This window comes from Fringilla coelebs (assembly GCF_963513975.1).
Source record: "Fringilla coelebs genome assembly, chromosome: 3".
Lineage (NCBI taxonomy): Eukaryota > Metazoa > Chordata > Aves > Passeriformes > Fringillidae > Fringilla > Fringilla coelebs.
The window spans coordinates 60,022,130-60,159,010 of record NC_140030.1 but is presented as its reverse complement, the minus strand read 5'-3'; the positions used below and the strand labels follow the sequence as shown (position 1 = coordinate 60,159,010).

The 136,881-nt window shown below is 41.0% G+C and overlaps 2 protein-coding genes across 3 annotated transcripts; one reads left to right on the top strand and one right to left on the bottom strand.

Moving 5' to 3' along the window:
- Positions 1 to 44,345: 44,345 nt before the first annotated feature.
- Positions 44,346 to 77,989, top strand: IPCEF1 (interaction protein for cytohesin exchange factors 1; the record flags this gene model as incomplete). The annotated part of the gene is made up of 8 exons (XM_084202632.1): positions 44,346 to 44,504; positions 52,753 to 52,826; positions 53,968 to 54,039; positions 56,969 to 57,030; positions 60,627 to 60,715; positions 66,010 to 66,376; positions 74,043 to 74,239; positions 77,789 to 77,989. The coding sequence occupies 8 exons, from the start codon at positions 44,346 to 44,348 to the stop codon at positions 77,987 to 77,989; spliced, it is 1,221 nt and encodes a 406-aa protein (XP_084058758.1).
- A 16,636-nt stretch (positions 77,990 to 94,625) lies between these two features.
- On the bottom strand, positions 94,626 to 115,019 carry OPRM1 (opioid receptor mu 1; the record flags this gene model as incomplete). Of its 2 annotated transcripts, none has more annotated exons than XM_084201638.1 (4): positions 94,626 to 94,664; positions 99,736 to 100,256; positions 101,189 to 101,541; positions 114,700 to 115,019. In XM_084201638.1, 4 exons carry the CDS (start codon positions 115,017 to 115,019, stop codon positions 94,626 to 94,628), a joined length of 1,233 nt encoding a protein of 410 aa, XP_084057764.1. The 2 variants fall into 2 exon arrangements, with proteins under 2 accessions (XP_084057764.1, XP_084057763.1); XM_084201637.1 differs by lacking the exon at positions 94,626 to 94,664 and adding an exon at positions 96,909 to 96,959.
- Between the last annotated feature and the right edge of the window lie 21,862 nt (positions 115,020 to 136,881).

The window sequence follows — 136,881 nt, the reverse complement described above, 5'->3', positions numbered from 1 at the left end:
CAATGCACATCACATCAGGTGGCTTTCAAAATTATAAGCTCATCACTAGATCCTCTTTTCACTGTCCTACTCAGTTCAACTTTTGAGAACAATAGGAAATGTATTTTTAAAGGCTGAAGATGCTGCAATACCATAAGCACAGGTAGATGTAATTATTGATTGGTTTGAGAACTGGAGCCATTGTAAGGTAACAGATATGCTGCTGTATTTAAGATGAAAAGTTTTTCTTCAAGTAGAAATTGTGTTATGTTCTTGGACTATTAAATACACTCTTGATTCAGAAATGCACAAAGCACCATTTGTGCCACTTAAAGTTCACATGGAAAAGCTGAATCATCCAAGCCATCTGAATGATGCACACTATTTAGTAGTTGTTTTCTTCATCAGGCAGCTGGTGATCTCTCTTCCTGTATTCAGGGGTTGGGTGGGGGAGGAAAAAAGGAAGACAGAAAGGAGTCTCCAGGGTGGGGGGAGAAGCTATTGCTTCATGTGTGCAAACTTTATGGTTTTCCCGAGATCTCTCTAAATTTGTGGTAAGTTAAAACTGTATTAAGAGGATTGAAGAGGCAATATATGTTGCAATTAGGTTATAAAGTGTTTTTATTTTAAAGTAATAATGCTTTATGAACATTTTAGGCATGATTTGTTTATTTTAAGTTATATTTCAAGAAGTTCTTCATGGGAGAAGACATGGGATATGTGCTAGGCCTGGGGGTCTTTCAGACTTGGTAGCTTCTATGTCTCCTGCTCCCTCTTGAAATAAGGAGGTGAATTGTGAGATTTTTTGCTTCATACACCAGCCAAAAAATGATAACTCAATTTCTCTTGTGCTGCTCATGTTGTAAACTTGACACCCAATTTACATGTTTGCCTACTGAAGCTCAGTGGTAATGAAGGGCTGTTTAGTGCTGAAAAAACTCCCAGGTGGGACAGACATGTGACAGAGTTGAAGGGAACAGTAGTTTTTCAGAAAACCCCACACCTACTCCCTGCAGCTACATCCTTAGTTTTCTAATTTAGGATGTATCTATTTTTCAGTGGATATTTTATTTATATTGACATTGGTGAAGAGGCTTTTTCTTCTTTTTTAATGATCTTCCTCTTTATTACAGTCTGTCTTTCCTAGTTAGATGGTAAGATTTTTTTTTTATCAGGTCTTGTCTTCTAGTTTTAACTTCCTGAGTGTAATGGGTTGGGGATTTAATTGTTCTGCATTGTATTTATTAGTACAGTTGAAAGGGTCTAAAGAGCAGCAGAAAAGAAAAAGCAGTGCAGAAAGGCTTTGCTCAGATCTTATTTGTCTGACTTTTCTTTGAGTTTTTCTTTTTTCCAAAAGCTGAAAAGCGACACAACCAGCAGGCATTCAAATCTTTTGAGTCTGAACCAAACTGTGTGACTGTCAGTGTGAGTAATGAACTGCCTGGGAATTGATGGCAAATTACCTGTATTTCTAACCAACACAGAGCAGGAAAAAAGGGCTGGGGCTCTGATTCTCAGCAGATTCTTCAAGAGAGCCTCTCATTAACTGTGCAAGGGGGGCACTTCCATTCCTTTTGGTGACTGTCATTTTAGGGTTGGCAGTGCCTGCAATAACCTGAAGTACTTACCACAGCAAGTAGTTTCAGCAAGGAGGAACAGCCCCTCTTGCTTAGAAAACACTGGCCTTTGAGAAAATATCAAATCAAACTATGTTGCATAGTCCTAAGAAAAGATGACTGCGTTGGTGTCATAAGAACAAACATTAAAGATTTATGTAAGAAATTTATAGGACAAGAGACAATAAGGTTAAATTACAGCAGAGAGCATGAATTTGATTGAAAAACCTGATGTCAAGGAGAGTTAAGCACTGATTTAAGATGCTGAAAGAAGCTGTGGAACCTCCATTATTTGAAGTCTTAAGGAACGGGTTAGGTGGCCTCTGTGAGAAATAGCCCGAGTGTAATTGATCCTGCTGGGAGGGACAGACTTAATGATCTCTTGATATCTCTACAACCTTGTGACTTTGCAGAGATGTGAGTAGGCTGTGTGATTGCATCCTGCTAGAGTTCATCAAGTGCTTTCAGGCCCTTCTGGAAAAAAGCCACCATGCACACTTCATCATAACCCTGGTGAAATTTGGATGTTTAAAGGACCCTGAAGCAATCAAATGAATGCATGAGAAGATGCAGTTCAGGGCCACCACACAGGAAAGAGGGACAGGGAGCAGTAGCATTCAGATTCAGTAATTTTGCACTTTTGTACTTATCTAGAGTAAAAGCATCATTGGAAATTATCACTGTTGTTCCTTCAGTTGAGGCTCTTGCAGAGCATTACAAAACCACCACTTTTTGTTTTGAAGAACTATGGGGGTTTTCCTCTTAATAGAAGGAGGGTATTAGTAATGGTGCTACACTTCTGACAAGGGAAAGCATATTGATAGCTCTAAAATATAGTTTGGCCTTTTAAAATCAAGACAATAGACCTACAAAACCTGCACTTTTCTACTGCTTCCTGATAGACTTGAGAGACACATCCCCACATCCCTGCCATTTTGAATGTAATTTTTAGTTTTTAAAAAAGGAAACAACTTGCAGACAGGTAGGGCAGCTCTGTGCTTGTTTCTGTATATAAGTTCCTTGTTAGAACAAGCTGTGAAGCAAAAAAAGTACCCACCTTCATTATCTTTCAACCAGTGGGTGGCCCAGGGGTATGAACTTTATGGGGAGACACACGTGCAGCACGGTACCAAGAAACTAATTTCTCATGCAGTGCAAATCATCCGTGGCCAGAGTCTCCAGAAAGCAGTACCAGATGTCCTGAATATTTTGACATTCAAGTCTGCAGAAAGCTCCAAAGAGGAGGAAGTGAAAGAATGGTGGCAAGTCTCTTGCAAGCAATTTTGGGGATGTGGGGACTTCATTTGCACATGAGTGTGACAGCTCTTTTAAGCAAAAAGCATGGTGGGAAGCGGGATAGACTTTTTCTTTACTACCACTCAAAGGACTGAGCCATCTGCTTTTCCATGTCATCAAGGAACACTGTCTGGTCTGCTGCCTTTATCTCTTCTGTGGAATATTTACTCTTTCCATAAGTAACACATGTGCTTCTGCAGACCTGCCAGTATTGCCCTCACTGTGATTCAGAGTGCACGTAAAGCAAGAAGTTATTTTAAGAAGCAATAGCTGAGTCTCTGCATCAGAGATTTCAAGATACATTTTTGGGCAAGTTTTCAGATAATCCATTTATATGCAGTTGAAGTGCTTTGAAGATACGAAGTGCCATGTTACAGATAAGTACTGATTAGTCACGCAAATAAATTGAGATATTTTAATTAGGGCAATTTCAACATGACTTGTACTGTGGAAAAGAGCCTATGTAAACATATTAAATAGGTAAATTATTAGTGGGAACAACCTGTGATTAAGGGTGTTGTGTTTTAATTTTTGGGGGAATATTATGCTTTGCAAAGTAACAATGCAAGAGAGTAATAGCCAGATAAGCTAAAAAACAATAACAAATAGCCTCTGTTTTTCAAAGTATTCATAAAATTGTAAGTGAGATATTTGTCTCTTCATGTCTGCTTGAGCCACAGTACCACTCCAAGTAAGCTGGGCATGCTCAAGTAGGTACTGCCTGAAATGTGTCAGTCTTGCCAGCTGGTCAGTCTGAGACTACTTATGTATCCTGTGGTGATATACCAGCTTTGTTCTGGGATTTGCCATCATTTTTCTGCCAGGACCCTTTCTTGCAGTAACTTTTTTTTGTGTTTGTGTGATCTGTCAGCATCCTGACTGGGAGAGACAGCAAGTGAGTGGGGTGTTTGCCACGAGGCCTTCTGGTGTTACGTAGGAGGTGTGGTGAAGTGTTGCTGGGTCATTCTATATCTACTTCAGAGTCATTTTTGTATGTGTGTGCAATTATTTGTAAGATGAATAGAAATGGAGGCAGCATCAAGGTATGTTTTGCTATACTTGCTCAGGAAGGCTTCTGAGAGTTAGAGCCAGACCTTTCATGTTCTTGGATATGGTTGCACGCTGCGCTGTTGCTTTCCTTGGAATCAGGATTGGGTACCTCTGTGATGAGGAATGGAGCAGAATATCAGACTATTGTTATTGATATGTGTGTGTTTATCACGTTTGACAATATATCTGGGCAATGTAAGTGATGAATATTTGATGAACTTCAGGAATACATCCATGAAATAATCCCTTGCCCCTTTGTTTTTAGTGCCAGGATTTGTTTATAGTGGAGTGTGCCAAAGTTAACCTCCAATTAAAAATCAGGAGAGGCAACAGTTTACCCCATGGTAAACACCACGTAGTAGCTCAATTTACTCTCTGTCGGTTAGTCACAACACCCACAGTCTTTTTAATTTATGACTAAAATGCAAAGGTGTAATGTAAGTGGATTTTCCAGTCTGGTTTCCTAGTTTCAGTGGAATTTGCCTGAGCTTTATATAAGTATAAAAGTATTTACATGTGTGTATGCCTGTGGGTGAATGTATAAAGCCATGCACTGAATTCTGTTTAAACTACTCAACCATAATATTTGGGATGGAATGACATGACTTGTCAGCTCTGTCTTTCAGATTCAGTCTTTTACCTTTGCTCAAAACCTTCCAAAGAGCTTAGACTTACAAACCATAGTCAAGGAAAATGGGTCTGCTGTTGCCATATTTCCCTGGTCACACAGCCCCCCTTACCTAGATGATAAAACCAGTCTCAAGTAAAAGTTTACTGAAACAGCTCTTGTGTAACTTCTCACTTTATGCCTACATGAGGTTTATTTGTCTTTTTTTTTCTTTTATTTAAACTGAGAATATATAAGAATAAATTTTCACAATTGTTGAGGTTGCAATTCCTACTCAGTAGGTATTTGAAGTACTTACAAAGGTTCAGTGCAAAACCTATTTTTAATCGTTGCTATTCTCCTTCTAGTGTCAAGGTTACACTTCAAGTGCAGCTGTGTGTATCTCTGCCTTTATAAAAAGAAGTCAAATTTCATTTAGAGTTGTGCTTTGAAAAAAACCCAAACAACTGCTGTGACTTCGTGACCTTTCTAAAATGTGTTCTCTGCCTTTTAAATAGGGACTTTCACTTGAAGGAATTTACAACAGATTTTCCTCCAAGTCTTTCACACTTAGATCTTGGCTTCATTCCAGAGTGTAGAAACTAGGTTTGTAATTGCCTTATTTACAAGGTAGGGTTTGCCCTTTTCCTTGTTTGCTTAACTTGTTGGATTGTAGACTATTAGGTGCCATTTAACCTTCAAAAATTTTTTTAATTTCTATTTCTTTTCTGATAAATAACTATTTATTCTCCTGAAAAATCATCATCAGAATGAACAGAAAAAGAAGACTATTCTGAATTTGATTTGCAATGTAAGACACTGGGTTTAGCACAATGGAAGAAACTAGATAAAGTGGTCCTCAATTTGATTAGAAGATAATTTGACTTAAAATTGCTGTTGTACTTTTTTCCCCCCAAAATTATTGATTTAGATAAAATTGGGGTAAAACAGTGGTCTGAAGTTCCATTCCAGGCTTTAAACAAAGCTCAAGTGCAGTAAATGTTTTGAGGAACAAAACTGTTATTCCCAATGGCTTTTGGCTTGAAATTGTTCATTGATTATTTATTTTACCATCAGTCTCCGCCTCTTGCATACCTGACTGGCTCTAGAACCAGCTTCTGACACACAGAACCAGCACAGGGACACTTGTTGGGAACACTTGTGCTTTCAGGACCTGCTTGAGCCTTTCTCTCTCAAGCATGCCATTGTATGCCCTTCAGCTTCCTCGCCATCCATAACAGCTCCTTGTCAGTACTTTTCTCTTCCCAATGATCCTATCGGCAGGTCCAGCATTCTCTTTGGGAAGAGAAAGTTAATGGGTGAGACTTAATGTAGTCCAGAGAGTGTTTGGGGACCAACTGGCTCTAAGAGAGATCCAGAGTGAGGTGTTTATCTTCCCATTGTCTGTCTTCCCCACTGGACTCCTCCCACTGCAGGAAAGGGTGGCAGCAGCTCCAGGTCCTGCTAACAGGGGTGGTGGAGGAGGAAGAATGATGCCTTTTCCTTTCCAGAGTAAGGCTGTGCCATGGATCCATGCAGCAGGCTAGCCCTCATCTGGAATTTCTGGACTATGTTTTGCTGCTGTATTATTTAGCCTTTTTTTTCAGATATTATTGTGTGAGCAGCTGGCACTTGCTGTCTGACTGGTGGTGCCATTAGGCTTTTATCTGTGTGACTGCGCTGTAGGAGAGCACCGCAGGAATTACTCAGCTGGTTTGTCAGTGGTGACTAACCCTGGTTGGATTTTCTAGTCCTCTCAGCCCTTTCTTTCTTCTTATCTCAAAGAGATTGTGAAAATATTCTGAATTGTAAAAATGTACTTGTCTGTAACAGTGCAGCAAGCAGATTATGTATCACGGCCTGCTGTACAAGTCCTCTGGAAATTGTTTGCTTACATGGTGTCCTACGTGGATTTTTTTTTTTTTTTGTGGCATTTGACTGCTTGGCTGAGCCGTGTGGGTCTCTGCTCCCAGACAAACTTCTGCAGTGGGAGAAAGACGTTGTATTGTTCTCTGTGGATGAATGCTGGTATTCAGAAAAACACAGCCTGTCTAGCCATGCACATAAATAAAAATCCATTCAGGATAATGATGACAAAAAGGGAACATACATATGTCAGATAGATCATACTCTGTAAATACAGACAGTAATGAGGTTTGTAGAATCTACTTAACTTAGGCCTTGTTCCTACAGGCAGTTATCAGCATGTGAATACATTTATGTAGCACTGTTGACTTTTAGGACTGCTCGAGTTTATGAGATTAGTCCAAAGGTTGTGGAGCACACACAGTCATTTTGTTAAACTTTTCTAGTTTAAAGTGTTACTGTCTTCAGGCTGTGGTCATTCCTGTTTTGCATTTCCTCACTGGGGGAAGGCCACCCCAGAGGTGGCTGTAGCTGTTAACTGGGAGTGACCAGTTGTGAGTGCCGGTCCCAGGGCTGCTGCAGCCTGCCTGCCTTCCCTCCCTGCATCTCAGCCTTAGGAAAAAGAAGGTCATGGTGGAGAAAGTAGTGTTTAACTCTCATACTATAAAGTCCTAGAAGAGTGAATATTTTCACAAGTGTGGGCCCATCAAGAACTAGCCATGGCTCTTTATGTTTCCTATTTGGGGCTAATAGTATGACTGACTTTTTATGCTGCATGTAGCTTATTGCAAGATTCAGGTGTGAAAATTCTTATTAATGCCTTCAAGTTTGATATCTGTAAGGAAACAGAATGGCTTGTTAGGCCTCATCTGCAAGCTAAAACAACCAAATTAAAAAAAGGACTTTGGAGCTAAATCACTGTTTAAAACCATAAAAACAAGACAGAATTTATTAGATTTACTTTCTTTTTTTTTTTTGAAAAGAGATTTAAAGCACATATATGTTCAATATGGTGACGATGAGCACTGATATTTGTAACTATACTTTTTCATACCTTGAAGGCTTATGAGGTGTGGTCTCTCAACAGACATTGAGCTGATGCTCATTCCCTCACCATCACTGTTGCTGAATCGACTGAAATGTGAATGTCCAGATATCTCCTTAGGGCATAGTCTCGTGCTTTATCATGTGCATGTGTGTTATCAGAATTCAGGTTTGATTGATTACATGCCAGTGAAAAGTAGTGCATAGCTGAGTGGTAATGGAAACCTGGATACAATGAATAGCAAGAGAAGAACTTAAAGGGAAAGAATGAGAACAGGAAGCCTAATCTTCAGCTTTTCTATGTATAGAAAACACCTCAAGGGTAAGCACATACTGTGTTGTATAAATCCATTTAAAATGTGTTTTGTAGGCACATATTTTCGATGTGTTGTCATGATCAGAAACACATGTAGATTCTGAAAAGTTATGTGAAGCATGCAGAACCCTTGCTCATGCACATAAGTAGAAGCTATGCACAGTGTATATGTGTGTAAACATTCAGCTGGAGGAACAGCCACATAAGAACTACTTCAGAACCATCCCTAAGCCAGGAAGCCACAAATTATAGGTCTGAAATTTACCACACTGGCATGTCTACATAAATAAAACCAACTGGAAAGATAGGAGAGAGGAAAAACACATTTACAAATAGTATTAGGTTAGAGAAGAGGAAAAATGCTAAACCCTTTTCTTGGCTCCAGTCAGAAAGCTGGAAGATTATTACAGGCAGGAGCTTGCAGACTTTAGCTAAACAACTTCCTGGTGCTGAGTATGAGTCTTGATTTTTATTTATGTATATGCATATAGTCAGGGCTTTACACATAATCATTACTTTGATAGAGGCCAAGAGGGGGCATGGTTGGATTTGTTTTTTCACTTTCCACTTTTTCACTTTGTCATCATCTTACTCCCTCTTTATCTCTGCCAAGTCTTTGGGATGGGATGATGTCATTTTCTTTATCTACCTAGTATCTACCATGATGAGCTCTTGATCCTGACCAAGGGTGTTGGCTGTTTCATGAATGCTGAATTGAGAAGCAGCCATAGGAAAGCTGAATTTCTATTGCAGACAGCAACACCTCAGCTAGAGTAAATACAACTGATGCTTGTCAAACCACTGAGACAACTGCTAGTTGTCACAAAGCCTTATATAGGTCTCGTTACGTCAGTGCTCTTCCAGTCCTCCCAGCCGGTGCCAGAACAAACTCCCAGAGCTTCTCTCCCCACTCGGTTGTCACACTTGCAACTTTGATTCTGCTGCAGCTGGGCTGATGGAAAAGTAGCTTGGGAAAAGCAGCTGCTCTGAATGATCAGTCGCTTCTCAGCCCTAGATGTTCCTGGAACTGAAGTAAGCTCGGCAGGTAAAACACAATTCTTGGAACTGAAGAGTAAGAAAAGGGGGTGTCAGTAGATCTGAGGAAAGAAAGCAAAGTCAGCTTTTGTGTTTGTTTGGAGTTGTCTTTTCTTTCTGTCTCTCTGAAGAGACTCACTGAGCAGAAGTGTAATTGAAACTGGTGTGGAGCATCCCCACATGGTAGAGAAAGTCTGGTGCTCACTTCATCTCCTGCTCATATCTGGGAGGTCTGTAGCACAACTGGTGAGAAGGTAGCAAGAATCACTGCTCTTCCTACTGCACTCTTCTTGGAGCTCTGCCCAGGTCCTCTGCTTCACCAGCTGGAGGATGTAAGGGAAGAAGAAGAGAAGGGAAAGCATTATGTAAGTTGAGGAAACTTCCTCACTGTCTAGCAATGTCTAAATGGTGGGGTAAAAGGAAGAGTTTTCTTGAGACTGAATGTTATGAAACTAGAATTGAGCACACAGGTATCTGGCTTCTCTACAAAAAAAAAAAAAAAAAAAAAAAAAAAAAAAAAAAAAAAAGGGGGAGGTTCCTCTGCAAGTGCCTGGAAGCGGGGGGCTTCTATAGGAAAAGGATGGGTAGGTTAAAAAAGTTTAGTTTTTTCCTTAGGCTCTGCTGTCAGACATCATAAGCAGATGTTGCACATAACCCTAAGGAAAATGGCTGTCAAGAATGCATCAGCACTAATGCTGTTACGTGGTGCCTGGAGCGCTGGTAGCCCCTGGACCCGAGTTGTTTCTGTGGGAAAGAACCTCCTGTTCTTGTTCTGAAAGCTGACTTCTGTGTCATTGTAACTATGGCATTGATATCAGCTTCCTTAACTTAAAATCATGAGGGTTTGGTCAGGAATTTTGAGTCTTTACATATTTTTATTTCCTGTGTTGAAAGGCTCATTGCTGCAGTTAATGAGGTGGATAAATCTCAGCCGGCATTTAACAACAAGTACTTGTTCTGGCTGCTGACTGGGGACTGCAATCCCCACATCTGGGGAGAGGAGCTCCCTCGTGTTTTGTGGAGTTACATCTGCCCTTCACAACACTTCCATCTGCAGGAGAGAACGGCCACTGCATTCCTTGGATCGTTAGAGGAACTGAGACAGAGGTAAATCAAGCTTGCTCAGCACTGCAAAGCAAATGAGGGAATGGGAATGGAAAGGCCTTGAACTGCAAAGCAGTGCTCTTCTGCAGCTGGACTATCTTCCCTGCTGTCAATCTCCTAACTATTCTGTTGCTGAGGATAATTCAGTGGTGCATGGCAGTGGTTGCCAGACATTACTCAGTCTTTGAAATGACCTGTGCCTGATGGGGTTTCTGTGCCTGCAGAGGATTCAGCTGAACTGTATTTAGTGAAGAACTTATAAAAATTAAGTCTGCAAATTATCCCTGAAAAAAAAATACAGTTGGATATTTCTTTCTTGTGGATTAGAATGCACAGTTTTCCTTACTGGAGGAGGGGGAAGGAAATGGTTTGAGCTGTGGTATGGAAAAGTTGTTCAAAGAGAGGCTTAGGGTTTGTGTTTTGTGGTGTTTCCACTGCCTGCTCTATTGTGTATGTACAGAGCACTGTGTTTTTGGAGACAAGGTGCCCATTCTGCTGTCACCTTCTGCAGCAGAAGGCTGAACAGACAGCTGTGGGTGGGGGAGCCCCTGATGGGTATAATCATTGAAATGAACCTGTTATCTCTTACAGATTTTGGTGCAGTCAGATTTATATGTGGCATTTCTTCTTTGGAAATATCTTCATGCCTAGTTCCTAAAAGCTTTTTAGCTATTTGTAATATTCCCTTTGAGTTTCTCTAATAAAAGAGAAATATGTGATAAGGCAGGATTGGAAAAGGAAACTTAAGTATTTAATCTGACTACCATTTTTGGGATTAAAAATCGGTGATAACTAGTGATTTGTTTAATACCTTGTCTATCCGTAGTCTCATATTTTGCACAAATGAATGCAGTTCCACATTACCAGCTTCTACCATGCTTTGGTTAGGTGGAGTTCCTGCAGCCATGCACAGGAACTAGATATCTTTTTAGACTCTCCTTATCTCCTCTCAGAGGATAAGAAGTCCCAAGGAGCATCCCACTGAATCCTGAGTCCTGCAGGCAAGCCTAGATCCCTGTTTAGCTCTGCTGGAGCAGGGCACTGCAGCAGCTGTCGCATTCTGCTCTTTAAACCAGCGCTTCACCCAACCTTAGTGCAGTGGCTGGGCCAGGAAAAGTGCTGCTGATAGAAATCTGCTGTGGTCCAACGAGTAGTTAATGGTTAAATGCTCCATGGCCTCAGAAGGCTGGGTCATACTGCTTCAGATTTTTAATGTGGGGTTGGTCTGCAGAGAAACCTGTAGCTGAATGTTTCTGGCAGACGGCCTAAGGGGTGGGAAAGGAAGACTTTTGTAAATTTCTGGTGTACAAATGTATGCTTAATGTATGCATGCAACCCAGTATTTATTAAACAAGTAGGTTTTCCTAGCAGGAGAGATGAGCAGATGTTCTGCATATGGCTGAGGCATGGTGCTGCTTCCCAGCAGAGCCTGACCCCTGTCCTCTCCTGCCAGGTGTCACCAGCCCCAGAGTGTGGGGCAGCAATGCTCTGCAGCCTCCCTGACCCCTGCCTTGGCTTTGGGGTGAAACTGTTATTGTTGCTTTGATTATTACTGTTAATCTTCCACCTCAGGATTTCTGACAAAGCTAACATCAGTACTTAATAAGTAGGGATCTTTCTTTTGATGCTGAACAAAAACTTTTCTATTATCGAGGTTGTTTAGCAGGAAGTGCTTATAAAAAAAACCAAGAAAACATCCTGGATAAAATTTATATTCCACATGGCAGAGGTTAAGGGGAATGACAAAGAAAGCATTATATATCTCATCTTTATTAAGTTCAACAAATGTAGAAACCACACTGACTTCAAATTCAGCATCAATCTGGTAGTTAAGAAATCAAGTAACTGTAAAAAGTGGACCTAAATGATGTGACAGTGTGTGTTGAGAGAAAAATAAGAGAAACAGCTAAAAGGACAAGCTATTTGAAATGGCATCAAGGCTCTTTAATTGGGCTATTAGCAGACACTAAGAGTAAATCTGTATCCATGTCAAGGAAGATTTTAAAAAATACCAATAAGTGACAAAGATAGTATGTGCAAACAAAAAAGTACAGCAGCCTGTTAGAAATAAGAAGGTGGGTTTTTTTCAAAAACTGGGAGTCATATCCAATACAATAAAAATAGAAAAGACCATAAGTTCTGGTAAATATTTTGCCTTTTTGGTTTGATTGCTAAAGTCATAAAAAATGGACTGAGGAGGAAATCACAGCAAAATCCTTTCAGATCATTAGAAACAGAAACCAGAGAAAGATTTTGATACTGTTTGAATTGTAAAAGAAGTAGGAAAAGACAAAAAGACTACAAAATAGTATTATGTGAGCTTGTACTAGATGTTTCTAGAGAAAAGCTTTGTTTTTTTGTGTTGGTGGAAATCTAAAGAGCTGTTCCAAAGTGAACTACTACAAGAATGAATTTTAAAACAAATTAGTAAAAGAAGCTTGTAGATTATGAATGCCCATCAGTATTCATGGAGAATTCTAGAGCCACTGGGAAAAGGAAATGCTAAAATAGACACTGTGGCATGTAATTTATTAGCTGAATTAGTACTAGAGGAATAAGAAGAGGCAAATTACAACAGGTGGATTCATATGTATCAAGGGAGGCATACTTATTTTGGGGTTTTTTGGGGTAAAGATGATGTTCTTCATAAATCCAGCACTGTTTGCTTCATGAGCCAGCCTGAATTGAAGGTGTATCCAGGACAGGGGATGCTTTGACACAGGTGTGTTAATTCAGAAAAGGAATGCACTTCTGAAGCCAGTCTCCAGATTATCCCCACTTACCCTGCTGTAGTTCACATGGCAGACAGATCTTGCATTATACAAAATGAGCATCCTCAGAATAAGATTACCAAATGTGCTCCAGGAGTGCACTGCTGATCAGTCCACGAGACTGTACTCCTGGTATTCATTAATTTGTGTGCATGGCAGATCCTTGGCACGGCACGCTTTGCTCTATAGATTCATTGCTGGTAGCCTGCTGCACTGCTTGCCTATGTGTGTCACTGCAGCAGACTTGGATTTCCAGACACCTTTTGGCAGGGCTATAGCCAAAGGCTCATGACAGCCAAGGCAGCTACAGCTCTTTTGTGGGTTATCAGCTGATTAAACAATGGGAAGCAAAGGCTGGAAACAAAGTATGGAAAAGGGCAACTAGGGTTTCAGTGCATTAGGACTCCTCAGCTTGAATAAAAGGATTGAGAAGTAATGTAAGAGGTCTGCCAGTTATGACCACCACTGCAGAAAGATTCTTAGCAGAACAAGGACATGCTGCTCTCCTACAAGAATTGGACAGCCCTGGCCTGCAGATTACAGAGTTACTTTGAAGACTGCCCTCGGAACAAGATAGACCATGTACTGTCCTCAAACAGATACAAAAAAAAAGGATGAGCATTGTGCCAAGATGAGACCAAATGCCAAGCGTGTTGTGGGAACTGCTGATTTGGCACACCTTAGCTAAAAATGTTTATAGTGTGACAACCAGTCAGTAATTAACATGTATGTGCGAATATAGCTACTTCACCAATGAGCATTAAGCATTAGTGGTGTGAGACAGTGTATAGAGAAGGATAAATGTGCCAAAGTGGCCAAATAAAGTGGAAGGACATGTAGCCACATTGGTGTGATTGTCATGACTCGGCCGACTCTGTGGGACCCTCTTCACACCACAGAGGTGGTTACAAAGTGGCAGTGAATGCCCATTTTCCACAGGAAAACTAGAATGCACCATTTGTTAAAACAATACAAACAAAAAGGCACAACCAGTACCTCAAAAAAACTCAAACAAAAAACCCCCAACAAAACTGGCAGTAAATTTAAAGAAAAAATAAATACTTTTTCACACAGTGCAACATTAAATTGTGGGAGTTAGTGTGGATTTAATTTTGCCGAATGTATAAATGGGTTCAAAAAGCAAAGAGAAAAGTTTTCTTTTTGGAAAAGAAGCACAAACTCTTGAGAAATGAAGCTCTTCATACAATGAAGCACTGCAAATCTTCCTTCAGGATGTCCCCAGACTGTGGAATGGCAGAATTCCTCATGGAGACCTCACTTGACATCTCTGTTCTGACTCTTTTCCTGTGCTCTGTTAATTTCCACTTTACCTTTATTCTGACACAGTTTGAGCACTAAATAAAAATGCTACTTTTATTTCCTCTCAAAGTCTGGCATATAATTAAGTAAATAAGAAAAAGTAATAATCCATGAGATCAAATTTCTTCAGCTTGTTCTTGAAGACACAAATACTTCCTCTCTGCATCCCCTTGGGCCACCCAGATTATCCATACTTCTTTCTGTGCAACAGTCTTGGGTCAAGCTCTCTGGAAAGAGCTGAGGATGAAATAGGCACATGTACCTTATTCTCTAAAAAAAATTGCATTGTCTTGCAATGCCAAAGGGAGCTAGCTTTAATTCTGGAGGTGCTGCTAGTGCTGTGAAGGCTTGCACAGGGCCTCTCAGCCTTGTGCACCACCGTGAGCTCACTTGCAGAGTCCTTTCCAGCTTTGGGAAGTGGCTTGCGCATCCTGTTTCTGTGCCAGCCTCGGGAGCAATGTTGATGTTGGTGTTTGGGACAAAGCTCAGTGGTAGCAGGGAGGTGGCACAGGGCAGATGGAGGGGTGCTGTGCCAAGGACTATGACAAGAACACCCAAAGGGCATTCAGTAGTTTCTGACTCTGAGAAGCACCAGGGAAGTTACAGATGTGGTTACAGGTGTTGTGCAGGCTGAAGTACAGCAAGGGAACTTCTTTTAAGTGGTGACACTGGAGAAAATGTGTACAGCTTCTAAGAGAGCTGAAATTGTAGGACCAGGCAGATGGGTGTCCTGGTAAACAGAGACTGCCCGGGAATGGATGGAGAGCTCCTCAAGAGATATGGTGCTCTTCTAAGTTTCAAAGGTCCTTTGAACCTTGCAGCCCAGAACTGGCAGGCACTTGGAAGAAACATGTAGCAAAGGGGGAATTTGTACCACTGGCTTGTTTAATCACATCTCTCTTGCCTTCTCACTTGTTATTTTTCACTCTATGTCTAACCCTTCACCTTTGTTCCTCTCCAACTTTTTTTTTTGAGCAGACAGGGAATTCGTCTATAACGGGAGCTGTTGGAACTTTTAATATATGTGAAGAGGTAGTTGCAATGCCGTTAAGCCTCGCCTAACAAGTTCTTTGGGTTTCAGAAGTTGTTTATAGTGGTGGAACAAACGAGTAGGAGTAGCAGTGGGGTCGGGGAGTTCCGAGCCCTTCTTGAAGTGTCAAAGGACTTGTGAGGTGATGTCATTGGGTCATGTTGGCTGCAGGGGTGGAGGACAGTGGAAAGGCTCTTTATTTGCTTCATTGACAAGGGCTTGAACCTTGGTGCTTTCACCAAATAAAATCATTAAGGTTGGAAAAGATCTCCAAGATAGTTGAATCTAACCTTTGACCAAACAACAGCTTGTCAACTTGACCACAGCACTGAGTGCCATGTCCAGCCATTTCTTGAATATCTCCAGGGGTAGCAACTCCACCACCTCCCTGGGCAGCCCAGTGACTAACCACCCGTTCAGGGAAGGAATTCTTTCTAATGTCCAACTCGAACATCCCCAGGGCAGCTTGAGGGTTTTCCTCTTGTTCTGTGCTTGGTTCCCTGGGAGAAGAGACCAATCCTCATCTGGCTACACCCTTCCTTCAGGGAGTTGTAGAGCCTCCCTTTCTCCAGGCTATATACCTCCAGCTCTTCAGCTGCTCTTCACAAGATTTGTGCTCCAAACCCTTTACCAGCTTCATTGCCCTCCTCTGGACATGCTCCAGCCCCTCAATGTGCTTTTGAAATGAGGGGCCCAGAGCTGGACACAGCCCTCGAGGTGCAGCCTCCCCATGCTGAGGACAGGAGGCCATCCCTGCCCTGCTCCTGCTGGCCGCACCATTGCTGATCCAGGCCAGGGAGCCATCGGCCTTCTCGGCCACCTGGGCACAGCTGGCTCATGTTCAGCTCCTGACCAGCACCCCCAGGTCCTTTTCTCCTGAGCCACTTTCCAGCCAGTCTTTCCCATGCCTACAGCACTGCCTGGGGTTGTCAGGACCCAAGGGCAGAACTCAGAACTTGGCCTTGTTGAACCTCGGACCGCTGGCCTCAGCCCGTTGATCCAGCCTGTCCAGATCCCTCTGGAGAGCCTTCCTCCTCTCCAGCAGATGAACACTCCTGCCTGAGTGTCACCCATGAACGGGCTGAGGGTGCACTTGATCCCCTCATCCAGATTGTCAGTACAGATATTTAACAGGACTGGCCCCAGCACTGATCCCGGAGTAACTGGGCCTTATGGCTGGCCTACAGCTGGATGAACTCCATTCACCACCCCTGTCTGGGCCCAGCCATCCCCCCAGTTTTTAACCCAGTGAAGAGGGCACTTGTCCAAGCCATGGGCTGGCAGTTCCTCCAGGAAAATTCTGTGGGAGGCTGTACCAAAGGCTTTTGTCCAGGTGGGCTGGATACAGAGTCTTTCCCTCCTCCAGCAGTTGGGACACTTGGTCATAAAAGGAGATCAGGTTGTTCAAGCAGGACATGCCTTTCCTAAACCCCTTCTGGCTGGGCCTGAACCCCTGCTTTTCTTGTACTTGCTGTGTTTTTTTCACTCAGATTTATCTGCCCCATAACCTGCCTCTGCGCCAAGGTCAGGCTGACGAGCCTGTAGTTCCGTGGATCCTCCTTCAAACCCTTCTTGTAGATGAGCATCCCATTTGCTGATATCCAGTCATCTGGGACCTCCCTGGTTAACCAGGACTGAGGATGAATGTTGGAGAGTGGCTGGGCAAGTCCTTCCACCTGCTAGCATCCTTGGGTGAATCCTCTCCAGCCCTGCAGACTTGTGTCTAAGTGGCTCAACTGATAATTACCTACTTCCTCCTGATTGCAGACTTTTTTCTCTGCTCTCTGTCTGTCTACCAGCTCAGGGCCTGGTTGCCCTGAGGATAACTGGTCTTTCTGTAAAGGCTGAGGCAAAGAGGCATTAGGTACCTCAGGCTTTTCATTATCCCTGGTGACAATGTTCCCCCTGTGTAAAATAAAGGAGGGATATTTTTCTTGACCCTCCTTTTGTCGTTCATGTTTTTCTAAAACCCCTTTTTATTATCTTTCACAGCAGTGGCCAGACTGAATTCTAGCTGAGCTTCCTCCTTTCTCTCTGCATGACCTAACAACATCCTTGTACTCTTCCGGAGTTGCCTACCCCTTCTTCCAAAGGTCAATAACTCTCTTTTCTTTCACTGAGTTCCTCCAAGAGCTCCCTATTAAGCCAAGGTGCTTTCAGGGGTGCCTAGCACTGGTCAGCTGCGGTATAAAATGAAAATAAATGGTTGCTTGTGGTGATGAGTTTGTGGTTTAGAGTTGAAAAAACCATAGATACCATAGATAATACTGTCTTCTTAAAATTGTCTTCTTAATATTGTCTTCTTAATCAAGGATTGCCTTTCTGAGAGCTGGTTAAGCAATCACTCTTACTACCAGGGATATCCTCAGCTGTGCCTGCATGGGAGGCTTCTGCACCTTTGCACAGAATTGCTGTCATTAGCAATGCAGAAGTGTTGGTAGACATGTCACAAGTCCTCAGGCTTTTATGGTTTTGTTTAGTCAGGGTGCAATCCAGTCCTAACATTGTCACATTCCTCATGTACACTATGGGCTTAACACTGAGCTGTTTTCCTTATGCTATTTGGAGCTTTCCAAGCCTGAGATTTTACTAAGGTGAAATCCCTGTTAAGGAACATGTGAACTTAGGGGGAAGAAAAACAAAGTCTTGGTGAAAAAAGAACAATGAGTCCCAAATGTATTTCTTTAAGCCTTGTGCTTAGGTGTTAACATAGGAGTCTATTCAAAATAGATGGAGATTTTAACCCCTAGACACAGTGACTCAAACTAAGATGTATTGCAAAATGCTTTTATTCCCTTCTCTTGCCTTATTATTATGACTACTGAGCATGAAAAATGCAAGTAACCTGGGGGAGTGGAGTAAGTGCAAAAATGATAGCTGGGCAGAAAGGATGACTGGAGAGCAGCCTTCAGTGTGCTCACCTATGAAGTTTGCTGCTGGGCCTGGGCTGAATGCTGTGGGGGAGGAAGAGAGAGGAAGAGGAAGCAGCAATTGCGAATACTTTGCAACCTCAGCAGAAAATACTGATGAGAAATGGCAAAGATGCAGCTGAGGTTGATGCTCTTCCTGGAGAATGAGTTGGCGTTGCTGTGTGACCTCCCTTGTCCCTCAGAGGTGTGAGCTCAGCAGTCAGCTCAGCCCAGAGGGAATGCCTGTAGGAAAAATGAGGGAGAGAATTTGTTTGGGCAAATTCAGTTAACCCAAATGAATGTAGATGATGTACATATACCTAATGGTAGTACAATTTGAAAAGGCACTATTTGATAAATAAATATGCAAACAGCAAAAAACCCTGAACAACCAAAACATAGTATGACAGGCTTTTCTTACCAATGTTTCAAAAATTGACTTTCTGCATGTTGTGAATTTTTGAAGACTGAATTTCAGATGGCTATACCATGGCAGTATTTGAATTTAGGTGGCATTCATGTCACCCTATAGTATAATTGAATTCAATGCATTCCCGATGATTTATACATAAATTAAAAAAAAGTTTATTGATGAATTACTGCTAGATTGTTGGCATTAATAACATAAGTCAATGGCTCCATTGGCTTTTTATCTATTTGTCTTGCAACTGGAAGGGGACATCCTTCTTTTAGGTTCTCTACAAGAAAGTAGATGTGCTAGCCTTAGAAATCTTAGAGCACAACCCTAGAACTATTTGAAAAAATAGATTTAAGATATGTGAAAATAATGCGGGGTGTTTTTAGAAGACTTTCAAGCACTTTAAGATATTTTCATTTTCAATAAATAAAATATCTTTTTTCCTTTTTAATTTTTGCTTTTGCTAAATGACCTTGCAATTGGAATAGAAGCAGTTGAGCGAGAATGCAAAAAATGTGCATGTTGTTCATAAGTTTTCCTTTTAAATTTTTTTCTTCTCAAGTAAAATGTTACATCCAACAACTCTCCTCTTTTCCTGTGTGAAAAAATATACTTTAAAAAATTTGGATGACTTGGCAGAACAGCTGAAGTATATGCGTGAAGGAGAAGGATGTTTTTCATGGTGAGAGAAGATAACTTCTAACAGAGCATATTTTTTGAAATTATTATTTCAAAAATTACTTATTTTTTGAAATTTTGAATATTCTTAGTTCATTATCATATCCATAACAGTGATATTTTATGGCTGGATTTTAACAGAGAATTTTACACATGCATACAAGTCACAGGTTGCACTAAACCTGTGTTTGTTCATACATATCCTGCTTTTTGAAAATATATGTGTCTGTCTTCTTCTGGGAAGACATTTTAATATTTTTCTCAGCAGATTTTTGGGTGATTTTCAGGTCAGAAGGAGGTTTGGATCTAACAAAGAATGGCAGGCTCATTGCGCTAGCCAGGCAGGTGGGCTCAGTCCAACCTCCAGCTCCCAGCAGGCTCAGCTAGGAGCTCAAACCAACTCCCTCAGGGCTTGGTCCCATCAGGGCTTGAAAACCTCCTGGGACAAAGCCTGCACAACTTCTCTGGGTGACTGGTCCCACTGCCTTCATAAGGAAGGAAAGGTTTTTTTAATTCTCTCTGTACATCTCCTGTTTCAACTTCTGCTTGTGTCTCAGCCTTTTGCTGTAAATCAGAAGAGCCCATCTCCATCGTCTTGCTGATCACCTCAGAAGTGTAGAGGGCTGCTGTTAGAGGGCCCCTGGAGCTGTCCCTGCTCCAAGCTGGAAGTGTCATAGTCCCTCAGCTTTGCACAGAACGAATCATGCAGCTCCCACCATCTCAGTGTGTCCTGCTGAGCTTGTTTCAGTTTGTCACTGTCTCTCCTATAGTGGGGTGTGTGCCCCACACTGAATGTAGTGCTTAGATGTGGTTCAAACCAAGCAGAGGGGTATAATCATGTCCTTCAATCTCCTGGCTGTGCTTCCATCCCTACAGCCTGCTGGCCATCTTGCAAGCCCACCACATTCCCCGAGCATCTGGAATACCCAGTTCCTGCCACTGGGTTAGTGATAAAAGTGTCCATGTCAACGTTTGCAATGGGAAGGTGTTGCAGGCTCTCTGGCAGGCATTTTAAACACATACAGCCACAACAAGCAGCAGTAGTGCCAACGTGACTAGAGCTGCTGTGGGCTTTTTATCAAAGATGAAAGGAAAGCAGTGGCATAAGGTTGCACAAGAAACAATTTTGAAGCAAAGAGTAGGATTTAGGGTTCTCTACAGATGCTAAAGTGCTTGTTTAGTATAGTGCCACAATAAAACCAGAGTCTAATGCTTAACTTTGGCAACTGTTTTCAAAATGTTTAAGCAGTTTTCTGGCCACTTAAAGGTGTTTCTCTTTTCTAATAATGCTGTCCTTACAAAGGCAGCTCAAATGCTTCCAACCTGTGAAGCAGTTTATCTGGGGAGCTCCAAACCCTTTAGAGGAATTAATTACTAAATTTACATAAAATTCCTCCAGTGCAGGTAATTACTGTGTACCTCCTTTAAAAGTGGGCAGGTAAAGCTGTGGAAGAAGGGGGTTCAAAGTCAGGTGGTAAGTCAGTGCCAGAATCAGGCGTGGAGCCTCTGAAGACTGATTCCCTGCTCAAAGGCTTTCAGATTCATGTTGTCCTTCAGCACTTTATTTTCAAAATCTCACACTGGGATTTAGCCAAGTGGTAAAGGCAAATAGACAGTTGATTTCCTTCCCTTTGATTTTGCCAATAATGGGTGACTTGATCTGGGGTAGAGAGGAGGTGATGTGTACGAACCCTCACCATTCTCTCAACACTGGAGCATTCAAAGACTGGTTAATGCTCTCTGTTTCAAATTCACTTCATTAACCGTAACAAGGTAAAATAGAAAAAAAAGCTCACAGAGGAAACTGGAACATCTTTACTGCTTGGAAGGAAAACTTTATGGTTGTGCAAGTCGGTAGCTTGCAATCATAAATGTTAAGTGCTGATAACACCTGGTTTGCCTGTAAGTGGTGCATTTGGCAAATATGAATCATATCGGTTGACAGAGTCTCATCTCTTCCCACTTGTGGTCTCTACAGCCTGTGACAGGGGTCATACAACCAATAGGTTTGTGGGTGTGTGATAAGTTTCAGCAGATTTCCCATACCGTCTGGTATATTCATCAGTTACTTGGTCGTCTGAGTAGGCAAAGGAAAGTTCAGGTGATACCTTGCTTTCCTGTCGGGTAAGAAACAAACACTCACGGAGCATTTTGAATAAAAAATGCAGTGTCTAATGGGATTTTATTGCAAATAAACTGCAAATATGGGAACTTCCCCCCCCCACCCCTTTTTCTGTGACAACAGTTGTTCAGCTCAAGGAAAAAATACAGATGCTGTGTCTTGAGTTTTTAACCACACAAATATGTTTATATTGTGCAATTCCCAAATCTACCAGGAGCACAATGGAAAAGTAGTTTGACCTGCCTGCTTTTACCTAGTGTCACGCATCTCTGTGAGCTGTCCTCATGTTCACATGTGCCCCGGTACATATGATTCTGATTTTTACAATATAACAATCCTTTATTTCCTCACAGGCAGATTGCCAGAGAAACAGGAATTGGAAATTCCTAAATATTTTTTGTTCCTCTCTGCAAGTTTTCCTGTGCCCTTGTAGCTATGTTTGCAGGAAGTCCCTTCAGAAATCCTTTGTCTGCTCCAGCCTTCCATAACTACCTGTGTGGAAACCTCGTGATTTCTACAGCCTGTATTTGCACAACTATATAGATAATTTCTTTTAACTCTGCATCACTTATCCTACTGCAAATTTTATTCCTGTGTTGTAACCTCAAAAGTTAGTGACAATTTCTGGCTCTTTGCCACTGCTGTGGCCATAAGAAGCTAGTAAAACAGAATAATGTTTTTATGCTGTGAAATTTGCCGTGAATATTTTGACCTGATATTTCTGAAAACTACTTAGTTTACTGCTCTCTACACAAATTAAATCACTATTTGCCCCGTTTCACAGAGTAATATTTTCAATTCTGTACCAAAGGTCCAAACACTCTGCTTGTATCCTCTTCTCTTCATTTTATCACCTTTTATTGTTTGTCCCTTCCCTTTTTGTTCTACATGACTGAGAAAGAGATGTGTTTTCCCTATATAAATCATAATCAAAACTATTTATGCTGAACTCCTTATCAGTCAATCCACACTACAATGCATTCATTGTTTGTATTAAAATACATGTTTGTATTAAAATCCATCTTCTTACTAGAGCTTTTTTCCCCTTGGTAGTTCTTGACCATTCTTTTCACTCTTTTCTCTTTAGTCTTACAGATTCTTTCTAGTGTGTGTTGGTGATGGTTATGTTATGTAATATTCCACACAAAACTGCCATTGATCCAAACAAAAGCATTCCTAAATCTATTATTCACCATTCCCTTCCTCATGTGTCAAACTATTTTGTTCTGCTTCTAACGACAGCTGAGCATTTAGCATAAACTGCCCTTGAACATGTTGTACACTGCCACTTTTTAAGTTCATTTGCAGCAACAGAGCTATTAAGTAAATCAGTTGAGTACTTTCCACTTCAAATGTTATTAATGGAAATGTAGCTACAAAGGTGCATCTGCTTGCTCTTATTATCATTTCAGGACAGAAGGTCTTACCTTCTGTCCTGAAATGATACATTGGAGAGAAGACTTTACAGGCATTGCCTTAGCTATGGGTTAGAAAAGTGGAAAAATACTTTCTTGGTAAAGAAAGAAAAAAGAAAAGGGAAAGCAATATAAAATAGGTTCATTAGTATATTTTGAAGGATATATGAGTGGTTTTCAATGCTGGTGCAAAGTAACATACAAATGCAATGAAAATACCAGTCAATGCAATGTGATGCACTGGGTTAACATGGTCCACAGTTAAAAACTAAATTGAGAATGGAAAAGGTAAAAACAAACAAACAAAAAGTATGCAGCCACAATGGAAACTTTCTTTAGATTCAAGGCTGATGTCTCTCTCAGCTGGAAGTGGTTGAGGATGTGGCAGATCTCTCCTGCCTACGCTGGCACAAGCTCTGAAATGGACGGACTATGAATGCATTGTGCTGGCACGTCCTCCTTCCACAAAAAATTCATCTTTATAGCAAAATATCTTCTTCTGGATGTGCTGATGCATGTTGCTCTATGTGAACAAAGCTTTCAAGTAACTCCCTGTAGACTGATGTGAGTCATCTGTTTTTTATTTTCCTACACTTCTGCCAAGACTACTAGAAAGCCCTATAATTATAACTGGCGTTCGTGGCACCAGGAAGACCCAAATTAATTTTTTTTTTGGATGTCCTACAGGTGGCACTGTAATTTCAGTGTCATGAATAGTAAAGCATGGAGATCTCTGTGTATCTCCTTTACCTGACTCTGGACCCTGGAATTTTGCTGTGACAGGGAAAGAGAGCTGAGAAAATGCAGGAGAATCCCTAAGCAGCAGTATCCTTCCATCCTACTTTGAGGAAACTGGTCTGTAATATTCCAGGGAGTTAAGAAGGAAAAAGTAATTTCAAAGTATGTGATGGCCTGCCTTATTTTTAGCAATGCCTATCTCTTTGAAGAAGGATGAAATTTAACAGAGTGAATACTCTGTCTTTATAGACTAGTGAGATATGTGAAATAAAAGCTGTGTAGATAGAGCAATGAAAAGTTACTTGCATATTTCTGCTAGATCTTTATTCATTCTTGAAGTCCACATACCTTTGGGTAAAACTGTTGAATACATAAGCCAGAAAAGTACTCAAAAATACAAGGTCCTGAATTTTCATTTCCTTTTTTCCACAAGCCTAGTGAACATGTAACTTACAGAGGCATCTTCCTCATATTTTTAACAAGGTTGTTAATTTTAGCTTACCACTCTGTTGGTTAGTTGAAAAGGAAATGTGGTAACTAAAGGTGGTTGATCTGAGACTACTAGATCCATGTGCTTGTCTGCAGATCTTGCTGTCATCCCTGCTTGGATGGGGTTTCCTGGGACACACCTTGCAGATGACCCAGAAAAACCAAACCGACAGCACTTCATGTCCCGTCTTCCCTTTTGTCCCAAGGTCTCCCTGGCCTTGGTGTGGCTGGGTTCAGGCTCTACCACACCTTGGGGTTCAGGAGGGAACGCTGGGGCCCCCAGGAGACTGGGACTGGAGAGATGCTCTGAGGAATGTGTTAGCAAGACAGGCTGTGCTGAGGCTTTGAGAGTGCCATTTGTCATGGGCACTGTTGCATGATTTCTTCTGTCTCCCTCAAGACTCTGCTCAGGAATGTGTGAGAGTACGTTTTTCAAACCAATATCTATTTGGGAAACAAACAAAAAATATTTAAAAATTAGCTATCTGGGAATATTTCTGATATTTTATTTGCATCTCCTATCCCATTTCCACGTCTGGGTTCTAGCATTAACACTTCTGGCAGGCAAGGCTTTTAGCACTTGCTTTGATGTCTGACTTGTGGTTTGTGTAGTCATGGCTTGTAAAAGAGACATAAGTTTCCTCTTGGGCAATTTCAGCATTGCAACTGATTTCTGTAAGAGTTTCCTCTCTGCTTTGCAAGGTGTATGGAGCTGACAGGACAAGCGTGGCTATTCGTCAGAATTCCTTGCTGGTAAGGTTGTGGCTAATTTTTTTTTTTTTTGCTTAAGTGACAAATAGTTATTTCTGTCTAGTCACATCTATTTTCTTTTTCTTTTTTAAAGACGGTATAGTTTTAGCTGATAAGAAACAATGTTCACTTGGTACAATAAGGAAGTTCAAAGGAGCAAGTAGCTTTCTGTTTTTAAAGGCCTGTGTAAAAGATCTCATGTTCTACCATCCTCCTCTCTGCTTTGGTTAAAAATGCAAATGGATCACTAAAAAATAATGAAATAATTAGAAAAAATGTTTTTTGAGTGAGGGCAAGGGACAACATGCATATGAATTGCTCTCTTCTGGACAAGTTTAATTCAGTTAAGTTTTAAGATCCATCAAGGGACATGGTGACAATCTATTCATGCCTGTTCATGTAAATCTGATATTTGTGAAGACAAATGTGTAATATGGAAATTGAAGCAATTGCCTTATTGATTTTGGGTTCCTAGAGAAAAATGTGCAAATACAGTGTTGTGTGAAGAGAATTTAGGGTGCAATATGGGAGTAGATTTTATTGTGCTGTGGTGACAGCACTGAGCAGAATTATTTCTGTTTTCAATGTGAAAAGAATTTTAGAGTCCATTAGTTTTAATGTTTCTCTCATGCACATTAAATTGAATGAGTAAAGACATGGCTAAAGTGCTGTGTGAATGGGCTTGCCCATACAAAAGGACAGCTGGAATTAGAATCTCCCGTCCTTTGTGCTGAAACAGAAAACCCAAACCCATGACTTTATCTCTGGATTCGAGTTTTCCTCAACAAAATGTGCCTCTGGAGAAAGAGGAGATGAGCTTCCAGTTTAATTATTCACTTACCTACTTTCTTTCAATGAGTTCTTCTGAAGTGTAGGGCTCAGTAGTATTAATTGGGTTTATTGGATGGTTTATTATCCCCATGCAGGAACTGCAGTTCAGTTTGGCAGGATTTTCCCATCTGCCAGTTATGCCAATATTCAATGGTTTGTGACAGTTCAAAAAGAAGAGAGAAATTGTTTTGTGACTTCTTATGGAATGGCCTTTTTGTACCCTCCCCTGTGGTGAAACTTTCTAGATGCAGGAACCACCTCTGTGGAAAAGAGATTCCCACAGTGCCCCCCTCTTGGTGCTGACTCTGGTGGCAGAGCTGCACACAATGTCACCAGGTGTAAGTCCTGTGCCATGTGGAGGCTGTGTGCCTCGGGTCAGCCATGCTGAAGCTGTCTGCTTTCAAATGCTGCATCCCCTTCACTTTGCCCAACATGCTGCCTCCCTGCTGTCCCTTTTCCATCACAGGATGGTGGAAGGCTCTATTTCACCTTAAAAATGGCAAGAGCTATTAATGCCAGGCTGCTAATGTTCATGTGAACTTTGGGTTCTAGCTGTTTGCTCCTTGTCTCCATGCATACTGGGAGACCTGACTTCTTGCAGGGCTGTCTAGTTGCCAGAACACAACATTTGCTTCTCACCTCTGTGAGTGTATTTCCTTGTAGGTGCAGCAGCTGGGTGCTGCCTGCTCAGCATGGCAGGCTCTCCACCAGCCCTGTGCAGTCCCTACAAGATGGTGGAAGAAAGCATCAAGCCAATACAGGCTGAAGGGCTTCCTTAATTTTTAAGATTCTCTGTTTTGTCCTTGTTGATTTCAGATGTTTCCCCTTGCCCCACAAGTCCATCCCTTACACCCTCCCCCATGATCGCTCTAAAGTAATACTGACTTGGTTATGGGTTGGTGGGATAAGGTCTGCTGTGGATAAGGACACAGCTGCAGGGCACTTTGCAGACAACAGTGTTGTGCACTCACTTGACTAAATGGCATGGATTTGCAGCCTGCTGCTCACCAGCTTGTCAGGGGGGGATCCTAGGAGATTCTCAGTCCCTGTTGGATACTGTGGTAGGAGCAGGGACCAAGGAAAGGGCTGTCAGTGCATGACATGCTGAATAGTTTCACTGTTTTGTGCACAGAACTCTCTTCAAGGAGTCACTCCAGCCCCTGTTAACTCATGAGGGCTGTTTACAGACCAGTGTAGCAGGTACTGGTTTCATGTCTGGAGAAGGTGTCCTTCCTGATGCGTTGCTTAATGCTGATAAAATCATGCTGAGTGTTGCACCATCACTAGACAGGGAGATGGGCACAGAGGTAATGTTGCATGTGAAACTGTACCTATTACCCCTTTCTGCATCTCAGTTCCTTCTTGCCTGAAGGAGAGCCACGTTTTTTTCTCTTAAGAGTTTCTCTGGAAAGCAGTATTTGCAGTTACAGACAGCTCATCAAAGTGTGTGCGCTGCGTTTATGCCTTAGCGACATGCCTTTCTAAAAATATTTCTCTTTTGCAGCCTCCTCTACCCTTTAATTGCTCACTTCTCTTTCCTATCATCAAGTTACAGTCTGGCTGTCCTCCAGTGTCTGTTTCTTTTGCTTTTGCTATGGGGCATCTGTGACATAAATCTTGTGAATAGGCTGTGTCTGTCCTCCTCCAGCTCTATCCCCTGCCTCTGGCTCAGCTGAGTCATGCTTTCCCTGTGCTTGTGCTTTCAGTTGTCCCCATATTCTTCTGTCCTTTCTCTCCAAACAGCTCTTGTGGGTTGCTTCTAGGGGGGAAGAAAAAAAAAATCAGCATAATGACAGGGCCTTGACTCACCTACTTCTTTAACTGCTTCTTCTGCAGATATGGCTTCCTCATCAGGGCAGAGCTCATCTTCCTTTGACTTCTCTACCTTGCTTTTCTCCAAAACCTCCTCTAGTTTTCCTCTCTTTCTCAGCTAGCATATTCTTATTTCTTCTATTGACTACCATCAATGAACAAAATCCTGTCCACTCTGCCTTCATTTTGTCCTGGCCATTACCTTCAATTTTATCTGAAAATCTCCTCTTAAAACCTTCCACCTGTGATTCTATCTTCCAATGGTTCTCCATCTGTTTTCTGAAAACATGTGCAAAATGTCTTTCAGGAGGTCCTGATATACCTCAACATTCCGTTTATGATCTAATCTCTACTGTACTCTGATCCACTCCTCTGCACATTTTGCCCAAGTGATTTTATTCACAAATATCTTCCTGTGAAGGACAGATCAAATCCTAAACACAGAGTTGGTTTTTTGTCTGTTTGGATCTTTTTTGTTTTGTTTTGTTTTCTTTTCTTTTCTTTTTTTTTTTTTTTTTGACCAAATGCAGGCCTGTCTCTCTGGTATGTCATGGCTCAGCCTCTAGTTGAATCCAGCCAGCATGATCAACTTCTACCTTTCTTAGGTCATACTCGCTCATTGCTGGCAATGATATCATACTGATAATGCTATCATAGTCTAAGGACTTCCTTTAGTTCTTTGTTCTCATTTCCAAGCTATTGTTTAAATTTCACATAAACTTTCAAATGCCTTCACTCTCCATACACAGTAATGTACTCTTATCCAAGTGTCATTATCTAATGTCACTTTTACTGAAATCTCCTATTATCTGGCCTTGACAAAGTAATTTCATCACCTCATATCAAATGAGAAATTCACTGCAAGGCTAATTTTCCTACTCTGGTTCATTGATGAATCTCCTATCTTATTTATTTATACTTCTGAGAAGCATTAAACATACTGAGCTTGAACTCTCATTTTGAACTCCCTGGGATCCCTCTCTTAGTTTTACAAGTATTTGAATATATATCATCTCATTATTTTTCAAAGCCCTTGCTCTGGTGCTAGCACAAACCTTTGACAATGCCTGTCCTCAGGCTTACAGAGACCCAAAATATGATTCTGGTGGTTGTTGTCCCGCTGTTATCTTGGAGTCTGTCTGATTCCTGCCTACATCCTCCTGCTGTATCTTGTCTTGAACCTGCAAAGAGAGCCGTCTTTTCTTCCCTGTTCCTACAGAGCGCACGGTCCATTGTAATGGAAGCAAGCTTGTGCAATCCCTGTTGCTAACACTTCAGAAAAGTTTCTTCAAACTATACTTGTGTGGTGATGCTGTGAATCACTTGACATGTTTCTCTGCTTTTTTACATTGTTTGGCTGTTTTTTTATCCTTGTTCCTCCTTGCAAGGTCTCAAGGGAGCTCTCATGCTCTTATTCCATGGTGAATCCAAGTCTACCAGGTTCTTCTGGGAGCAGCTTCTGGGTACAAGCACCATCAAAATCCCGTACCAGCTGAGTCATATTAATTGTGCTTATTTTCTCTTAATCTAAAGCCAAGACAACTGCTAGGCAATTCAGTTTGCCTTAAAGCTCCTTCATAGTTAATGTGTCTCAGCTAATACACAGTAATTTGCTTATTGTCTGAGCTTTCTGCAGCTCCCCCTATTAGAGTCTTTAAATGATTTGTGTGGATCTTACAAAGAGCAAGGAGAAAGGAGATGATGTCAAATCGTAAATTTTTCTCAGAAAGCAACAGTGTGAGGATGTTTGTATTTAGTAAGATGCAGCATTTCCCAAACTGGTTGTTTAACATCTCTACAGATATGGGCAAAATATGGAATTTTAGGAGGGAAGAGAGCTGAAATGGAAAATCAGAAATTATCACTATTTATTTATTTATTTATTTATTTATTTATTTATTTATTTATTTATTTTCTAGGAATTTAGTTCACTGTATTTTTCTTTTCCAGTTGTGTTTTTTTATTGTGTATCTACTTGGGGTCTTGGGGGTTTTGCCCAAGTGCTACCAGCACACTTGAAGCAATGTTGAGATGAAGATTGAATCTGTATTCTAAATTGCCGTGTAGTACACGCCACTGCAGGGGTAAGCAAGACCCTCCAGCAGTTTTCTGTGTTCTGGATGTGCTGTCTGTACCTGGCATACACTTCATTTCCAAATGAAAAAGAAATTAAATGCAAAGATGCCTTATGAAGATAAAATCCTAGAAACACAGTGAATCAGAGCAATTGAACTGTGGTCTTGGGTTTCTAACCCACAGAAAAGACTCGGTCTTGTACTGATTAATTGCTGAGTCCATAGGGCTTTTTCCAGTTCCTCCACTTCAGTGATTTCTGATCAGATAGACTTCCAGGTGGTAGTTGTCTTCTGGCCTGTTTTTCTCCTGATGGAAACCTTGGTACAGCTTCAGAGACAGCTGCTCAGCATGTGGAGATATGTTGCTCCTAATTTTGGGTCATAATATGACTTTATACTATGTCATGATATTATATTTGGGTTCTACACTGCTGCCTGTGGATGTGCAAGGACAGTGGGTGCTCAGCTGGAGTCCACAGCTTTCCTCTGCTGCTGCTTCCTCTTCTTTTGCTTTTAAGGACGTGACAAAGTAGGAACAAATTTGTTGCACAAGGAACACATTATGAAATGTGCTGAAAACTTGACTGACATCCAGTTTGAGCAGCTGTTCAGCCTTCTGACCTGACTCTGTGGAGTTTCAGCCTTGGCTACCTTGAATTCAACATTCAATTTTCAGCATTCTTTCATCCTATCCCTGTGGCCAGGTCTTCATTTCCTACTAAGAATTGGGGCTTAAATTCTGGAGTGGCAAACATTTAAAAAAAAAATAACACAAACATATTGAAAAGGAGTCCTCTGAAGCGGTTTGGAATAGCTTGCATTTTTTTTCATCCTCATTAATCTCAATAAATCACAGACTGTTGGTCAAAATCTGCCCAATTTATGAGAAGTCGGTTTCTTGTGCCAACCTTCTTATGAATTTGGATGAATTTTATATTATTACTTAATTGTACATAAGTTATAAAATTGAAATTTAAGGACAGTAATAAAATTTGAAAAATAAGTATTTTCAATCAGAACATACTTAACTTTGGAAATCATATTGGTATTGGTATAAATCAGAGCTCAGCTGCAATGGGAAATACCAAATGTGGCGTTGCTTTTCTTCAAGCATTTACCTCTCATTCATTACTTTTACTACCATGAGGGCTCTGTTGCCAATGAGAGGAAAAACTGAAGTAAGAAGTTAAAATAATTTAAAGAGGATCATAGAAATAAGAGTAACTACTGACGCTGCAATCCCTGTGAGATGTACAAATAGGTGATAATCCTAATTTTATATTGTCTTGATTATTATTTTTCATGACTGAGGAGTCAAGAATTTATTTTGACTATTTGCTTTTCTTCTATAAAGCTTCAAAATATGTGTATAATAAGAACTATGAAAAAATGGAGGTGCTCTATATTGAAATGCACTCTTTTAAATATAAAAGGACATAAAGAGCTGGGAACATTTTAGAAAAAAACCAGAGAAGACAGGAAGTATCTCCTTAGAAGAAAAATAAGACACACAGATTAACTTGGTGTGGACTGTCGTGAGAACAACCACAGGATGTTGGAACATAAGTACAAAATTTTGGTGAAATACAGATTATGACATAAAAGAAAATCCACACATTCTGGGAAAACTTAGAAATTGTTTCTGTGAAAGAAGTTGTTCAGTTTTTAGTTCTATGTAAGTAATTTTAACATATGGGTTTCTCCTTTAGAAAAAGGCTCACTGTTTTCATTTCAGATTTCACTACAGTGAGGGCAACACTACAGGAAAGGAGTGAAGAAAAGTGTTCATTTCTGTAAGATTCAACGAGCAAGTGTCTGATGTAGTCAGATCTGCATTTGCAGGAGCAGCGAGTAGTTATCTCTAATGATTTATTTCTTTGTGCAGATGTTCTGGCAAAGGCTGTGGTGTTTCATCAACAAGAATCACTAAATCCTGAATGCCTACAGGTGCTGAAGGCTGAAGAAAAGTACTGCAGTGATCATTTGCATGCAGCCATCATTTGCAACCAGTCATAGGGGTTTTTTTCTGTTCTATTGCTGCTCTCAGGGCCAAGCAGCTTGTTATGCTACCCACCTTAAACAAGACTACCTTTTCACACTGATGAGGGTCTGTATTCTAGCAGATGTTACTTACTGTGCTCTTTTTTGTGGTGAAGAGGCTTTTTCCTCTTCCTCATTGCAAATGTAAGTCAAAGTAAGTATGGCTGGTAGCAACTGAAGATGAGAATTAATCTGTTTAAAAGAAACACAAATCTACTGCTGAAACAGTCTAGAAGCAAGCAAGCTACTTGATAATTAAATTGGATTTCAGGGAAAAATATTTCCAAGAGTACCTTCTTATCATATCTTTGAGCTTTAATCCTAGAGATGATTTTTTCTGCCTCTCAGTAGTCCATATCTGGTCTAACTCAGACATGCTAAGAACAGCATTTGGCTCCCAGTTGCCTGCCCAGCTCACTGGCCTGCCTTCCTAGACTGGAGAAATCCTAAGCTGTATATTAGCACATGGATGTTGAATGGAGGAATGGGTTCTGGCTAAATTTCTCTGGAGAAGCTGGGATGTCAGCAGTCCAGTTTTTCCATTCTCTTATTCCTAGGGAAATGCCTTTCAGCCACAGGAAAAAGGAGGCCACTTGCAAATCTGTATGGCTCAGCAGATGACGTGGTGAGCAGAAGCAGTTCCACCCTCCTTTGGTGAAACTTGCCAGGGCAGTTTATCCTTGCTCTGCCTCTCCCCACTGGGATTGCCTTATTGCAGAGGTGATGTTTGAGTGCAGCACATGTATTTGCTGTGCTCTGATGTGTGGGAGGAAGATAAACTCTTCATTGCTCCTGATCTCTTAATGAAGAACCAGACAGGACTCTTGAGACTTCAGTTTCCTGAGAACTTTATGAATGTGGAGTGGAATTCTTTGAGGGAAGAAGCAACAAGTCCCCCAGTTATTTCTTTCCTATTTCATCCTCATAATCATCAACATAATGATTTTACTTTGATTTTTAAAATCTGTTCTCTTGAGATGTCCCTGGAAGTGTGAATGCTGGCCTTTTGTATAGTGCTGTTGATACAATGAATGTTTCCTTGGCGGAAGAAACAGGACTTACCTCTAAGCTTCAGAGAGTGCAAAGAGTAAAAATTTTTGCTGGCTCTTGCTCTCACATGCAGAAGTTGAAAGCATGGTCCTGCAATTTTTACCTTCCACTGGATGTATAAAGCTCCTGCAATGCCATGACAGCAAAGGGTATTCAGAACTGCCTTCCGGTGAGGATGTCTCAGGTTCTTGTCACTGCAATAATCTGAATTTGCAAGCAGAGCAGAAGTTCTGAACCTCTGTGCTAGGGTGAGTCATGCCCTTGTTCTCTCTTTATTGTACTGGACCTTGCATTGTTCCCTCAAAACTGTCTTTGCTGATCAGCTGATCAGAAGAAATAGAGGAGGAAATTATGTTTCCTCTCTCCTCATCTGTATCTTTTCACAAGGGACTCGCTTTGAGAGAAACACCTTAGATTGTTGTTTCAGGAGGGTCTATAGGTTTTTTACTTTTTTCCTCTTCCTACCTTCTGTGTTTCATCTTCTGGACTAGCAAAAACCTGTGCATCTTTGGAGGAGAGAAGAACATCAGGGAAGTGCTTCTTTATCCCTGGAGTTGTTTCCTTACCCTTTCAGTGCACTAACTCTTCATCCAGTTTTGCAGAGAGCTAAACTTCGCCTGCTTTCATTGCCTGCCACAGCAAAAACTAAAAGCCAGCTGGGAGGCAGGAATTGTAGCATTGCACCCAACATTTCTGCAAACTCTTCCCTGGCCTTCAAGCATAGCAGCACTAGGAGTTCAACACTGCAAGGAATGTGGGGCAGACACACTTCATTAAGCATGCCATTTTGTTTTCTCAGTTTAGTCTGGGAGGCCATAGAGGCAGCTGGAGCATGTCTTCCTTTTGCTGAACTTCCTCTTTCTTTCCTGCCCCTCTTCTCCTGAAGGCAGGGAGCACTGACTCCTGCAACTGCTTGCTCAGAGCTGTCAGCACATATAGCCCTGCTGCCCTTGGGCTTCCCAGCCGGGCTGACAGGACCTGGCCATGATCCAAGCAGGGCGATGTCTCCAGACCCTTTCTGTCTCCAACACGGGAGCAGTGAACTTTGTTCCAGTTTTTCCTGGCCTTCTCCCAAACAGAGTCAGAAGTCATCTTTCTGAATTGCTTTCACATGAGGGGATGGAGTAATTCCAAATGCATTTGAAAACAATGTTATAACCAATGGTATTATAAAATATAAATATACTAGATGTGAAAAATGCAGTTTCTTGCTGCTGAGCCTGTGAAAAGAGCCCTTTGGTCTTTTCAAAGTGTAATGCTTATACAAAAGGTTAAAGTTACCCATTGTGGCCAAAGCTGAATGTATACTCTAAAAATTGTGTCTTCTGACTATATTTTCATAGACTTGCTCTTTCTGATGCCAATAGTGAATCTGTAATTTCATCTGCAGTTAGGAACATGAGGTCATGGGGACCAAAGTAGGTGGGGCAACCTTATCCAGGATGGGAATGGGTCCATGAACTTTTGTGAAAATTACCTTAGTGTCTATTTGATGTTGCCCCAAGGCAAAGTACCACCTTAATATCCATCTTCCCTGGTGAGCCTGTATGTGAGAGAAAATCTGCAGGCCAAGAAACTCCTAGTACAAGTTAGACAGTCAATTTAGATAGCTGATTAACCAGTTAAGTACCTGACTAGAGCTGACTAATTAGTGGTTAATGGTAAGGTTCTGTCAGATTAAATTGATCTCTAGTAAGCCTAAGGACATTTAAGAGCTTGCAATCGCTGTGATAATTTTTCCCCTGCATTGTTGCAAGAACCCCAGTTAGAGGTAAGGTGATAATTTAGGACTATTATGTAAGGCTGTCTCCTTGCCACAGGACAGTGCTTCAAGCACTGCTGTAAATTGGGGCAATGTTATTCCTAATGTCTGGTGAAATATGTGATTAAGTAATCATTGATTTTTGGGGGGAAACTTTGTACCACTCTCACTAGTTTCATATCACCTGTCAATTCATTGCCCGTTGAAGCGCAGATTGCTGCAGGCAGCCAGACGAACAGAAAACAAGCACAGGGGTTAAAGCTGGTGACCAGTGTGAGAAATGTAAACAGAAGGCTCAGAGCTCATTTTCCAGGTTGTCTGCAGCCCTGGTTTGGTGCTTGGTAAAACAGAAATTTCCTTTTGGAGTAGTCTGTGTCAATGCCACCCAAACAGGAGCTTAGCTATCCACATTTTGGGTGCTTCTGTAACACAAATAGTCTGAGCCACGTTGCAGATATCAAATATTTTGGTCAGAAGCAGGAAGGCATATGTCCACTCTGAATGTCATCTGAGAGATGCCTGGAAGGCATGTCTGGCAGATTGACATACTCACTGTAGCTTGTAATTGGCAAGAGACAGCATAAGGCCTTGTGGATTTTGATTTTCCCAAGAGGAATATTACTAATGAATTAAGATTGATTTTTGCAATTAGAGTCATTGGAACCTCAGTGTTCTCTTTATTATTTTTTTTTTCCTTTTTCCCACCCTTTCAAATTAAATTTAATATTTATAAATATTTCTATATATTTTAGGAGAGATGATGAGTCAAATAGACTACCTCTATCTATTACTGCAAGATATTTCTGATAAGACACCTGCCACATTTCCATGTTTGTTGCATCAGCTTATTGCTCACATACCTACTTGTTTATTACTCTTCTTAAAAAAGCAAGGATGAAGTGAGACTAATAAAACTATGCCCACTGATACTTAATATTCAGTTGTTAAATGAAAAATTTAAAAATCCATCAAGAACTTGATTTAGAAATCTTTTAACTGAAACCACATTTGACATTGTATTCAATTCAGACTGAAATAAAATCAGGTGGTTCAGATAACTCCTAGAAAAGCCAAAGAAATATAGATATTGTTTACAAACGGATAATATAAATCAATCCCCTTTGCTTTTATTGAGTACATCCATTAGAGTTTAGCCTCCAGAAAATGGGAGATTCAAGAGTGTTTTACTGTTTCTGAAGCCATCTGAAGTGGGAGAGCATTTACTGTGTTTAATTTTCTCCCTTTGATTTGCTCCACATTTTAATTTTAGCAAATTAAGCATCCATTACAGCAGACTGCAATCCTATTACAAGTTTTCCATGTGGGTACCTTAATCCATAGACTGGAGGGTTTTTCTCTCCTTCTGTTCCTAGAATTTATCTTGTTGCAAGTGGAGAGTTTTGGGAAGAGGGCTAGAATCCCACATACACCTTTAGGGGTGAAATCCCTTGTCAACTTCCATTCCATTCAGGACAAGGATGCACACAGGTCTTCAGGCTGTGAGTGCTGTGAAATGAGCTGAGTCTTCTGCTGCTGCAGCTGCTCCAGCTAGGAGTCAGGACACCTTGTTGATGATATGAACTGAAGGCTTGTCTCTTACAACCTCTCACTGACTTGCAAAGCTCTTGAGCTCAGGTGTAGCTTTTGTGGCCCCACAAGTCTTTCTGTCAGCCAAGCTGCCAGCCCTGAGCACGCCCCTGGGCTGCCGTGGTGTGACCACTGCCAGCACACAGAGGGAAAAGTGAGGGCAGTGCCCATCATGAGATCCCAGCTGCAGCCTGTGTGAGGGGCTTATTGAGGGGCAGGGGGCTGTGGTTCCCAGAGACAGCCCCTGCAGAGTCATGCTGGGCCATCCACTAGGGTGGATTGGCTCTATCTGATTTATCCAGCTCCTTCTCCTAATTCACCTGACTGTCTAGAAAGGATAGTTTTCCCACAGTAAACCTGCACAAAACTGAAAAGAATCACTTATTTTGTTCTAGTGCAGACATAAGCAGGTTATGCCCTTCTGAAATGCTAGTTTTGAAACAGTTGAGTACACTTGAGTGGATATAAAAAATCCTAATCCTTTTCACAGAGGAACTAATCTCACTCAGGTTGGACTTTCTTAGAAGAAACAAACTCAGGTTAAGTGTCTAAGGGTTATTTGTGCAGTGACTGTGTGATTTTTCAAGTATCTTTCATTACACGGGGAACAATAAATTATATTCTTTAACTAGAATGGGACAGAAGTCAATGCTGCTTTTGAACGCTGGGTGCTGGCTCAAAACTGCTTGTCCAGTTTCTGGAAACTAAACAAACGTTTGAGTTAAAGCCACAGAGAAGGTTTAGCTGAAATCCATTTTGACTCCTTTGGCACAAAGCACGCAGGAGGAAACATTGCCTTGCCAGTTAACTAATGCTTCTCCCCTCGCTCCTGGTACTGTGTGAGTCAAAGCTGTGCAGTTCCTCCCCAAACCCAAGGCGCACATGAAATTAAGAAATGACAGGAAAAAGGCCACGTCACAATAATTACTGTGATATGCTCTGTTATTCCCTTTCTTTCTTGCTCTGTATTTGAGGCTCAATGTTAATTTACTTGTATAACTCAAGGTGTTTCCTCTGCTTGTTTGTACTAGCTATGATTTCTAAACATCCTTGAAATTATTGGCCATAACATCGCTCCTCATCATGATATTACTTCAACTTGAGCTACTTATAGAAAGTGTTTCTTTCTACTTTTGAACAGAAATGGCTGGCAGCCAGAAAAATATGTATTTGTTTGCCTTTCTATTTTTGGTTTGAAATTGCTGGAAGCCAGTAGGTGGGTTTTTATTTTCTTTTTTAAGATTTTATTTTCAAACTAAGACAAATATTATGTATGAGGAGTGGCACATATCTTAAATAACTGGTTCTAGTAACAGGAAAATGTTCTTGTTAGAAATTCTTCTGAAGTGTGGCTCTATTTCTGGAAATCCCTTCTTGCTTGCTTCAGCAGAATTTTGTATCCTCTCCCATTTTCCTCCATGATTCTTTCACATGCAGAGGGGTGAGTTTCATAGGAACTTTGCTGGCACCAAAACACTGGTATGTTTTCATTCATCTTGTACTGCTCCAATTCATCATCTGCCCATTCTACCAACCAAAGGAAAATCCCACAGGGAGCTGACAAGTGCTTGTGTTAACCAAATGAAATCACCTCATCTGCCCCCTGAATGGATGCCTACTAACCTGGTGGCTTTGGGAAATAGATCCAGTGTCTGCTGTTGGACTGCACAGATTTTGGTCTCCAGAAAGGAAAATTTCAACCCATTATAAAATGAGTACTCCAGTATGAGAACTCATCCCGTTCAGGAGAACCAGAAGGTTACCTGATTTTTATTCCCAGGAAATGCTGGGAATTAACCAAAGCAGGTATCTAAGTCCTATAGATTTCTTTCAGACTAAAGACCAAAATGAACCAAAAAATCCACTCCAAATTTTATTTATTTATTCTCTCTCTTGCATTTCCTCCTAAAGCCCCAAAAACCTCCATTCCCACCCAACTCCAAAACTTATCACAACCAAGCACAAAGCAACCCCTGGCCAAATCCATGAGCTTTGTTCTGTTTATTTCATAAAAATAAGCTTGGATACTTTTGAGTTAATGCTGCTTACTACTTGTTGATTTCTAAATCAGTAAAATCAGTTTACATAACATAGGATTGTCTTTGAAAATTTTTTTTCTCAGGGGTTGGGAGAAGTCAGAAGGTAGAGTTAGAAAGACAAAATGTTTGAAAGCATTTTTTTTACTCTAGTGACAAGACCTATGTTATATGAAAATATAATACAGAGCTTAAGTACACAAAATTTTCTCTTTTAACAGCTTTTCCATTGAGCTTTGAAACCATTCATGGAAGCTGATGGCAATACTCTTGTAAGTATACTTGAAGCTATGACAGAGTTATTGAGCATCTGCAGAGGTCATATGTTGGGGTTATACCCTTGAAGTCACAAAGGCCATGAACAGTATAAAAGATGCACAACAGCATCAATCTGCAAACAGGATCTTTATTATGGGCCAGCCCAAGCAGGGAGGTTGCCCCAGTTCTGCTATAAGGATAAACTGAAATCTACTGCATGTGCCTGATGCCAGGGGTGCCCTCACCTCCAAATCCTACCCCTCAGTAGATGAGATAACTGTAACCTAAACACATGAGCTTAGCAAAGGATTTTCTTAGCCACACAGTCTAACCCTTGGGAAGCTTCAAGAAAGTCCAGCTCTGTAGAATATATCTGTTGATCATAGCTGCCTTTGGTGCCTTCTCAGACTCATGCATTGTGAGTCAAACTTCTTGAGACATGAAGCCTGTTTTTAGTATTAGCCCAATGCCCCTGCTTTACCAAGTAGACTTTTTTTTTCTTTCCCCTGAAACAGCCTCACCTGCCTATTTCACCCCATTTTATTCTTGGAGAGTTTGCAGGCTGCCCCTGACCCAGGATTCCTGGAGCCTTTGATGCAGGTCCCTCTGACTAGGAAGGGTCAAGAGTCCTTTAACTGGTGTTTGGGAGGGATCTGCCCTGAGAGCAGCCAGCAGAGCCGTCAGGTTGTGCAGCTGGGTGGGAAGAAGGAGTGAAATAAGGGGGCCTCCACTGAAATGTGGGGCTGTAGCAGTCTTAGACATGGTGGCAGCAGGGCAGTTTCCCCAGAAGGTGTAGGAACAGCTGTCCCTGCTAGGGCAGAGGCTTCCACACAGAGCGGCTGCAGCCCTCCAGGTGCCAGACTTCAGCAGGTGTCAGAACCCGCTCCCTGAGGCCGAGGGCGATGTCTCCTGGTCCTGCAGGGCATCTTGGAGGAGCTGTGCTGAGAAGTGGAGGAGGTTCAGGAGGAAGTGTGCAAACTGTGCAGCATCAGAGAAAGTGGAAGGGAGAGAAATAGGGTCTTCTCTGAGACACAACAGCATGAAGACCACCAGAGTCCACCTGCAATGGATAAGCAGGCAGTGTCTGTGCCCTCTCTCAAAGTAAGAAAAACCTCTGGAGAATTGGAAGGATGGAAGTTGATGACTTCTTGTATCAAGAGGAAGCTCCTGCCTCATCTAAGAACAGGCTGACTGCCCTCATAATTGAAGAGGAGCCAGATGTGTCCCCTAGAAAACAACGTGGTTCACTTGACTGTAAACCATGCAGGTCTGCCAAGAAGAAAAGATGAGACCCTGCAGTGTGTGACTCCCTGCTGCAAGGGACAAAGGACCCATCTGTAGGCCTGACCAACCATCCAGAGTTGTTTTCTGCCTGGGAGGGGCCAGGATCCAGGATGTTATCCAGAGACTACCAAAGCCTTTGCAGCCCTCTGACTTCTATCCCCTGTTGTTATTCCATTTGAGCACAAATGATACTGCTAGGGGAAACCAGTATGTGCTGGGGGCCATAGAGCTAGAACGTAGCTTTGCAGAGAACGGCTTGGGAATCTTAAAAAACCCAAAAACCTCCATTCCCACCCAACTCCCAACAATGTGCTCATGATGCAGAGAAGGGAAATGGTGTCTTTGGCTGCATCAGACAAAGTATTGCCAGCAGGTCAAGGGAGGTCATAATTTATTTAGTGCTGCTGAAGCCACCCCTAGAATGACTCCTTAATATAAGAAACACATTATATACTGAAGAGGCCCAAGGAAGGGCCAGAAGAATAATAAGGGACTGCAGCATGGCAGATAAGAGGAAAGATTAAGTGGGCTGAGTCTGTTTAGCTTGGAAAACAGGCTCAGGGAGACTCTTACCCATGTAAATAAATACCTGAAGATCCAAAGAAGAGAACGCAGTTTAATGGCCAACATGGTGGTGGTGCTAAGTTGATGGTTGGACTTGAAGATTTTAAAGGTCTTTTCCAACCTGAATGATTCTATGACTCTTTTCAGTAGTGCCCAAAGACAGGACTAGAAGTCATGCACACAAACCAAAACACAAGAGGTTCCCTCTGAAATCAGGAAAACTTTTATACTGTGAGGATGACTGGGCACTGTCACAGCTTGCTCAGAGAGACTGGGGTGTCTCCATGCCCAATGAAATGCAAAAGCCATCTGGAAACAGTCCTGGAAAACCAGTTGCAGGTGGAGAGTGGACTTGACCTCCTGGAGTCCTTCAGTCTTAATCATGCTGTGATTCTCTGGGAAGAAAGGACGCCTGGACTGACAGAAACGTCTGCTGAAGTTGTCACTTCTCTCACACGTTTTTGCTCATCTCTGGAGCTGGCCTGGCACAGAAGTGGCAATGAACAATGCACAGTTGTACAGGCTCCTCTGCAACTCACTCATGGCGTGTTTGCCAAGTGCCGGATAATAGATAGCAAGTTTGAAGTCTGTGTAGTTCTGCAGGATCACTGGCCCATCCTGTTCAGTCCTTAGCAAACCAAAGACTGCCAAAAAAATTAAAACCTACTCTCTATTACCACTCTTGTACAAAAGTGTATGTTTTGCAGTTATCCCAGAGCTTTCTAAGAACTACTGCTCTCAGATTTCCCTTGGAAAGAAGAAATACAAATACATCTGATGTTCTCAGCTTTTCAGTTGTACCCGTGATAATGAAATAAATCACTTCCCATTAGGAAATTTAAAATTACAGAAAAATATCCAGCATTGTTAAAAGCAAAATCATGACATTTGGCTTAGTTTCAGACTGTTCAGTGGCTATGTTTGCTAGTTGTAGAATATTCACATCTGAAACTCCTGTTGCATCCCTTGTTTTATTGGTAACAACTCTGCCTTCCACAGTTTTCTCTTTGCTCTGTGCTGGGCAGAATCTCTGGAAGAGTGAAACTTTAAAGTATCTTCTAATCAATGTTCACCCAGGTCCACTGATATAAAAGATTATTGACTTTTTTATAAAAGAGTTTTCAGTGAAGGAAACTTTAATTCACTTCTTGAAAAAAGGTTTGCCACTGGAGACTTGCTAATGTGTTGTATTCTCATGGAAAATTGAATCCAAATTGTGCTGGTGAGACATTTTATGAATTTTGTGGTAGATTCATTTAAATATAAGTTTTCTATTGGTTTGAAATAGAAACAGTTTTACTGAAAACTGTTTGTTTATTTCATAAAGTACCTATCTGACTCCAAACGCTATGCTTTGCAGAAAGAGGTTGTTTTTATGTGTTTATAGATCAACAAAATTTGAGAAGGCAATTTTGTGAATCATGATGCATTTTATTGCTGCATTTGGGGATAAGAGTTTTCTCTTGTGTGGAGCAGAACACATATTTTTTTATAGGATGAAGCTGGGTTTCTGAACAGCGCTAAAACACAATCGGAAGTTTCAGAATCCCAGGCTTAGTGCTAATTTGTTGAAAATTTACCTCAGTTTTCAGGAATAGTCAGAAAGACAATGAAAAATGCATCTTAATTAAAAAAAAAAACCCATCAGTTATTTTGTTAGAGATTTCCCACTGATTTTATCCAGGCAGACTAAATACAGGTCTGGCTGTAGAGAAACTGCCCCTCCTTCCACCATTAACTTCCCAACTCCTCCCACAATGTAGGAAGAAAAGAGGGTTGGTTCATTACCCCTATCAACTTGCTGCAGAATAATACACATAACTTTGTAAATTATTTTACCTAGCCCAAGCTCTTACTAGGTGATCAGTTTTGGCCTTGGTCTGATATAAAGTGGGCTCAACAGATGTCTTACATAACATGGGTACTAACTCTTTCCTGACACATGAGCAATAGACCATGCTATTTTTTTTTAGATCATCAACAAGGTTAGTGGAAAGATTACTTCCTCCTCAGTTGTGTAGAGAGAGCCACATCCTGCCTCAGTATTGCTCTTTTTTTTATGTCTCTATATTGGTTAGAGATTAAACGACCCCAATGTAGAGCCATGGCAAAGATGTGATGTTGCTTTACTACATAGATTTTGGGCCAGCAGACCTGATTCATATTTGTTTTCCTTAATATCATTTTTGATAGATCTGAAGGAAAGCAATTAGTTTGTGTGACCCATGGATTCCCTGAGGCCATACATTATTTCCATGTGTCCTAAATAGGGCGTAAGTTTCTTTGGAATGAAGACATGAAAAGGATGGGGAAATAGCAGAATCTCTAATAGAGCTGATGTGTTTTCTTATTGCTTTTCTTTGTGTGTTGTCATGGAGAATAGTCTGCGAGAGAGAGGCAGTGGCAGAATAATAAAAAAAAACAATAAGGGAAAAAGGAAAAAAAGAATACTCAGTGATTAGGCAGGAGTCTGGGATTATTCATGCCTGGTAAAGCCTCCCACAAGAGTGTTGTTCAGGTCATGTCAAGCAGGATAAGCCCAGGACTGCGAGGCACGGCTCTGTGCTCTGTGCTACATGCTGCAGAGCTCCCCGCTTCAGAAAGTTGTCGCTCTTGTAAACGCTGGTGACAGTGGGCTCTTCTATCAACTTGCACCTGGTCTAGCTTTACTCACCTTTAATTTGCCTGTGAGAAGAGCCATCACCTTTTTCAAGGGGCATATGAAATGGGGTTTTGCTTTCCTGAGAAGCTGTCTGGCGAGGTGGAGGGGCTACATTAGGGATGTTCATAGCGTAGCTCTGCAGCGGATCAGGTAGCTAGCGGCTTTGCAAAGCAACATTGTGGCCAGCATATTAAATCATACCTCACTTTATGCTGCATTTGTCATCTGGGGGCTTCAAACCCTTCCTAAAAATAGAAAAAAGTGAATGCTTTTCACTTCCCACACTAGAGGAGGAAAGGTTGAGGCAAAGAGAAGTCAAGTGCTTTGTCCGCAATCACACAACCAGCCAGTCTGTCTGGGGAGAATTTACTCTAAAAGCCATACCTTCCATTTTCAATTACCTCCTTTTCTGTTCTCTGGTCTTCTCTTTTAGTTTCATTTTCTGTGTGTTTATGCAGGATTAAAATATGTAGACTGCAAATGCATAAATAAATTCATTTTATTTATGGGACAAAGGACTAAATGCCTCTGTGTTATTTTTGCAGTGACTAAAATTTCCATACATTTTGTGTGATTTTTTTCCTTAAGAAATATTATGAAACTAACAGGGAAAAAATACATGTTCTGCATTAAATAAAAAAGACAAAGGTGAAGATAAATTTGTTTCTTTTTCAGGATTTCTTAGAATGAGCTAAATGACTAACAGTCATCTGGCACGTATTTTAATCTCCCCATGTTTGTAAATCTTCCTTATGGAGCCTAATGAAACATTAAAATGCTGGAATTTTAACTTCTATTTTTTAACTACAATTTGGGCAAACACAGCAAAGTAGAAGCTGTCTGTGGATGTGAAACAGGAAGCAGTAGTAGATAGACCCGTGTAATAGGGTTGTGTTTGCTCTTGCTCAACTAGATGTACATCAATTTTAATTAACACGTTTTTTGCTTCAGCTGCTAACGTCCCTTCAGCAGCGAGTGGGTTATGTGTTTCCATCCTGCATATACCACCAGCATCACCACCACGTCCTTCTCTAGCTTCCCCCTCCCCTTTCTACACAAATGTTGCAACACAATCTGAAATTTCCTCTTTTCTTTCCTTCCTGCATTTCTTACAGGTTCCTTTGCGTCAGAAGGCAAAAAAGAAAAGTCAAGGTAATGAGAGATTGTTTTTTCTTTTCTCTCCTGGATTCCTCTTTTGTTATTTTCTTAGTATGTCTTATTCTTGGGAGGGTGAGGATTTTGTACTGCTACTCATCTGGTGAAAAGCTGCTTTTTAACACCACTGATTCTTACCACCGGTTCTGAAAAAAATGACAACGGGCTGTTCCTTTGGACTAAATCCTTGTGGTATGTTAATTGAATCAAAGCTGGAAATCAGTGAGGTAGAATCAGCTGCCTGCACAGACATACACACTAGTGGTTTTCATGTACTTGGCATAATAGTTTTCTCTAGCTGACTTAAATAGATGTATCCTTTTCAGTGCAGCTGTGCGAGGGAAAATATATGCATGCTTCTCTTAAAAGGATCAAAGGCTGTATTTTTAATTTACAAAAACTCGTGTATGGTTATCTTAGCATTAATTAGTATCTGCATTATCTATAGCTTACTGTTTAACTCCTGAACATCAGCAAGCCTTTCAAATGAGTGTGTGTTACTGTCACAGCCATTATAAAACTGAATTACTTGTAAGTATATTTTAAGATATGCTTGGATGACTTGCTGAGGTTCCTAAGTAAGGATGATATCCTTAATTGGCAGCAACATCTTTCCTGGTAATGCAGTTTTAAGCAAGCACAACACTGTATTTTTAATGGCACAGGGTTCTTTATAATGAGCCGACGGAGGATATCGTGCAAAGAGCTGGGGCAAGCCGATTGCCAAGGATGGCTCTACAAAAAGAAGGAAAAAGGAGCTTTCATTGGCAACAAATGGAAAAAGTTCTGGTGTGTGCTAAAGGAGTCATCGCTGTATTGGTACAGCAGTCAGCTGGTGAGTACAGTGTACAGGCAGCTTTGGGGGCCAGACAACAGCATCTGCTGGGACTGACAGAGGGGAACCTGGGGTCACAGTTTTGGTGCACCCTGGAGGAGTACAAATAACTGGGTTTATCTCTCAGCCCTGACACCTGTGATCTGGGAAGTGTCTATGTGAATTTGAAATATGCAGAAAATTATGTGTTTTCTAGTTGAGCAGGTAGTTGTGAAATGTTAACTTGCTGTCTGTTTCGCCATGTAAAGAGCTCTTCTTTAAGGGCTCTGGTGGCATTTGAATTTGAGAAATGTTTTCCTGGGTATAGACAATTTGCAAACATTTGTCAAAACTCAAAACAGGAATGCATCTTCACTTCTTATTAATTTAATTTTCAGAAATGTCTCTCCTATTTCTCTTTCCATCCCCTTCCACACTGAGATTATTCTGGTTTTATGCTGTTTGTCTTCTTAGTTTCTTTTTCTTTTTTCTTCTATTTTTTTCCTATTTAAATTTATTTTTCTTTTTTTTTCTTCTTCTTCTTTTCAAATAGTAGAGGGCAGCTGACTTTACTCTGGGCTTGTTTGGTTGGGTAGAGAGAGTGTCTTGCCCATCCTAGGAAGATTCAGATATGGTTATTCCTTTCTCTTTGCTGTCTGACACTGATGCCTCTAAAAAGGTCTTATGACATTCAAATGATGGAGTGACAGATCTAAGAATAAGAGTGTGAAGAGAATTAGGGTATGCCAGCAAAAACATAGTTTGAAACTCAGCAGTTTCAATGTTGAATTGTGGATGGGCATGAGGTCCCTTAAATGCAAAGCAGCTGCTCTGAAATCAGTATGCCACAGACACAGCAAAGAATGAAACATGGAAGGAACCCTTATTAATTATTAGAGCATTTTAAAAAATATCAAAAGCAATCTGGATGATTTCCACTTGTTTATTTCCAGTGCAGTAATCCCCATCAAAATTTTCCCTAATTGTTTCAGGGAAAAAAATGCAATAGTTTAAGACATTTAAAAAATCCTCATACCCTAAAGAAAGCTTTACTCATGCAGACAATTTCACATTCTCCCTTCAGCTGTGAGTATACTGTTAGTGGTTTTTTGTGGGGTGTTTGTTTGCTTGCATGTGTGTGAGAGAGATTTTTTTTTGTTTGATTTTTTAAAATCCAAATAAAAACTTTGGCTGGTACTTCAAGATGATATTAACTATTTCTTCTGGGGGTAAAGGAAAGCAACTCTGCTAGTCTTGGGCTGTTGTTTTTTATGATGTTGTAGTAGTTTGATATAGATTCCTTTCAAGACTATGTCAAATACATGCATAATAGAAAGAAAAGAAACAGAAATATTGGGAAAAAAGTTTTGAAAAGGCACTTTTTTCCTTATGCTTACAATATCTCTTTTTGAAAGTCATGGCAAGGCAGTAATACCAATAAGCAGCATTAATACCTTGCAAAACCTTATTGGCTTTTATAAATCTGTTTGCAGTTGTACTTCTGGCCAAGCAGTTTTTAAAAAGATGAGCTTGCTGGCTGATTTGACTTTTTAGACACAGTTGCCAGTGTCTGGTTTTCACACAGCCACAAACAAACCAAGCTCATTAATCACCAGAGCCAAACTGGTCAAGCAGAGCTACAGGTATTCAGTGTGCCCCAGTCCCTCTGATATCAGCCCCAGTCCTTCATCACCACCTTTGGCATCAGCCCCTGTAAAAGGGCCCATCACAGGACATCATAAAAACCAACAGCCCAAGACTAGCAGAACTGCTTTCCTTTACCCCCAGAAGAAATAGTTATTATCATCTTGAAGTACCAGCCAAAGTTTTTATTTGGATTTTAAAAAATCAAACAAAAAAAAATCTCTCTCACACACATGCAAGCAAAAAAACACCCCACAAAAAACCACTAACAGTATACTCACAGCTGAAGGGAGAATGTGAAATTGTCTGCATGAGTAAAGCTTTCTTTAGGGTATGAGGATTTTTTAAATGGCTTAAACTATTGTATTTTTTTCCCTGAAACAGTTAGGAATAATTTTGATGGGGATTACTGCACTGGAAATAAACAAGTGGAAATCATCCAGATTGCCTTTGATTTTTTTAAAATGCTCTAATAATTAAAAAGGGTTCCTTCAATGTTTCATTCTTTGCTGTGCCTGTGAAATATCAGAAAGGAATAATCCTAAGGGGTAATAAAGATGAGAGGAAGTAAAAAAGGCAAGACTAGGAAAAGTTTGCCTCTGGGAAGAGAAGAGTGGTGAGGGAGAGGTGCAAATTTCTCCACTTTCTTCAGTTTTTCTGGCCTGATTAAATTCCGCTCCTGAGATCCAGAAAAACCATGATCATGATGGTTCCAGTGCTCCTAGACAGCACTTACCTTTTTAGTCCATGCCTACTTCCTGACTGTCACTGACTGCCCCAAAAGAACAAGGCTGAAAAATAAGAGTCAGCCTCATTCCAGTTTATTTCATTTCCCCTGAAGAGCTAATGTGGCTTCAAAATACTGTTGTCTTGTGTCAGCCCTGAGTTCTCACCTATCACAGTTGTGCTTTAAGCATGCTAGCCAGCAGCACCTCTTTGCTTTCAACTCCTGCCAGCTCTCACACACTATTTTATGTTAAAAACTCAGGGTTTCTTTGGGCAGCTAAAGTGCAGCTTCTATATAACTATAGGTTCAATCAATGTTTGCAGAATGTCTGTAACTGTGGGGTTTGGAAAGGAGGAGAGGTGTTCTTTGCTAAGTCCAGCTCTCTTAAATTCTTGAGACCAGAGGCATGCTCAGAGTTGTATGTGGGATCAATTAATCCCAGATATTCTCACTTCTAGATTGATGAAAGAGAAATAGCAGTGACACATTCGCTTGTTTGCTGGCCAGTCTCTGGCATTAGGACTGCCTGCACTTCTCCTGTGTTCAGTAAAGTTAATCCCTGGTCCGAAGGGGCTGTACAACATGACAGTGGAACAGGAGTCCTGCTTCTCACGTGCCTGAGGCTTCCTGTGATGGCCCCTTTTGCAGGGGCTGATGCCAAAGGTGGTGATGAAGGAGTGGGGCTGATGTCAGAGGGACTGGGGCACACTGAATACCTGTAGCTCTGCTTGACCAGTTTGGCTCTGGTGATTAATGAGCTTGGTTTGTTTGTGGCTGTGTGAAAACCAGACACTGGCAACTGTAGCATAGCAACGGGGTGCTGGACCTTTTTTCTAATGGAGATGGAGAAAATAGAGAGTGGGTGGAATTTGTATGGGAACATGCATTATCCTGGATTGGGTAGCTAACCTCATCTGAATATCATCTTCTTGGTGAAGTTTGTCTTTATGTGCCTCTGAAACTCTGGATGTTTCTGTCACTCTGGCCTAATTTTTCTTCAAGCCCCTCTGGTACTGGGTCTCTCTTGAGAGGCAGATGTGGATACATGGTACGGGACATTTGTGACATTTGCAGCTGATGTTTCCTCCAATTTAACATAAAATATTTTGTGTATGCCACAGCCCAAAAGAGTAAAAATAATAAAAGGATCAGCAGTAGCAGATCAGACATTTTAAGAGTTAAGCTTCTCCTTCACTAAAAGAAAGCCAGAGACCACAAGCAAATCTGAATAAGTTTTCAATGAGCTAGCTGAGGCCAGGGCCCAGTAGTCTCAGCAGGCTTGGGTAGGCTGCCCTGGAACCTCTTCCCGCACAACCTTCTTCTTTCTATAAAAAAAGTGAGATGAGTAAACTTCTCTTTGCAGCACAGAAGCACTCCCAGTCTGGGGAGGGGAAGCAGTTTGGACTAGGAGGAAGCGCAGAAGGGCTGGTTTTGCAATGAAAACACAGGACATGTCACAATATATCTGGGCAGTCAGAATTTCTGGGTGCATTCACAAACACAAGACACCTTGGACAACTGCTCCTCATTAGTGTTGGTTTATTTTTTTTTGGTTTTGTTTTTCTTTTTAGTACCACTCTGTAGGCAGCTGCCTTTAAGACAAGTGTTTAAATAGTACAGTTTGTGATCCTGCCTGACCCTTTAGCTGTTTCAATTCTCATACTGAAACCCCAGAGGGAATTAGTACTCCGACATAGGAAGAGGGGTGGTGGGGGAGGATTGTCACGTGTAATCCCAGGCTCCTGGCTCTCTGTGCTTGTTTCGACTGTTGGATAGTGTTGGCTGGAATGAGACAAAGGACTAAATGCCTCTGTCTGGTGGGTCTTGAGGGTAGCTTGACTGGTTTTCCAAATAGAGTTGAAATAGATTTTTGTGGAATTTCTTAATGGTGGTTGTCATGGGGATACAGCGGAAAAGAAATATAAATATAAAATTAAAGAGATGCAGGCTGTGATCTACTGTCTCTATTTATCTTTGTACTTTTTTTTTCCTCATTCACTGCATTTGAATTGGTCCTCACTCCAACAGCTTTGCTGGAAGCTCTATAATTACGGCTTTTTAAAAGAAAAATCTTTTACCTTTGAGTTGTAATAGCTGCTTATGTGGATGAGAAGAAGTCATTGATGTCAGCTGATTGAGCTGAGAGGCTTGGGGACCTACAGCCCAATATCTTACCCAAATTATTCACAGTTCTGTAGGATGCCTCATTGGTGTGCTTGGCAGAGAGAAAAAAAGACTGAAATGCTGAACTGCTCCTCCAACATCCCTAGAGTCTTCTGGGGGCAGTGCTGAAACACTGATGAAGCCATGAGGGCTGCCCTAATTTGCAGATTGGACCTCTTCCACAATAACAAGATATTTCATTTTCTAGCGCTATGTTTTAAAATCTTGCTGCAACATTGCACTCACTTTAAATGACTTACTAAATTTCCTAAAGCCACAACATTTAGATAACATATTGAGGCAAGCTCAAAAGGACATTAGCCTCTTTCATTGGATTCATGCATTGTGTTTCATAAATAATTTCTTTTTGTTTCTGAGTGCAAAGCTTTTCCTGTGAGGAAAATGGCTACTTTCTTTTTTGCCAAAAGAATTTGCAGAGACTTGTTATTAATGAAATTATTTTTCTACAACTTGGAATAGCAAAAGCACAGATTTATGTTAGCCTAACCTCATAAAACCCACAAGAGATAACAGCTTATTCTTTTAAACATCCTGATTGAGTAGAAAATAGGTCAAGGTTCTTTGTATCTGAGTTTGTTAGGGCTATTTTATTGCTTCACATCAAAATCTGAAGGAATCTGGAATGAAACGTGTGAGTTAAATAATAGCATGCTAAAGTCATGTTAGAGATAACATTTTGGAAGAAAGAAAGCACTTAGGATCTCTATATGCTTTAAATGTTTTAAAATTACGTTTGTATCCTAAGAATGACTGAAAAGATGACTTCCACATGTTCCATTCCTAGGATTTATTTGGAATTCTATTTGCTGACTGAATTAACACCCTTAAGATTTTTTGTGACTTCTTTTTATTTTTTCCTGATAATTATGAAGCTACGTACCCATCAAACCCCTCTTTTCTGTTACATAGATGGCGTGTTTTAGATGTGTACAAATAGTGTATTTCAATCATACGTAAAGTGAAACATTAATTTTTCTTTAAATTAACAAATATGAAATCACAGAATTAGTATAAAATCTGAATGCATTGAGAGAGAGAATGTGAGAACATAATCTTTTACCAACTGGAACAGGCAAAATACTGCATAAGAAATAGGGGGCTTCTCTGTTGTACAATTGTCAAAATTAAAGTACTGAAATCAAGGCCTGCAGACCTATAGTCATTAGTAATTTAGAGGGAGCTCCCCTAGTCTAGACAGAGGAATCTATTTTAATCTAATCTGAATTACTGATGGATTAAGTCAGTGATTCAAGTCAGAGTTCTATTTCTGCATGGGTGGGAGTGTTCCAGGTGAGTGTCTCCACACTGGCTTGTGGGGTGCTGTTAATTCACCAGTCCAATACAAAATCCAAACACCCAAATACTTTTGTACATTGACAGTAGAGACAGTGACTTAATCCCCTTGGGAGTGCTTTTGCAGCACTCTAAACTGTCTATAGGGTACAGTCTAGACCAATGGTCACTGCACTGATAGATGGAATGGGCTGAGCTGTAACTGCAGTCAAAACATGGAAAAAAGGCCAAATCTGTCCCAGATCCAAGTCACCCACTCACCCACCTGATGGCTTACCCAGCTCAGGCCATGGATTTATTCCTGCATAGGTACCTGGGTATATCCCTTCATCCTGGGTCTCATGGATAACTTTTTCTCAAACTGGGAGGATGGATTCCTTCTACAGAGAAGCAACTGGCATTGTATGCATTTCTTATCCAGCAGTGTGTGCAACAATGATTGTTGTACCTCATGGACAGTTTTTTTGAGTTTGGTTCATGGTACTCTCAGATTGGTCTTGGGAACTAAACAGGAATTTTGGTGTTCCAGATCCAATAAGTGATCATATTTTTGGAACAGAAATGCTGGATAATACAATCTCTACTTTTAGTACAGTACAGCCCAAGAATAATGCTCCTTCATTACTCACGTGTATTTGTTTGCTCATCCCTATATATTTAATATACTATGGATCTGGGATGGTAATATTAGGTTTAGTTAGTTGTCTTTTTATCTCAATGATTTTAAGCTCATGAAATTCTAACCTGTGGAATGGAAACAAAAGGTCCCCAAGCTAGTCACTAAGCAAGTTTTACAGATACAAATACAATCAGAAAGTGTTAAAAGCCCAAGCAGCAAATAAGCACTTTTTCATACAAATATTACAAAATGAAACTTTTTCAGCCCAGATGTAAAAAATAATTTTTTTCTCCTGTGCTGAAAGAAAAATAAGAAAAACCCCTTCCATTGGTGCTGTCTGTGTCTTGGAGCAGCAAAACTGTTTATCGGTGGTGATGTGAAATATAAACTTCTCACATGAATGTTTAATACCTGTAAATGACAGGACTGATGGTTAGGCCATGATTTATTGTTTACCAAAGAGCAGATATGCAGATGTGAGGGGAATACCCACCCACTGAAGTAACCATTCTGTATTAATATTTCAGTTCTTGGAGATTCATACTTCCAAGCATTGAAACTCAAAGACTTGTCTTGATGAACATCTTTTTATAGTCTGATCATATTCATGCATAATGAGACTTGAGATACTGTCAGTCATCTTCATTTATCCTCTGCCTTTGTAATTGTTGTGTGTATTTTATCTGCTTTAACTCAGTGTACATTTTCAGAATTTTAATGTGTCTACTAGCAACGGCTGGGAGGAGCAAAAATGTAATTCAGGAATGAGCAATCTATGTTTTGGAAAGTATGTTTTTTCCTGACATTATGTCCTACAGATGTTGACATTATATATTCATCTCATCTTAGGAGGACTCCTAACCTCACTGCAGATGACCAGGTGTATGTAGATAGATGTAGCAAGGAAGATGTTTCTGCCTCATATGTTTCAGTTTCAGGCAGCACAAACAGGGATTTGAGGCTTGTCACTTCAGTTTCTCAGCTCTGACTCACAGTCCTGCTGACTGCGAGCAGAGACGTCGATGCTCGGTAAAGCTCCTTGCATGCAGAAAGGGCTGACTGGATGGAAACAGGGTACTGTAGATGTAAATGTAAATGTGGATATGAATGTCTGCCTGGATATTGCCATCTCTTGCACCATGCCTGCAAATTTCTAGGGGTAGTGATAGCTGGGTGACCAAAGCCCTCTGAGGCAGGTTTGCAGTTTTTAACCGCAGAACTCAGCTGTGTGGGATGATCCTCTTGCACCTTGTGGGATGGGAGCAGCCTGCACTGCCTCTGCCTTGCTTGTGTATGGGTGACCCTGCAAAATGGTCCAAGCTGCAATTACACAGGGGACACCCTTCTCTATTTCTACTTAGAATCATCTTGGGGCACTTCTGAGCTGTATTTTTCAGCTATACATGGGTCATTTTATGTGCTGCTGTTACCTGTCTGTGTAAGATACACACATGCTGTTGTGTACATGGCACAAACCCACCTTTGAGACTGTAGATGCCATCCAGACCCGAACAGATGATATAAACCTTGTTCATGCTTACTAGTCAACAAAATCTATGCTCACACTCCGTCACTTGCACCAACAGGAGTGCACTTGCACCCCGGATTTGCACAAATATAGCTGGTATAGAAATATTCCATCAGGCGTTAATCTGTCCCCATGGTGATGAGCATATATTTTCACAGTATAAAAAGCTGTCAAAAACAAGCACTTGCATGTTAAATATTATTCAGCATTGGAATCTACTAGTTTACCAGTTGGTTGATGTGGTGATATTTAATCTTTTTTTCTTTTATGGAAGGCTGAAAAAGCAGAAGGATTTATAAGACTTCCAGACTTCAGTGTGGATCGAGCAATTGAATGCAAAAAAAAGCAGTAAGTTTATCTCTTGTTCCCAGTTTTGCATGATTTTTACAACATTGCAAGGAATGAGCCTCAGTAGTCTTTGACAGTGAAGCTGTGGGGAGTTCTTTTGTGTTGTATAAATAATGAGATATTAATTGAGCTACTGAAAGAAAACCATATTGCAAAACTATTTTTGAAAAATCTCTGCCAGATGTGCTTTGCTAAAACCACAAATAAAAAAGAACAGATGAGTGTGCCAAATGCTTTCTTTTTCTTTTCCTTTTTTTTTTTTTATTTGCTGTTTATGAGTAGACTGTAATTCTCAGATGCCCCCTCTTAGTCGAGGAGGTCAGCAGTGGTGCAAATAATGTTGCATCCCTCCAAGCCTGGACTATTCTTTAGGCTGCTGAGGTGCAACTCAGCTTGGGCTGTGCTTGAGGCCTTTGGCTGTGCAGGGAAAAATTCTTTCTTTAGCAGGGTGCACATTTAAAACTATTCTCTCCAAACTCTATATGCAGAGCTGACTTCCAGCTGCTTCTGAGCTCACTTCAAAGGTTGGGAGGGGTGTTGCTGTTGTTCAAAGCCATAAAGTGCAGCATGGTTTTAATTGCCTCCCTCAAGAGAAAACCTTCATTCTTTGGATGGAGAAGTCAGAAGAGCCAGTCATTGTTTACCCACCGTGTGCTGCTTGTGATTTTACTGTGTCACATGTCCCTTCCCTCAACCATCAGTTTTCCATGCTTTGGGGTCTTAGCCTGATTGACCACCACACACAGAAGCTGTTCCATGTCTTGGGTCACTGCTGGTGTTTTCTTCCAACATTTTTCGAGTTTGCTTCACATCTCAGAGCTCGAGGAAGCAAAACTGCACATAGTATATGAGATATGAGAAGGCAACAAAGTTATGTAATGAAATAATGGAAGACTTTGTTTTATTCTTTATTCCTTCCCTTTTAGTTCCTGTGGTTTATACTCTCTGAATAGCATGTGGCCTAGGAAATGAGCTAAAGATAGACTAAAGTTTTAAAGAAAGAGCTGTGTTGATGGACAAGCGAATCTGGATAAATACAGTGGAGTGAATAAATATTTTAAATAATTCATTCAGCTATTATTTCTTCTTTCTTATGGAAACTATTTTTCTTCATATCTCTTATCTTTTTCTTTTCCTAAAGTGCTATAAAGATCAGCCACCCACAGATCAAGACATTTTATTTTGCGGCAGAAAATGTTCTGGAAATGAACACGTAAGTAGGAGTGACTGATCATGTTTCATCCTGTCTCATGCCTGAGAACACCCTTTGAAAGTTCATTCTTTCGCTGTCAAGCAGTCATTGACAAAAGTTATTTGGGGAATTACTGAGGCTAATTTTTCTGGTCACTAAATGGAAGAAAACTATTGCTTTTTGTTCACTAATTATAATTGAAATCAGAATTGCTTAATTAGCCCAATTTTGATGCTAATCTTCCCAACATTTGCTGGTATAAATCCCTTTCTGTTAGAATGGTGCTAAGATTTGATAGCAAGTACAGCACCTGGGAAGAAGTGAAGGGAGAAAGGAAAGAGAGGGAAAAGTCCCAGAAGTGATCAGGGACTAGAATATAACAGTTTCTGATTTCAGAGTATCATGTCAGCTAACAAGGAGGGTTAGAGGGATAGAAAGCTCTGTTTCCTTTATGTAAATTAGCATTAACTTCAGCATCAAACTGTGCTGTAGTTGAATGATCCTCATGGCAGGTCAGAAGTTTTCTTTCCACAAATGTCCAGAAGGTTGACAACCAAACAGTTCACAATGAAGGAAGTAAAAATGGATATGAGTGCTGCCATTTCAGAAACCACTGAGCTATCAGAAAGATATTATTTTCTGCTGATCCAAATTTGGCTGATTTAGATATATCTCATCTCTTTTCCCTTTTCTACTTCAGATTGCACTCTGTTCTCTATGCTATTGCATTAAATGGCCAAATACTGGATACAAGCAGTACAATTTAAATGGGAAGAGAGCTCTTACAATAGTCAGGTCAGGATTTTCATCATGGCTCTACTGGTGATATTTGTGTGATTTCTCACAGGGCAAGGACTACTCATTCCCTCTATAAATGAGAGACCTCATACATATTTACCACAATAGAAAGAGAGATTGAGAGAATGTGTGTGACCTTCTGAAAGATCTGTAGATACAGAAGTGTGCAACATTACAGTAGTGTATGTCCATAGGTATGTAGTAATAAATCTGTACTCTACAGATGCCTACAAGTATGGAAAGAATCTGTTGCCATTTGCAAGCTGGAGCAGCATGGAGCGCTCTGGTGGGGAGATCACCACCCATTACAGTCCTCCTGCATTTCCCACCAGAGCTCCTGAATGGAGTGACAAGATCCTGAGGCAGATTGGATGAGGATGACTGAGAATGAGGGGCAGCTGGACAGGAATATTTCAGTAGAGAGGGTAACTCTTGTTAAGAGAGAAGAGATGGAAGGATGTATGGAGAAGGAAAATTAGAGCTAATAGAGGATATTAGTAAGTGCTAAAGCTAGTTTGGAGCCCAGCTGGAAATTCTCATGTGAAAAATGCTTAGTCTCTTGTGAGTCAGTGAGTGAAATCTAAGCAGGTGTCTCAGCTCTTATGCCCCTGGAATGATTTTGTTCAAATTCCACTTCTTGATTAAATTTCATTTTGGCTTAAAGATAGGTAGCCTAGTGTTAGAGCAGCCTGCACTATGCTGTACTAACCCCCCACTGCTGCAACTGATGGTGTTTTCCTTGGCAAAGTACAAAATACATGCATTTAATACATAAAGTACACGCATACTCACGCATATGTCGAAACAGACTAAAAGACATCTGTTCTCTTGGCTCCAGTCCTGCAAATGCATGTGTGAATGGTTCCACTGAACTCACTGGAGCATTTGTGTGTGTCGAGTTCCTGGTGTGCATAAATGCTTGATGGATCATGACCTTTTGTAACTCTTCATGCATATATTGACATATGCATATACCTGTACATATATCTCTATTAAATCGACAGTGGACTTATTAACAAAGTCATTTTTTTCACTAATTTATCATGTATTTACTATTGTCATGCAGCAAGAAAAGTAAAGCCGTGCTGACCAGCTGCATGCATTTAGCTGGCCAGTTGTACATAGTTATTAGTGACTTGTCTGCCCTCATCATTAGTGAAGTCCTAGAATATTTTTAGCAAATCTTTTCCTTGTTAAGGTAGATTTTCATTTAAGAAATCACTCTGTTAGGATTAGCTGTCAGAAAAGAGTCAATGGACCGCTCTTACAGAAATGAAACTTTGTTTTTCTGATTTGCCTGTGGCTCTATTGCTCATACTGCAGTCTAAAAGTGCAGTTACTTTGATGCTGATCTTACTAGCAAATTCCCTGTTGCTTTAGTAGAACCAAAATCAAAGAAAAATGTTTTTTTTTTTCCAGTGAATTCCTGCCCTTCATACTTTCTCTATATATGCCTTGAGTTTTAACCTTAAAAGCTTGAGCCTTTTCAGTTGTTAGTTACTTAAAATGTGGATAGATCTGAATGGCTTACAGGCAAACATAATATACAAAAAGTATGACTAGGGAATGTTTCTAGCACCAGAAGAATGCAGCCACCTAGGAAGACAAGTGAAAAACACCTTAATTATAGCATAAACCAACACAGGAAGTGAGACTTACTAAAACCAAAAGTACATAGCAAGTTGAAAAATGTGGTATGTTATGATCAAAAAGTTTGGTTTCAAGTGGTGCAGACTGTGCTGCAACAATTTTGGCCAGGCCAGCTGACATCATCTTCTGAGGCTCCCATGCCTGTTTCTTCGCCTCAGGTGAAAGATGACACCTCAACAGCTGGACTAATTCACTGACATGGAGTTACAGCACAAAGACTTTTTCTTTAGCCTACCCAAATGTGACTCCTGGGTCATCAGTAGTACCTTTCTTTCACTATCAAGGAAACATGTCCCAGGCAACTAATCCTGTTCGCTACAGGGTATATTAAAACAGAGGTAACTGCTGCCTTTCTAGATGATCTAAGTAGAAACTTTGACATTTAGTTGTCAGGCTAAGGAAATCAGATGTGGTGATGTAGAAAACAACTGAAAGAAGCAAAACTCGGTCTGAAGAGCATGTGAGTGTCCCTGACTCTGTGTTCTCTCTGTTTCAAACACAGGTGGCTAAGTAAGCTGGGAATGGCTGTAGACCCTCAGGCACCAAACAGGAAGAATGAGGAAGGTAGGCTCCTGACTGGTTTCAGTGGGTAACTACATTGTGTTCTTCACAGTTTTTGCTTGGCCAAATTTTTGCCAGCTATTTTCTTCCTTTTGAGCTGTGATCTTGGGTCTGCCTACTGCCTGAGCTCAGAGAAACCACATTGCCACGGTACAGAGTAACCACAGGAAAAGGAAAAATGGTGAGAAACAGAGTGAGTGAGAGGCACTAGGTGATCTTGGGAGCGGTGTGTAACTACTCTCTGGCAGTTTGCTGCCTTGCTAAGCCTACCAAGCGTGAAGAGGAACAGCTGTGCTGCTCTGGGTTTTGAGCTGGTGAGTTATATAACAGGAGCTGTGCTGCAGCACGGCTGCTTGCAGGCCCAGGAATACCTTGTGCCCTGCAGACCCATCCCTACTGTGTCCTCCAGTCTGGGGGGGTTCAACAATTGCAATGTTGGGGGATGAGAGGATGGTACTGCTATTCTGGAGCTTACTATTTGTTTGGGGGCCAAGCCCAAGTTCATTACAGAATGAAAAACTTTAAAAATCCTAAACAATTTATTTCTTGTCTTAATTTGGACATCGACCTAATATAACTCTTTGGTGGGAGGATAACCAGCACCCAAATCACAAATCTGGGCTGAGGGGTTGGTTCAGAGTGAGAAGTGCTGTGGGTAATATTATATTACCAAACCAGGAATGGACTCTAACCTGAGGAATATGTGAGAAATATCTGGGCTTTTAAGTCTCCAGTTTTAGAGCATTGGTACCCAGTGCTTTTTTTGGAATTGCTGAGCTTGTGAAGGAGCTGTCATTATAAAGAAGAAGCTGGAATTTGCAGTTGTATGAGCACTTAGGTGATGCAGCCTGTTTTGTCTAAGCAATGAAGTGTTCCTCTCTGCATCCCTTCTGCTTTTCCACAAAATTCAAGATTGTGGTTTATGTCCAGGCTTGGGACATGTCATGACATTATTGATTAATTTGATCTGGCTCCATTTATGTTCTACCATTAAAAACAGCTTTGTGGTTGGTAAACACTGATGCTACTGATTCCTGGAGAATTCAGCAAGTCTCATCAGTTTCTTTGTTTTCAGTTCACATTTGTTTCTTGTCAGGAAACTTGTTGACTTCCACACCATCTAATTCTTCCTGCCTGTATCCTGTTTGAAGCCAACTTTATCTAAACACTTTAGGATCAAGGACTATATTGAAAATTAGGTTGTGTAGCAAGAACTGCAAGATACGTGTACGCAGAGAGGAAGTGTGCAAATATATTGTCCATCTTCTCACGAAGAGAAGAGTTCAATGGAAAGTGGGAATGGCCAAAATTTTTTACAATAAACCAATTTTTTTAAACCTCAATAAAACCTGTTACTGGTTGTATTGGTTGAATCAAGAATTACGAAGCAATAAAAAATGAGTTAATCCACCAATTTTAATATTTTTTAAAAATGTCCAAAAGATAAAAAATAACCTACTCAATAACCTCTGAAACAGGTTATCTAATAACTTTGCAATAGCATAATATAGCCAGTATTTCTTCAGCTTTTAAGGATAGTCACCTGTGTCCTCCTCAGGAAAGGGCCTTCTGATTCCAGTGTCAAACACCTCCTTGTCTTTTCATGCGTGTTTTGTCACAGCTGATGCAGCAGCTGCCCTCAGTGTGGGTGCAGCACCCACTGGTGCCCAGGTGGACACGTGCCTACAGAAACATTGCCATGTTTCATAAAACACTGTCACTACCCACAGTCACTTCTGTTCCTGCTGACCAGTTCCTCCTGTCTGTATCACGCACCATAACTCTTCAAAAGTATTGGCTCTTTGTGTGGCATTTCTTGTGCATTCAGATGCTTTCTGTGCATTTTAACACACCCCCCTGTTTGGAGTATCAGGAACAGCTGTTGAATCTTTTTCAGTCCTTCTGTGTGCCTAAAAGGGGAGCTGTAGGAAGCATAAGCTTTATACTGAATTACTCAAAAAGGCATTAATAGAGTCTTAGAATTTGATATAGGCCTTACTGCAGCCAGTTTCAGTTCTTTATGCTTAGATGTGCCAGCATATATTTCCAGTAAACAGGACAGCATCTATGCTACTCAAAACCCTAAGGTTCTGCAAAGAGTACAGGGAGAAAAAATAATGAACCTCTTTAGGTTTCTCCTGGTTAACTTGTTAGAAAATTCTCTCTCATGCACAGAATTCTTCTCTCCTACAGCTTTATTCCCCTCACTCTGTGCTTGTTAGCACCCACCCTCCCTGCACAATCACATGCGGAAAAATAAAGCGTGTGGGTATTAAATGAGTTAATTGTAGATTAAATAATCTCAGGTGACTGTCCAGAGACCATGCTAACAAACTGCTAGTGGTGGGAGCCCCTGAAGTCCAGCTCTGATAAGGAATCAGAGCTGGGCTTAAGCAACCTCTGCTCTCTGGGGCAGAGCTGGACAGAGGCTCCTGGACAGCCCAGGCTGCTGAGTGGCCAGCTAAGGGCAGTGCTGATCCCATGGACACCGCAGGGGCAACCTCTGCTGGGGGTGAGTGCTGTCACCCTGCACAGGTGCTGCAGGGCAGGATGCAAACACTTGCTCCTCTAAAGGTTGCATTTGTGTTGGGAGATTTAGCAAAAGTGATCTTTGTGGCCTTTAAGTGCTCATAGAGGACCCATAAGAAAGATGGGGGCAAACATTTTAGCAAGGTCAAGAAAGGTCTAGTTCATTCTAGATACAAAACTCTAGATTTTTTACAGTTGGCAAAACACTGAAACTGGTTGCCCAGGGAAGGGGCAGAAGTTCCATCCCTGGAAACATTCAAGGTCAGGATGGACAAGGCCTTGTCCAGCCTGACCAATAAGCTTGGTCTAGTTGAAGGTGTCCCTGCTCATTGCAGAGAAGTTGGACTATATGGCCTTTGAAGTCCCTCCCAAACCAAACTATTCTATGATCTTGTTCAATATTTACCATTGCCAGGTCCTGGGCATAAGAACCAGCAACACCCTGCCTGCCTTTTTCTGTGTCTAATTTTATCAATGATTATCACGTCATTTAATCCACCTTTAAACAAATGTGTGGAAAATGTTTTCACCTGCTGCACAGATAGTTGAAAGAGATAACAGGATGACTGCCTGTGCCACGTGTCAATGAGTTCAAACTCCTATGAGTTTGTTAAAAAAAAAAAAAAAAAAAAAGTGAGACGAGTAGACAAGTAGGGTATTCTCCTGGGGTATTCCTGTGTTTACTTTTGGTATTACTTCTTCATACGTACTGCCATGCTGTATGGTGTGTCTGTATGAGACACCATGTGTGACAAAAGACTCTCACAAGGTTGCCCTATAGTTTCCAAAGCATTATATGAACAATCTTTTTATTCCAAAATTGCAGCCAAAGCCCCAGTGCCTGTTGCTAGCTCCAGGAACACTTACTGGTTGCAGAATTAAGGGATTGCCTCTACTACTTGCAGCAGCTCTCCAGCACTACTACAAGTGGATTAGGAGACACTGACTTGTTAAAGTGTAGTCCTAAATCCAGAACATCCTACTTGGTGATCTTTGGTTGCCACAGTGCTGCAAAGAATAATATGTTGGTCTAACTCTTTATTTTTGCTCATTTTCCATGTCTACCTCAGAATGCTACAGTGAAAGTGAGCATGAGGACCCAGAAATAACAGACACGCCACCTCCGCCCTACACTGTCCAGACCCCACCTCCTCCTTCGGTAAGTGTTCCATCTATTACCTCGTTTCTTGTTGCAAGCAGGTTGAAACAAAACTCTCCTGAGGTGGTGGCCATCTAGAAATAGCCTAAACCATTGTCTGGAAATGTCCACGCTGTGTTCCTATGAAGCCTTCATGCACAGACTGCCTGCCTGTGTCAGAACTCACAGCTGGCACATCCTGCACCACGGGGAGCTTTGCACAGTAAAGGATCAGCTCCTTCCTATTTGTCCTGCTGGAGAAAGGTGTCATTCTACCTCATACACAAACTCTGTCTTTTCTTTACAAGATTTTTTAACACACTGCTATAAGCTGGTTTTTTTTATACTGTTCTCTCTCTTTTTTAAAAATCCGTCCTGAAACCTCTCTCTTTTTGTGACCTTGGTAGCATATCTAACAGCTTCGTATTTATTTATTTGAGTGGGCTCTTTTTAAGACTGCTGAATTTGAAGCTGGTTTTGTGGCAGCGAAGTGGAGGGAAAGAGGCCTCTTCACACAGAGATAAAAATCTGTTTTTTTTCTTCTACCTCTGAAAAATAGAGTATGAAAAAAGATAATAGGCATTCTTCCAAAATCTATGTAGCATATTGTCCCAGAACATTCCTTCCTGTCTCACTTCATTTCATAAATTAAAATAAGCACTATGAACCCTCATGAGTCTAATCAAATTGACTTGCCTAATTATTATCTACTTCTTGCCCTATTAATCTTGTTTCTATATAATTGTTTTTCCCAGTGAGCTCATTGCCCTAATATGTGATTTAAATGGATTTTTTAAAAAAATCTTCAAATTAAAAAAAAAATCGATTTTTTTTTTTTAAAGTAAAGGAAGAAAAGTTGTTAATTTGATATGACAGGTAGCTTCACTAGTAGGTTTAGGGTGGGTTTTTTTCCTCTCTTTGCAGCCTTTAAAAGGAAAGTTTAATTTGTAGTAGAAGTCAGGAAGAGCTGTTGCAAGTAGCAGAGGCAATCCCATGATGTTTGTAGCCAGTAAGTTTTCCTGGAGCTAGCAACAGGCATTGAGGCTTTGGCTGCAATTTTGGAGTAAACAGACTGTTCATATAATGTTTTGGAAACTCTAGAGAGAGGGAGAGTATTTTTCCACTACATTTTTAATTTTTTTAAATTTTTCCCATTAAAATGGAAAGTCAAATTTACTTAATTCTGTGTTTAGAAGTGTGTGATCTGGTTTGGGTTGGTAATAAGGAATCCTGATTCAAGCCTTTCCCTTCTCTACCTGAAAGTTAACCCTGAGAGTTGTTGCAGTAGTATCCTTAGCACTAAACATTCTCGTGGCATCTCAGGGAAGGGAAGTGTCTGCTGCCTCACTGTTGTGGTACAAGTTCCTCTGTGGCACGCTGAAATGACACCCAGTAGCTGGGGTGGGCACAGGAGCAGCGGAGCAGGAGCAAATCAGAAATAAAGAGATGAGCTAGAGAAGCTTGTGCAATCACAGGCATTAATTAAAGGAGATGCTGTGGACAGGGTTGCCTGTCTGGCAATCTCTAATCAGCTCACATAAAGCTGGGAGCACATGTACACGGTCACCCACTCACCCCCCTCATTTTCAGTCAGATCAGTCAGTCTTCACTTCTTCTCCCGAAACGCGTGACGTTTATCACAGAACAATCCGCCTGGCGCCCGGGGCTGTGAGGGGTTCACTGCTGCAGAGCGTGGTTCTCTATTGCCTGTATGAGCTGGAAGTGAAATGTGACTGAGTGCCTATAAATATCAGAGGGGAGAAGAACTTTGGCAATATGTCTCCTGCAGTTATTCAGGGCTGTGGGTCAGTTAATGGAGCATCTTGAACTGTACACCTCAGAGCCTTGCCTTTAGGAGATGTAGATGTGTTTTCCGTCTGCTCGCCTCTGAGGGAATGCCTGCATTTTTCCAGATGATGAGTTTTAAACAGGTGCTGGTTTTAGTTCTCTGTTTTTCTGGTTTCCTGCTGCCTGTTGGTCTGTTGCTGCAGAGGTGATCTCCGGTTGTCTCCTTCCCATCTGCTCCTCTGGAGTGCTGGCCTCCACGTTTTGGCAGAGAACACGTGGAGGCAGGCAGTGGTGCAGATGCTGAGGGATCCTGCTTTCTCAAGCTTTCCCTTAAAGGGTGTCTTCTCTTCTGCCTTTGCCTTTGTCAGGTGATTTCCCAATTCTTCCTATCCCTTAAAATCCCTTCCCTTGTGGACTAGGGTTAATGTCTCCTAAACAAAGGTTTCGTCTTTTCACCCCAGAACTGCCACTGGAATCAGCTCCGTTGGTTGTGGGTCTGCCCCCTGCTCTGCTTGCTTGCATAGTCAGTAGGAACAGCTCTGTTTGACTGCAAGTCAGAGTCTTCTTTTAAATACCATATTTAATACCCCTTTCACTTCTGGGCAAGGGCTGAAACAAGAAAAACACTGAAAGGATTGGGAAAGTGCAGCTTCTACTAAAAGCTCAATTCTAGTTTACAGCCTGTGGTTGTCTCAGGGAAGGCTGGTTAAACACAGCTCTCTGCCAGTTTATTTGTTGCAGAGTTCTTGAACCAAGCTGTGAAGTCTCAAAAATGTGGTGGATTTGGGTTCATATTCTGTGGGTGCAGCACTTGGCCTACTTCAGTTTTCTCAGATTGCTACTGGAAGTGACACTTATCCTGTCAGCTCAGTGTCAGGAATGCCACAGGCATTGACTGGAGTGAAGGCCTTTTTATTATTTTAAGCAGAAAGGCCTCCAAAGTTCTTGACATTAGCTCCAAACCAAGAATTATTATTCTGAAAACTAATAGAAACCCCGGTGTAGGCTCTGTTACATTTTAGAGCAGCAAACACTTAGCTGTACTTCTAGAGCCAAGTTTGTACTTGCTGTTCTATTCTCTACTGACTCAAACCATTTTGAAATTTGCAGAAGAAAAAAGCGGTGATCATGAAATTCCATGTGTATGCATGAGTTTGGGTACTGTGGAGGACAAAAAGTAAGTGAGGAACAAATTATAACATCTGTAGTATAAAAGTTAAACTCACCACCTGCATTAATTTGTGCACGTGTGAATGCATACACAGTTAAAAAGTCAGCAGATACATTAAGACAATACATTGCAGCAGTGGCCAAAAAAGCAGTTGAAGAGTTTCATGGTCATAATTTTTCTCTAAAAAATATCTAGAGACTCATTAATCTCTAGTGGAATCCTTATGATCTGCTTTTTAAAACATCCCCAAATGGAAATGTATCATATGGATGATTGCAAAATTTCCAGAGGAGTCACTCAAATAAGTTAGGTAAACATTTGTCATGCCAAAGAGAAAACAAAACACAATACATATGCAAACAAAAGAAAAGAAACACCTTCTGGCAGTCTTATTTATTCTCACTCATATTTTTTAATTAACACACAATGAAAATGAAAATAAAAACATATTTCCCTCAGTGAGGCACAGCCTTCATTTCAATAACACTTTTTTTTTTTTTTTTTTTTTTTTTTTTTTTTGGTATAGACAACCCATAGAGGTGATATCTAATATCTTCCTTTCCCAGCTTTGAACAACTGACCATCTACAACATGTGGGCAAGAGCTCTCACTGTTTGGTTGTTCTGCTTGACTTTATAAAGGCTTCAACAATTTGTCTTTGTATAGGAGCTCTTAGATGAAATGCTTCGTATCACCTGTGTTCCCAAGGGCGTTTTTAGCACTCCTAGTTTGCTACAGCATCTCCTTGTCCTTTGCTTGAGGATGCATATGTGAAGGTTTCTATTTTGGAAACAAAACCACACCTGAAACACAGTGCTGTATTTTTCACATTGGAATATAAGTGCCTGGGTCCTGCAAGGTTTGGCACGGTCTTATAGGAATCACGAAAGGATCAGAAAACATGCCTTGGGAGGAATGGCTGAGAGAGCTGGGTTTGTTCAGTCTCATTGCCCTCTACAATTCCCTGAAAGGAGGTTGTAGTCAGGTGGGGGCCGTGACTGGGCTGGAGGAAGTGGCCTTAAGTTGGGACAGGGCAGATTCAGATTAGATATAAGACTTTTCACCATTAGGGTGGTCAGGGATTGGAATAGGTTACCCTGGGAGGTGGTGGAGTCACCATCTCTGGAAATGTTCCAGAGGGATCCGAATCCAGTGCTGGATGATGTGGTTTAGGGGTTGCAGTGGAAGTGCTGGGTGCTTGGCTGGACTGGATGAACTCGAGAGTCTTTTCCACCCTTGACAATTCTATGATACTATGAATGGCTTCAAAAATTTACAAAAGTGAAGAAGCTGCTATTAACAAATAGTGCTCACAGTCTGATCTAACTCTTCCTCATCCTCTGAATTGACTCCTTGTTAAATGATGCAGCTGTATTAGAAGCACAGGAAGGCTTTGCTGTTTTGAATATGAGAAGGAAGTAGTATGCATTACAGTATAGAAGCCTGAATTGTGGTGGTTAAAAATCATAATTAAAAAATTGTTACTCTTGGTTTGGTTTATTTGAATAAAACTTATTTCTGGTTTACTTTATAAATAGGTATTCCAGGCTAGCCCCTTTACTGTGTTTTCAGCTTTTCCAGGTTTCCCTAGCAACACCTTCCCAATAAGTTTCAATATTTTCAGTCTAGTTATCATCTGTTTTAATCCTTACACAGATCTATTTTACATAAATATTGAGGACCGAAACTTGCCAGAATTGTGGTCCATTAAATCTGGTATTCCAGTGCTGGCATTGGCCAGTAGGAGATGATATGCAGAAGGAGTAAACTTCTGCAGTAGCAAATCTGGCTTTCATATCATGATGATCTCACTACAGTTCCTGATAGTTTCTGCTAAGCCTTCTTGCCCTGGTCAATGATTATCCTTTGAACGGACTAGGAAAAGTACTTTACTGTACTTCAGTGCTTGGGACCCCTTCTGTCTATCTCTGATAATTGCATTGGTGAACTGAGTGTTTCATGTTCAATGGCTAATTTGGAGTTTTTCTTCTTCACTCTTGATTAGGCCAATAAAGTGAGGACAAATTAAAGAAAGAAGGTGAGTGTGAGACCTACCACAGAAGGCTACATTCAGCATAATGGTTTTCCTTGGTCTTTGTTTCCTTGGTCATTGTCAGTTTTATATCTCTTTTGCCTTTGGCTTCCTGTTGGCTTGGTTTCTGAAGTTACTGCTCATTAGGAGATTGATTGCCACACCACAGGCTTGTCTGGATGAATAAGTAACCAGATTACATCAATTTTTGGTCATTCAGCATTTGAGCTGCATATCTATACATCACATAGAACCTAGAAACAGGACTGACGTAAATAATTTTTCTTTTTTCTTCCCCCGCCTTCTTTTGTTTCTGGAAAGCAGGATCAGCAGAAGTCATCATTCACCTCAACTCTGTCAAGTGAAGCATCTTGTTCTCTCTTCTCTCCTGAAAGCACTTTCAATTCCCAAGAATCATCGTCTTCCTTGACATCCAAAGTGGTTTATTCCGAGAGGCAGTCCTGGCTTGACCTGGTGAACAGCTCTGCCGCGGAAGAGGGCGATCAGCCTTTAACATTCTGCGTACAGATCCATTCTGACGAGGCCCCCGAAGCGGTCTGTGGAGATGCAGCAGAAAGCCAGGAAGTCCGGCTTTCCGAACCCAACGGCGGATCCCAAACCTCTCACCTAAGTGCAGATACACATTGTCTGGCTGTGCCAGATGCAACAGGACAGCGATCACTAGCCAGAGGTGAGCTCACGAGACAGGAGGCTTTTGCTGCAGAGCCGTACAATAGAAGAGTTCCAGGTTTCCTGAACTTCCTTCCCCCTTCCTTCCTCTATATCCTTCACTGAAGAGTTTTCCAGTGGCGCACACATTTATAACATTTAAATTATTGCATATTAAATATATAACCTAGCATCTGGTTTGTAGGTACCTTTACAACTTTTCTCAAATTTGTGTCTATATGTTAGACCATAACCTCTGTGTATAAATTTAGCATAGACATAATTTCATTAACAGTCTTTATTTCAGTGCAGATATCTTTTATTAGTTAGGGTTGAATCAAAATGCTAACAAAGTGTTAACAAAGTGAATGGACACTGTAACAAAACTGTAATATGTAGAGAACAGTGAACATAGGATTAAGTCAGTCCAATTTTACAGATCTGTGCTGTTGCATTTACTCAAAGTACTCAAAGTACTCCATATTTGCTTCATTAAGCTTCATTGTAATCAAGAGAAAACAACTGAAATCCTGAATCAGAAAGTCTATTAAGACTGGATTTGTTTAAGCAAATAGGTGTCTGCGCAGTATCCTCCTGCTGAAATGTACTGCTAATTGAAAAAGGTGGCATGGTTCCAGAATCTGGTCATTGTTACTGTTTGTAACTCTCCTGTGTAGCAAGGAAATATCTCCTGCCTTTTGAGCAAAGCTTCTTCTTTCTGAATTAAAAGCAGTTGAAGCCTAAGAGTTGTTCCTGGCATACAGTTCTGAGTAGAGGGTTAATTCATAAGGGAACAACAACATTCCTGGGCCTCAGCTCTTCCCAAATCCTTGTAAAGATTTAAAGTGAGTACTTTGTTGCTGAAAGAGAAGGGTTGTCTCAGCACAATGCAAAAGAAAAGTGCATGTTAGAGCTTAGGCTGAAAGTAATGCAGTGGTGGAAAGAAACAACACTGGAGTTGTTGGGAAATCAGGGCATTTCTCTGTAGGTGAACTTGGTGCTGAAAGATGGTACTATGAGGCACATTAGTTACCTTGTCAGTGCCCCTGTGTTTTACAAATATCGACACCTAGAAAGCTGGCACACCTTTATGTAGTCATACCTTTCCTGATTTTACACACACACACACATGCAAAAAAAAAAGTAAAGTTTTCATCAAAAGTGAAAATTAACTCAGTTTTTTATGCTCACCTACATTATCCATTTTGTAGGCTTCTCTGCTAGAAAATTCTGCAGCAATGAAGAGCAGAAAAAATTAAAATCCAGAGTGAGCATATGTGCTGTTTCTATGTGTTGGAAAAGAGTGCTGTGCTTTGAGTTACTGTGGAATCTAATTCCCCTAATTCTGGCTTTTCAAGTTGTGAAAAGGCTGGAGCTGGCAGAAATGGAGTCCCTAATGAAAAAGTCACAAAGACATATTAAACATATTGTTTTCTGTAATTTTACCTTCTGAGTTGAATTTGATAAAGCAATGTCTTTGGAAAACATCATTAGGGATATTCAAGTGGTTTGTTGGAACCTAGGCCATGAATGGCATAGTGGCTTATAGATCCTATCGACAAAGATTCAGTGGTTGCTCTTCAGAAATCTAAACTTTTGCTTAGACTGTATTCCTCTGATATTGTCAGAAATCCTGCAATAATGTGTAGGTTATTGCTTTCTATTGTAATGTAAGGGTGACAGATACTTTTATGGATGTCATAGAATGTGCATGACACATTCATAATCACTTAAATTATAGTTTGATAGTCTCAATCGTACTAACCAATTAAATGGGATTAAAATGTAAATCAAGGCATATTTTGGTATACTCCTGCAGTGTGCAAGATGGTTTAATTTTGATAAGATTATTCCTGGGGAAATGAATTCTTCTGTTGCTCACTGCTTAGCTGATGGGCAGCCCTGATGGCAGAACACAGAACACTTCCATCCGAACCACAGTGGTGGTCACTGACAGAATTCCAGAAATAGATCATTTCACCAAGACAGTCGCTATGGAAACTGTGTCACCTCACTAGTTCTTGTCTGCTTCATAATCCATTGCTGACTAAGTAAATGTACACCAGACACAGGTCTGTCTTTCCTTTATCAGTCTGCATATTATGGGCTGGGTGTGGAGAGTGCTGCTGTGTGGGGCCCTTCCCTGCAATGGTCACTGAAAACATTAAGGAAATATTTTGCAAGGAGATTAAGCTACTTCAATTTGAGCATGAAGTAGGAAAAGAAGGATTAATGTAAAATAACATTTCAGTTCCAAATGAAAGTTATCAAAAAGGATGCAATTCTGGTTCAATTCCCCAAGAATTTCCCTCTCCAGCTAGTTGATAAGCATGTGCATAAATACTGTGAGATGAATTCAAGTTGTTGAGTAAAATCTAGCTGCAAATTCTCCTGATTTGCAATAACTGGTAAGACCACCCTTGTTATCTGATGCAAAACAAGAAGGCATAGCTCAGTGCAGTTGGTATCAGTGCTTTACAGTGCTTCTGAATAGTGGGTTTCTGACATGTTTTAGAGTCATGAGACTGCATCCAGGAGGAGACAAGTCTGTCTTTTGTCCACATTTGTCCTGAAAGCACATGTTCCCTGTGTGTAAGGATGGCCCTGCTGTCATCAGAACAGCTATGTTCTTAGGTAGTCTGTCATCCCAGTCCCCCACAGAACCTCTGAGTGTGTCTCTCTCTTTCTCCTGGTGAGGCTAAAAAACCCTCCCACACTGTTTTCTGGCCACATTCTTTAAGGTAAAGCCACAAGTTGAATTTTTGGTTGTAGCTGATAAGAGCCTAGAGTTGAGGTGAAAATTTTCTAGGACTGAAGAGCACTGGGCAAAGTCTAGAAATGGAGGCCAGTGTGAGAAAAGTTGGTACTAAAAGGAAGAAAGAGTAGCTATGGTTTTGTGGGAAGAGCTTACCATGAAAAAGTACAAAAACAGTGAAGAAACCTTAGTGATGAGTTAAACAATGGAAGAAACATTTTCCAGAAATAAATGCATGAATCTCTATAAGAAAAGCTACACATTCAACTAAATGATGATGGATTATTTTTTCTACAGAAATTATTTAATGAACTCTGCTAAGCAACTGTGAGTGTCTGGTGCAAGGAGCCATAACATTTGATATTTTTAACAATCTTTCCAACCACTCTTAGTGGTGTTATGAACACTGTCAGCATTAATTCTCTGCATCAGTTACTGGGGAGATGTTACATACCAGAGAGTGATACAAATAAGGGGGGTTCATAAGTTTTCTCTTTTGAAAGGAGACCAACATTATGCATCCATTTATTTTTTGGGAATATTTAAGACTTTGGTGATGCAGCTTGCTACATGCAGAGTGACAAAGGATTCTAAGCTGCTTGTGATGCAAAGAAACGGAAAGGTAAACAAGAAACAGCTGAGAATACAAGCAGCTGTCTGGCTACGTGCACTGTATCCAGGAGCTGGCCTTGGCCCCTCCAGGATGGCTAGACACACTCTCCATCCTTTGTATTTCTTCTGGCAACCACTGGAAGAAAAAGTCTATGACCCTGACACACCACCATTATGATAAAAAACCTCAACAGCTAAAGGAAACCACAGGAACTATGAGGTTATATAAGAGAATAGGAATGTGTGTTCCTCTTTATTTAGGGATCTACTACTATAGCAGTAAGATCCTTCTTCCCTGCATTTTCTGAGGGTTTCATGATTGTATGAAGTTAATGTATCTTGGCAAGACATTCCTATTTTACCACTTCTGGTTCATTTTACCTTAGCTCACAGTAGCTGTGGAAGATCTGCTGTGTGCTGATATTTTCAAACAGCTTTTCAAATACCTCTCAGATTTTATCTGGGTTGGTTTTGTGGGAAGGAGTTGGTTAAATAGGAGCTGGATTCATTCAATTCCTTCTGTTCTCACGACTGACATCCTCTTCCTCTCTGGAGTCTGCCTGTGCCAGTAATAGCCAGAACAGGTCCTCTGGTGTGCTCTGGCCCCTTTGTTCCTTCTGCAAAAGTTATAGAAAATAGCTAGATCGTGGCTGAGACTAGATGAGAAATGTGCTTATGGTGAGAACAACTATGTAGAGAAACAACTTGAATAATTATTTCGTTTCTCATCAAAAAAGCTTTAGAAATCACAGTGAAAACTATGGTGCTACGGTTTTCTGAACCCTCTGAAAAATAGAGGCTTATTTATGTTGTTTCCAGTTCAGTTTATTAAAATTCCACCCCTCACTGCTGAATCCACTATACTGTCAGACAACAGCATCTAATTGTGGTAACATAGTTTTCCTATTATTTTCTTCCAATCTTTCCTCCCTTAGTTCTGCATTTGCCAGTAAGGAGTTTGCCTAAGTTATGCTCACCTAACTGAAATTTTTTCTGTATTTTCTGTTCCATAATCATGTGGGAAATGGGATTTCCCTGAGGTGACTTCATATTCCCATCAAAAAGTCTAGTGCCACTGTGGAGAAGGGCTAGGGAGTGGATAGGTAGGTAAGGGCAGAAATCATCTGTGACTTTTTCCCTCTGCTCTTTCCAGCCTTGGGTGAATGTGTTCTCTCTACTGGCGTAAAAAAATTTAGCAGAATCAGAAACAGAGGTGCTGGCAAAGCTACAAGATGCTCATAAGAGTAGCAAGAACAGGAGGAAGAAGCAGAGTTTTTTTCCCTGGGATTAATACACAACTGGGGGTCTGTGAGATCTCAGATACTAAATGGGAGAACAAATATTTACATTTCAGATAAATTTAGTGAGATACGTTCTGTTGGAGGTGGTTTTCAATGCAAAATGCTCTTTTTGCCAAACATTTCCTATTTCTCTATCTTGACTACTGGGAAACAGTCAACATTATTTTTCACAGCTGCTTTTTTAAAGTTCTGGATAATCTCACTTATGGAGGCCTAAAGAGCATTAAAGTTGAGATTTCAGACAGGCTCCTGCACTGATGCTCCAAGATGAGGAGTCTCAAAATCTTAATGTCTACAGCCTCTGGCAAGTTGGCTGACAGAAGAGCTGAAGCTGAAAATTGAGGAGGTGAAGAATAGGCACGTTGAGCCTCTGGGAGGTTGTTCTTGTCTGTGATACCTCCTGTTAGGAGGAAATTCCAGATAAATGGCATCAAGCCTCAGAATTGTGTTTTAGTTCCCCTAAATCAGAATTTTTCAGTTCCTCCGTTACCTCTCCCCCTTTCAGATTTACAGCATCAATCTAATGCTTTCAGTGGCAGCTTCAAGCCTGCAAAATGTGGGCTTTTTCTTTCTGAGCTTGGCTCAGGGGTACTCAGGGTGCTGAAGGTAAAATTCCAGATAGGTCACAGATAGTCTGGCCTCAATTTGTAGAGGTTTGTTGGCAGACATATTCTTTGTCAACAGCAACAGTGCACAATATTAGGATACTCTCTTATTTTTTTAGCAGTAGTTGAAATTAATCAAAGATGGAGACAAGAGTGCTGTGTAACTCACACCTGGCTCTACACAACCTGCAAGTTCCACTCATTACAGTAGTTTGCTGAAATTCCATTTAGTCCTTTATCCACCTGATATGAAGAATCTGACACATTCCTTTCCCTTTGAAATTACCTGACCCTGATTAACCCCTTGGAGGATGAGAATGGTGGAGGAATAAGAAATAGGAAAAGAGTTTCAGGTAGAAGTCTTGAAAGTCTGTAGGAGCTGAGTACACTTTGATGGGCAAGTGCATCATGTGCAAGCCTTCTCCTGGGCTTTTCTGACTTTGGCTCCATCTTTTTCTGTGCTGAATGTTACTGTACCCTTTACAGTTTCCCACAAGTGCACGGAAGATATCAGATTATTTAGCATGAAAGAAGAGTGTTCAGTGAGGGTGTTTTCTCAGGTCTTGCTGCTTTGCAACCCTCAGGATACTAGGGAAGTTCATGAGTAAGTCTCAAAAGGTGTCTGGAGCGGGGTCCTTAAGTCTGCTGTGAGTTGACTTTATCTAAAAGTTGCTGAGCGGAGGATTGAAGCAACTTTTTTCCCTTCTTACACAGTTTTCTTGGATAGTTAATGAAAATCAATTTATCTCTCAAAGTATTACTGTGTACAGCCCTAATGGGTGATGTCCACAGCAGAGTTGAGCCAGTCCAGTGCAGAAGCTGGCTAATGAAACAAACAGCTGCTTCATCCCAAGAAAGTAGGCAGGAAACCAGTTATTGCAAGCCTCCTGGCATGTGCCAACAGCTTTCAGGAAATACTATTGCCGTGTATTATGCCTTACACTTCCATTTTTTTTTCTGTTTCCTGCAGCTTGTTAAATATACAACAGTTCTCCTTTTCCTCCCCCAGCAATGTACCAATGTTGGAAGTTATATTTAGTTTTTGTCAAGTTGTAGTAGGCTTTTTATAATCACACAGTAGTGAAGAATAGACCAGAAACACAGCGAAGGCAAATATTTGCAGCATATCATAAACCTTTCTCGTAACCTAAATATTTAGAAAGAACAGAGATGTAGGAGGATGCTGTACTTTATAAAACATGGAAAAGATAAGAAGCAGCCTCCTTAGCATGCTGACATATTGCAGAATTCTTTTCACAGCATCATGACTGAGCAGAAGGACATGTTCCTTTTGTTGTGAATATATTTGCTGACTGCAGATGATTTAGAAAAGTAAATGTTTAACTTTAAAAGAAAAAAGTGTCCAGCCAGTTCAGTGGGAATGGGAAGGACTGCAGTTGAGAAGAACCAACACCACTACCCCCAGTGACATAAAACCAAGTTATCCAAAGTGGATCTTGAGGGGCTCATTGGCACCCTGGAAACAGCAATAGCTGTAAGATTTTCCTTTAGAGATCACTGAAGCTGTGTGGACTGAAGGACAAGAAGCGAGTTGCGCAGTCTGTTGCTAAAAATGGCCTTCTGCTGAAACCCCCCAACATATGCCCGGCACATTTTTTGGTTCCGTCTGTTCATTTTTAAGCTCTTTTATTCTGAGAAATGCCTTTGCTTAAACTTTCATCTTATTTTATGCTCTTCTCATCTGTTTATTCGCTTTTCCTTTCGTGTACTCTATGTCTTGGAAGATGGTCCTGCAGCTTGGGAGCCAACAGAATAATTAAGGTGGAGATAATCGAGGCTTTGTTGTGAGGCTTTATAGGCAAATTCTCTGCTGCAATCTGTGAAACTCCAGGGCAAGACATTAGATTCCCCAAGAGTTCTTGCTTTAATCTGTTTTCTAGGGACCTTCTCTCAGGGTCCCTGAAATGTTTCTATGTTTCTTTTAATTGCTCATTTTTTGAAACTCTGTTTTCAATATTTACCAAAACCTGGTGATGAACCAGCACACCAAAGAGAATTTGCCCTGTCAGTTGCCAGGCAGAAGCGTAATTCACTGTGTGTAGCATGCAGGGAGGGAGGAATGGGTGTAGATGCTATCAGAGTTGTTTCATTCAAACATAGGGCTACTGACAGTTGTTCAAAGCCTGTGATATATTCAGAGCATTAAAGCAGCACTCTATTAGTGGAGATACAAGCTCACATCTGTTTGGATCATTACCTGATTCTTAACAACATGTGAGCATGTCTTTCTCATAGGCATTATTACCCTAGAAATTACCCTAATTGCCCTCAGTTTTAACTCTAATACAATTATTTTTTGAGTGGTTAAGAGCCTTCCTAATAGCTGAACATAACTTTTCTGTTTTCTGCTGCTACATTCATGTCCTCATACCCAATTTATTCTTTCCTTTGAAGACCAGGATAAGTGTGGTGATGATGATGATGAGATGGAGCGACTGTACAAGTCATTGGAGCAAGCAAGCCTGTCTCCCATTGGTGATCGCCGACTGTCAACTAAGAAGGAGCTTAGGAAGTCATTTATCAAGCGCAGCAAAAACCCCTCCATTAATGAGAAACTCCACAAAATTCGAATGCTGAACAGTACATTAAAGGTGAGTTTGCAGATCTTGCCAATGAAAAGCTTGAGAGAAAAAAACAGTTTGGCTGAAAAAGAAGCAGTACAGACTTCAGCCAAACTCTAATTATTTATTTACAGAAAGCCCCAGAGAATTTTAAGCTTTTGAATTCTTTTTTTCTGCTTCATTGTGAACACTGATCTGTGTTATGTTGTTCAGCTGGAACTGGAAGCAGAGGCAATAGCTCAAGAGGGACTCCTCTTACAGATGTTCCAGCCCATTTAGAAAATTTAATAAAGAAAACTCTTAGTTAACTGGAAAACTTGCTAGCTCAGCTAAATGCACTGAACAGGGGAGCCTTAAAAAGGAAGGGCAGACAAAGTACCTTGATGATAAAGGACATGAAAATGACCCTGAGCCAAAAAAAGTTTTCCTTATGTGATTATATCAGAGAATGTACAGGATGTGCCAAAGCTATTGTAAAGACCTCCTGTAACTAAAATATTTCTAATAGCAAAAGCATCCTGTTTTTATGTTGGAAATATATCACAAACTGGAGGGGTACAGGGGTTCAAGAGACGTTCCATGAAAGGGCTGGTAAATCTGTCTGGAATATGGGAATTTATGAAGCGGTTTACTTGCCAGCATCCAGTGTCACGGGATGAGTGGTACTGAGGGAAACATAAAGCTTAACCATAGAATTTATATTGTAAGGAGAAGACAGAATAAATGCAAGCTTGGGGCTTCACTTGTTTCTTTTCTTATGCATTAGAAGCAGGAATTGAGTATCTTGTTTCAAATGGATATATTTGGCTTCAGGCTCTGTAAGCTGGAGAAATGCATGTAGAATGGTTGGATTTGATGATCGTAGAGGCCTTTTCCAACCTCAGCTGTCCTATGATTTTAAAAACTTATCCTGCCAGCACAATCATTGGCTTGATAATTGCAATGGAAGGATTGTGTTTGGCACCTCAACCTGTACTGAAATTCCTGAAAAGTAAAGGGAATTGGGAAGAGAAGCATCCTTCTTGGCTCTGTATGAAACCTGGTGAAGTCTCTCCTTAGTATCAAAGAGTTTTCAGAGATGTGGCAGTGACTACAGGAGTATTCATTTGCATCAGCAGTAAAGTGAGCCCCCCACATAGCAGAAAGTTGGTTTAAAAAGTACATGTACTCCCCAGGACAGGAAGCTACATGTAGAAACATTCCAAAAAGTTTTCCCTGACAGGACCCTCACTAATAAATCTAAGAACCATCTAGTGCAAAATGGAGTTGTATGTTGTGGGACAGTCACTTTGGTTAGTATGGAGCTGAATGGAAGCCTTAATGTCAGACATAAGCAAGAAGGACAATGGTGCACTGATTTAGTGTGGGAGTATTATATAAGTTGTGATTAACTTAGGTTTGTCTGACACTTGTATTTAATATGGAAAAATAAGTTTTGGAGTGTTCGTAACATATAAAATATGTTGACATCTTTGTTGGGTTTGTTTGTTTGTTTTGGGATTTTGGGGGGGGGTTTTGTTTCTTTTCGTTATTGTTTTTTGGTTGGTTTTCTTTTTTTTGCTTTCTTCAAACTAAGAACCTGGAGTATTGACAAGAAAAATAAAAAAGCACAGACACTTTCTCAGAGACACAAACAGAGTTCTCTACACAGCAGTATTTAAGTTAGCCTGTCTGAAAGTCAAGTGCCTGCAGTGGGAATGTGCCATATTAATTACATCAATGGAATTATGTGCTTTTAAAGTCAATTTTCTTAATGTATAATTTAAGACATAAGATAATTGGAAATGATCTACTGGAAATTTGAAAATCAGGATTTTTTAGATCCATATGTACTCTGCTTTAATTAAAACCCTATTAGTTTGAGAAGTGATTTATGCAAGTCTCAATGCAATTTTAATTTTAGACTTTTGACTCCACATATTTAACAACAGATTAATGTTGCTGCCACAATATATCATTAACAAAACATGCTTTGAATACTTTGGAAGAGAGGGAAGCTATGAGCAAATGCATCACAGTCTTAGTGAATGTGGGAAATAATTTTAGTGCCACAGGAGAAACTCCATGGCATGACTTTTTGCTGCCAAGTTTGTCCAGTAGAAATACTTATCTTCCTTCTACCTCCTTATCTCCTTTCTTCTTCTCCTAAGCTAACTGTACATATCCCTGCATCAATGCCAGAAGTCTTCTTAAAAGGGCTGGCACTGGGACTTGAAGGTAGGACGTGTGTAAAACACAGTTGAAAGAGCTTTTGGGTTTAAAAAGCAGCTAAGGCATGACAGGAATTGGAGCAGTTGAAGGTTCATTAGATTAGTAGTGGGATATGGATATAGAAACAGCTGATGGCTGCTATCAGAAGGTGAAATGAGTGTGTGGGAGTACTTTCAAGTGTTTTCAAGGCAGCCACCAGCACAGGGTATGCTGAATGGGTGGCAGTAGGAGAAGATGGTTAGAACTATTCCATTGCTCTCACACACAGACTGAAGTGAGGGGGCCCAGCAAAAGTAGCCAAGTTTTGTTAGTGCAGCATGGTGCCTCCATTAATAAATTATACCTGCTAACTGGGTCTTCTCTATCCTGTGGTCCCTGGATAGGCAATATGGGCTGGAAAGGCAAAGTGGTTTGTTATGCCACAACATGTGAGGACATCAAAGAACATCAGTGTGTGAAAGGAGGGGGGAAGGAAGACAGAGCCAGGCTATTTTCAGTAGTGCCCAGTGACAGGACCAGAAGAGAGGGTTCAGACTAAGACACAGAAGGTTTCCCCTGGATAGCAAGAAACACTGAGAGGGAGACCAAGTGCAGGCTGTCCAGGGAAGCTGTTGGGTCTCTATCCTTGGAGATATTCAAGACTCATCTGCACACAGTCCTAGGCAGCCTGCAGTGGGTGGCTTTGTTTGAGGAAGGGTTTTGGACCAAATGACTCCCAGAGGTCCCTTCCAAGCTCAGTCATTCTGTAGTTCTGTGACATACACAGTCTCAGTGTCCCTGCATCAGTCACTGCCCACATCTTACAAGCACCAGGGTGCCTGCAATATATGGTCTGAGCTGCTCTTGCCTTAAAGTAGATACCAGATTTACTGGCAGTAGCTGGTGGTAGATGACAGACACAGGTACTGTAGCCACTCAACTGCCAGTGCACAAATTATATCCAAAATTATGGTCAGTCCCGCTCCTAGAGAAGAGACATTTATCAGATGGAATAAGTGTTCTTGAGAAAGTTTGAAATGCTGTGAATTACAGAAATAAATGCTGCTGTGTCTTGTTTCATGCAGGTACTGTCTTGTTGAGAGACAGAATAACAATGTGTCATTTTCACCTGAATCTTCTCTCATCAAGTTTTGTTAAGAAGCCTATAAAAAAAAATCTAGATGAAATCATATCTTGCCTTTAACTGGGAAGAATTTTTACTGTAGACATAACTTTGATGACCTACTCTCTAAAAATGGCAACAAGATGCCAGGAGGATGGGTAATTGGCCTTCTCCTTGTGACACGAGTCTAACATTCCCAGAGTGTTTTTGTTAGGGACAATTGCCTTGACATTTTCTGTGGAAATAACCACTTGTTCTCTTCCTAGTGTAAGGAACATGACCTGGCCACAATTAACCAGTTGCTAGAGGACCCAAAGTTGACAGCGGTGAAGTACAGAGAGTGGAGGAGCACAAACATCATGCTGGTCCAAGATATTTATCAGCAGCAGGAGGTCCAGGACACGTCCACAGAGAATAGTGAAGAGCAAGAAATGACTCCACGGCCAGTCACTGAAAGTGCTATTTGATCAAGGGCACATGGCAAGATTTTTCTCCACGGGTCTTCACGTACAAGCAATTTAAGCTGCTGTATCTTGAGGTTTGTTTTTCGCAAGGGTGCTTCAAAAGGAAAACAACCTAGTCTCCAAAGTTTTAAATGCTCTTGCAGAACTCATTTAATGTCAAATGGGCAAGTTCCCCAAACTTGCCCAAGTTGCCCAAAAAAGCACGTCTGAATGTGCCTACGTACGTAAGAAGACTATTTAACAAAGCAGCAAAGAAACGTTTTCAGTTTTTGGAGAAGAAAATTATAAGTGTCCGGCTTCTGGAGGACACAGAACTGTGTAATGTGTACTGTATAAATATGAGATCCTTGGGATTGTTTTAACCATACAACTTACCTTGAAATGAAGCTAAACTGATCCCAACAGGATGTAGTCTACCTTTTTACCCTCTAAGGTAACCCGATGTATACATTTTCACCTCTGTACCCGTTTACTTTCACCACTCAACCAGCTTAAATGGAGACAAATGGAAGAGTAATTATGCATGAGTTGATACTGTAGACAGCTGCCAGGCACCCAGTTTGGGCTCTGCCTGATGTTTTATGAGTTTCAAATTTATTTATGCTCCAGACCAAAAAGGTACTGTCTTTCTACATGAAGAAGATGTCTCTAAATTTTTGCTAACATGTAATTTACTCTTCAGTGAGACAAGATTCAACAAGATTTTCTTATGGACTTTGCAGAATTCCTTGGAAGATTATGTTCTTCTTTCTTATTTTTGACAATTGGGAGTATTAAGGTACAAGTTCATCCCAGAGTCCAACTTAAGGAAGGTGATCATATTCACAAGCCAGAAGCTAAATGACTCAACTCCTAATGTGGACCTGGAAGTGTAAAACAAAGCTGCAAATATTTTTGTAAATATATGTAATTTTATGACTTATATGAATGTGACTATGTACTGTATAGACATTTTATTTATATATTTATATATGCTGAATTTCCTAATATAAATAGGCACATGTGGACCAAGCCCACCCAGCTGTGAGTGCTTACAGATTGACTTGAAATGCCTCTTTATTTTGTGTTCCATTATAGATCACAGTAATGGCTCTGCAGCTGAGACTACCCTGAGGCATATGCTGTGACTCTTCTGCTTTTCTAGCTTTGAGTTTTAGATGAGGAAAATCTGTATGACTTAGGGCCTGAAAAAAGTTTTCTGGAGAGTTTCAAGATTTCCCTTTGGGGGAAAAAATAAGAGGTTTTGCTGCAGGATCATTATTTTTGGCTTCATTGTCCTCAGTACAAGGTTTTGGGCTTTTGCTTTCCTCTCTTCTGCAGTATAAGGAATTTTGCAGAGTGCTGAATTTTGAAAAGCAAGAATTAGTCCACCATTCACAAATTAATGTCACTACAGGAGCTGTGACAGTCTGCACTTCTGTTGCTATTTCATGATGAAATTCTTTGTCATTAGTTTTCAATACAGTTTATCTTTTAAAGCAAAATACACTATAGAGATGCAGCCATATTCACCTCTCTTTATACATTTTATGTTTTTTCATAGCTTGATTGACCAAACAAAAGATAATGGTGTTAGTGGGAACATATGAAATCTTTTCCACCTGTGTAGTGATTTGTTTGAGCGTTGATATTGCGCTTTTAATACTCAGCAGCTTTTCTTTTAAAATAGAGTCAAGGAAATAGATAAAAATTACTAAATGGAGAAGCAGACACAAAACCTTGGATGGTTAAAAATCTATTCTTTTCAGGAAATCATCATATGAATGGTAATTTTGTGACTTCACTAATTCTAACTAGAAGTTAAGCAAGCTAAATACCTGGTGCAATTTGGTTTGGAGTAATTGCATCTTAAAAATTGAGCCCATTTTTAGGTTGCTTTTTTGTTCTTCTTTTTGGTTTTTTTGGGGTTTTTTTATCATTCTTCCACCATTTTCATTGAAATGGTATCAAATGCTGAGAGCACCCTGAAAATTAGGAGTGTAGGGATTTATCTGCTTGGTCTATTTAATTTTTAACTACCTGGTGCTAAGTAATGGATAAATATCAGAGGACAAATTGCAGGTCCATTTTCTATCACACATGCGAGTTTCTCATGAAACAAAGCACGTAAACTCCGTTTTCCTTCAAAATCATCTTCACATAGATGCTGAAAAGAAGCACATGCTTAAGTGGCCTGTGGAGCTGGGCCAGACAAGTCAGTGCCTTGCTGTTCTGAGCAAAGTCTGAGTCAACTCCATTTGCTGAAGTAGATTTGCTGTATACAAAGAAAAGCCTATGTGGCCTGTACATGCTGTGCTGGCTCTTTTCACACTGCACTTGTGTAAACATAGACAAAACAGCTTTCCCAAATCTAGAGACAAAGAGATGCCCTTGGACTGCCCCAACTCCACTATTGGTTTTGACAGATTACATAGCCTGAAATTGCTTTTAAATTATTCTCTTTCAGAGGGTCAGTAGATACTTACTGTTGAACTATTGAGGTTTTGGAGACCTACTGAGCATGGGCTCTATCACCACTTGGAAAAGAAAAAAATCTTGAATGGGGTTACTTTAATCCCAGTTATAACTTTAACAAATTTCTTTGTTAAGGAAAACAAATGTATGGGTTTCATGTACTGTGCAGGAAGTCTAACTCCATTCCCTTCGGCTACTACTTAGACTCAAAATAATGGAAAGCGTGGAAAATGCAAAGTGAAAATTACAGTCAAACAGGATTAATTTTCTGGCATTGCTAATTACTGTGACAGTTTTTGCCTGGGTTTATCACAAGGGGCTGCCCAGCAGCGTGAAAGCCATAATCAGAGACAGAATTACGCACAAGCTGACAGCTACAGCAGGGAGCCACCTCAACAGGACAAATGTGGACAAGTCTATGCTCTGCTCAGTGATGCTTGGAGTAACTGATATTTCTTGCTCTGGATTTGGAAGACTTGCACTATTGACTCATAGCACAGGGAGCTGTGCATCCCCAGTGTGTGAATGTCAAGAAGTCTTTAACCATCTGCCTCAAGAGACATGTTTTATATGCTTTTTTGGGAGAAAGTATGTGAATGTGGATACCTGCACATGCACAATTTTTCTTCTGTCAGTAAAGCCAGTTGGTGCAGCAAGTCCAGCAGTGGAGATTTTGGAATTCCTAGTAACAATGCCTAATTTCAACTGTTTCTGCAGCTTTTCTGGAAATCGAATCTCTCTGTTCTGGTGGTGTACATCTCATGAGATACCAGAATGAGGTGGGATCACGTTTCCTTTCCTATGATGGAAGAGATTCCATGTGGGGATTGTGACTATTTTTACATCTAGCTCTGATGATTCAATCAATACTAGTTTTCACCTTGTCATGGTTTTAAGTGCAGCTGGAGATGAAACACCCTGCAGCTGCTTGCACAGCCCCCCTGTCTTTTCCTTCCCCATCCCTGTGTAATGGGGAGCAGAGTTAAAGTAAAAATTGCAGGCTGAGACAAGAATGGTTTTATAATTTAAAACAAAGTAAAATAAAACAGTAATGGTAAATAATAATAATGATTTAAAAAGGAAAGAAACCCAAGCAAGTGAAGTACAGTGCAATTGCTCCCCACCCACTGACCTGTCAGATCCCTCTTCCCAAACCCAGATCAGGCCCCCCTCCCAGGTTTATTTACCTGGCATGATGTTCTGCAATGTGGAATATCCCTTTGGTCAGTTCAAGTCCCCTGTCCCAGCTATGCTCCCTGCCAGTTTGGTTTTTTGTGCATTTCCTCACTGGCAGAGCACGAGACAAGGAAAAATATGCTTGACTGAGGATAAAACACATCTTAGGAAAAAACAAAACACCAGTGTGTTACCAATAACATTCTCATTCTGAATCCAAAACACAGCACTGTAACAGCTACTGAAGCAGAAATTAACTATACCCTAACTGATACCAGGAATAAACAGGAATAAATAATGTGCTGCTTCTCTTTTTTTGCAAATAATTTGAATTTTGGAGGATGCCATCATTTGGAGAGAAAAGGCTGGTGTGGGACAGTGAAGGAGGGGAAATAAAAACCATGGTATTTTATTTAAAATGCTATGGAAATTCAGAATTTTAAATTATTTCTAATTTGAAAAAAATATGGGTGTGTTACATCTATTGTGTGAGCCTGTAAGCTTACATGTCTATTACAGACTTAATATGAAAATCTTTACTTTTAAACATTTCAAGTAGCAAAGGAGCTCATGAAAGCATACTTCTAAGAGGGAACTCCATGTACTGTGATTGGGTTTTGGGCTTCCGCCTTTTTTTTACTCTTTTGCTTGTTTAGCCATACAAAAGTAGCCAATTGTAACCATTGTAACCAAGTGAGAGCCTGAGTTTATTTCACTTATATGAGACATGTCTTTCTGCTAACAGGAAGCCAAAGTGGTTTTCTTACAGCAGAAGACCCAAAGTGGAATTTCCTGTTTTGTGTGGGGCATTCAAAGCAGCAGACATTTTAAGATGTCAGTGAGCATTTCCTTGATGCTTGAAGATTTATCCCATTTTCGTTTGCTTCAAGCTGCCACATTATTGCATTTAAAAAAAACTGCCTTCATTCTGAACTGAAGCAAAATTTGAGGTGAAAAAAGGAAAATAGAACAGAAAAAATCTTGGAGCTAAGATCATGCTGAAATTCATGTCTTAGGATAGGATAGTAGGAGCTGAGCTTGCCAAAAGCTAAGCATTTCAACATTGGAAAAAATTGTAAGGTGTTGAAAAGAGTACTACATTCCTTGAAATTTGCTAAGGGAGAAGTTCCAAGACCTGTCTGCTCTGGAAAAAATGAATATTTTCCTAATTTATTTCCTCCGGATAATAATCCAAAGGGAGTGCTTTATAAGATGGCAGCAAGTTAAAGATGAAATATTCATGTAATTAATTGATAGCTCAACAACCTTGATGTATGATCTGGAAATGGTTGAGTTTAGATGACTCAGCCTGTAACATTCAGCCTGTAAAATCCATTTCTTTGGGAAAGCATTGTATCTAGCAGTGTCTGAAGCTTATGCATCCCATCTGGTCCACAGGAGGTCTGTTCTGAAGATGTAGGTGAATGGCCTTTCTATAGGGCAAATAGTTTGTGTCCTCATGCCATAGCTTAGGAACCACTCCCTGTGTCCTAGATGCCTTTGGACCTGCCCAAATTATTCTGACTCTTGAAGCTGCTTATGGCAGTTCTATCTTCTCCCAACTAAAAATAAAACCAGGATATGAAAACGCATCTCCCACTCCCACATGAATTAAAACCAGCACTAGCCTAGCAGAGATTAATGTAAGTCACCTTATTTACGAGTGTTTACCAGAGTAGCTCACCTGGTGAAAAGCCATTTGTGCATACAAACAGCAGTGGTCTTGTGCCAAGCTTTCAGTGCTGAGGGCTGGCCCAAAGGAAGAATGGATGTGTCTGTCCCACTGCGCTCTGTGGAGAGAGGAAAAGTCATGCACAGAAGATTTACACAGGCAGTGGCAGGGCCTGCAGCACCACGACAGTACATGGGATCCAAATTCAGTATTTTATCTGCTGAATCTTTTTTTTTTTTCTCTTCACTAGTTTAAAACTCACAACACAATGTTGGCACTCAGCGCTGCCTTTTTACTGCTTGTTGCCTACACGTGTGAATTGATTTTCATGGAATGATACACACATCTTGCAGAATGAGAGCCTTATGTTTGCACTTGTCAATTAAACACTGAAATGAGAGATTATTTTGCTCAGCCTTTTTTTTCCCTGCTTATTTTCACTGCAGATTTTTCAGTTTACTGCTATAAAAAGAAATACATTTTTGCTGGTTCTTTAAGCAAGCAATTTCTCCGTGGGACTAATATTATTATTAAGTTGTATAATCTGAAACTAGGAAGAGTCAATGAATGGTTTGACTGAGGAATGCCTTCTGCTAGTTCACAATGTGATATTTGAAACTGTTTTTAAATTAGTTAACTGTAACTCTTAACTGGTTATTGTAGGCACGCTGTAGGAAGATCAGTCTCTTCTGACAGGTATGGAACATTACTGGATTTTTTTTAAGCTCACAGAGCAGCCTGCTTCAATTAAAAGAAGATGGGTGTTTTTGTCAAAAGGCTTTCAGTTTATCTGGATATGCCAGCCAGGTAGCAGTATGGTGAAAGTGTGTTTCCTAGGAAATGAACTTGTCCTAAGGGCTCAGCTGAAAAAAGAATGTCCCTGTCTCTGTCCTTCTCTTCTCCCACCCTCCTACATCCTCCCACTGCTTGCCTTGGGCTAATCAGCTCATCATTTGGCACCTCTGTCAGCTCAGCCAAGTCAGGCAGCAGGGAACAGACACATCAAGCTGGATATTCATCTCCAGTGATGATAACTGAAACTGCCTTATGGAGAGGTTCAGTGCCTGACAGAGTCCTCAGAAGGGATGCAGCTGGATTCTGTAGGCAGAAGCAGAAGGAAGAAGAGCTGTGTAAGTGGGAAGGAAGAGAGGGACTCTTTCAGAAGTAAAGCATTAGCTTGGCTCATGTTCCCACAAAGTTATACCCTTACTTCTACCAAGCAATGATTTCTCTTTTTTCCCCCTGCTAGACAGGGAGTCGTGAAGACAACCAGAGGAAACTGTTTGCATGTGATCTCAGCCCGTGCTCTTCCTTTCAGTGCCTAATGCACAGTCAAACATTTGGTTTCTGGGCCTGAAAACAAAGCTCTACCAAAAAGCATCCAGTGCTACCTCTCTTTAGGAACCTTCCTGGCATGCTTGCTGTGGGAATGCTGACAGGAAAGGCAATGGGGCCCTAATGCCATGTCTGCCCTAATGCCTGCTGTAACACCTCACCTCGCTGGTTTGGGCTGCCTCTTGTTTGGCTCTTGCTTTTGCTTTACACCCTCTTGTGGTGGTACAAAACAGCAGCTGTTCCAGCGTGTTACAAAGGTATCGTTGAGTTGCTCATTATGATTTGGACATTTGTCTTTTGTCTATTCAAAAACCCTGTTGGGCTTTATTTGGCTTGCTTCCTGTGACCTTGGGATGAGCATGATCACTGGCAACACAGAGGGCAAAGGCTCCATCCCTGCATCTGACCCTATTTCATCACAGCTTATTTTGGAAAGGCTCAGTCATCATTCTTCTTATTATTGCGGCTTTTTCTTATTGCTGGAAGAAAGTGTTTACTGTCAGTGAGAAAGTTCCTGCATTATCTTTCTCTTCTCAAGAAATATCCTCGTTATCACTAGGGGATGTTTCAATTGTCTAACAGAAGCCTTGTCAGTACATGACATACAGTGTACAGTGACAAGCTGCTCTGTTTTTTTGGTGGGGAAACTGTATCTTTTCCCTTTCCACTTCTTGGCAAAGTGCTCTCAGCCTTGGGAAGACAAACAAGTTCTTGCTCTGCAGGTGAGAAAACTTCTGCAAGCGGCTCTCAGCGTGTTCCTGAAGGAGAAAACCGATCCCTCAGCACAGCCTGCTGGCTGCTGGCAGCACGACAAGCAAGGGGGAAAAGCACAGTTCATATGTAAGAGAGGAAACAAAAATAAGAGGGTTTGCTGCCGGACCATGATTTTTTGGCTTCATTATCCCCAGTACAAGGTTTTTGGTATTTGTCTTGCCCTCTTCTGCACGTGTACAATTTTGCGATAGTCTCAGCTCATATTTGAGGAAGTTTTGCAGAGAAGTGACAGCATTTACAGCAAGTGTGAACATGGGAGATGCTGTCTGGGACCCTGACCCTCTCCAGAGCTGAAACAGAAGCAGTAAAATGAAACCAAGGTCAGTCTGGAGATAAAGATGCTCTGTGACAAAGAGCAAGCGAACACCTGAGCAGCAAAGGCGAACACAAAGGAAAAAGAGCTGGTAAATGAGGGGGTGTGGGAAAGTGGTAATTATTGTCTGATGAAAAACAGGTGGTGTGGTATTAGTGGAACGCCCCAATTGGCCATACAATGGACGGGGATGATTTTTAGTATCTGGTTATTTAATATCCATGTATCTCATCCAGCAATTTATTAAAGCTGTTTTGCAGAGCACCCTAAATGTTGAGGGTTCAGATGTCAGAGATTTTTTTGTGTAAAATGCACTTAAGGACAACGTTTCTGTCCCTTGTGAAATGTTCTGTGCATGCCTGGTGAAACCCCAAAGCCACTGTCATGGCGTGTCACAAGAAAATAGCTGAGAAGTCAGAGGCATTTCCAATGTCCTCAACCCTTGCAATGGCAGCCATGTCCCTGGTCATTGACAGCCCTGCCTATGCTCTAGCAGTCCTGTTGCTGAAGTAGGATCTTTGTTTCTAAGGTGCATTTTTCTAAATCTTATTTTTTTACAGACAGTAAATTCAGTTCACCTTGGCTAGCACGTAAGTTCATGCGTTACAGCAGCTATGAAGATGACTCTGCTAGTGCTGTCATTTGCTGTGAAATTTGGAAATTTTTCTCTACAAATGTCAGGAGGAGCTCCAAATCAGATTTCATACTGTTGTAGAACACACTTATCACCTTCCCAGATAGATGTGATATTTCATCAGGAGCATAATTTGTTTTCTGTGAAACAATTTATTCTGTTCATCTTGCTGCTCATGACACGAGGCAATTCAGGCAGCTGTGTTGTTTCTGAAATGTGTTTTCTAACACAAGAAAAAGAATGACTTCTGGTGCTGACACTATTTGGAAGAAGCAGATGAGAGCCACAGGACTGAGGCAGCAAACGAAGCTCAGCACTTTGGAGACAGTGGCACAAATGACATCTTCAAAAAAGGATGTGGGAATTTTACACATTCAAGAGAGAAAGGAAGCCTATCCCATAAAGAATAAAAGAAATGATGAAGGCAGAGTTTGTATGACAGCACTGTTCTGCAAAAGATCAGTGTGTGAAGTAAACCCTGGGAATAAAGTTCAGCTGCAGGAAGGTGTGGACTGGTTTGGGAGCACGGCTGCTCTGGAGGATTGTAGGGTGACCTGGCTGAACCCCAGCCCAGGCAGGACTGGACAGCACACCAGCTGACATCTGGAACTACCTCAATGACACAAGGCAAGAGGATCCTGTGGAGAGAAAAACAGCCTGCAGACCTGCCTTAGTTCCCAAGCTCCATTTGTTTCATAGACACCACCTGGCAAGGTAAGGAGAGCATCAGGACAAAGTAAACCAGGGCTTGGTGTCAAGACAGGATGGGAAGGTGACACAAGGAAACTGCAGTAGGCTCAGTTCCCAAGGACATGTTTGCATGCAAAAGGCAGCTGCAATAGGTCAGCACCCTGGGCCTGGGCTTTGGAGTGTGGCCTGAACCATGATGCCACTTTTGGAAATGTCCACAATTCAGTTTCTCCAGCCAGTTTCTTCCAGTGATTTTGTTGCTTTGGAAGATATGAAATCCTACTGTGTGGGTTTACACCTTTCCTGATATACAATCTACCTCCTGCATAGGACACAGTGATAAATTCTGTTTATAGTTCAAGAAAGACATAGCTGTCTCTGGGATCTTATGCCACCTGCAGCCTCTCAGAGTTTTGCAGTAAAATGACTTTGGATGAGGATTTTTGCAACTACTTTGTCTGTCAAAATTTCCTATAAAGATCAGAAAAATAACTATACACATACCTGTATTCAGTTCTTAATGTGGCATCCAATTAATTCCACTGCACCAAATTCACCTTTGGCATTAGCTGAAGAAAGAGATCTAGTTTTTCCTTTGATTCTTGAAAGTTTTGGAATGATTTGTAGCTGCAGTATCAGGCTAAATTCTTAAGTGCTGCATTAGTAAGGATTATGAAAATAGTACAGATCAAGATGAAAGAGAGACATTTATTCTGTATTGCTCCAATTAATCTTTTAAAATCCAGCAGCAGCCTTTTCTGCAGCACATACCCACAGATTCACAGATGAAGGTGCTGATACTGGTTGCAACAAAACACCTTGAGCTTGAAGAAAGCCTGTACAATATTGAACACCCACAATACTTTTTTTCTTCATAACACTTTTTATATAACAGTTTATTTCACTGCTCTTTGAAACAGTTTCCTCCCATTAAAACCACCACAATCATAAACTTAAAAAAGAGTATCACTTCTTCTAACACTCTCATTGATACCTCTGCTGAAAGCCCAGCAGCAGCCATCAAATACATTATTAGAAAATATGCACTTAGAAGGAAGAATCATTTCTACAAAAGAATAGGACAAGAAAGAGGATTGCTGCTGTGTTGGAGAAGAGGCAGCAGTAGTTCCACTGAACTTACACCAGACAGAAAATAAAATAGTGACTATAAAGCAGAGGCAGTAATGCTAAAGGGAAAGGACTGGAGGAGTGGAAAGGGCAAACCTTACTAAGGCAGCCTGTGGGGTAACCACCTATGTGAACTTTTAAAATTTGCCCTAAGTTTTACTCTGTTATAGGTAATACTGATTCCACTGAATTTTCCTGCATAATAAATTTCCTTGTGCTGTTTGCTTTCTTCTTCTCCCTCACTTCTGTACTGTATTCTATTATTGACATATGTTCATTTAGGGCCTGGAAGAGATTTGCTGAAGTTCTGGCATCGTTACCTAGAATCTACTGCAACTAGTGACCTGTATTATTACTTTTAAACCAAAACATTGTGAGGGTTTCTTTGGATAGTGTTTTGCTCATTCCTCACAGTTGAATTCACCAATCCAGGGATTTGAAAGCCAAACCCAAATGCTACAACCTTCTGTTCAGGCTGTCTACAAAGGCTGTCTAGTCTTTTACTGAGTCCAAGTAATCCCAACACATGATGTTTTGCTTTAAGAAAAGTGTGGATGGAGGGCATTCTTGGTTCAATAAGTTGAAATCCCATTATACCTTCATGATACTTCTATCTAAAATGTCTAGCACATATATATACAGGGGAGCCACCTGAATTGGCCATTGCTTCACTTCCTACTGGTTGCAATTCCTTTTCTGACTGTTTAAAGATCCCATGCTATTAAAGAGAGAAAAACTTCCAGCTGGTGAAGGGTCTGAAGCACAGGTCTTAGGAGAAGTGGTTGAGGGAGCTTGTGGGTGTTTAGCCTGGAGAAAGGAAGGTTCTTACTGCTCTCTGTGACTGCCTGAAAGGAGCCAGGTGAGGGTTGGTCTCTTTTCCCAAGTAACCAATGATGGGATGAGAGGAAATGGCCTCAAGTTGTGCCAGGAGAGGCTTAGATTGGATATTAGGAAAACTTGCTTCATGCAAAGGCTAGTCAAGCATTGGAACAGGCTGCCCAGGGAAGTGGTTGAGTTCTGGTCCCTGGAGGTATTCAAAAGATGTGTAGATACAGCCCTTGGGGATGTGGTTTAGTGGTGGGCTTGGCAGTGCTGGTTAATGGCTGGACTTGATGGTCCTAGAGCTCTTTTCCCACCTAAGTGATGCTATGATTCTGGGATTCTACTTCAGTTCAACCAATAGGCAGAAGCACAGGTAGTGTGTACAGTTACCAGCACGTGTGTAATTCCACTGCTACCTCTACTTTCCCACAACTGACATGGGGTTTCTCTGCCACATCTGGCACATGTTTTTCTTGGAAGAGAAAAAAAGCTTTCTCACAATTATCCCATATTCAGCTTCCAAATTACAGAGATGATGATGGCAGTATAAAAGACAACATAAATGCTCTATCAAACATTTAAAAAAAATAATTTTCTGCTGCTCTATAATGAGCTGCATTAAGCCAGAGACCATCAGCACAGGGGGAGGTTATAGTTATTAACAACACCAATGGGAGGCCCCCCGTTCAGAGTTCATCTGGTGATGATATTCATCTTCTCCATTACCAAGAATTAATGTAAAAGCATGAAATTTTGATCCATTGTAAGTGGATACTGTGATATGGTCTGATCCTCTCTTGAAAATAAAAGTCTCCTAAACATTGTATAATAACTTTTGTGTTAGTGTTATTACGCTGCCATTCTCTGGTTTTATCTAATTGTGTTATGGTACCTGGAAGCAATCTTGATTTGTAAATCATTCAGAGCAAGAAGTTTTGTCTGCCTTCATCATCAGACCCCTTATCATATTTGGATCTACCAGGTTGTATTTATCCCTCTGACTCAATGTACCAGACTCTTGAGAAGAATGAGTTCTTCTGATGCTGCCTACTGACAGCATTATAAGGGAAAAATAAAATAGATATTTACAGAGAGAGACTGTGACAGTAAATTGATGTGAAGAAACAACGTGATGCATCATTTACATGTGAACAGTGTATGCCTGGAGCCTGCCTGTTCCCTGTTCTTTTGTCTTCTCTGGAACATCAGACACAAAAAAATATCACAGTGAAGGAATACAAAAAAATAAATTAAATTTGAACAGCTTGTATCATCTCTGCTCTATTGATTAAACCAAGCAAACATTTAATATAAGAGGTTTAAATATGTACATTTGCAGAATAAGTAAGTGAGAGAGAATTCAGATGATCCTGAACTAAGCTTCATCTCTTCATCTTATTCACAATTATTTTGCTACTTTGTAAAGTTCAAAAGAAAATAACTAGTTATTGGAAATCTATTGGGGGGGGGGTGGGGGTAGGAAAGGGGAAGAAAGGAGAAGAATATGATCCTTTGTCAGGTAAAAAGTTCAGCCAAAGTCAAACACTTTTACTTTCATGTTCTTTGACAAAATGTAGTACATGGAATCACTAATCAAGAGAAAATTTTTAAAAGATCAGGAGAAACAGCAGCTGGTCAAATTAGGAAGTGGATACCAGTAGAAAGGAAAGTGCTGATCTACTACTGGTTTGGAGATTTCAGTACTGGCAATTCCCAGATGATATATTTTCGATGCAGTTTATAGTCCTGACACAAAAGTCATCACTTTGATCCTACACCTTGAAGAAAATGTTTGATGCAAAGCAAAAACTGAAAGAATGTCTTTCAGTTTGTTTGTACAAAAAGGCTTTCAAGAAAACATGACCTTATGTTTCTAAGAAAATTGAGTAACACAGATGTAAGTAACTAAAAAAAAAATAAATTATTGAATGGTCTTTGCAAAATCAGAGCTAAACTGTTTTTTCATAAATTTGGCAAAACACTGACCTTATATAGAAAACTGCTTTGATCAAAAAGACCCCAACACACCAAGACCTGTGAAAAATAAGTAGCAAGGACAGGGATGCTCCCTGGAGGACTGTGTCTGCTGGCCACCCACACCGGGGCAGGGCCCCCCTGGAGGCCACCAAAGTAGTATTTTTACCACTTCAGTGGCACATAGTTGATTTCCAGAGTTTTTCCCAATTACCTGAATCCTTATGGTTAATTAGCATGGATCAGTTGAGACTGTTTTGCCCATGACTCAATCTAAGCGCCCTATTTTTTATTAATAAGGAGATATGGAAGGGCATGATGCATCTTTCTAAGGTTTCTTCCCATTACTCAAAATGAGAGGCAGATGCCTGTAGCACAGGTAATCCTATTCAATCTGCCTTTGGCTTTATTAACAATAAAGCCAAAAGGACAGGGGGTTCAGCTGTTGAGCTCTCCCTTCCCTTTTTTAGCTGAGTGAACCTGCACAAGTCAGCTCAAAGCCAACTCAGCCGCATATTTCTCCTGCTAGAGCATCTGCAATTACACTCAGCTACATTCCAGCTTCAAGAGGGACAAACTCACACAAAGAGACTTGGGTTCATGGAGTCCATCTCTGCAGTGGAAAATGTCAACTCAATTTTCCTCTTCCCTTGTATAAAGACTCCTTCAAGTAAACAGGGATTTGGCTGATGTAGTTGCTAAGACATTCTCCATCACTTTGAAAAGTCATGGCAATCAGGTGTAGTCCCAGGTGACTGGAAAAAGAGAAGCTTTGCACCTGTCTTTAAAATGGGTCGAAAGGTGGCTCATGAGAACCAACACATCAGCCTCACCTCTGTGTCTGGGAACATCATGGAACTCCTAGAAATTATGTCAAGGCACACAGAGGACAGGGATGAGATTTGGCACAGCCTGTATGGCTTCAGCAAGGGCAAATCTGCCTGACCAACCTTGTGGCCTTCTATGATGGAGTGGTTACATCAGTGTGATTAGAGAAGGGTCTTGGGTGTCGTCTATCTGGACACAGGTAAGACTTTTAACATATCTCCCACAATGTCCTTCTCTCTAAGTTAGGCAACATGGCTTTGATGGGTGGACTGTTCAACAGATGGGAAACTGCTTGGACAGCCACACCCAAAGAGTAGCGGTCAAAGGCTCGATGTCCAGATGGACATCAGGGACAAATGGTGTCCCTCAGGGGTCTGTTTGGGATCAGTGCTTTTTAATGTTTTCACCACAAACATGGACAATGGGGTTGAGTGCAAATCCACAAGAAACAGAGACATTTTTATTAAAGGTTTAAAATGAAGATACAGAAGTCGTGTAATAACATGCTGCTTACTGCAAAGCGCTACTGATGAACATTCAATCCTTATGGAAAAAATGACATTTTTCTTACTTTTTGCTAGTGATCTGCTAATAAAATTTACTTCCTCATATCCTTAAGCCATCAAGGCCACAACACTATTACTGCTAAACATATTTACAGTCAGGTTTCTCAATTTCTGGATTGCAGAAACAGAAAATGTCCTTAAAAATATTTGGCTATCTGCTGGCAAGTCACAGTATTTAGCCTGTGTGCTTCATGCAAAGTAAAGAAGAAATAATGGCTTCAATTAATTACGCAAATTTTGTGATAGCTGAACTTTTGACTACCTACAAAACTACAATCTGAAGTTTACTTAAACACATTTTTGGTCTATCAGTTAAGACTGTCCAAATATCCATTCCATATTTTAAAAATTTTTGATTGTTGTATGTGAGCATGTCAGACTGCTCTGAATCCATCAGGTGGTAATGATGTCATAGGATGCTACTTCATTTAAATCTAGTGTATTTTATGTTGATTTTGTTATTTAAATAATTCTGCTGTGTGGTGCAAAACAAGGTATCGACTTCTTCCAAGTGCCTATCTTATGTTGTTTAAAAATTAGATGCAAAACCTCTTAGAATGGTGATGACTCTGGTTTAAACTTTAATGATGGCTATGAGGTGATACAGCTAAACTAACACAAAGTTAAACATAAATTCGTACGACCACACAGTCAAATTTTCAACAGAAAAAGAAAAAAATTAAGGCACTTCTGTTATATCTAGCTTCATATTCTGCTGATATATAGGCTACATATTTAGCTGCAACACAGTGATGAAACTCAAATAATCCTTTAATTTACAACTTGCAAGGATTTGGTCTTTAATCTTTATTATGCAGTCTATGGCAGAAACAAACAATTTCACATTATAACCTTATTTTTACACAGACTTTAACAATGAAAAGAAGAAATATATTTTGGCTGCAGAAAGAAAGAAACAAACAAAAAAACCCTGTTTCATAAAGTTGCATTTCAGAATACACTTAAATTCATCAAAGTACAATTTTCCTCCAGTGAACTACTGATGATTTATTTACAGAGCAAGTAACAAACAATGTCTAGAAAATACCATTGAACCACAAAATATCTACATGTATATTTCTAATCTTCATACTAGAAAAAAGCTAAGAAGGCATTTGCTGCAGCACATTGTTTCTTCCTGAAATCTTAATGTGTTTTAGCAGCTCATACAAAATGCAGATGCAGATTGTATCATGTTATTTAGAAAAGCAAACATACTACGGGTTTGGTTAAGAAAAAGTAGATGTCTAGCAAATTGGTTTTTAAAATTTCTTTTTTAAAAAAGGTCTAATCCATTAACTGCTCCAAGTACTTCACATAAGGGCTGTTGTTTTCTTACGAAGTGAAAATGCTGCTGACAGAGCAGCTGAAATTTGAGAAACTACTTGAAAGAGAAGACATCATCAGCCTGTGCAAGGTGTGACAGGCTTATAGCTATGTTTTTATTCACAAAGAAATTTATGCTAATCTATGCTATTTTGGGGATCATTTGACAACCAATAACAATGCAGAATACTTTCATTTACTCATATCTTTTAGAAAAAGTGATAGCTCATTGTTTTGGTTTTAAAGTATTTTTTAATTTATGTGAAATAGACGGAGAAGATAACACTTGGAGGCTTTTTTTGGGGTTTTTGGTTTGGTTTGTTTTTTTTGTTGGTTTTTTTTTTAAGGGAATCACTGAAAAAATTTTTCCTTTGAAACTGCAGAACATGCAACCCTTGCAAGAGAAGACCTCTTGAACTAAAAATGTGTTGCTCTACATGACCTCATGAGACTTCAGCACATAAATAACCTGCACAGAAAACACCTCTACAAATAAATTTTAAGAGTAAATAGAGTGTACCCAACAGTATTACAACTTCATATCCCATTATGTTCCATCCTCAAAAGCTCGCCTCATTTTTCAAACTATGGTTGTCTAGCCTTTGAATTTTTGTTTCCAACCTGTCTTAACAGCACTGTAACTTACCCAGAGCACGTCAGGCTGCTACAGGCAGAGTAGCTTTGTTTTAGACTAATGTCTGTGCCCCTGGTAAACAGGACTGCTGTGTCCTGGAAGGGCCCCACATCTCCTGGCTCTGCTCGCTGTTACATTTCATGCTTCTGTTAAGTGCAATGCAGATGTGCTGCAGAAGCAATTTTGGACAGACTGGAAAAGCAGGCACTTTCCTCTGTTGTATTTTTTTTGAGGGAAAGCAAATCCTACATGTTCCCACTAGCATACTGTGGCAGTGGCAACTGCTCCGAGAGCCATGCAGCAGGAGACCCTGTCACGGCAGTGGAGTAGTTTCAGCTTCCTGAAGTTCCAGCTGAAAGGAAAGAAATTGCAGACACAATGAACAATTGCTTGGTATCTCCCCACCCACAAGTTGGTGTGTGTGCATTTTTTTTTTTAGGAGGGATTTATTTCTCATTTGCAGCTACTGTTCTGATGTATAAAGCTGAGCACATAGCCCAGAGTAAGGCAAGACTATGCTTTTGTCTGAAGCAACAGAGGAAATGATCACAAAGAAACATAAGTAGGTCTGAAATTTGAATTAGAATATACTTCATATCAAGCCAGTTGTCCTCTTCCTAGGGTGGAACTCTGTATGAATTTCATGAGCATGGAAAAATTTCACTCCCTCTCTGTCTTCTTCCTGTAGCAGTTACAGGGCAATTCGTGCTTTAGTTGAATACATTCTGTGTCGATACCAGAACAGTATCTAACTTTTGGACCTTCAATTATAGTCTAGTTCAAATGCAGTGTGAGGTGGACTTACATCAGCAAACAAAGCCAACAATCCCTCAGCCCTACGTGTCCGCAGACTCCAGGCTGAATCCCACTTGTGTGCAGGCATGGCAGCACTACAGATGTTCTCATCAAGAAAACCTGCTTGCTGCATGGCACATCCTGAAAGGCTGCAAGCCCTTTTTGCTCAGCAAATTTTGCACCAGAACCTGTTGAGAGCTGGGTGGGAGACACTGCAATTTCAGGTTTTATGGAGCGGAAAGCATAGACACAGATGGAGCCTGGAGATTCCCAAAGAGCCCCTGTCAATGCATATCAGCTACAAAAGAAAGGCCAGTTTTAAGGGTCTACTACAAATGTTTCATAGATGTCACTATCTCACCAGAAACGGGCTTTTTAAGAAACCAGTACTTTAAAATTATTATTGAAACACAGTATAATTTACGAAGGAGATATATTAATTTTCTAAAAACACACAGGAAGGCCATTCTCTGTTAATACTGGTAGATGTGAATCTGCCAAGAAGCTGCCCAACTTTTTCCATGTTTCTGCAACAGGAATCACCAGCATTCCCCACATTTGTTCACAGTGGGTTGTATAGCACAAGGAAAATTAAGTAGTAAGAAAACACTTTCCTCATTAATTGAATCAAAGTGAAACTAGCTTTCAATTTTTCCTTGTTTTAACTTAAAAACTTTTTCTTGAATCCAATATTCTTTTTTCTACATGTGGTTGCCAATCCAGGCAGAAAAGGCAAAGCTTTCAGAGCTGAGCCTTTTGTTATTGAACATATCTGAGGCTGCATTTTCAGCATATGGGGAGGATTTACAGTTTCCATTAGGGCATTTAGACATTGCAGCAGTTGACAAAAAAGCATCAGAAGCTAAAATTGAAAAGAAGAGTCTGAATACTGAATAGTCCCAAAGACACTGAATAGTCCCAAAGATGTGCCTATACATAATTTCCTTGGTTTCTTGGATACCTTCAGGTGAAGCTGCTACAAAAGCAGCTATAAAAATGGATCACAAAGAAATGAATCCACTGAAACTAATAATTAAATTTCTCAGACTGCTATAATTATTAATAATCCAGTTCCCTAATTGTTTAGGATTTTTAGTTATTAACACATAGATCCTAGCAAAAACTCAGTTTTCAAGGGAAAATAACTATCTGTTGATGTTAAATTCAAAAAATTAAACCTTCTTTTAATCTCAGAGATAAACTGATGCAGAGAGTGTCTGAGCATCTGAAGTAAAAGCCATTTCAATATACTTGCCAAGGTTTTGATATGAATCAGTTAATGTCAATGACATCAAAAACCCTCAGCCATTTGCAGAAGCCACTGTTTGGTCCTTCATTCCCCTCCCCTGCCAATACCTGGTCACAGAGAGAAGTTCAAAGAAAGCAGTTTTGCATTTCAGGCATTTTTCCCCCCAGAATCACATCACTCCTTCTCCATGCAAATGCACGTATCAGATTGCATAAACCCTCCTGAAAACTACAAGCACTTCATCCAGACCTTTTTGGTAATGCCAAGGAGCCACAGAGTGGGCCCAAGGCCACTCCATTAACTCAGAATAATATGAATATTTATGATGTTTCCTGTTGGTGCTTTTGAACTGGTAGAAGACACTGTTGTTCCTTCCAACAACTTAAATACTTGAGAGTGTCAACTCTAAATGCTTTTAAATGCTTTAAGAGTGTTAGGCCTTCTGTGATTGAGCCTTGCAGCTCTCATTTAGCAGGAGAAAAGAATTCTCACTTGGCAAAAAAACCTGTGGAACATCTGTTTCTTAGGAAATTGTATGAAATGTGCCAAGCACTACACAGCCTTGCAATTAGAGTTCATACCAAATGCTCTCCAAGGCCTCGTCTATACAAGGAAGAGCTTGTCAGTATACCTCAATCAATAGGAAAGCTAGACTTTCTTTTACAGACAGCACTTACCTGTAAAAAGAATACCCTGCCTATAGAATTTACAGAATCTCACTGTCTGAGCAAATATTGGTTTGTCTGGGGGTTTATTTTCTTTTTTTATTTCCTGAGAGCTAAAGCTGCATTCACTCTAGGGCCTTTTGTGTTTAAAATAATAATATAAAAATATTAGGTATTACATGTTTAGTTACTATTCCAGAGAACCTTTTTAGTGTAGATTAGTTCAACAATCTTGTCTCTCATTCTGATAAAAGCAGACATCAAAAATGTCTCTTACAGCAATGTTTGCAGAGGAAAAAAAGATAAATTAACTTTAATATTAAGCTTTGAACATGGCTTGCAGTGAATGTATTCCATAGAAATTGTGGAGGGTGAGAAAGATTGTACCAAATTGCTGCTGAGCTGAACAAGGAGAAGGCCCAGGTGAGCATTCAGGGAGCACATCTGGCATCAGCAGCTGCCAAAGCAAGGACTGCAGGGATGGTGGTGAGGAGAGTGCAGTGAGCCACTCCAGAGTCTTTCAAACACCTGAACGTGCCAAGTCCCACCCACCCCCCTATGAGGGCCTGAGCTACCAAGTGCTGGTTTCTTCTCCGTGGCTCTGGGGAGAATTGGTGGTTAGTTGCTAGCAAGAGCTACCAAAGCAGTCAAACAACTTCTTCCAGCTCTGCATGCACCTTTTTTGTTCCAGGCAGATTGGCTTTTTGCTCCAGTTTCCATCCTTACTGCCTCACTTGGACCTCATTCCTCACGTTTCCCTCTCTCCTCAACATTCTTCCTCTCACCTCCCCTTCCTTTCAGCATCCTTCCCTTTCCTGCTCCTTACATATGCTTGATTTCTTCATAACTGATTTATTTCATCACTATTCCCTGAAGGAAAGAAACAAACCCTAAGCAGCAAAGAACCCAACTACAGGACTGGCTTCCTCCTTATTGCCACTCTCTAGATCACTTCACTTGCTGCTCCATCCCTGCCCCAGCAGGCTGCCTCTCTTGGTGGTGTAGGCTCAAACATCTCTCTGGGAAGCATCATCTTCTATTCTGTGCTTGCTCAGTGCTCAGGGAAACAGATTTTATTTCACTCAGGCAGCACCTAGTACACATTAATCTTTTCTATGGGCAGAAGTTTAGAAGGCTACAGCTCTGCAGGAAGCAATATCAAGATATACCACTAAATGTAGAAAATGGGTGCATACACACTGCACCCTATAAAGCTAGAATTGTACTAGACAGAAATACAATCTTGCTGTCAGACACATGCACAAAATTGACTCCATTGAGGATTACAAATGCATTATTAACAGATGAATGCAGTCATTTGCTACACCTAGTAAATACTACCACACATACATACATATATATGCACCTCTGCCGAGTTTGGCAGTCCTGCCTCCCCACCAGACTGAGCAGGCGCTGATTTCACAGGCCACAGTTTGGCATGGATGAGCCAGACACAGGTGAACAACACCAATTGTTGATGCTTAATAAAGCTCCTCGCTTGAGCCCTTCTCCCTTTAGACTTCCCTCCTCTTTTGTGGTGCAATTACTGTTAAGTGTCCTTGGAGATAGGAATACTCTTATTTGGGCTGCCTGGCAGCAGCTGAGTGTCAGGTGTAGCTGCTTTCACAAGAAGCCACTGAGTTCTGCACCTCGAGGAGGCAGCCAGCTTGTGGCTGAAGTGGCAGCAGTGAGAAACTGTTGCATGAGCAACCCAAGGATATTGCTGAAAGGTGATACGACAAGGAGCGAACCAGGCTTATGACTTTTGTTCTTATTTTTAAGGAATTACAGAGACAACTCAGGTTTTAGTGCTTGCAATGTGCTTGAGTTACCTTCATGAATGTTAAGATTTTCTTTCCTGTTTTGCTGAGAGATGAAGCTTGGAAAATCTCAAGACTAACCACAGGACCATGGACATTGAACATGTACAAAACAGCTTCTTTGCAAAAATGATGCAAAAATAGGCTGAATAAAAAAACCACAAACAACTCTCGTTATCTAATGTGCCATGAAATCCCTACTTCTTAAAGGCTTTTTCTACATGGAAAATGTATTTTCTTGGTATACCTGAAATGGCAAAATGGCACATTAGTATTTAGCATGTGTGTATATATTTTCATATCTTTATCTACATATATATACACATCTAACCCCACCTTATTCACCACAAAATTATCTGACACAAGAACCGCATGTAGACAAGCCTTGGCCTATCTCTTGCATGACTTTCAGGACAAGCAGGGCCAGGCAGGCCTTCTTTGTACATCAATCAAAGTGAACAAGCACAGTTTTTTATCTTTTTATTCACTGTTGCAATGGGAGAAGAAGAGAGATCTATATTCTGTCCCACTCCTGTCTCCATCAGCAGACAAGGAGTAGGAACAGGAAAATCTGTGTTTTTTAACCTGTTGCAAACACCCTGCAAGTGAAACACTGGTTTTTAATGTGCTTTGTACATGCATGCACGCTGGACCCAGTCACTCAAGGTACCCTTTAGAACCCTTGGCTTCTGAGCATCAAGCAAGGCAGAGAACAGCTCGGCACCATGCAGGACTGGGGTCTCTGTGCATGCATACACCAGTTTCCAATATAACCTGGAAAGTGTTCAGACCTTCCAAAAGCTACAAATCAGTGTAAGTGGTAACTTCAGAACACATGTCATCTCCAAGCGGGTGGCCTGGATCCAGAGATGACATCTCCACTGCTAGTCATACCTGGTGGTTAGTCCTATCCACAGTGTTGGCAGTGGAAGCATGGTCACGAGTGTTTTGTCGGACTCGGGTGGAGTTTTGCTGCTCAATGGTTGAGGAAGTGGGGATGCAGAACTCTCTGAAACACCTTTTGAAATTCTCATCTAGAAATGCATAAAGGACGGGATTAAGGCAGCTATTTGTATACCCGAGAGCAATACAGAAGTGCCAGGAGACAGTCTGGAAAGTAGTTTCTGGGATGTTGACCAGGGCTTTAATGATAACATAAATGTGGATGGGAGTCCAGCAGACAATAAAGACTGCCACCACGACAAGAACCATCCTGGTGATTCTCCGCAGGTTCCTGTCCTTCTCTTTGGAGCCGGATAACATGCGAACGCTCTTCAGGCGCAAAATCATCAGCCCGTAACACACGGTAATGATCAGCACCGGCATGATGAAGGCGAAGATGAACACACAGATTTTCAGGAGGTTCTCCCAGTACCAAGCAGGGTGGGAGAATGTAAGGGTGCAGTCAATTGAGCCTGAGGAAAAGGAAAACAGCAGAGAAGAACATTCACGTCAGTTTTTCATTTGCTTTACTTTAATCCTTTCTTTAATTAACTATCATAGGCAAATATATGAAGACTTTACACCTAAGTAAACATGTAAAATGAACCAATCTGTGACATGCCATTTGCACAAAAACTGGTAGGATAGAGTGCATGAAGCATGAATTAGGAAAACAAAACCAAATTAACATTTTCTCTTTTGCATGTTATGGCTTGGAATTTAACGTATACTAAACAAGGAAAAGAGCTGAATTGTCATATATGCTTAAACTTTGACTGATTTTCACTTTCAATATAAACATGGTAAAAAGACAGATTGTTAAGCCACCATATGTGTTGAGAGTTTGGGCATTTCAGGGCAACGGGGAAGAGAATGCCACGACACTTGGTAACTACGCACTGGGGAGGGTCTGCATTTATGCTGGCATGCTGTCACTGCCCTTTATGGAAGGTCTTGGAGTACCAGTGGTCCAGAAGGTGCTCTCTGCTCTGTACCATGTCCTGCCAGGGTGTAACGTATCTATGACTGCCAGCTTCCCAGTGGGAGTATCCTGGGTAAAGCACAGGCTCCTGTGGTGAGGGGCAGTGCAGAACCGCCCCACAGCAGAAGGCAGGCAGGCACAGATGCTTTTCCAAACACTACAGTAACTGAGTGGGGCAGCAAGACTTGCATGGACCCACTGAAGGAGCTGGAGCTGCTTGTTTTAGAACACAGATCACATCCACTGCTTGTCCAGTCAACTACAGCCAGATGCAAAATTGTTGACGGGGCTCATTGGCACTGATACTTGCTTTACACAGGTTAGAGGCCAGAAGTTAATTCAATGCCTCTACACTACAGTGAACCCATGCAGAAAGGAGTTTAAATGGAGAGTATTCAATTCAGGAAAGAAAGCCAGACTTACCATGCCTGTATTTAGTAGTTGCCATGAACATAACTGGCAGGCCAATGGCAGAGGAAAGAATCCAGTTGCAGACATTGACAATTTTGGCATTTCGGGGGGTACGGAAATCGAGGGCCTTAACGGGGTGGCAAACGGCCACGTAGCGATCCACACTCATGGTGCAGAGCGTGAAGATACTGGTGAACATGTTGTAGTAGTCGATGGATATAACAATCTTACAGAGGATGGTGCCGAATGGCCAGGTTCCCATCAAGTAATTCACGCTCTGGAATGGCAGAGTACTTGTTGCTAGGGCATCTGCCAATGCAAGATTGAAAATATAGATGTTGGTGGCAGTCTTCATTTTCGTGTACCTAGGGAAAAAAATTGGCAGAGCATGTGAATGACCACAACTGACATTGTTAAATAAAACCTAATTCAGTGCATGATCTATAAAAAGCTTCTGTAAAATAATGTGCTAGATACTGTCAAAGATCACATTTCCTGCTTTTAAAGAAATGATCACGCTATAATTCACCTCCATGTTGGCAGTTCAGTGACACATCAGCTAAAGGGTGTAAGGAAAAAAAGATTAATTGTGCAGAAGAAAAAGATACACATAGAAGAAACAATATTATAGGTGCTAACGGATTGAGAAGATGAAAAAATTGTATGTTTGCAGATCAGATACTGAACTACATGGATAGATTTTCTGTACCTGCTGATGTCATGCCAAATATCATAACTATGTTCTGTAGAAATAGAAAATTCATTTCTAGATTGTGAAGTAGTAATGATGTCATTCCAAATGAGCAGCACTTAGGACCCATTTTTTATGTGGATGTTGTACTTCTGCAGTGGTACAAAGAAAGTTTCAATTTAAGTAATGTTCCTGCTGCCCTGATTGCTGCTGAAGTTGCTGGGCCCTGTGGCTGCTTGGATTTTGGGGGTCAGATGGCTTGCTCTTTTGAGGAAACTTCCTTCTATTTCTGCAAAACTAATAAGAAGAGTGTTTGATCAAATATTTTGCAATTTATAGAGTGTTTTTCAAGAGGAATAGCTCATTTCAAAAGACCTGTCAGGGAACCTGCTAGGGAAAACAAAATGTAAAATACAAAATTTTGTGAGTTTTATCTCTCTGAATTAGATTTCTTCAGAACACAAGTCAGTTGCAAAAATCCCAATTAAAGGATTGTGTAGGGAATGCACATTTGGAACTTTTCTTTGGTAGGGTGTGCAGAAATGCAGACTTCATGTTAAATGGACCTAAAAAGCTTTTATGATGAGCATTTGAAGTCTGGTACTGCATCTGTTCTCTCATTTTCACCACTGCACAGGAGAAGACTCTAACAATCCTAATTTCAATTTAGGGTGGCTTTTAAAAACAGATTTTTTTAGTAGATCTAAGCGCTATCTTGACTGATACCTTGAGAAAGTATGATCTGAATATGATACTTCCAAGTTGTAAATAAACTCCATATTCTGAAACTCCTGTAAAAACTTTTCTTATTCCATTTATATAACAAGTTTGTAACTAACATAGGAGGAGGTAGATGCTAGAAGCATCTACAACTCTCTCTTCTGGAAATTGGGGAAAATGTACAGGATTGCCATGTGGAGAGGTACACAATAAGAGCTACAGCTCTAAAAACTGTTTGGAAGGAGAAGAAAATATTTCTCAGGCAATTCGCTGGAGAAACTTCCAGATGAGAATGAAAGCAGCAACATTTATATTCTGCTTTTAATATGATCCAGTACTAAGCCCTGTGGTTTATCAAAATGAGTATCTCTCCAAAGGTCTGAGATATCCAGGAGTAGCTGAAGGTTTGTCCAGAGCCAGGTTAGCATGACAGGGGATGGACAGAAAAACACTCTGAATAAATAGAATAAAATTTCTTCACTGGGCATGGGCCTTATCCCACTTTGCTACATATTTTTCAGTTTTGCAATCTAATTTTCAATGCCAGTTTAAGTTTAAAAGTTCTTGGACTTGCTTTGTTTAATGGCCTCTATAGACCTTTAGTGAAGGGTTTTCCTTGAAGTACCCTGTAATCTTTGTACTTCTAATCATGCTGTTCTTACAATGAATAGAAGCAAAGCTCTTATGGTGATATAGAAAGCATTTACCTCCACCTGCTGCCTAATCAACAAAAGCCTATTGAAATTTACAATATTCTTTTCAGTGAATTCTATGGGCATTTCTCAGTACGAAATATTTAAAGATTTTATAAGGGCCTTATTTCTGCAAGGTACATTTTGCAAAACATGTATTTTTCTAAATTAGTAGATTATCAGCATTGCCAGGATTATTTTTTTTTTTTTTGCATGAACAAATAAATACCAAAGCACTTGATTAAACATAATTTTAACAGCATGAAAAGTAACAGTCAATCAAAACGAAGCTTTTCAGTCTTGAACTTAGCTGCTATTATACTTTTTGCTAAGGTATCAGTCTACCTATTTGAACAAGCAGAACAAACATTTCCATTATCCAGACATAGATGTTTATGTGATGCTATTTCTACAGTTGAGAGGGGCTTAGTAACACCAAAATTTATAACACAATACCAACATTTATAAATGCAATCTTTTAAGATACTGCTTTCACACTTTCATTCAAACTTACTAGAGAATCTAAAACTTAACAGACACATACACAAAAAATCTTAACTGCAAACTCATAAAATCCTGAATACTGATATTTAGATTACATTGAAATTTCACTGTCTAAATCATCAAGTGTATTAAATTCTGCACAACAAAGAGTAAGGTTCCAAGTGCAGACAGAAGTTGGCTTTGGGTAGACTTACTTTTATTTTACAACTCTGCAATGAAAAGACTAATAGAATGTGATGAATTGGGGGCTTTTTGTGAATATTTAGCACTATACTGCTCTTGGTATATATCCAAATTAATTATGCTCATTATAATACTGGCACATACTAGTATACCCCTTCTAATTCCTCAGTGCAGGTTTTGTATCATAAAATATCTGTTCATGAACTGTTGTTTTGCTGCTAATAGTAGACAATAAATCACATTTACAACAGTAAGAATACACTTTATGTCTGTCTAATTTTTTAGGGAAAGCTTAGCCTTGTCTTCATCTTCAATCCTACAAAGCTTTAAAGTAGACTTCAAGTTTGAAGACCTGAGCTGTACAGGTCCACTCAGCTGAGATTTGCTTGGAATAAGAAAAAGCAATGGAGAAAAGAGTGAGAATTCAGCTCAGATAGTCACCATGTTTCCAGCATTCAAGGACTAATAGAAAGTCTTGAAATGGACCCCTCAACTGGGTGCCCATGGGCCACTTGTAGTTTGTAAACCAAATAAAACTTTCACCAGGTTAATCTTTCACCAGATTAACCTCAGAGAGACTCCAGCTCCCAAGGGTAATAGCACCTTTCCTTCCACTTCTCATGCAACAGGAGAGATGTCAGCATGTTTGTCACTCTGCAAAGACACCTGCCACAGCCCTGTTTCTGGCCTGTCCACTCCAACAGCTTAATTACCACCTTCAAATATATTTTAAGGGTCTCTTCTTTTAAGCTTCTTAAAATTTCATGAAATTTTTTAGTTTGCATCATACCTTATTTAAGCCTCACAGAGTTTTTATACTGTTATTGTGGTCTATACAACTAATGCAGTCATGTCCCTACTGCTCCCTGGTCAAGTGGTTTTCATCCATGTGGATTGTTGAGATATCCCCTCCTCCAAAGCCTTCTGCCCTTCTGGATCAGATCAGCTTTACAGCATCCTTGGACCACTGGGCTGGTGCAAAGAAGCTAGAGAGGTCCACATTTAGCTCAGTGTAATACAGAGTATTATTATTATTATTAACAACAAGCCCACAACAACAAAAATAATAATGATAAATAATTATTATATTATAATTCTTATTAATGATAATGATGCAGCTCAGAATAATACATAACATTACAAATTAATTTGAAAAATTTCCTCTCTGAATAACATCAATGAGGAGGAAAGCAGAAAGTCTTTTTCACTTAGGAAATGGGCTGGTCAATGACAGGCTGGTAATAATTACTTTAAATAATTACTTTCAGCAACACAAAGGCATGCAAGGCTTTGCCAACAGAATGCTAATTTGGAGACAATGACTTCAAGATCTGTGTTTAAGTTCAGCACAAAATACATGAAAAACTGGATAAAACCACTGGAGATTCACTGCAGAAAGCAGTCACTCTCAAAAATGGTTTGGTTGCTAAAAGAAACAACAGCCAATAGTAAGGTCTTGCATACAGACAACCTGACATAACTCTTCTTGATGCTGGAGATTAGGTTAGCCTTTCAAATTCATGTTCTTCTTGCATAAATGACTTGTTAAACAAATGAAGAATCATTATGTGCATACATTAGATTAGTTGAGGTTGCCTTGGGTGGGAAGATTAAAAACATGTGAAGTATGCCTAGTTGAATCAATTTAATTTTTTTTCCCCATGACTGTTCTGGTGCACCTTGTATATGCAACTCAAAAACAGCAGGAAAAAGGGATTTTTTTGGCATGTTTTCTTGAGATATCAGGTACTTTGAATTTTTCTTGAGCCCTTAAAGCTTTGAACAAAGTCATGATATACTCAAAGTGGTCTGTAAAAACCTGAAAAATTTTTCTGTCTGCCAATCCAGTTTTAATATTTAATGCTGAAATGAAGTCTCTCAAGCCACATTCTGGAAAGTACCTTTGAGCTAAAGGGTCTCAAATGATGGACTTTACTGACGTCCACCTATTTTATTATCCTTTTCTTCCCACAATAATGGGTCTCCATAGAGTGAAAGACCCACACTGTATCTCAGCACAGCTGAGATGTGTGCTGTGGCAGGCTGTAACCTATTAAAAGTTTAAGGTCATAGATATTCTGGATAGGTCTAGCCTTCCTGTCTGTGAGCACATGATTTAATTACCTTGAAAACTTAAGTCTTTGATTTTTCTATTAATGAGACTTCTAAATGCTTTTTCCTTTAGCCATTTAATTCCATCTCTGGCTCCAAGCACCATAAATTTTGTGCACAACCCTGATAGGTTATTAGGCAGTAAGGCCACCCAGACTGGAAGTGCCATCTTGTGGTTAACAACCTCTGCATCCTTTTGATGTATATTCTACTAAAGAGATCTTACACAAGGCTGTAATTTAAACATAGTGAGCCCTGAGTGAACAAAACCAACAACAAATTGAAAAACTAAACAAAATCTTGAGCAGGTATAATAGAGCTGAAAGCATTCACACTTGGTTGCAATGAAATTGTGCAATTTGCATCACATTCACTTACTTCCTGTACCCGTCCTGAGTTTGGGGGTAAAGGCTGAAATGGGGGAGTGAGGAAGCTTTTGCTGCCTTTAAGAAGGCAGAAGCAGTCGCTGCTTCCTCCTGCTGAAGTCTTGCATCCTGACTGTGACCTGACATGGTGGTTTTATTAGAGATGAAAAATCCTAGGCATCACTTAGGTGTCAAGGCATGACACCCTGAGGGAGTGCAGTAGATCTAAGATCAAAGAGATTAGTTATTCGACATACTCGGTCATACTTCACATACATTGCTCTGGAGCAGCTTCCTCTCCTTCCTTCACTCACTGGCAAGGGGTGTCCATTTGCTGAAGGAGTCTGAGTATGTATGTGGTCAGAGTGGGCATGAGCACAGGGCAGGGAACTGCTGCACTGCAGCTGCTTCAGTTGCTACCTCTTTTCTCCCTACCTCCTTTTCTCCTAATTTGTTTTCCCACTGCTTTGGCGCTTTATTCTCCTTCATGGTACAAGTGAGATTTGGCCAGAATGTCACCAAAGTTTACTTCCCTCGGGTTACCTTGTTAGCATCTTTGACTTCCCAGCTTATCCCTTCCTCTCATCAGGATAGTGCCAAGGCATGTGCAGATCCTCCAGGATGCAGGAGAAGCAAGCAGAGCACATCACCTCCTGGGAAGCAGCACCAGCTCAGGGCCATTTTTCTTGTGCTCAGAGCCCATCAAGAGTTTATCTCATACCTCAGCCTTGGGAGAGGGTGAGCCAAACAAAGCCTTTTAGGCAGAGTCACCTTTAGTCTTCAGTGCCAGTCTTTTGGGAAATGATGTGGAGTTGTGAGGGCATCTGACTCATCCTGTTTTCCTGTGATGGACTTTGGACTAAAAATGACTTGCTGCTGTCTTTGCGGCTCTTCCCGTTTTTATTTTTTGGCTACTGAAAGGCACAATATAGAAGTTTTCTTTCTGCTATTTAGTTTAAGCCAGTGAGTTTAGTCCCTACACGGAGAAAATAAAACAAGCTTTCCCCAGACATCATAAAAAGCTACTTAATGATAAAAACCAAATGACAGTAATAAGTATGCTTCAGTGCCCAAACAGTCATCTGCTGGTACACTTCCTTCCCTTCCAGCCTAGTTGAACAGGGGGAAAATTACCTGCCAATTAGTTCAGAACTTAATCTGGCCTGTTTGTTAAACCACTTTTATTTGAGTCTCTGTTTGCCTGGGGCTGAGGCACATATGGGTCTCCAATAAAGGTCATTGCTTTCATGGTTATTGTGTTATCTCTCTGAAATAAATCAATGGTGCTAAAAAGGCTAACTTCAATATCTTTCCATTATCCAGCAGCAGGTGCTTATTGTTGAAGGTTTTGCTTTGCTAGGAAGACATATAAAGGCAAACTGTCAGTATATTCAATTTGACTTTTTCCCCTCTGCCTTCAGGGAAGTGTGATGGAGAGTAAAACTGCTGACTACACCTCTGATAACAGATAATGTGGTGACATTTTCCTAGAGGGGACAAGTTATCAGCTACTTTGTCTGGTTTCCAGGTGCTGTTACCTACTCCTGATCTGTAGATAAGGACTGTACATGAACTATCCCTGGTCAGCAGGGAAGCTGGCAGGGAAGCCTTTGAAGACAGCTTTAACTCCAGTAGATGTGAGATCCCTAAAGGTGTGGTGGGAACAGCAGGCAAGCAATGCCCCTGGTCAGGGGGTAGCAGGGGGGTGGCATGGGGCTGGAGGCCAGGCCATACACACTCTGTACAGACCAAAGGAACTCCAGGTATACAAGGCATGGCCTCTTGCATGCAGGAGATGGGGATCTGCTGGTGAGGCTGTGGAGTGGGATCTGGAAAGGAGTGACAGAGGTGAGACAAAGGAATTGGAGAGAATAAACCCGGAGGAAGGTCTGTCTATGATATGGGGAGAAGGGGAAAGCAGGCAATGCTGGAAGCTGGCACGAGAGGAAGAAGGAGCACAGCTATGTGTTATGTGAGAAGACCAAATCAAAAGTACTGGAAATCACGGACTCTAGAGTCTCTACATGACAAGGATGAGATTGTATCTGAAACTGTGGCTCTGAGGGAGTTCCTAAGACCAATCTTATGAGAGTGATTTGGGTAGTTGGCTCCTTAGATGATTTTTAGATGTATAGGGGCAGCACATCCCAGGGCTGAAGATTAGCACTGTGACAACAGCTGCTCCCTGTCCCCCTTACAAAAGAGCTTTCACTCAGTTGGAACTGCTCCTCACAACACCACGTGGAGGAGATGTTCCATTTTACACAAACATTTTTGTTCTGAAGTTTTATTCTTGATCTGAGATACAAGATCTTATAGCTGATAATTGAACACTTCTCAGTAAGAAGGTGGAAAAAATCTATTTCATGTCCTTCACAGTTATTTGATTAGCTATGATGCATCATCCCTACCTTTTTTCATCATGTAAATTCAAAGAGAAATATAAATAAAATTTAGAAGTGTTTAACATTAAATGAATGAATGAGAATGCTTATCACAGCTTGGTTAAGCTGTGGAACTCCTTGATAGTGAACATCATTAAAGCCCACTTCCAAAAAGGACTAGAGGTCTTTGAAAGATAATTACAATATTCCCACTTTCAACGCCATAAACCCAAACTTCATGATATAAACCAAAGAAGACACAGATGGTTATAAAAAGAGCTTTCTTTGAGATTATCTTAAACACAACAATTCAGAAAATAGTTGCTTTTGGATTTTTTAAAACTATAGTTACAAGAGTGGATTTGTATTTTGAAGAGAATTATCAAGCATTGAAAACTTGTTTTTACTTGGAATCATAATGAAAATAAATAAATTTTTGAAAATGTCTGTTAATGAAGATCTCTACAGCAACCATCTTAGAACGCCTAAACTTAAAAATAACCAAATTGGAATCCCTAAAAATGCTTCACATGTTTGTTTAGTAGTGGCAATCTTTGTGACCTTTTTCTTCCAATCTTATTTTTGATCCTCATTTTTTGGGGAGTACTGCATGTTAGAAATGTCCACAAAAAGCTACTGAATAAATGCTGATGCAAACTGCATCTCAGAAAATCTCTGCAGTCTAAAAATCTATTAGAAGGATACTCATACAGTTTTGCCCCTATTTTTTTCCACTCTGTGACACCAGCTGCTGGCTATGGCTAGAAAAGAGGCTAGTAAGCTAAATTATGATTCTGTGACATTTGGACTTGCACCATGTTATGTTTGAGATTTTTGTAAACATGTCACCTTTTGATCTGGAAAAGTTAAAAAAGCTTATCCACAGTGTTCAGCAAAAGTTGTGCTAAATGATTTGGGAAAACACTGTAAATTAAAATGAAATAAAGCAGTACTTCAGGATTATGTTAGCTAAATAGCTCACTAGTCATCAGCTTGCTAGTAATTATGTAATGTAAGCAATATGTGCATACAGTATTTTCTGCCCTTACTGAAGCCTTGAAAAGTTGGTAACTTTTGATTATTTTTGTAAAGAAATTTAAAAAAAATGAGGAAGTGTTTAACACTATTTTTTCATGGGGGCCATTACCATAATGTCACTCCAGGAAAAGTACAGTGGGATCAAACAGCTTTTTACAGGCAAATTGAGTGAGAAGGGTTGTTTCCTGCCCAGAACTGGTAGGCACTAGCAGAGCCAGAGGGTCTGTGCACCTGGGCCAGGCACAGGGTCTGGAGATGAGTCTGGGGCTGCAGAGCTCTCCCTCATCCCTCAGGTGTCTCTGCTTCCTCAGTGAGATGGGTGTTACCGCCAGCTTGCAGCCTCATGTATTTTAGGTCAAATTTTCATCATGTCTGTAAAAACATAATTAAAAAAAAAACAATATAAAGGTATACATTCCATTTTATCTGTCTGCTTCCCTTCATCTTGGGGGAGGGAGGGGAGCTGCTTGCTAGTTAAACATTTACCCACTAGCAAAGGTTGGTAAAGCCTGTCACAAACAGTAGGCAAACAGGGACACCTGCCTTTCTGTAAGGCAGGATGCTGAGGGTCACCCTCAGCATCCTTGCTGTGCTGCTGATTTAATTCAGCTCCTCTGCTGCTCCTGCCCAAGAATGCTCCCTCAGTTGTGTCCCCAGGTCTCCTCTGACTGGTGCTGGGAGCTGTATTAATTCATAATTGACATGACTGGATAAGGCTGCTGAGGCTTTCAGCTCTTAGCACGGGGGCGGAATCTTTGCAGTCAGTGGAAGAGGCAGGACACCCACACAAGCAATTCTGTGCAAATGCACAGAGGTTCACCAGGCTGTGGACAGGAAAGGAAAGCAGGAATTTTATGCACTTCTTGGTTACTAAGCTCCCTGATCTATGCTGCTACAAAAGATGCTGAAGGTCACCTTACATACAGCATCCATAACACCATGTCATCTTGCAAAGAACCTGTTTTTTAGAAACACTTGTTTTGTTTCACCCACTTTCAAGCTTGAGATAATTTCCAGATTTCAACTCTAAGTCTGTTCTACTTAATAAAACAGTTTTTCTGAATTGTGAGTGAACTCAGCTGAACTAGAGTTTTCAGTGCTGCACAGTCTTTCCAGATTAGATGACCCTTCAGCCACAGCTCATTTTTTTCAAAACACTATTAAGAGGCTGTTTTGAGACACACAGAAAGATTTCTCTTAATTTCAGAGAAAGGATTTCTTTGACTTCTTTCCCTGTTTGCCTTTTTTTTTTTTAAAGCAGTGTAATCATTTACTCAATGAAACAAGACATTTCCTTCCTCTGCAAAGGATTGCAGAGAACCTGAGACCTCTTTGTTTATGGTATGTGAAAAATTTATAGCCAAACAAATGAGGAATCACTCTGAACTTGAGTGACTTCAGTGGCTGTTGGTGGAATTACATTTCTCCCAGAGCATTTGGGTTGTGGAGGACTGGGGCCTCTGAGAGCTATTCCTCTCTTCCAGACCTGCAATGCTTAAGATTTTCATCTAGGCTCTACTGCAGCTTTCTAGCATATTGCCTTAATTACAAGGCACATTTTATTTCCACTCTAATTGTGAGACTAATATCCCACCGACTCGATGAGAAAGCTGGAAAAGCCTTTGGATTACTGTGTAAATTAATTCAATGCCACATAGTACTAATTGCACACTGTCTTGTACTCCACAGCAGGTAGAAGTAGCATTTGCTGTTGATATAGCCATAATGACATTGTATTCATATTAGTAATTTACACTTACACAGAGCCCATGAGGAAAACAGATAATAAAAATTATCTATAGATTTTTTTCAGATTACAGGAAATTCACAGCTAGCAGTAAAACCTATTAAACTACTACTGCTGTCACTTGAAGGCATTTTTTGGTACTTGAGAAAGGGAACACTTCAGTGTTAGTAACAGGAGGTTAAGCCTCTCATACTACATATAAAACATGTAAATGTTAATTCAAGGATGAAAGCATTCAGCTGAACAGGAACCATCTGGAAGGATGAGGAGGGTGGATGAGAATACATTAATTAGAACGTAATGAGTATAAATTGGAAATCTTGGAATACATTTGGTCAGTCTGCTTTGCACGAAGAGCCTTCTTTTCACATTGATAATCACAACACATTTCTAACTCCTCCTCAGACATATCTGCTTTCTGACCTCTGTTTGCCCCAGCAGAGATAGCAGGGGGGCATTGTCAAGTGATAATGATAGTTCCCTGTCAGGTCAGCACTTGCACAGCTCTGGCTCCAAACCCCTGGATTTGCCTCATGTGGAAAAATTTTAAGAGTAATAATGTTTATAAGAATGATATCATTATTTTAAAACTATTTCCAAAGAAACCAAGCATGAGATGTCAACATGCAGTACACTTGATCTGAAGTCACTGTTGCTTTCACTGGGGCAGGACTCTGAAGGGTGAGCAGGACAGTTTCAAACATCTAAGCACCTACCGCCCAACTCCTAGTATTTTCAAGACAAACTAGGTACCAGTATTACTCAAAAATCTTAATTTTTACTAGCCTCAATTCCTCTCATAAATTATTTGAAGTTCAATGATTTGTTCTTCCTGAGCAGGCATTATGGGGAAGGCAATTAAAGAAGGGGAGTTTTATATGATGACAAATTCAATCCAGTGAAACTTTGGCCTCTTACATGTAGTTGGATGCAAGGAGGCATGAATGTGAGCACATTTCATCATATTCTATGATTTGAAACACTTTCAAACACTAGTATAGCTTGCAGCAGGAACTAAATCACTAAGTTCCCTCTTGCTGACCAGATACACTACATGTGCAGAGAAGGACAGAAAGGGAATGTATTTTTATGCTGCTTAAGCCACAGATTCTATTCAGCCATCAGCATGTAAAGTCCTTGTCATCCCAATTGCTAAACAGCTGTGGTGCTAACTGGGAGGGAATTCTGTCATACCAAAAGCTGTTCTTGCACAGGAGATGTGGGGTTTGCCCTAAAATTCCTGATGGTTTTGGACAAGCCACTTAATTTGTGTTTTCTTCTGTAAAATGAAAATATATTTTTGCTTTCTCCAATTGCTTCTGGCTTTTGTTTGTAAGCTGTCATCTCAGGGAAAGATGCTTTCTTTAGATAGGAATCTAAATACAAGTGCCTCATTAGATTTGGCTTTGTGGTGCAAGTGTAATTCAATTAATTACTGTAAGAAATATGAACCTAGTAAGGGTTATGCCCAGGATAATAAATACATAATTTCAGGGACAAGCTGCGGCATATTTCTCTGCTGACAGCTATCCTGTCTCTGTTACACTGTGCATCTGCTTTTCCTCCCAGAGGAATGCATTCAACACTGTGATTGCAGTCATGCCCCCACCAGAAGCCTTTCTGCAGATGTACCCTCATACGGACAGCTTGAGTTTCAGACTGCCCAAAACCACAAGACAGAATCTCCCCAGCTCTGTGCATGCAGCCTCTAAAGCACAGTTAAACCCGCAAGGCTTTTGAATTGCTCCAGTCTGAACCACTGATGGATATCACTTGCGTTCCCACTAGCTCTACAAGATGCACAGGCTTTGCAGTGACATCCCTAACACGTGCCGCATCCTCCATCCTGCTGCAACACCCCACCGTGACCGCGACCCTCTCCCCCGGCTTTCCACAGCTGGCACCGCTGGCGCTGCCCCCACGCACAACAAAGGTTCGCCAGCGATGCCAATAGACAGCCCCGGCTGCTGCGGCTCCGGCTCCTCGGGGAGCGCCGAGCTCAAAGCGAGAACGGACGCTCAGACGTGGGGGAAATGGAAGCGCTGGGGCTGCCTCGATAGGAACGGAGAGCGCCCCGGGGCCACCCCTATCTCCCCCCTTGAAAGCGCCCGCTGGGATCTCCCGGGCTCAATGGATGCTTGATTTGGGAACGACGGGCAGCCACGAAGGGAGATGAGCTCTGTCGGCCCCGTCCTGTCGCGCCCCGCCGTCCCGCTCCGGCCCGTCGCTCCCGGGAGGTGGCAGTGTTCCCCTACGGAAGCCACCGGCCCAGCTCCGCTGCCAGGCCGGCAAGGGAGCCTCTTTCATCTCCCTCTCACTCGTTTTCCGCTCATTTACGGGCAATGGATTTATCGCGCGTGATCTGATCTGTAACAGCCCCACTGGGGGCTTTTTCTCTTGCGGGCGAGAAACTTGCGAAGTGCCGCAGCACAGCCGGGACGCCGGGATTACAGAAAGCGGTCGGATCACGGCATACGTATTTTATACACGTGTATACGCATGTATGTCTATACACAAATATAAATAAATGTATTTCAATATACACATAGAGATCGAGACATGAGGCACAGGATCTCCAAACATGGCCACAGAGAAGCAATGCCAGTTACATTTTGTTCGTGCATTTGAGGGAGGTGGGTGGAAGGACAGGTGGATGCGTACTGGCTATCCGTGTACCACCCCGCGCCCGTACACGCTCACAGGCAGTGGCGGCAGTCCCTTTAAATCCTCGCTCCTTAGGGGACAAGTCCGGGATTCAGGCCCCGTTTGCCAGAGGTGAGCAGCTCCGAGGGTCCTTAGAACATCCTCGGACGCGCCGCGGTTTCTGACGGACCGGCCGCCCCCCACTGCTCCACCCCAAGTTTCTCTTCCACCGTCACCCGCTCCGGCTCTTTATCAAAAGCCTCCTTCCCTTTCCCTTTCTTGCACCCGTCCGCAACCCCAGTGCGCCCCTTTGCGCGCTGCCCGGCGGAGGGGGGACCGCAGCATCCCCGCCGGGACACCGTCCCGCATCCCGGCTCCGGGCGGCGGGGTTCCGCCCCGACGGCAGCGGCCGTGGGCTGCGGGGCGGGGCAGGGCGGCACTCACCTGACGATGACATACATGACCAAGAAGTTGCCGAAGAGCCCCACGACGCAGACCACGGAGTAGAGGGCCATGATGGCGATGGCGGTGACCACGGAGGGGCCGCCGCCCGCGGGCGCGCAGGGCCCGCCGCCGCCGGCGCTGCCATTGCCGCCGCCGCAGGGCTCGGAGCGGTTCCAGCCCAGCGCCGCCGAGGCGTTGCCCCAGGCCGGGCAGGGCGGCCCGGGCGGGCGGCAGGCGGAGGCGTTGGCGGCGAACGGGACCTCCAGGGCGCCGGCGAGGAGCGGCGCGGACCCGTTGCCCAGCAGGTAGGCGACAGCCATGGCGCACAGCGGCCTCAGCGCGGCCACCCGCTCCCCGCGCCCGAGGGACGCCCGGCGCGCCGCACTGCTGCCGCGGTGTCGGCGAGGCGACGGCACCCGCCCGCCCCGACGGCGCGCCCCGCCGCTGGGTGCGGGCACATGTGTGCGGCGGGCGGGGCGGGCCCGGAGGAGGGGCCGTGTCCGCAGGAGCGGCGGGAGCCGCCTCCCCGCGCCCGCTGCCCGCCGCCGCTCCTCCCCGGCCGGCGGGACGCGGTGGCGGCCGCCCCCAGCGGCGAGCGGGGCGCACCTGCGGGGGGCAGCGGGCGGCGCGCCGGCGGTGTTCGCCTCCCCTGCGGGTGGCACTTGAAGGCAGAGCGCTTGAAATGTTCCTTTCCCCAGCGCCACAGGCATCGGTGGCTAACTCCGGAAAGAGAGAACCGGGGGAGGTTGACTTGGCGAGATAAAGGCCGGTGCAGAGAGGAGATCAGTGAGCGACTAATTATCGTAGTGAGACAGGGATCTTAGCAAAACAATGTCCTCAGTGATTATAGAGATAACAGAACCTTGTAATAAAATGTGACGAACTTTACGGCAACGCTTTAGGAGGGATGGTTGTGAACAGAATTGTCCTTTATGAATTACTCGGATCTCATGGATCCTCAGGATTTTCAGAGGACCTTCTGTTCAGAGCTCCGAGGATGTTCTCCCCTAGGTGTTGATATGGTTGTTATCGATGTGATAACACAGACAAGAACGACATCGAAACCGTTCTCGAGCCGTACGCTCATTGTCACTGGGTGCTTAATTTGCACACCGTTTGCTTTCACCGGCACCTTTCCCTGATCAGCTGTTCCAAATGAGTACAGAGGTGCAGGACTGCCTGATGGCTGATTATTAGGACTTAGCTCATTTACTGTCTCACTAATGAAATCAGAAGAGATCCCTGGTAAGGCAGAAAAAAATATCTCCTGGTGAACAGGAAGGTGACAGAGTAGCAGTGATTGCTCCCGCTGCCTCATCATGGATGCGCACTTATTCTGCTCACCCTCTGCAGAGCACCTCCCGCTATTTCAAGAGTGGTAATGACAAAAGTGGAGAAGAAGCAAGTAGCAACCTAAGAGAAAGATGCAGAATCCCTCGCATTTTAGTATAAAGGGTTACCCATGTGCTTGTGCCAGAAGCAGTGGGTACCAGTGCTGCTCAGGGCAGGTAACAGTGGTGGAATTGACCACACACTCTTTCGATGTATATCTGATAATTTGTGTGGAGGAAGAAGAGGGAATGGGAAGGGGGTATCACTGGACTTTGAGAGGGATACAGATATGGAGAGTTTGTATTCCTTTTTTCATTCTAAAGTGAAATGGAAGGAGAAGAACAAGTAAGCTATTAATGGGCACTTTCAGTAGATAGCATGTATTGCTTCATGGCCAGGGAGAGTATTTTCAGCATTGTTCATTGGGTAGGAGAGAGCCCATTTAGCAGTGCATGTTGGATGAGTTTTAGAATAGGAGTTATTTTTGTCTCTGGAAAAAGCTGCGGACAAGGGGAAATGAAAGCAAGAACTCAAATTTTACGTGGTCAAAGATACCGCTTCTTTATCCCCTGTTGGAGTATAGCATGTACAAAGAGCAGAGCTTTTCTCAGAGACTTTCATCTCTGGATGTGTGCACAGAGTGTGGGAGCCTCTCTCTGTGTTTGCCCTTTATTGCCCCAAAGCCATCAGAAGAGTTTAAGGTAAGCCACAAGGACACAATTAGTATTTAGCCCTTTGAACACAACTGTGCCTGGTTGTGGAAGGGATGGGGAAGATGGGGAGAAAAAAATCAAGGCTGCCAGGAGATCCACTCCATATCTTGTGTCATAGCCAAATTTGTATCATCCTCACTATCAGAAGGCCCTTTTGTGCATTAAAAATGACATAAAAATTACATTAAAATGTCTTTAAAAAAACACTTAAAAACAGATGCCCAGGTGAATTGAGTGCTATATACAAGTCTTTATGACTGCTCACAGAAAAGTGATTACACACAAAAAAATTGTTATGCCCAAATAAATCAACCTTTTGGCAGGTGCAGATGAAAACTTAGGATGCAGAGAGGGCTGGCAAAAAGCCCTGGGAGTTGAGCCTGTTTAAGACAGGCCTCATTAAGCAAAATTTCAAGGTAGGGGAATGATAGTAAAATGCACCTCTTTGCAAAGTTATTGCAAGTGTTATTTCACAAGGACATAGGCAATGTGAAATAAATGTTTAGAATAATGCTTTCAGATGGTAAAGATAATTTTGGGTGTAATAATGTGTGAGACCCTTTTGTCAAATAATTTCAGATAATATAGGACTGTGTAGCCAAGATTCTGGTCAAAGGGTGCTTGTGAAGTTGAAGACCAATAATTCCTTCTTGTTGGTAGTAGTTCAGATTTTTCCTTCTTCATAGAAAAGAAGCAGCGTCAGTCATTTGCATTATTTCTGTATTCACAGATCACCTGTGTCTCCTTTCTAGATTTTGACAGTGGCTCTGCAGATAAGGGCAATCTACAGAGTGGCAAATACTATCTCCATTAGCTGAAAATAAGTACTTTAAGTTTCATTATCTCTGAGTTCTGTCCTTGTAGAAAATAAAATGTCTCTTCAAATTTTAATAAATGTAGCTATAAGCCATAGCTTTTGTGTTTGCATAACAAGTCTGAAGGGTGTCAGTTGGACCACATTGATGGTTGGACTAGATGTTCTTCAAGGTCTCTTCCAACCTCGACGATTCTGTGATTCTGTGATACAGTCTTCAATTTCCTTATCTGGCAAGGCTACAAAGCAGATTCATGACAGTTTGTTAAGGACTGTATTAGCTGTCCTTGATAGTTAGCTATATTCTCAACTACCCTTGACAAACTAACAGTTTTACTTTTGCCGAGTTGGAGCTACATATTGAATGAGAAGAGTGAAAGGCGTTCCAAAAAACTACCACTGTAGTTAATGACATAAGGGTCTAGAGGAAGTTAGTGTGTGGTATAATTTATTACAATAGTAAGGGAAACAGCTCAGTTCATATAATCTTACATTTTCTAGCTCTTAGCTATTTTGACTCTGCAAGTTCAATTCTTGATCGTTGGTTAGGCTTTCCAAATCCAGTAGCTCAACAGAGGGGAGATTGCCGCAGCTCTGTGCCCTTAGGTCCAGCAAATAGCCAGACTGGGCTTGTATTCCCAATAGTCACACCTGCAAACACCTTTATAGAACTCACACATAAACATATACACTCAGCTGGCCCCACAGACCAGCACAGACACAAACAGCACCAACAGAAACACAAACTGCACCAACAGCCTCACCCTGCTCCTGCTCCCCTCTGGCTGTTCAGGGTGAAAATGTGCCAGTGGGACTATATATGTGTACATGTACGCCATATGGCTCTCCTCAGTGAGCACCTGGATCAGACAGTCTTCCCAGTAGCTGCTCCCTGCATTCCAGCTGTTTGCACATGGACATAGGAGCCTTGAGGCTGCAGCACCACTCTGGCTGTGCATATGGACTCACGTTCAGACACCCAACACATCCATGGGGAGCCCCTAGGAACCATCCTCAGACTCAGTGTTCCCAGTAGCTGGCCTGTATCCCTCCCTTTTCCTGGCAGTGTCTCCTCCTCCCTTAAGCATCTTGTGGCACATTTTTGTGCAATCCCAAGATACTCTTCTCCTGCATCCCATATTGTGTCCCATATCCCTCCCTAGCAGTGACACCCTACAGACTGGGCAGTGCTCCAGGCAACTGCTCCCCTGTGGTGTTGGTTATAGTGCTTGGCCCGTGGGGCTGAGGCTCCCTGTGACAGCCTGGGGACAGTCTAGGGAGAGATCTCATTTCTCTGATGGCATTATCAGTGTTCCCCCACCTGCCCTTGTGTCCTGGGGCTCCTTCCTGTGTGAGGAGATGGGACTTTTTTGGGATGGTGGTTCCTCTGGTGGCCCCTGGAATGGCCATAGCAGAGAATTATTTAGGTTCCCCCACCTGCTGCTGTCTCTGTCTCTCCCTGCATGTGTGCAGATACTTAAAAGTCATCTCTGGCCATCTCACTGCTAAATACTGATTTCTATAATATACCAGAAAGGCAGCATTAGGCATACACAAAGGATGCACCTCTTGGAGAAATACTGTCCACAGAGACTGACTACTCTGCCCACTCACAGATGGTAATGTAGGGAAAAATAGTTATGTGGCCATAAAATTGGTTTTTGCTGAAAGGAGGAGAGTCAAATAAATAATTTAAATACAGTTATATACTTCTAGGAAATCCTCAGAATGCACCAATAAAATATTTGTTATGGGCCTCACAGGTTCCACAAGGCCTTCAGAAATAAATGGAAAACTCTAAGCCATCAAAAATTGCCCTGTGACAAATATAACTTCTAAACTACGGTGTAATGCCACTTTGGTAGCACTAAAAGTAGAGCATTATGTGACACTAAGTAATTGCCACCCATTATGTGATTAATGAAATACAGTGTGGCAGAATAAAGAGCTGACTTTGATTCTTGGAAGGGGAGGACACTAGCAAAATCTCTACAGAATGGGCAGGGTGATATCTGGCTTTTTGATTTGTGATTTTATTTTGAGAAATAAATTATTTTCAAAACCAAAAGGAGAGGGAAAATGAGGGAATATGGTTTTGAGAATTTTCCAATTTGTGTTTTGGTTAGTTTTAGAAATGATTAAAAGTTACAGAATTTAAAATCTGACAAGCTCTACTTTTTTTCAAATGAGGAAATAAGTCTCAATTTCCTCCTGTGTGAAGTCTGAGCTTATGATTCTTTCTATAAACCCAAGTGAAGGATTTTGTTTCCTGACATGTTTATCAAATTTAACATTTCTTTGCCTCTACCTGCTTACATTTCCAAAACTCTTTTGTGGGCATCCTATATGGATCTCATTTTAGGGCTGTATTATTTATTCTGACCTTCAAACTCATGTCCTGTTCCCTCTTAAATCCTTCCTTGGTTATTATTTCCTTTGCAGCCCTAACAAGAAGTGATAAAACATACATTTGATCTATCATAGGGAAATCTGTCCAGTGTAACCCTGCTGATATAATTGCCATCATTCATGTTCCCACGTGAATACTCTTAATGTGAAATAATGGGGAGTTTTGAACAAATGGATAGTTTTACTTCTAATTATTCTTGGATGCAAATGTTAAAAATGATGTGCCCTTCAAATATCGTGTTTTTGCCCTCACGAAAGCATAAGCCAGAGCTGAGGCACCACTGAAATGAGCCAAAATAAAAATTCAGCACACCTCCTCCCAGCCTTTATCTCTCTGTTCTTCCACATGCAGAGGAAACCCACTTTACCACCATATCTGCAGTAATTTGTAGGGAGATAATTTTAGAGGCTCATATAAATCATGAAAGCAGTGTCCTCACAAACAATGCTTGCAAAGGCACCGGGAACACACCCAAGTGAGAGCAATTACCTACAGGCATGCCATGGGCTTTGTTTTTTCAAACCTTTCCACAGTAAGTGATACTGCGAAGTGAATTAATCTCTCTTTTGTCTTCCCAGTAAGTATCAATTAGTGTAAAATAAGGTCCTCTGTCTTCCAGCTCATAATTGTTGCTTCTTGCTTGATTTGTCTGCTCTGACAATGGATCCTCAAAATGCTCTTGAAGCCTTTGTGTGCATTCTTGCTGTGTGCAGCATGCCTTGCTTCTTTCAGAATGGAAGGCTGCCTGTTTTTGTAAGACAGCACTACACTTAAACCTTGCACATAACAGATGTAAGACATAAGTAGGGCTTGAGGCTAAGCAAAGACAAACAACAAGAAGGGAAAAGGCACACTGGAAAACTTGAATTCCATGAAGAGTCTGATGTCAATCTGGCTTTTCATAGCATCAGGTGCAGTCCTAGAAAAATCCCTGCAAACAGAGATGGAGGCTGGACCTCATTTTGTGTTATTGAATAGCAGGAACAATCACCTTGAGATGTAACATGAGTTCTCCAAGTTCATGTCATCATTTTAGCCACAAAAGGCCAGTTTGACCACAAGGTTGAGATATTCAATCACAGAATCACTTCTTTCCAAAATGTAAAGTTCCATACTTTTATTTGACTGCCTTGATGCTAAATATTTTGTATTTACAGTGTTCACTGGGATGGGCATTGGTGTTAAAGTTCACCTCAGGAAGCAAAGCTTCTTAACTGCTGAACTGGGAATTATTGTTGTCCCTTTGCTCTAGCTAAGTAAATGGGTAATTATCCACAACTAAATGAAGAAGCTTCCAAAAAGAGAGATCTTTCACGTCCTCTTTTCTCCCAGTCTCCTCTGAACTATCATCTGCTGTTTAAGCACTCTGCTAAAAATTGTGCTTAGGTCCTTTTGATCTCATGAGAGATGAGAGCTCAGGTATTCCATCTTCTTTGCAGGGTGTCTTGCTCTTGGGGTGCCTATTAGGAGAGAAGGCATAGGAGCAGCAGCAGCAGTGATTGCTGAAGTGACATGGAGATGGACAGTGGAAGGAGTTGTATCTGTGATTTCAAATTGAGGGAAGCATCTTCCTCAGGTACTGGGTAAGGGAACTTATGTCCAAAGCATAAATTCTGATTTTTGTGCTCAAATTCACTTTAACACTTGCAAATGCCCACTTTAAAAACACCTTGGGGTTTGAACTCAACCCACACAACGCTCTACAGATGACTGCTGTGGGATAATGACACTGTCTAAATAAAGTGTCTTAAGCAGAGTGCTGCTGTAATCTCAGTTTAGATTTATGACAGAAGCCATAGCACTACTCTTTCTCAGGTTGTTTACTTGCATTTGTCCTTGTCATATGTTTGACAAATGTTTGAGTTTGCATCTTAAAAATATTGCATCTATATAAAACACAAAAGAAAGACACTTATACTTCTCCACTTATTTTTCCCTAAAGTGTCCTGGTTTTAGCTGGGGTAGAATTCATTTTCTTAATAGCTGGCCCAATCTTGTGTTTTGGATTTAGTACAAGGATACTGTTGATAATTCACTGACATTTTGTTTGTTTGTTGCTAAGTAGTGCTTACCCTAAATCAGAGACTTCTCAGTGCCTCATGCTCTGACAGTGAGGGGGTGCACAAGAAGCAAGGAGGGAGCACAGTCCAAATGGTCTAAATGGACATTCCGTAGAATAGAACAGAATTTCCTGTATATGAACTGGGAGGAGTTGGTTGGGAGGGGATAATTATTGCTTGGAGATGGGCTGAGCATTGATGAGTGAGTGGTGAGCGCTTGTATTGTTCATCACCTCATTTTCCTGTGTTGTGTTCCTCTCTCTCTTTCTCCTTTATCATTATTATTATCATTATTATTATTGTTGTTATTGTTATTGTTATTATTGTCATTATTGCTATTTTTCAGTTTGTTTCAATTACTAAACTGCTCTTATCTTGACCCAAAAACTTGTACTTTTTTCCAGTTATCTCTCCATTCCAGCAGGGGCAGGGAGTAAGTGAGTGGTACTTAGTTGCCAGCAGGGGTTAAACCATGACACTCAGAAAGCAGAACTCTCTTGGTATAATGCTTTTTTTCCCATGTGGCTTGCCAGTTCCTGAGCCAAGAAAAGGATGAACTATTGCAGCCTTGTTCCCACACTAGTCCATTTTGAACAATGAACCTGGTGAGGGGAGACACTGAAGGAGGGCACAGAGTTTTCCTGGTTAATTTTCTTGGAGAAGTATATCTGCCCAGCTTATTTCTTTGCAGCAAGTACAAGAGACAACACATGAACAGGTGATAATCTTGGTGTCACACAGCATAGGGTTTCACTGGAACATGGTGATGTGTTATTGTATTCTGGATGCAGTATTTGTATTGTGAATGTGTGCAAGCATGCAGAGACTCTGCTCAGTGCGTTATTAAGGCTCTTTATCAAATGCATAACAGAATCAGCAAGCTACACAAATTAGATGTCTGAGTCATAGTCTTCACATTTGCATAGGAGAGATAATAATACTACTTATGACAGGATGAAAGGTCACAAGCATGTCCCGTATTTATCTATGTATTTTTAAGTAACATAAAATCTGAAATTTGAAATAAACTTTTGTTTCTGATTTTTCTGATTTATGTTCTCTCTTCCTTCCTTTTCTATTTTCTTTTTAGTTGCAAGTAGTCTGCAGTTACTAAAAAGAGAGCATAGGAGATGATTCATTTCCAAACAACCACAATAGGAGAAAGAAATCAACTTGAAGTGAAGATTTCACACTTATCTGTATAATAAGCACTTCCAGTTTCTCATCAATTAGTGATTGCAAAAACTAATTTGCAGTAGGATATGACATATAGGAAAATGACCTTTAATTTGTCTCTAAGATTCTGAATGCTAACAGCCACTGGCAATAGAAAGGTGTCCTGTTGGGGTACAATGACATTTGAAGTGATGGAAAAAATAGTCCTTGCACCCCCACCCCATTAGATAGTGGAAATTATTGTTTATTGAAATTTCTATGATTTCAAACTAGTTCAGAATATCTTTTCTGTCTTTGATTTCTCCCTTCTATGAAACATCTGTAGTCTATTAGGTTAAGCTCTCTTGTAACCTCTGATGTGTGACTTCGTTGTCTTTGCCTGCAAGAATAAACAGAGTGAAGAAGCATGTGCATTTTTTGCCTGAGGTAAATGGGAGCACATATGGGGCATGCAGTGGAAAGTTGTGTGATGGATGACTGTAAACATGGATATTGTAGTTACATAATTATCTTTTAATGTTTTATGTATTTGAAGTGCTTGAAATGATAGAGTAGTAGTATCCATGGTAGCCTTATTCTTTTCTGGTTTGCATATGGCACCCTTAGCATCACATTCAAAACTTCTCCTTTCTGGATGCCAGTATCTTTTTGTACCATAAATAGTTTAACCATAAAGAAAACAATGGGACTAATTTGACTTTGATATTACTGGAGTAAGTAAGGTATAATTCTGATGAAATCAATAGAGCTTCATGGGGCAACAGGAACTTGAGAAAAGACGTGGTTATTGTTACCTAGGGGAACAAATTCTGTCTGCTCTCTTGATTTTCTTAGAATGCAAATTCTAGGAGGTGGGAAAGACCTTCCTTTTGTAAGTAAATGTATAGAGAGGTAGATGGCCGGGGAAAAGAGTCATGGCAAAAGAGGTCACATGAAAAATAAGGAGGTGATCTGTGACAGCCAGCATGGCTTCTCTAAAGGCAAATCATGCCTGACAAATTTGATGTCCTTCTACTGTGGAGTTACAGCAGGGGTAGATGAGAAAGACTGAACTGACATTATCTACCTGGACTTGTGCAAAGCATTTGGGGCTGTCCCATGACATCCTTGTCTCTAAACTGGAGAGACGTGGATTTGATAGATCAGCTATGTGGTGGGTAAGAAACTGGCTGGATGGTCACAGCCAGCGAGTTGCAGTCCACATCTCAATGTCCAAGTGGAAAGCAGTGACATGTGGCATTCTTCAGGTGTTGGCAGTGGGACCAGCACCTTTTAATGTCTTTGTCAATAGCATGGACAGGGGGATTGAATGCACTCGTGGAAAGTTTGCCAATGATATGGAACTACGTGGCACAGTCATCATGCTGGAGGCAAGAGATGGCATCTGGAGGGACCTTGGCAGGTTTGAGAGGTGGGTCTGTGCAATCTTCATGGAGTTCCACAAGTGAAGTGTAAAGTCCTGCTCCTGGGTCAGGGCAATCCCAAGCAAAGTACAGACTGGGTATAGGAAGGATCCAGACTGGGCACAAGGACTTGGGGAGGTTTGTGAACAGAAAACTCAAAATAAAATGCACTTGCAGGGCAGAAAGCCAGCCCCATCCTACGCTGCTTCTAAAGCAGCATGGCCAGCAGGGTGAGCGAGGTGATTCTCCCCCTCTACTCTGCTCTTGTGAGGGAGTGCCCACCTGGGGGGCTGCATCCAGCACAAGACAGGCCTTGACCTGTTGGAATGAGCTTGGAGGAGAACCATGAAGATGATCAGAGGGCTGGAGTAGCTCTCCTATAAAGAAAGGTTGAGAGAATCGAGATTGTTCAACCTAGAGAAAAAAGGGCTCTGATAACAATACCTTCCAGTACCTAAAGGGGACCTATAAGAGAAATGGAAAGGGACTTTGCACGAGAGCATGTTGTGATAGGACAAGGGGCAATGGCCTTTAGCTGGAGAGTTGGTTTAGGCTAGATAGTAGGAAAAAATTCCTTACCATTGGAACAGGTTGTCCAGAGAAGTTGTGGATGCCTCATCCCTGCAAGTGTTTAAGGCCAGGCTGGAGGGAACTTTGAGTAAACTGGCCTGGTGAAAGGTGTCCCTGCCTATGGTGAGGGGGTTAGACCTAGATGATCTTTCAGGTGCCTTCCAATCCTAACCATTTGTGATTCTATGATTCTGTGTTTCCAGAGCCTTGGCCTCACAGAATTGCCTTGCCAGGGGCCACACCACTTCATGCTGCATCCATATCATGACCCATAGTGGGAGGCTGTACAGTAGCCACAGTTGATGGTATAGCTGCCATACAGGGATAGCAAATGATGCAGGAAGTGAAGAAGAGAAGCAAGGGATGTTGCTTTTTGGCAGAATTTACTGCAGTGGTACTTCAGAAAGAGCTTGGGGCACCAGTATTACTAAATAGCGGTGATAATAGGAGAGAAGAGTAAATTCCTGCCTTGTATTTTCATTAATGTTTCAGTGAATCTGAAGCAAAAGGAAGTTTTAGCCTTCTGGAATACACTGCTACTGAATTCCCTTTGCTTTATTTCAAAGCAATATGCTGACATTTTTCACTTCCTGCTGAAGTGTTTATATACTGTCAGATAATTTCTTGATTCTCTCTTGGAAGCTAGTACAGTTTACTGAGGAGCTGAAGCCTTCATTACATCTTTTATGTGTCTCAAAGGGGTATTACGAAGTTCAATTAACATTTGAGAAGTGTTCTGCAATCCCCAGATGACATGTACAGTGGAAGCATACAAAAATATTATTATACATTAAATGCATGATTTTTGCAGTGTGTCTATCTTTTATCAAGTTACTTCTGGGTAGAAGTGTTCTCTTCTTGGTTAGAAGACCACTTGAACTTGTGCAGCAGTACTGGCCAAATATAACATTAGAGGGTGTGAGGTTTTGCAGCTCACTGAAATCGCTTACAATTGAAGAGAGATTGACAAATCCTTGTTCAAGACTTCATTTCTATGAAAATCTTAACAATTCTCAGTCCCACCTCTTGTAAGGACCTATGAAATCATTGTGAAAATAAGCACAAAGGAAAGGAAGTCTAGGAGGCAGGAACCACGATCCACAACGCTGTTGTGAGTGTTTCACCTGCCAGACAATGATTATCTCTGCAGTCCTCTCACAACTTCTAAGGTTGAGTGTCGAGTATGCAGAGTAATTAGAACATGAATTCAGAGTTCAGATTGTCCTTGTAAGGTTGTGTCTGGCTATGGCAGACTGTGGGAGTACGGGTTGCCAAAACCTTGACATTTCATTAGTCCTGGAATGAATCATTTGTGCAGCAGAAAGGCTGAAGTCAGACTGCCCTCTTTGAATGAATATATGTTTTTCATATTCAGGTATTGTGAAAGTGGTTTCAGAGCACCCCACAATTCATGCTTTACAGTATCACACTTGCTCAGTCAGGAAGCCCTTCGGATGAGGCTCCCTAAATGCAAGTGCCCAGGAGAGCATTGATCATCAAATGCTGAATGGGTTAGGGCACGAGCACAAAAATAATGTAAGGAAATGCATAGGGTCCTTGGGCTGTAATTCAGAAGATGCAATTGCAGATGAGAATCTGTCTGTAATAAATAACTCAGTAAGCTGGTGGGTTTATTTCTTCCCTTCCAGGTCCTTCAAGGAAAACTTTCCTTTGTTCGTATCATAAGAGAGCAGGAACTTCCAGTTTCACTTTTCTTATGGCACCTGCTGTTATTCCAGCCCATCATCCATATTGAAATTCCCCTTCTGCCAGGAACTGAAGAAACAGTTCCAGTTCTGAAGGATGTATTGTAGAGCTACAGTGAGGAGAAGAAGTAGTGGCAGAATAAGAAGGACATTGAATCATGTGCAAGAGCCATTTCTCTCTCCTGAGGAAGCCTCTATCTTTCTGTTTCCTGTGTCCATGCTGGACCTCAAAAATCCCTAACACAAGTTCCTCTGTTAAGTGTCCAAGAAAATGAGTCTAGTCTTCAATTTCATAAATTTCCAGGGAATAACTTGCCCATGAGAACATGTAATGACCTATGCCCTGGGATAAGTAGGAATTTTTGTTGACTAAAGCCATGGAGTTTTTCCATCAGTTTATCCATCTGTGTCTATTTGTTTCCTTTTATGGTATTGTACCAATAAAGAACACCTTTTTTCTCTATTGGATGTAAGTTGATGCAGGTTGTTTTCAGACTACAGTGCATGCAGAAAGGGAAGGCATCCTGGACTGGGGCTGGGCACATTCCCTGTCTGGTGCCTTGTCAGACAGCTCCTTGCTCGTGGATCTGTCAGCATGAATTCAGATCCCAAACCGTGCCCTCACTGCACTGAGTGTCCACAAAAGCACCTGCCTGTTCTGGCAGGGACGCTTCAGAGGCGCCAGGGCTGACTCCTCACTGTTACAAATGTTACTTCTAACTTGTAAATATTCCTGGCTACTTTTTTGTGGTGCTCTGTAAGCAACATAGCAAATAAACCAAAGTGTATCAATCACCATATCTGTTGTCAGGTATTAGTGGATAATGTGTCTTCTCACCATAAATATATTTCTATTTTTAACCATTGATTTGAACTTGTCTTTGGTAGTATGGAAAAATATGAGTAGAGTAGCTTTATGCAACAGCAGAGACTTTAATTTATAAAGGAGTGAAGGGCTGATCTTGTCCCAATGTGCTTTTAAAAATACCCAGTATCTTCTATTTAAAGTGTTTGCTCTTTCCATCTAATAAATATTTGCATGTCAGAGGCAATGAGAGATGATTACCAGATGTTTCCAGTCATCTTGGGAAACAGATTTGTGCCCTGAAGGCTGGAAACTTTTCCCCTTTTTTCAAAAGAGGTTCATTTGTAATCCCATGAGGATGTACATGTATGGGTATTATCAATGTTCTTTTTATGTGATCTTTAATAAAAAGATGCATCTCTATTTCTATTTCAGCCTTAAATCCCACCTCCTACAAAGACCACAAACTTTGAGACTTATTTCTAGCACAAAGAGTAGGAGAAAGGGGAAAGAAATGAGGGAAAAAGAGAAAACAGCCTACCTGTGGAGAGACATATGTGTACAGCATGTGTCTTCCTTTGTATGGTCCTCCAGATGGAAGAAAAGACCAACTCCCTTTTCTTCCTCAGAAATGTCTCTCTAGAAGGACACTGAAAATGCAGTCAGAAGTCCAGATTCCAAATTGAAACTTTGGGGGCACCAAAAAATAAGTGACCCAACCTGATATAACTAATTTATGTCTCAAACAACTCCACAAATGGAGAGTACAGGCTGCCTTCTCTGCTTCTCAGTCTGGCCATAACACTACTTTAATTTAGAATACCTTGTCCTTATGTTGAAGCAAAGTTTAGAAGTCCAGCAGCTAAGGAGCAATTTACTTTAAATTGCTTAATACTGAAAATTTAAATAATTTACTTTTACACGTATCTTTTCCTGTCTCTGTCAAAAATTCCTTGTTCCAGCCTAAATTTCTCAAGCCCACACAGAATCTCTGAGACACACAGAGTAGAAATTCATTCTCTCAGAGAAGCTTACAGTTTTAAAAAATTACTTTAATTTAAGCTATATACATAACCTGACATTTTAAAATTTGCCAAGAAAGAATATCCAGAAAAAATAATTTCACACGGAGCAAAGTTTTACTTTTAAAATGCTATTTTTTTAATCCATGATTTATTTTTATTAGTGTCATCTGCTCTAATGGAAATTTTAAAATGAAAAGTTGAATCAAAATTAGTTTTCAGCACAGTCATGGTGCTCTGTGAAATGTTTTAGTAAACCAGAATCTCCAGTTCAGATACCAAGACCTTTGTCTCTTTCTATCCTTCCCTGCCATGAGATTCACTGTGCTCTTCTCCACATGGAACGATCTTCTAACCCAGCACCACGGTGCTGGGACTTGCTGTTGTTTCTCCCATTATATTCAAAGGGTTGGAATGACATTAATCAACAAAATGAAATAAATATTCAAGTTCTGACCTTCTCCAGTGCAAGTCCCAGGGCTTATCTTATCCACTGGCTTTTAGACATTAGTACCTTCTCTGTGTCCCAAAGCAGCAGAATATTTAAGTGTGCAAAAAAACAAAACAAAACAACAAACAAACAAACAAACAAAAACCCAACAAAAAACCCCAAAAAAACATAAAAAAAAAGCTTTGCAAAATGTGGGCCAGTGAATTTGAATTGGAGGGATCAGTCTTGATATGGGCTTTCTCAGTGGCCAATTCAAACAGGGTGGAGTTCAGTTCCTTGAACACAGACATCCATTGCCATTAAAGATATCCTTTAAGTTGTTCATCTGGTCTCCTGTTGAGTCTTCATAGTCTTGTGTCATTGCCACCACGTGGTGTCCTTATTCAGCACAAGAATCCTGTCCTTAGGGTTTGTTTAAAATGAATCACAGCAGCAGTTTCACTGAACTCGGTGTTAAGCAGATGCTGAAGTTAAGGTAGCACCTAGTGACATGTTTCTGCAGAACTCAGACCACTGCAGGGCTGTGTTTACTTGGAAAAGCCAGAATACTATTTATGATTCACAGAACCACATGCTGAGTAAGAATACAAAGATGTCAGCCTAAATTCTGGCTTTGTTAGTCATCAGTAGCAGGTGCTGTCTGTAACACAATAGTAGCAGGACCAGCATGTAGTAGATTTTCTTCTGGTTTCCATAAGTTTTCACTTAGGATCTTCCCCAGATGGAGGATATCCTTGCATTTGCTAAGACATTACTTAGCCCTTCCCTTCCCTTCCCTTCCCTTCCCTTCCCTTCCCTTCCCTTCCCTTCCCTTCCCTTCCCTTCCCTTCCCTTCCCTTCCCTTCCCTTCCCTTCCCTTCCCTTCCCTTCCCTTCCCTTCCCTTCCCTTCCCTTCCCTTCCCTTCCCTTCCCTTCCCTTCCCTTCCCTTCCCTTCCCTTCCCTTCCCTTCCCTTCCCTTCCCTTCCCTTCCCTTCCCTTCCCTTCCCTTCCCTGGAAGAGTTTTTGTTATCAATACCATAATAATGAGCTATAATAATGCATGAGGGACTGTCAGTGAGCCTTCCCTGGCATCTCTTTGTAACCTTGGGTTTTTTCATAGACAAGTATGGTATGTTAATGCTATTTTCTACTGTCTGAGAACCACCTACACCTATCTCTATCCTTACCCAGTCATCAGAAATCCGCTGTCAGCTCTAAATAACAACAGAATTGAATTGAGGGTATTTTGCATTTAGCCCTGTCTTGTCTGAAAGACATTAACACCCATCTGTACTTAATATAATATTTTCCAATGTCAGTGTCTCTACCCATGCATCATGACTGCCAGTAGGCAATGCAGTTAAGGATAGAGTTCAATTATTTCCAAAGATATGGCACTATAATATAAAGTAAGCAGATATTTTCTCTATGCTTCCTGTTCCTCCTTGTGTGGTTGTCTGCTCTTTTTTCCCATTGTTTGCCATCCACTATATATGCACTCTTAACAGTGAGTTGCTGATCTCTCATTTGTTTTCTGATTAATCTGAGTTTCCTGACTGCTGGCATGCAAACAAGCACGCCCATTATCTAGTTAGCCTCAGCACACACTACACATACATTTAAAACTATCTGTGTGAATAGTTTCTTCAAAGGAAATACATTTCTCCTATTCATAATTTCTGCAGTAAGGAAAGAAGTTATGTTGGTTTGCTAAAGATGCAGCTACTCTTTGCTCATCATTGTCCTTTACCGTGTCAAAGCTGAGTGAATTTGCTCAGCATGTCCTCATTTGCTCTTGCATTAGGAGAACTCCTGGGAAAAGGCATGAAAAGCCAGGGAGACTTGGGGTTGTAAAAATCTTTTTTGTCAAAGCAAACAGTGTGCAAAAACAGAAAAGCAAGCTCTCCTTTCTCTCCTATTCTGTTTTCTTTTTTTTTTTTTTTTTGGAAGAAGACTTAACACTTTCTTTCATTTTCTTTTTTTTCTTTTTCTTTTTCTTTTTCTTTTTCTTTTTCTTTTTCTTTTTCTTTTTCTTTTTCTTTTTCTTTTTCTTTTTCTTTTTCTTTTTCTTTTTCTTTTTCTTTTTCTTTTTCTTTTTCTTTTTCTTTTTCTTTTTCTTTTTTCCCTATCTCAGAGGTTAAGGAAAACTGTTTGAACTGCTGGTCTTACCTAGTTTGGTTTCTCCTCAGGAAGAGAGTGCTGTTTACTGCATGAGCAAAAACCCAGTGATGGATTAATTTTTAGTGTTATTTGAATTGCTCCCTGGATTGGAGGAAAAAAATCGAATCTGTGGGCATGTTTTGTGAATGTTAAGCAAACTGTGACCTTAGTTTATGAATTCCTGATTTGCGGTTCAGCCACAGACGTATTCATGCATTCACCTCCTATTTAAATTACATGCTTTAGGTTAATTAAATCAGGACTAGATCTATAAACACCCAAGATACGCAGTTCTTCATGTAGCTTTATTCTTTATGCATTTAAACCAACTCTTCTAGCAAGCCTGTGGCAGTTACTGTCAGATAATGTAGGAAATAATGCATGATAACCACCGGGGACAGAATAAAATGTAAGTAGCACTGCAGCATTTATGAGTAACTGTTTCAAGCGGTTCGTGTCAGCATAGTTCTAGTTAAGTTGAAAATCAGATGACTGGAAAACTGACATGAGAAAATGAGGTGAGCTAGGGATTTCCTCTGGAAAGAAAGATAGTGGAATTGGCTTGACCGCAAAGATTGCAGTCTACTTATATTTTATCTTATTTTGCTAAAATGATATCCAATTGCCTATTGTACATTAAGATGATTTTATATTAGTGAAGAAGAATAGTCCTTTGTGAAGGTAGGGCTCCTTTGGCATTGAATTTATATACATGCTGAGTTTCCTAGAAACTTTCAAACTTTTTTCTGATCGTAGGAAACAATTTCACAGGGTGATAGAACGAAGGTGGGAGGAACCCACAAGGATCAGCAAAGTCCAACTGGCCCTGCACGGGACTACCCCAAGAATCTCACCATGAGAAGGAAAAGAAAAAGAAGACTCAATAGGCAGACTTTTGCTGCTGACAGTTCAGTCCTTCCAAAGATTTCAGGCCAAGGGTTTTTTGAAGAACAGGATGGACCTGGTTCTGATACCTGGAGAAGGAATTGCCACATGGGACAAAATCTGAATTTCAATTAAACTGAACATGGTGACACCCTCAATCTCCTCACTGGTACATGACAGAGGAGCGCTCACAGCATGCCCCCACCCCTTATGAAATTTTAAACAATGAGCTAACAATATATGTCATACCTCTGACAGTGTTTAAACAAACGTAAGAAATTAATCAGTGTTTTTCTTACGTGCAAGTAATTCCCCTGGAGATCAAAAAAGCTCTCTGCAGACTAACTGTATGTGGGTATTGACCACTAATAGATTTAATAGATTATTCAAGGGCTAGTTAGGCTTTCTGTGGATATAATTTTTTGCCATGTTTTGGCAAAATAATTCTAAAAGGAGAATGAAGTGCTAAATCCTAGGCAGGTTCAAAGAAACCTAAAGTTTGTGACAAGCAGAATGTTGGAAATCCAACATTTACAATTTGTTTAATATACCATAAAAATTGAAGAGCAAAGGAAGTTCATCTTATGCTTGATTTCTGTAGAACACTGGCACAGTTTTTTTGATGGTTGTGAAATATTGAAAATGGGAAAAGGAGATTTGCACTCTGCTATAGCTAGCTGTGGTGCATGACTGAGAGATAGTACAGTATGGAGGTATATGTGTTATAGAAATGCTATAGACAGCTGCCTGAGACTATTAAATAAAACAATTTGTATCCAATCGTCATCTGTGAGCTGCTAGCAGCTTTTCTGTCATCTGAGGCACTCTATGCCACAGCGTGGCATTCCCATTTTACTGTAAAATAAAGGAATCCGTATGAGATACCACTGAAGGTGCTCCTCCACCTGTCTAGATTGAGGAGTTTGGTCTTGTGAGCCTTTTCAGAGCATGATGCCCAGGTTGCAGGTGACACTGCAGGGAACATTGCCTTCTTTCCAAGTAGGTGCCCCTTGCTAAGCAAGATCTCTCTGGTTATAACACATATGTAAAGTTCTGCCTCTCCTGACCTCACTTTCCATTTCCCTCTGAAAAAAGGATCAGTATTTTCCTTCTCCAAAGATTGTACCTTTGTTGTGGTCGTTGTTACAGTTGTGGCATTGCTCATAGGCGTTCAGAGTAGCTGTAAAAAAAAGTGTAAAAAAAGAGGTCTGGTCTTTAGCTACATGTTTTGGTTGTTCACTTGGGAGATAAATAGCATGGGACTCCTGTTTAAACACTCACTTATGTCAGGCAGTCTTTGACTAGAGCACACAAATGGTCTGTAAACTAGGGTGGGAACCTGAGTCTCCTCACTTTAATCTGAGTGCTCAAACTATTAAACTGTGAAGCCACGCTTGCTCATATTCTATCTTGGCTGCCAATTCATCGTTAATATTCTTTTCCCAGAGGTTACACTCACTAAGCAATTTGTAAACAACAGCAAATCAGATAAAAAGGCAAAAGCTGCCTTCCAGAGTAATAACAGAAACAATAAAAAAGACCCAGACTTGTGAATACTATCTAGATAAGATCACTTTCAAAGGGAGAATTTCCACCATACAATGAGTTCTTTTATTGAGGTGTTCTGAGAGGAACATAATTACCACCCAAGTAACTGTAGACAAGCTGATACCTGTGATACATCAAAGGGAATCAAAACTTCAGCCTCGCTGAAATGATATATTATTACATACAGCATTGTACTGTAGTCTACGGAAAAAAATATTTGCTAACCTTACTTTAGCTTAACTGTATGTTAATTGTAGAAAATATGTTAATACTGTTGGGATGATGCAGTGCTTTCTCTTAACTTTTGGTCTAAATGCCTCACAGAGGTCTATATTTAAGACACTGTGCCAACATAAAGCTAGCAATAATTACTGGCCATTTAAAGCCAAAGGTAAATAGACTGATTAGGATCTATAAAGAGTGAGAGGTTAATAAATAAAACCAAAACAAGAAAAAAAACCCAAGAAGAGCAAGAGATGGGAAATTACATCGTAGAATTTTAAGGCTGGAAGGAGTCTTGGGAACATGCTTAGTTTATCCCCAGTCCCGAGACAGAACTAAATATGCAAAGTACGCTTGTAGCAAATGTTTGTATGTTCCCTCAATACTGGGAGGAGGTTTCTGCTCCAGACAACTCAGTTCTGGAAACCTTTTCTGAGAGCAGTAAAAGGATTGAAATGCTAAATAGTGTCAGGACTGAGCCTGACCAAACTTGACCAGGTCTGTGAAAGGGATCAGTGGTATAACAGCTGGTGCTAGGAGGAGACTGGAACTGATCTCTGGAAAAAAGCCTGTATCTGCTCTATATTCTTAGAAGGAGCTAGGTATTCTGCCAGGAATAATATTTCATTTTATTCTGGTTCATGCAAGCCAAAGCTCTAGCTAACTGTAAATTTGTTTGCAGAGTAGGTTTAAGCAAGATATTGCAGTGTAAATCAGTGGGGAACACACCTGGGCTCAGTCTTAGCTGGTCCTGCCCTTTGACAGAAACACAGGGAGGAAAATAGAGAAACACAAACTAGAAGAGAGACAGGGAGGGGATGGAGCCACTGTCTAGGGCAGACAGGCTTCTTGTGTGGGGGTTAGAATAAAAGCATAAGTGTGAATCCAGCTTCCTCAATCCCCAAAAACTCTGTCCCACTCCCTCATCAGCAGCCAGTCTGATTTTCCAGGAGCCTGGCATGAGGAAAGGAAGTATCCAGCTTATAACCATTGTTTGCTGCCCTGTTGCTTTAGGGAAGTCCTTACTTCACCTCTACTGAACCATTGCTTCCTGCTTGTAAGCAATCACCACCAGAGCTGGAAGAGTGTCCCCACCTAGCTGACCCAGCTGTCCTGATGGCTTGGTGCCACCAGAAAGTCCCCATGCCTTTTTCTTTTCTGTGTGGGCCATACCAAGTCCTGATGGCATATGATTGCCTCTCGAGTGCTGCCAAAATAACGTTAGATTGATTCTTCTAGAAATGGTGCCCCCACTTTTCTCCCTGTCATTCCTGGAAGCATGACTTTCAAAATGTGAGGAAAACCTGCCTGGCTCTTTTAGGGCTGAAATCTGGGGCTTTTTAGCAGATGTCTAATCATTCTAGATGCCAGTTCTTGTTCAGCTTAAACTGCAATCCAGATTTCCTGATATGCCACATCTCCAAATTAGATATTGTCTTACATTTCTCAGGGGTGAAATAAAGATGTTTTCAGAATAAAACTGTCAAAGGATGTTAGCTTTATTAGCAGTAACAAAAATGAAAAGCAAGCTGTCTTGAGTGTATGCAAGACGTAAAACTTGGTGAATGCAGATAAAAGAACAGTTTTTATGCAGTGACAGCCGTAGATCAAGAAACTGAAACAGATAAATGATAAACAGACAGAAAACATCAGGTTCCTTGGTATTAAGGAAACATTAATTTTATCTTGAATAAACAAGCAGAACTGAAGAAAGTAACATTTTAAAGAAAGACTGGTAAATGCTGAAAATCATGTAATATAATGTATTTTGTGTAGATTTACTTTTTCTCTTACAAAGTCATACCTCAGTTTGCATCAAACTCTATCACCAACTAAGAGTACTTGGAATATGTTCACACTCTTGATTCATACAGGCAAAAATTTAATTTAAGTAGAGCTAGGGTTGGGAACATAGCTAAACAGTTTTAGTTATAATATGTTTAAATATATTTACAGGCTATTGTAATTAACTCATCTGAAAACAGAAACAAAAAAATTCAGAGAATGTAATGTCAGAATCTAGAAATTATAAGGTGTAAAAAAATGTGTTTGTATGAGCTAGGAATTTTAATATTCTTAGAACCCTTCCAAATCCTCACCTGGTTTAAAGGCTGCAGTCCTGCTCACTAAGCACTTCAGAGGTTGCTTTCAATTTTTCTTTGTTCATTACTGATGAAATTACCTTCTTTGGAAGAAGCCTTCACTTTCCTCAGAGTGACACTGTGCAAAACCTACTAGACTCCATTTGGGTAACTTTAAAGTTTGTTGATCTAAATTAATTTACAGTCTTCTAATTTATAAACCTCATACTGTTTTATCTTCCATTCCTTGATGGTTTTGTTATAAGAGAAGGCAAGAAATGTTGGTAGGGCTCTGGGGAAGATGATGGGAGAAGATGGGGTTTATAGCCCCAATTAATTTTGTGAGCTCATTCTCCCAGTTCTCAAAGAAGGGCTTTAGCTCTGTATTCAAAGCAAGAAGGATGAGAACTGTCAGTACTGGTGGAAAGCAGAAGTGTGTTTATACCCTGTGTAGTGCCAGAGGAAAGGACTGCATCCTGCTTGCTTTAAACAAGCTGGCTTGGGTGCAAGAGTGCTCAGCCATGGGAGCAGTACAGGACAATCACTGTGATATTTCCTTCTCACCTCTGCCCTGGGAGGACAGCCTTGGGTCCTGCCAGTGATCTTCCCAGCAGCATTCCCACAGCAGCATCTGAAGCTGGCTGAGAATCCAGAGGGGCTTTCACATTGTTGTCTAGCAGTGGGAAGATAGCTGGTACCCCTTGAAAATTATTTACATGGCAGAAAAGAATGCTGAGGGACATGCTGGTGTTTTTCCTTTGAGTTTCCTGTGGAGATGGTGCTTAGGAACTTAATGTAGGCCTTTCAAAGTGTTAGCTTCTGTCAATGTTTCTTCTTACCTCCA